Here is a 144179-nt window from a genome sequence, read left to right as displayed (position 1 = left end):
CATGTTTAATGAATCATAACTGTAACACGTCAGCTTTTCTAAATTAAAAAAATGAAAAAAAAATTCAAGGCCATTTTGTTAAATGGAAACTTGGGATGTCCAGGGAGTTAAATTTTCTCTATAAATTGCCACCTATTAGTTTTATTTAAAAATCAAATGATTAATATAAAGCATAAACATGAGGACTAAATTGATATAGATCATATGACTAAACTGAAATAAGTCAAATGACAATTACAATTGTATTTCCGGCGCAAAATGCAGCAACTAAAAGCTTTCATTTAAATCAATAAACACATGGCGTTAAGTTTGAGGCAACAGAGCTGGTTCATTTTAGTCTTTGGTTACCTACGCCCGTGTCTGGACTAGATTGATACATGACTAATCCAGCAGAGAAGACATGAATAAAGAAGTCGAGCGTTAAGTTGAAGTAGGACACAGATCAGAGAAAACCGAAAAAATCAACCAAAGTGATGGTGGGATTAGTTTTCATTTGTTTACCCAAACTTAAATCTGAAAATAGGTGGATTAAGGAAAGGGAAAGGGATATGCTATGTTATACTTTGGGATATGCCTTGCCCATATTAAATCACAAACCTCAAGGGAGGCGAGGGATAATAATCAGCTAACAAATCCTCACGGAATGGTAAATTGGAGAAAGTGATTCAATCTTATACAACTAAAAACACGCCAAAAAGCACCAATAATCAAACTTTACACTAGTAGTAGATCAATCGAGATCCAATTGAAAAGAATCAAAAATTTAAATTGAACCACTCAAATGCTCAAGTGTTCTTCTCTAGGCAAGCTCTGAACCGTGTCGGACCATCTCCCCGGTGAATGATCACTACTGTTGGATGAGATTTGAGCTTCAGCCCTTGCATCTCTGATCATCTTCAAAACTTCTCTCATCATTGGACGGCTATCAGGAGCAAGTGACACACAAGCCATTGCAACATTCAAAAGAGCTTGAAGTTTTTCCTCGGACGCCTCATTACCCGAGGCAGGATCATCCCCAGACTCGGTTTCTTCTTCGCGGACGGACCTCACCCATCTAGGAATGTCTGAACCATGTTCCTGAACAAGGTCTTGGAAAGGAGTTTTCCCAGTTAATAGCTCCAAAAGGAGGACGCCGAAGCTGTAAACGTCAGCTTGTTGGGTGGGTTGTCTCCACATGTTGCGGCATTCAGGGGCTCTATAGAAGAGAGAAGCGGCACTGGGTTCTTCTAGTGAGTCCGGATCACGAAATGAGAAAAGACCATAATCTGTTAAGCAGGACTCAAAGTCGGGACCTAATAAGACATTGGAGGATTTCAAGTTGCCGTGGGTTAGTCCAGGGTTGTGGTGGATATAGAGCAATCCACTGGCTAAGTCCTCGGCTATTTTGAGACATGATGTCCAATGAAGAGGCTTTCCACCACCGGAAGTTCTTGTTCCTGTGACAGAGTTAATTAAGAATATTATTGGCTAATGCAAGTATAAAAAGCTTAAAGACAGACAGATTGAATGAAAATCATGTTGGAAGGAGTATGCAAATTGAAAATAATGCATAGTAAACAGGGAAACATTTAACATTGGTCACGTGACAAGGTAAAAATGTGAGGTGAAAGGAAGAAGACGGGACAACACTAACATGGCAAGGTCAGAGTTGAGAGTATGAGTTGTCAACAAAAAAGCACGCGCCTTTTCGAGATTCAGATTTATATTAAACATGGCCAGGGACGTTTGAAGCCTTGTCTTTATTCACCTCAAATCTAATCTACCCATGGAAAAAGGAAAAAGGAAAAAGGGAAAGGTTCCCACATATCCTGTTAATTGAAAAGAAACAAATGGTCCAAGTAATTATTATAAATAAAATAATTCCTTCTTTTTTTACTTAGTAGATACACAAAATATAAAATAAATTTAAATAGTAAATATAATAGTTCGACTCTAGGCAGTCAACAAGAAAAGTGAAAAGTGATATCACAATTTTATATTCATTCAAATGGGAGCCGAAACTAAAACTAAACCTCTTGTTAAATGTAATTATAATAACATTATCAATTTATAACAGGTTACAATTACTACAACCTACTTCAACACATTCAATATCAAAAATGTTATAGACATGTCGATGATTTTAATACTCACTATGATTACTTTACTTTTGTTAGTTTTGTATTTTATACAATAGATTATATCAAAGTTTAGAAGCATACCGTGGATGAGAGAAAAGAGACTCCCATTTGGGAAATAATCATAAACTAGAAGTCTCTCCTCCTTCGCCTGGAAATATGCTCTAAGAGGCACCAAATTCGGATGCCTTAATCTCCCAATAATCTCCATATGCCTCCTGAATTCCTCCATTCTTGGATACCTTGCATCTTTTAGCCTTTTAACTGTTACTATGAATCCTGATTCCAATACTGCCTTATATGTGCTACCCATTGTACCTCTTCCTAAAGTCTCTGCAGATGCTTTCAATAAGTCCTCTAAGCTATAATTCATTTGCTCATCTCCTGCTCCACAGAACACCAAACTCCCTAATCCCTCACCCTCCCATGAAAACCCTCCTTCTTTTCCTCTTCCTGTTCCCTCTGCTCTCTCTATTCCTTCAACACCAACAACCCCTTTGTTTCTCAACTCCCCGGAACCCGCTTTCTTTCTACAATATCGCCATCCCAAACATAACAATATTATACAAACTAATACCACTACAAATCCAACTACACTTGCTGCTATGATTTTGACCCTTTTTGATGATGATGATGATGATTTTGACCTCGGCCTTGCGGGATAAGGACTCAATGTAGGCCCAAATTCATTACTTTTACAAGGGATTTGAATTTGTTTGCCACAAAGATCAATATTACCGGAGAAGGCTGATGTATTGAACCGGACTAAAGCTGGGGTTAATGGAACTTGACCAGACAGTTGATTGTTGGAGACATTGAAGAATCTGAGATTGGTTTGGCTGAAAGGAGGGATTTTTCCGGTGAGGTTATTATCTTGCAAATAAAACATGTACAATCGGGTGAGATTTAGGAGGGATAAAGGAATGGGACCGGATATTTGGTTATTGGCTAAAACTATGACTTTTAAACGGTGTAGACTTGAAAGGGACTCTGGGAATTTACCAGAGAAATTGTTGTCATTTAGAAAAAGGGATTTGAGATTGACAAGGCCAAACAGATTTGGGATTTGGCCTGATATTGAGTTACCTTTGAAACTCAATACACGAAGCTGGTCTAACTCATTCAAACTTTTCTCATCTATTGTACCACTCAAATTCAAGTACTCTAGAACAAGTTTGGTTACTCTTCCATTCATACATTCCTTGATCCCTTTCCATTTGCAAACATCGCTTCCTTGCCATGGAAGAGTGTTTAAAGGATCAATGGACGATTTCAGAGACAAAAGAGCCTTTACATCCCCTGATCTAACCAGTGGAAGAAGAGAAATTACAAAGAAAAGCAAGATAAGAGAGTAGGAGTACCTTGAAACCAAAAGTTCCATCAAATTAAGACTGGTAGAATCTTGAGATTCTCTGAGTTTGATCCATAAACAAAATGATTTGAATTCTTCAAGAACTAAAAGGCTTCTTCTTCCGGAATCTTTCAGATCTACTCATAGCACTTTATAAAAGTAGACATTTTCAAATCTGCTTCAGCTTGTGCTCACTCAAGAAACCCTAGAAGAGCGAGCATTGAGGTTTCTTTCTCACATTGAACAAGTGGAGACATTGGTTTGGCATCTTTTTCTTGAAATTCTTGCTCGCAAAACTCACGGACAACGTTGCATACACTTCACGTGAACTCATCTCAGAACTACCAGAACATAAATAATCTTTAAACTTTCCTCTTCTCTATGATTGCACATTCCTAATAAACAGCAGGCCATTATTAGACAAATTAAATTAAAATAATAAAAATATTATTATATAATATATTTTATATATTCAGTTCAGTTTCTTGGACTGCTCAAGCTTTTAGCTGTACCTTGCATCTTCTTCTAGCTGAAAGTAGCAGGGGGAGTTGAAGAAGATAGTGTTAAAGAACATTAACTTACTTTTTCTCAGGAAATCGGTGAAAGAACTGAATGCAAAGAGGTCCGGCCATAAATGGGAGGGCCTTTTGGACGCGTGTCCTTATTAAATTGCGGTATACGTGGCAGGAAAAGTAGTACTATGTAGTTGAGTTCACGTTAACACAATGTGTATGAGGCATTACCAGCTGTCACGTTGATTTTGGGATTCGCCGGTCCTGACAAGAGTATCCATCGACATTACCAGATATCTAGGTCAAGTTGGAATCATGTAATGTTTGACTGGTCCACATTTGTATTGCTATAACACTCGCTTTGCAATTTTTATAACCTAACGTTAATTGAGTAAATGACTTTTTCTCACCCATGGTTTGGCCTAATGACACTTTCCACCCAAAAATTTTTAAAATACAACTTTACCATCTATGTAATTCATTAGTCAAGTTTAACTAAAAAGGACATAGTAGTAAATTCAAAAAGAAGTCAAGGGGTAATTATGTTATTTTATCCCCTATATATTAACTTTAAAAAACAAAAAAAAAAAAAAAAAANTACTAGGCATAGCGAATTTTTTTTGTTAAACTTACCGATAGGAAACTCCTCTCACTAAATAATGCACTTTTTGTTCCAAATATTATTATGTAATTTGTTGTCTATTTTTGTATTGGCAAAGTTGGGTTGAAAGTGTCCTTCAAGGGTGATAAATTATTAATAACAAGGAATGAAGTTTTCGTTGGAAAATTGTATTGTCATGGTAAACTATTCAAGTTCAATGTACTGAAATTGATAATAATTGAAATGAATATTCTTCTAATTATATTGTTGATTCACTTAATTTATATTTGATGAATTAGGTCATGTGTACTTTTCTTACATTAAGAAAAAAATATATATATTTTTGTTTGTTATCCAATATTTATATATCAAATTGCGAAACATGTGCACAAGTATACAAGCTAATCCACAAAGAAATCTTTTAAATAAAAAATTGAAGTAAAACTAAAATTTTTAGTCTAATTCACAATGACAATACATATGGCATTGGACCTATAAAATAGGTTCATAAAGTCAATTGTTATCTTGAAAGATTATCGCTTTTATATTATTAAGAAGTTATCCTTATGGTGAGATAGAGGGGTGGGATAATCCGGTTAACTGAACCGGATTATCAAAACCAAAAACCGAACCGGTTTTTTGGTTTGGAGAAAATCCAAACCGAAAATCGGACCGGTTTCGGTTAAAAACTGAATGCAAACCTAACCAAATTTTCGGTTCGGTTGCCGGTTAACCGGTTTTCAAACCGATTTTCAAATTATCCTTTAATCCTTAAAATTCTTCAATGTTTCATTTAAGTTTCTAAATTAAAATATTTATTATCTTATATATAATTTCATACTATGAAGACTAAAAATCAACATTATACAAAAGCTTTGTATTTGATTATTTGGTGGACAACATTAACGTTCTCTCAAGGAGAAACTTGGCTTTGACTTGAAGTTTCGGGAAAGGCAGAGACAATCTTCATAATTTTACCAGGCCTGTGAAAATTAGAGACCATTGGATTGCTACATAGTGAGGACCATCCATCGGTTTCAGAAATCAGAAACAAGTAAAATTAGTAACAAAATACGCCGAAAATGTAAAATTAAAGGATTATTAATAATATTTGTTACATAAGCTCCTTAATTATGAGCTTTACATCTCTAATCCATATTTAATAGCCTTAATCTCTTCAAATGTAGTGTAGGGTTAACTTTACCAAAACCTAATCTAACAACAAAATTTCTAGAAAACCATATCACAAAATCCCAAAATCAACAAACAAAAACCCCCAATTTCCTTCACACCACACCACCATCACCATAGTTCCTTCTAACAAGTGCAAAGTATCCCAAAGGCCAAAACAGCACAAACAGCAGCCACAACATTACCTTCCTTCACTAAAACAAACCCAGAAAGCAAAACAAGATTAACAAAATAACAAACAAAGAATACATAAAAATCAAGAGTTTGCTCACTGTGGGTCTACTCACGGTGGAGTTTGCTCTGGGTGGAGTCTCTTCAGGTTGGGTCTGCTCACTATGGAGTCTTCTCACGGTGGGTCTGCTCACTGTGGAGTCTTCTCATGGTGGGTCTGCTCACGGTGGACTGTGAAGATCGCTGGAGAGTGGATGCAGTAGCTCACGGTGTGGATGGAGCAGCTCACAGCTCACGATGTAGATGGAGTAGCTCTATAGCTCATGGTGTGGAAGACTGGACTGTGAAGATCGCGAAGAAGATCGTTGGACTGTGAAGATCACTGGAAAGTGGATGCAGCAGCAGTAGTTCATAGTGTGGATGGAGTCACGGTGTGGATGGACTATGGAGTAGCTCTATAGCTCACGGTGTGGAATAGGGAGATTTAACTAAGATTTGGAGGTTGAGTCGCAGAGGGAGAAGAGTCTGAACTATGTGTGAAGAGAAATAAAGAGGAGCCAAAATTTTTTTTTGCTTTTATAGTTAGGGTAAAACCAGTTTTCCGGTTTTTTGAATTCTACAAATCGAAAACCGAATTGGTTTGTAAAAAAACCTAATTTTCGGTTCGATTTCAGTTCGGTTCGGTTTTCGGATTATTTATCCCACCCCTAGTGAGATAGGGTTGATTATAATGAGTGAGAGCTAAGCTATAGTATTTACTTTTAATGAATTCCGTAGTTAATTAATGCATGTTGGTTGTTATTTAATTTTTATCTCAATTTTAATTTTTATTTAATTTTTAATTTTTAATTTTTTTATAGGATTTATCGTTTAAGTGTTTCAATTTGACATAAATTGGGTATTTATTTGAGATTTTCCTTTTTTTGGCTGGATTGAAAGGAGAAGAAAAAAATAGAATTTCTCTAGGGAGAGGCGTTCAAGATCAATAGAAGATTAAGAGGGGGAGCGCTTCTGGAAGATAAGAAAAATCTCCTATTTTGGTGTAAAGGAGAAAATCAATTTTTTTCATCTTCCCCATTTTATCATAACACATTTCGGTATTTGGGGTATAACTTTTGTTACAAATATCCAAATCACACGATTCTGGTGGGAATGGAAAGCTAATTTAAATGACTACAATTCTTGTTTTGGGGACTTTTTTCGGAAATTAGAAAGTAAAGACGAGAAAATCGCACTCCAAGTCGACGACCTGGAGGAGAAATCGAAATCATTGAAGATTTGTCTTTTACAATTCATTCGGGAGAAGTTAGAGTAGGAAGTTTTCTTGAGATTGAATCTTCAAGAGTCTAGTTTCTTCACTCTTTACTTTTATTGAAATGAGTAAAACACTTTACCACTATTAAAAGTCTAAATCTTCCACTTGCCTACATTCTTTCAATCTTGTTAGGTATAAGTGATTTAAAGATCGAGATTCATATTAAAAAAAAAACTAAATGCATTGCAGTGCCTTAAGAATTGTACGGGGTTGAAATATTGTGCCCGTATTTTAGTATTGAGCATACGATGTTTAATCTGATTATGGAGTACTTAATCATAACCATGGTTATATGACAGGATATGGTGTAGCGGCTGAAGACATCTGTTTAATGAAAATAAACCCAAGATATTTCATCAATTTAACTTACAATGGCAAATAAAATACGGGAAGTGATTTTTAGCCTCCATCTAACTGATCATTATCCCCTACTAGTAAATAAATCTCTATTATATTTTAAAAAAAATTCTCTTTAAACCCTATTTAATACCAAAAATATCCCTACTTAATTAGGGTTTTTATTTGTACCTCTTTTTCCCCCAATTTCAAACTTTATTGAAGTTTTTGTTTACACCACTTTTCCCAATTTCTTATTAGGTTTTCTGCTTTTACCCCTTTTTCCCAATTCCAAATTTATTTTAGATTCAAATTCATCCCATTGTGTGATTACTTTTTCCATAACATTACTGGATGCGTTTGATTTATTATTTTGGATAGGATTTTGGGGATAGTATTGGGTTATTGGATAGGGGAGTATTACTAGGTAAATTTTAAAAATTTATGAAAAAGCCCTTAGGTTTACTAATTTAATTAAAGACCCTAATATGTAAAATGACAAAAACACCCCTGAAATTTTTCGTGCCAGATTCCGGCCACCACCGCCGGAATATGGTCGAAAAATTTCGTTACGGCACAGATCGGTCGGATCTGTGCCGTAACACGTCGTTATGGACTTTTCCGGCCAGATCTACCACAGGTCTAGCCGGAAAAGGCCAGATCTACGGTCTGTTATGGCCGTCGACGACCGGAAAAGACCCAAAGATGTGGCCGTCGGCCATTTCTTTGGCCGTCGCTGACGGCCAGATCCGTGGCAGATCGGTGAACTTCCGGCCATTTCTGGTCGGAAGTTAGGCCGTTGTACAGATTCCGGCTATCACCGACGGTGGTTGCCGAAATTTGACAAGTTGGGTTAATGGGGGTGTTTTTGTTAATTTGTAAACTTTTTTTTCAGGGGGTATTTAGTGAAATTAATAACCTTATGGGGTCTAAAGTAATTAAAAAAATAGGGTAATATTTCTGGAATAATGTGCCAAACATTATTTGGAGAATAGAATCCAGAATATGGATAAAAATACTAAGCCAAACATAGCCGTAATTTTTTTTTTTTACTTTAGTGCTGGAGTCAATTGGACTCGAACGCTAGAGTTGACTAGACTGAAGCACTAAATTAGTTTTTTCTAGTGGCTAGAGTAAAGAAGGTAAAAGTGAAAAGAAATTGGATGAACGTTCTTATCTACTAAACTAATTAAAAAGATATCAGACTTTAATTTTGACTCTTAAAATGGTTTTTTAAGTAATTATCACCTGTAATAAAAAGGGCGAAGCACCACACTATAATAAAAAAATGCATAGGAGAAAGCGTCTAAAATTCATTCAAAGAATTTGATTAAATAATCCCTCTTAGACATGACTATTATACTAGGTGGTGGGAACGTTAATACTCCTTTCACGTCAGGCAGATTTGAGATTTCTCTTTGTTGTAGAAAGATTTAATCGGGCCTAAAACGTCAAACCCATTTGTTGCTTACTCAAACTTAAGAGTTGTTTTGAGTTGTTAAAATATTAAATAAAAGATTTGTTTTCTCACTCAAACAATGGTTTAATAACTTTTTTACCCACAAACTTTTAAAATATCACTTTATTATCCAAATTTATATTCTGTTTTTGATTTCTGCATCGCTGCGACCTTATACCATCACTATTCTCTTCCTCGATCATCACTCACTAAAACCTCTTAAACCCTACTCCTGCCGACCCTGCCAATTGCCGACAATCGAGCAATTAATGTTTGCACAGCCGCCGCTCGTAAATCAAATTTTGATCAATCTGAACTATCAAAATCTAACCTTTTACCACCAAAAGACTCATTGGTCTCTATTTTTCAAAAGTCTCAATAACTTGGACCGAGTTTGTTCTCTGTTCCCCGTTGGAATATAAATTTGGATAATAAAGTACTATTTAAAAGTTTGTGGGTAGAAAAGTGTCATTAAACCATTATTTGGGTGGGAAAAAGTTGTTAACTCTTAAAATATTACATTAAGGTTGCGTTTGGTTCGAGGTGATATAAGATTAATCATGTAATCTTTGTTTAATTTTCAAGATTTTCTCATTTGGTTGTCAAGTAATAAAATATTACGTAATCTTTTATTGCAAATAGTGTTTACTGTTGGTAATATTGGGGGTAATTAGATTACCTTCCCAATGGGTGTTAATATAAGATTATTGAGGTAATCTTAATTTTGATCCTATTTTGCCCTTAATCTTTTATCATTTCAGATATATTTGTCTTCATATGTCTACCAAATAACAATTACCTAGATTCCCTACATTTGAAAGCCACAAAAAAGTTTAAAAGTTAACAAAATACCTCCAACCACCCAAGACCATCGTCGGCCGCTAGCCACCAGCGAAAGTCATCATATCGGGGCAAGACTGACGAGATCTTGCCCGTGTGCCGGTAAAGATGTTTTCGGCCATGGATTTGTGATCCATGGTTGGATTAGGCCTTACCGGCGCACGACCAGCCAGATCCGGTCGGTCGTGCACCATTACAGCGGCTGTCGGTGGTGGTGGCTGACTATCGGCAGTGGCTTGGGGTAAGTAGGGATGATTTTGCTACAAATTAAAGTTTTATATGGCTAGAGTATTTTAGCAAACTTTCAAATATAGGGGGTTAAAAGAAATAGTTTAAAAACTAATAGAATAAAATAATAAAATATTATTATTATTTAAAAATGAGGGCAATTTAGTAATATATATAACATACCCACTTATTTATCCTTCCAACCAAATATATTATTATAACATACTTACCAATTTATTCCAACCAATCAAACACATTTCTCTAAAGATTCCCTAGTAATTTATATTTCCAATAATACAATATTCTCCCGTAATACAATATTCCCTGAACCAGATGCACCCTAAGTTTCCAATCAACCAAACGCATTTCTCTAAAGATTCCCTAGTAATCTATATTTCCAATAATATAATATTCTCTTGTAATATAATATTCCCTGAACCAGATACACCCCTAAGTTTCCACAATCTAGACACTTTTTATATTGTTTCATAATCAAGTTTTCAACTAGGTAAAGTATTCGTGTTGTGTAGACGCCGAATGTCTAGCATTATTATTTGTTTAGTTGACAAACGAGTGATTAAGCAATAATGAAAGCTGTCAAATGTCGTGTAATAATTACTTAAAGTCTTCGTCTCAATTAACTTTACCCTAAACAATTATTGTTCATGAAGAACTAACACCACGCATTGTATTAAATTTGTACCTCTGGACCAAAAACTTAAATGTTTCACATCTAATCTGTGCAATACAAGCAAATAAGACTAAGGTGGTATTTATTTTTTTTGTCTGAAAGCTTAATATACATGTTATTTAAATTATACAAGTCTGATCAATATATTTGTTTTTTTTTTTACATAAATATTGAATGATATTGTTTTTATTTATTTATTTATTTATTATATATAGTGCAAACATCTTAAAAATTAGTGTTTTGATATATGTCCTTATTAAATATAATATAGTTTTGTATTTTACATGTTTTAAACAAATTTAAATGATCAAATATATGAAAATTAAAACTAAAAAAATGTATATAAATTAAAGATAATAATGTTATTATATGGTTTGATGTAATTTTTAAAAATTCATTATAACAAAAAAATTAAAATAATACTAAAAATTCATAATTCATAAGAGTGTTGTCAAAATTGGAATTATCTAAAATTAATAAGGGTATTGTTGCCAAAATAAAAATTGTATTGATTAAGATGTTTTTATATTTAGATAAAAGCCAAATATTTTACCTTCTTACTTATATATGATGATAAACAGACATAAGTTAAAAAAATAAATAAACCTAAAATTAAAGATTTATATAATAAAAATGAAAATGGCCATAATTTTGAGGTTGTTTTGAGAAATAAATCATATTATATAATACTGTAATTCTTACATTACAGTATCAACGTGATTATTACATTACAAAATACCATTTCTTTTACAAAGTGGAATCAAGATTCATGTGAAAAGAAAATGGTACAACATTAATCATTAAACTATTAGAGAATGTGCAAGCAACTTCACATCTTTAATTATTATTATATAAAAATTAAATGCATTGAATTGCCTTACAAATTTTATGAAGTTGAAATATTGTGCGCGTGATTATGGAGTCTATAATCAAATATCATTCTTATATTTAATAAAAAGAAACACAAAACACTTCAACAATTTAACTTGTGGAATATAACTCAAAATTGCAAATAAAATAAAAAGACCAAAATACCCCTAAAATACAATGGCCGAAGCTCCAAACTATTAGCAAAAATGCATTGGAGAAATCGTCTAAAATTCATTCAAATAATTTGATTAAATAATCCTTTATAGACTTGGCCACCTCCAACATTTGAAAATTTTCTCTTTGTTATAGATACATTTAACTGGGCCTAAAACGCCAAACCCATTTGTACATTTTATATTGTCTCATAATCAACTTGGTAAATAATAATATTGACGTTTGTCAGTATGCTTTTTCCTCTAATATTATGATATGAAGCTTTTTTGTTTAGTTGACAAGCAACTGATTAAACAATAATATGAAGCTTACAAAAGTCATGTTACAATTCACTAAAGTCTTCATCTCAATTAACTAAAACCAGCCATTGGATCATTAAACATTAATGTGCAGCATATGCAATAGATGGTGGACACTTTTGCCATTCTAAAATTAGTTAAATTACATTTGCAAAGTTCATATTGGAAATAGATTATTTGTCAACTTCATATTAAAGATGGATTAGAATAATAAATGATATAATTATTTCAAATAAACTGTCAATTCATATTAACGATGGATTATGTTGATAGAGGAACGTAAAATTAGAATTGCAATTGTTCTAATAGGCTGAGATATTGTAGTTTATTGGGGTTGAATTATTTCAAAGTGGGTTGGATTGAATTGCAGTATACATAATGTTGTACTATGTTTAGTGTTTTTACGTCTACTATGTAAAAGTTTGTTTTACCCTTCATCAAGTTAGAATTGGTGACTAAAATAGACAGCAAGTTTGTTTGTTTGGTAGTGTTTGGAATTTGTGGGTCGTAAATGTTATTTTTTAGAGTTACAGGGGNAAAAAAAAAAAATGCAAAGAGGGGTCTAAGATGGTAAATACCTCGTGGCCACGACCCCGACATTTGAAGGCTCGAGGAAAGTGACGAAGGACAAAACCGAAGCCATCATCAGAGAGAAGAAGATCAGGGGTAAGTTTAGGCCTGGTCCTTGAGACTTTCTTGGGCTTCTCCTGTGTAGCCGTTTTCGAAACATTAACGGCGCCGCTTGTCTTATTAGAATTTGATGGGACGGAGGATGAAGATGATGGACAGTCACGAGACCAGTGACCTGGTCGTCCGCACTTGAAACAACCCGTTGGTACTGCTTTTGCGTTCTCCATTTCTCGCTCTCTCTCTCTCTCTATGGCGCTCTCTCTTGAAATCAGTTTATTTATTGTGATTTTTTTTTTTTTTTCTCTTTTATTGGCTCTGTTTGGCGGGAAGTATGAGAGGGAATTAGGCTGTATATCTGAAATATTTTTGAGTGCGTTTGGTTGTGGTGCGTTTGGTTTATTATTTTGGATAAGATTTTGGGGATAATATTGAATAATTGAATATGGGAGTATTACAAGAAAAAATTTAAAAATTTATAAAAAAACCCTCTAAGTTTGCTAATTTAATAAATACCCCAACATGTAAAATGACAAAAATACCCCTACCACCTGCAGTGTTAGATTCCAGCCATCACTGTCGGAATCTGGCCGAAAAATCATGTTACGACACAGATTGGTCGGATCTATGTCGTAACGCGTCGTTATGGCCTTTTCCGGCCAGAGCCACCACAGATCTGACCGGAAAAGGCCAGATCTAAGGCCTACCATGGCCGTCGACGGCCGAAAAAGGCCAAAACGACAGCCATCTTTGGCAGTTAGCGACGGCCAAAGATATGCCCATCGTTTTTGGTCAACGATGGCCAAGATTTGGCCGTCGTTCACGGCCAGATCGGTGAACTTCCGGCCATTTATGGTCGTCAAGTAGGCCGTTGTACAGATTTCGGGTACCATCGACGGTGGTTGCCGGAATCTGGCAAGTATGGGTCACAGGGGTGTTTTTGATAATTTTTTCAAGGTGTATTTGATGAAATTAATAACCTTATGGGGTCTAAAAGTAATTAAAAAATAGGGTAATATTTCTGGAATAATGTGCCAAACATTATTTGGAGAATAGGATTGGGAATAGGGATAAAAATAATAAGCCAAACATGGCCATTTATTATTTTGGATAGGATTTTGGGGATAGTATTGGGTTATTGGACAGGGGAATATTACGAGGTAAACTTTAAAAATTTATGAAAAGCCCTTAGGTTTACTAATTTAATTAAAGACCCTAATATATAAAATGACAAAAACACCCCCACCACCTGCAGTGCCAGATTTCGGTCACTGCGACGGCCGAAAAAGGCTTAAACGACGGCCATCTTTGGCCATCAGCGACGGCCAAAGATATGGCCGTCGTTGACGGCAGATCTGGCCTTTTCCAGCCAGATCCATTGTGGATCTGGCCGGAAAAGGTCAGATCTGGCCATTACCAGCTATTTCCGGTGGCTGTGTGACTATTGTGATAGATTCCGGCTATCACAGGAGGTGGTTGCCAGAATCTGGCAGGTATTGGTGGGCGAGGGTGTTTTTGTTAGTTTTTAAACTTTTTTCTGGGGTTATTTAATGAAATTAATAAACTTATAGGGTCACAACGTAATTAAAAAAATAGACTAATATCTTGGAAATAACGTTGCAAACAACATTTGAAAAATAGGATTGGGAATATGGATAAAAACAATAAGCCAAACGCACCCTTTACTATTTAGGCCCAGTTGGGTCACACCTAGGGCTATAATCAAGTCAAGCCGTGCTGAATCTTCAGTTAATCAACCTTGGCTCGATTACAGACGGATCAAGTTCAAGTTCGAGCCAAGCCTGGGAATTTATGGTTCGACTTGAACTCGATTATTGGAGGGTGTTAAACGAGCTCGAATCCAAGCTCCTTAAACAAGCTTGAATTTGAGCCAGCTCGGTCAAAGCTCATTTGACCGAATTCATTTCTACACCTGCAGTAAGTTAGATGCCCAGCTTTCCATTTGGTTACACTATTTAGCAAACACAATATACCTCAAAAATAGTTACTGCTATGAATCATTTACCATTTAGCATAGTAGTTTTGTACCGACATATTAAATAAAGTGAACTAAATTTTTACTCTAGTTCACTTGATAATTAATCTTTAAGCAAAATAAATTGTGGAGTTAGCAGTAACTAATAACTTTACATCAAATTACATCCCAAAACATCAAAATATAGTTAAAGGCTATGATTTTGAGGCTAAAAGTTTCAACTGTCCATTCATCAAAATATAGTTGGTTTGTATGTTGCGCTGTTTTCTGCGAAAACCACAATTTTCCCACTTCTGCAAACAAATTCAATTCAAGCACAAAAGTATGATGTTGAAGGCACCACATTGCTATGATGTACAAATGTATTGTATATAGTACATAAAGATGAAAATGCTAAAGTTTATTATTGATAAAAGCTAACAGAAATAACTCTAAGAGTACGTTTGGTTCAGGGAATGTTTTATTGTTGAAAAGATAGGATTACCACCGAGATAAATTACCTTGAAGATTACAGGGGAATACTATATCAATATGTTTGGTTAGATTAGTGGGTATAAATAATTAAGATGTTTGATTGGGAAGAATAAAATATTATCTACAAAGGCTTTTACTGAATTGCCCTTCCTTTTTAATATCATTATAATAATATTATTATAATTTAAATAAATTCTTTTAACCCCTTATATTTGAGAATTTAGCTAAAACACCCTCAACAACAAAGTTTAAATTTTAACAAAAACCCCAACCACCCAAGACCACCACTGGCCATCGACGTCAGTCACCAAATCAGTGCATGACCGGTGAGATCAGGTTGGTCGTGTGTCGTTTTGGCTGTTTTTGGCCAGATTAAAGGTCGAAAACAACTAGATCACTGCAGATCTAGTCGAAAACAGCCACAAATAGCTAATTTATTCTGGCTGTTTTTGGCCAGATCCATGGCAATCTGGCCGAAAACAGCCAAATCATTGCACAGCCAGCTAGATCCCATTGGTCATGCATCAATCTGGCGACTATTGCCAATGGCCGACGGTGGTGCCTGGCGGCCGGTGGTGGTCTTTGGTAGTTGGGAGTATTTGGTGGTTGTTTTCAACTAGATCGAAGGCTGAAAATAGCCAAATCTCTGTGGATCTGGTAAAAAACGACCATAAATGGCCGATTTATTCTGGCCGTTTTTAGCCAAATCCACGACAATCTGGTTGTTTTCGGCCTTCGATTTGGCCGAAAACAGCCAGATTGGCGCACAACCGACCAAATTATGTCGGTCGTGCATCAATCTGACGACTATTGCCGGTGGCCGGTGGTGCTGACTGGTAGCTGACTATGGTCTTTGATAGCTGGGGGTATTTGGTTAACTTTTAAACTTTTTGTGGCTGTGTGCTTTAGCTAAATTTTAAAATGTAGGGGGTCTGGGCTAATTATTATTTGGCAGATATTTTGGGGGCAATTGTGTCTAGAATGGTATTTAATTAAGGGCAAAATGGGTATAAAATTAAGATTACCTCGGTACTCTTTAAATATCACCCCCTAAAGAGGTAATCTGATTACCCCTATTTAACCCATAGTAATTACTATTGGTATCGAAAGATTACAAAAATCTTTTATTACTTGACAACCAAACAAGGGAATGTCCGAAATTAAAGATAGATTACTGGAGTTATATTTCCATAGCCCTAACCAAACACAGCCTAACAGAAATAAATCAAACACCACTTAAACCCAAACAAAAATTAATTAAGATGAACCTACACATGCTTATTGCCATAGCCAATGACTAACGAGGGGATTAAACAATCTACTGAATCCCATCAACTGACAGGATAGGAAATGTAATCTACAACGGTTGCTACTCTTTCTGAGATGAAAAAGGAGAAAAAAATTAAAGTTTAGGTTAGAATAAAGTAAGTGTAAATATTTAGTTGAACCAAAATTATAATCAATGGAACCTACTTTGCACTCTTTCTTCACCCCATTCAAAGATCGATACTAATCACATCCATATAAGAGCATTTGCATCGTGTCAGGGGACAACAAAGATCAATAAGTGTCAATAACCTTACTCCTGGCACTAAAAGCAAACTCTGAAGCAACTGTAGTGATAGGGATGACTAGTATCTCACGAGCCATTGTAGACAAGATAGGGTACTTCGTTGAATTTGCCTTCCACCACTGTAAAGCATCAAACGCATCACAATCCCCCACACACTTATGACATCCCTCTCCCAAATAACAGTCCAACTCATACTTACTTGGCTCAACAGTCTCAACCATGTCCAGAAAATTTGTAAAATCATCCCAACCCTCACTTCCATTTGTCGTTACCCCCTCACCAACTGCTCCAGGTCCATCCCTCACTAATGTAACCTTGTGGGCAATAGTCGATGCTTTAGTAGCTTCAACATACTCCCTATATAGCTCATACAATGCATCCGGAACAATTACAATATTTGCTTGTGCTTCTGACTCAGAATACATCTTAGGGAATTACCACTGAATCGCCCTCATTTTCAACCTAGGATCCAATACAGTAGCCACAACCATCATCACATTACATTCCCCCCAATATTTATCAAACTTCTATTTCATTTTCCTAATCATGTTTCTAATAAAATCATCATCATCTTCACTCTTTTTATCCAACATAACTTTAACTAGACACACCTCCTTTAGAAATAAATTAGATGTCAGATAATCACTTCCTAAAATGAGATCAGTTGTACCACTGAAAACTTTTAAAATGTCACAAACTTTCTCTACTTTCTCCCAATCGTCATCTTCGGGACAATAATGATAACTTGGATCCCTTTTTTTCAATCTTGGAAACACCTGTTTGAACTTAATTGTCATTGCCAACATTTCATACATTGAATTCCACCTTGTTTTACAATGAAGAATAAGCTTTTGAAACGGCAATTTCTGAACAATCTCTAAAAAAACCTTAAGCCTACTCTCTGAAGCATTGATATATAACACGCTATAATGGATGTCGTCAATAATATGCCTAATATGATAAAAACCATCTTGAACAATCATGTTCAAGATGTGTGCACAACATCTTACATGAAACAATTTATCTCCATAAATGCGCTTCCTCATAACTTCAAAATTTTCCCTCAAGACTCTAATTGCAACATCATTCTTGAAGCATTATCCACTGAGATCGTATGGACCTTATTTTCAATTCCCCATTCCATTAGGCACTTGTAAATAGAGTCAACAATCGCAACACCACCACGGGGAGGAGGTAAATGAACAAAATTCAGGACACGTCTGTTCATCCTCCAATTACCATCTATCCAATGCCCAGTCAATACCATATACTCCATCTTCTGATTGCTTGACTTCCATAAATTCATGGTCAAACTGATCTTTTTAACACTCTTCAACAACGTCTTCAACTTCTGATTCTCACTTTCATATACCTTTACACAATCATTTTTATAGGTATTGCGGGAAACCGGACACCATTCAGGAATCTCATATTTCATCATGTTGTTCAAACTATCATCCTCCACAACCATAAATGGATGCTCATGCATAAGCAGCCAATGAGCGATAAGTTCCCTCATCTTCATCATGTTGTACAACTATCTTCCTCCACAACCATAAATGGATGCTCATGCATAAGCAGCCAATGAGCGATGAGTTCCCTCATCTTCATCATGTCAAGCTTGCGTATCAAAGTAGGCATGATGGAAGTTCCAACATTAGAATCGGCAACAGGAAAACTAATAGATGTTGCCTTATGGAAGCTATTCTCCTCACACACCATTTCAAATGTCTAGAAGATTGGGTAGTGCTTCTTGTAGCATTAATCGTCAGTTTGGTCTTACAGTGGATACACTCTGCCTTCTTTGTACCATTAGGGAGAACCACCTCTTTAAATTCTATCCAGACCACTAATGTCTTAGCTCTCTTTCTCCTATGAATTGGATTGTCATTCCCCTCTACATTATCTAGGCTACTAACACTGTATTCTGTATTTGATGTGGTCTCATTCAAGTTACGATGATCAACTAGTGTAATTGTATTTGTATCTTGCAATGTGAGGTTGCTTGAGGAACTACCTTCCATTTTTAACCTATAATACAACAATAAAAAAAAAAACATACTCAAAAATAAAATTATATACCTAAAGAAAACAATTAAAGCTCAAGCCTTAAAGCTTAGCTCTTAAGAAGATGTTTCCTCCTTATACAATCATGCTAGCTTTTACAACTTTATGCAATATAGGTTATATTCATGTATAGATTAGAAGAAATAAAAAAACATTATTGATTTAACATAACAGTTTGAACTTCATTCAACTGAAATGTTTGCACCACATTATCATCATCAATTTATTCCAACATCACCATTGTGTAGAACATGCATGCTTTGCCAATTTTTTCAAAATTTAGCAAAGAATTGTAGGTTCAGTAGAAGCATATCAATTGTGAAAGTCATTTATTATTGCAAGAATATTTTCTATCGAAACCAAAGTCAAAATCCTTAAGTCAATTCCCAATAACAAGTGGGTTAATTTCACAATAATTGATAACCAAACATGAAATAAATGAACTACAATCTTTCCAACAAAATAACATTTTACAAAGCTTTATGATAGAACCAATGAGGTGCTGGTCTACAATAGAAAAGGTAAAGGTGCGAAATAGAGAATTACAAGTTGGTGCATGAACTGTGACAAAGTAGTAATAGACAGATGGCAGTTTTAGAGAGAGAGAGAGTACAACACTCTGTTATGTGGGAGTATTGGAGGAATTACAAAAGGGGAAGAATGTCAGGATACAGGATATTTAGATAAGTTAAGAAAAAGGGAAAGGGAGGATACTGGCCCTTGAAGCTCGGCGGTGTCTTTCATTTTATCTTTGAGCTTTGTTTCAGTTGGATAGGTAGTAGGTCTACATTCCGAAAGTGTATTCTCTGATCTTTGTTATCAATACACACATTTCCTTTGAATCATGTTTTGATTTGTTGTTTGAGTTGCTTTAGATAAAAGTGTGTTGCTTGAGTGTGTGAGTTATAGGGGAGAAGTTCTATCAATTAGTATCAGAGTCGTCGCTCGCTGAGGCATTGTTAATACCAGAATGGAGAATAAAGTTGATAATGTTGAGCAAGAGGTCACAGTAGTTCAAAGAGACATAACCAGGTTAACAGAAAATGTTACCTCCATGAGAGAGATGTTAGTTAAAATGCAAAACTGGATGCGACGAAAAAATGAAGAAGAAGAAGCTCGCCAGAGACAAATAGTGGTGGAAGAAGGTAACCACTATGAAACAGGAAACCAACATGACAAAGGAACTCACCTGGAGAACGAACCACCACCACCGCCACCATTTGAGCATGGTGGTTACATCCACGGTGAAGGGGGAAACTGAAGAGATTGGGGTGGACAAAAGCTTGAACTACCCATTTTTTTTGGCGATGACACTTACGGATAGATTTATTGGTTCAGTGGTACTTCTCCATTAATCAGATAATAAAGGAGAACAAAGTCCATTCCATGGTGCTTTGCATAGAAGGCAAAGCTCTTCCTTGGTACCAATGGATAGAATCTAAGAATCCGATGGTGACTTGGCCAATATTTAATGTGGCGCTCCTACAGAGGTTCAATGGTGCCCAAGAAATCAGCCCTCTAGAGTTGATCATGTCGACCAGGAAAATTGGTTTTGTGTTGGACTATCGCTTACGTTTTGAAGAAATGGTGACATTGACCATTAGGGAGAGAGAAGATGTCCTTACCGTCGCCTTTCTAAATGGATTGAAACTAGAGATAAGAATTGAGATCAAACTTCAACAGCCCAACGCTTTAACCCAAGTTACCACCCTAGCCCAGAGAGTTGAAGAAAGGAATCCAATTTTGGATGAAGCCCGAGTAGGATTAGGTCAACATCAACAGAGAGCTTTCGATCCAACACTTTCTGGTGTGATTTCCCTTTCAAGAAGTTAACAGAATAAAAAATTCAAAGGAAGAGAGAGAGGGGATTGTGCTATATATGTGATGCAAAATTTTCACCCGAGCATAGGTGTGGAGAAAAGCAGCTCCAAATATTTTTTCTTGATGAAGGGGAAGAAGACCCAAACCTAATTAATGAAGAGGAAAGTAAGGAGGTAGCAATCGACCAACCATAGAGTAATGTTAAGTTATCCATCAGTTCAATGGTGGAAATACACGGGCCAAAGACGATGAAGTTAAAATGAAGTTTCAAGGTAATGAGTTGATTGTTCTTATTGATAGTGGGGCTTCCCACAATTTCATTGGCACAGAGGCAGTAGGGAGATTAGGGATTCCGGATGTTAAGACACCTTCTTTTAGAGTTAGGGGAGGAGTTATATCACTTTATCATAAAAGTCTATCCCATATCTAACAATACAAGCACAATGGTGACATTTTTTCTTCTTGCAGCCTGGTTTTTCCCTACATTCATCTCTGTTTTGCTAGAGAAAGTTCAACTCTACTGTCTTGTGTTAAATCTAGCATCTTAGTATGTTTTCATTTACAAGAAGAAATCAGTCCATTAAAAAATGGAGCCAAAGCAGGATTATCCAACTTGGACTTGATGTGAAATGGAGGTTAAAACAAGTGTTTAGATATACAAAAAAAATGGAAGAGTGAAATATGAAAGTAGTCTCTTGTTAGGCTCAAGACTGGGCTTAGAATTTTGAGATCTATGTACACAACATAAAATATGACATAGCTCCGGCTTGAGTTTGGGCTCTACATATAGGCTTATATATCAAATTGCTTAATTGCAAATCACAGTGTTTGCAATTCTTTGAATCTCCAAATTTCACTCTTATAATCACAAGTTGACAAGTCTTAGGAGTCTCGTACATATTCTATTCTAATGCATTTGTTGCTTAACTTGTTATTCAATTAATACAGGAAAAGCAGGATAAAAAATTCAACAAACGAATAAGATAAAGAAAAGAGAAAACCACTCTTCATCAAACCAATATGCAAAACAGATACACAGAGTTAAAGTACTTCTTAAGAACTTCTAGAACTTAATTGAATCTCTCCTAATTATGGCACCACTACAACACTCCAATTGATGAATTACTAAAATTAATGAAATTAGGGTTAATACCTTTGCACAACTCGTCTATTGAAGCACCTGAATTAAGCTAGATTAGTATGAAACAATTGTCGGGAAGATTAGAGTAAGAGGTGACGTCTGCGGCTAATCTGACGGCGAGAAGAACGTGGTAAGTTATGGCTGAAATGGTTGTCAGGAAGATTAGAGTAACAGGCGGCATCGATTATGATAGACGACAAGTTTTAGCAATTTAGGGATTTTTATTTCAAGGGCTTCTTTTTAGGTTTTACTAATTTTTACATGATAAGAGCTTGAAAATACACAATTACTTAGTGGTTTATGGGGGGACTATTTGGGAGAAATTGGCTTAAATTGGTAAATTTGCTTAATATTTTCATAAATGTCTTTTACAAGATCACGGGTGTGTTTGAGTGTTTTCAGGGTATCTATGCTAAATGTTATGCTCAGATGAAGAATCATGTCAAAAATGGAATGAGTGACGAGTAGAAACAAATGGATTGAGAATCGGAATTAAATTGAAGAAGTTATGAAGTTTTGAAGTTCAAGAGGAGATTTTAGATTTCACTCCAGTTTGAGCGTGCTTAGGTATTTTGACAGTAACTTGAGTTGTAGACCTAGGATTAAGTTGATTCTTGGACTGTTGGAAAGTTGATTCAAAGGAATACATTTCATATGTTTACCAATTTTTCAGATTCTATCGTTATCGGGCTCAAAAATCACTATCTCTGGAGTACTGAGGAATGATACGAGGTTTGAATTGAAGAAAAGGAATTTATCACCATGTCGTAGCACAGTTAGTCTAGAATCAACCATGCCGCAACATAGTGCCGGGGCACAGTCACGATAGCTAGAAATTTATTTTTCGTTTTTGACTAGGAAAATAAAGTTTAAGAGTCCTAAACTAAGTAGAATTAAGGAAAACAGAACCCTAACCCTTGTGGGATATAAATAAAAGTCTTTTAGCATTATTTTTTGGGATTTTTAAAGAGATCAAAAGGAAAACTATTAGAAGAAAAGAGAAAAGCATCAAATCTCTGGAGCTCTTGGAGCAAAATCATAGAGAAGTTTTTCTTTGTTCTTCCTTAAACTCATGATTTTTATTTTAATAAAGAGGATTGTTTCTTTCATAATTGCTATGAACTAATTTTATTTTCTAGGGCTAAGATGTAGCCCAACCTGTTGATTATGTGTTGATTTATTTATGTTGATTTTTATTAAGATTTCTTCTTAAGTTTTATTATTATGCCTAATGCTTTTGATTCTTAAGGATCCAAGAATTGAATTAATTAATGGATTAGGTTGAGATTGAGAGATGATACTTAGTTGGTCTACGGTAGTAAAACCATAGGTTGAGCTAACGCCAGGGATAAGTTACCGTGATTTGTGAGGTTTTGATAAACTCCATAGAGCGTATGATCTTCAATTGCTTAAATCTAATTAGAGATTATTCGGGTTAGTAATTATAGTTAACTTGATAATTGTTCGAGAGAAAATTATTGGAAATTTAGAGTGTTTGACCTGTAGGAAGAGTTTAATGAAATTAGCATAAGTTATCTATACATAGGAATAAAAGTTGGTGTGAAATTTATGCCCTAGGTCTAGTCATCTTGCATTAAAACCAAAGATTTATTTAGTTGTTTTCTTTTTAGTTATTTTATTTTATTTCAATTGTTTATTTTTAATTTGGATTTTTTTTTTTATAAAATTTAGATTAATCAAATAGTAATAGGATAGTTTATTTTGGTAATTGATAGTAGTAATTCCACCGAGTTCGACATCTGTATACTTACACTTTATTACTTGCGCGATTTCGTACACTTGCGAAAATCCACAACATTACATTGGGGGTGATTTGTCATATTTACAAAGGTTTAGTAATTAAAATTACATGTTAGTCCCCCATATTTCTAATAGTAACTAAAATAACCATGCGTATGTGAGCTAGTTTAGGCTCGTGAGCCTATCGAGCCTAGTCACACGCTAATTGAACTCGACTCGATTACTATAACAAGCCAAGCCCAACTTCGTTTAACCATTAAAGTTTAAAAAAAAAAGAATAGTTGACCAAAGTAAACAAAATGCTTTAAAATAAAATCAAACAATAAACATATTAATGTACTTAATTTAGATGTATGTTGTGGGGCTTGATAATAAATCACTAGTAGGTGGTCTGATGGTTAAAGAGCAAAGGAAGATTAAGTTTACATAGCCTCTCGAGTTCGAGTCCACATTGCTAATAGGGGGTGGCCACTGAAGCTGATACCCGGTCGTAGTTCCAAGGTCCCGAAGAAAACAAGAGGTGCACGCAAGCTATCTGGATAAAAAGAATGTAGATGTATGATTTATATGTTTATGCCAAGTTTCTAAAACTTTAAGTAACTTATAATGCTCTGAATTTTTTTCCAAATTATTACTACAATAGTTATAGTACATACATTTGCTTCTAATAAAGAGAAGAAAATGATCATGGTAGCTGATTATGTTAAAAAAAAATATAACATTAAATTGACCAAATAAATATTTTTTTAATTATTTCAATCATAATTATCTTGCTTAAGTATTCTTCAGTTCTTTCAATTATAACTATATGTTCATTAATTTTCCATCTTAATTATATTGTTCCTATTTCCACCCGAATTATAGCTTAATATTTCACCATAATTAATTTTTTTCCCTTTCTTGAAATAATGGAGCTTTGAAAAGTTGTTATTTAGACATTAAATCTTTGATTTATTTTACTAGTCAAAATCTAAATGATAATAGACTTAGGACAAAATTATGTTGGGTATATGTACATAACAAATTGACAAAAAATGTCATAAAATTCGAATCTTTTATTTGAAAATTAAATTAATCTTGCCAAATTGATAGTGTTAGTAAACGACCCAGTTACGCACGGAAAACAAAAACATAAACTCTATGGATCGTTCCTTAGAACCAAGATCCGGGTACAAAAATCACAGTTTACATTAAAATAATCAAATCTGCAAAAATCAGTTCAAGGTTTAAGAAACCATACCACGTTTGGAGGCTCCACCAATATTGTCTCTGAACGTGTTTGCTACCGATCCAAGTGTAGATCGAACCGTAGAGGTCCACACGAAGACAATCACAAGAACCAAGGAGGGATTTGCAGAACTCCTTGGCCTTAGAAATCAAGAGAAAAAACAAAGGTGTTTGTTTTTCAATGGAACAGTAAAAGTGGCGTGGGAGAGTTTTGAGGCTGAAGGTTTCTCTCTTTTCAAATGAAGAAATGAAAATAATAAAATAAAACACATCCCTTTCTTTCAACTAAAACCTTTTCTTTATAGTCTTATTTAGTTGCCCTATTCTCATATGGAATGGGCTTGGGCTCAACCCAAACACCCCCAAATTGTTCAAACACTCCCATTTAGATATTTTAATTTAATTCACATTATTCAATTAAATCAATTAATATATATTAATAATATATTAACATTAACAATAATGATAATTTATTTAAATATATGCGAACATATATTTAAACGGAATTTCACTTATTTAATTTTTCTAACAAATTAAATAAAGGCTACGACCTCAGCAAATTTATTGCACTGTGAAATCCAAAATACCCTTTTGCCCAAAAAGAAGAAACGCCCTTCTTTCTTCTTGAGTCTTAAATTTTCTTCTATGGTGTGACCAAGGCTCCTCATCATACGGTAGTGTATAGTATCGCGATAACACCAATTAATCATCTCACTAATACACATACCAAGATGGCCCCTAGCAAGGCATCATGGCCACCGATAGATTTGGATTCAGCAAAGTAGCTACCTATCAACGATATGGTTACTGTACAATACAATCCTTCATCATTCGTTATCTCGACAAGACGAAGGCATAGAATAGTGTCAACCTTCGGTTACTCTCGATAAGTATCAGTTTTGGACCAATGACCTGTATTATAATCTGGATAAAGCAACAACTCAATCCCACTGTGGCACAGTTTTAGTGTCATCGCCATATACTGAATTGCGTCGTGAGATAAACTTCTCCGTACCCGGAGTGATGAATCCTCTGTCAATCCACCATAGTCTTGATACACTCCTTGATGCAGTCAATCACCACCGTATGATAGCTCTGAAAGAACTGCGTTAGGCTAGTGTCAAACTGCACCAATTGGTGCACAAGACGCTCCGGTGATCTCAAGTCTAAGGATCAATGACCACCATTCGTTAGAGATTTGTTCCATAGACACTGGGGTTACCATCCATATGGAATCCTCTGGTGGGTCAGTCTAGTGAACTTGCTGCGGTATAATCGCCTACACAAACACCATGTGTTCACCAGGTTGTCACCGAACAACCTTGACAAGTGAGATCAGTCACTACCTTTCGACAGGGTCGTTCAACACTATGATAGCCTTACCGTATTATCTGTGCCCTTACTTGAGAATAATACTGGGGCTACAGACGATTCTAGAATGGCCACCATATGTGCTCATAGGGTTCTCACTATCAAGATTTGAAACACTCGATACCCTCGCCACGGTTCTACCATTCTAAGGACATATATCAATACATATTGCAATAATAATGATTTAAGCGATATAGTATAAAATGCTTTTTTATTGATTAATGAACATTATTACAAAGAGTCAATTCTACAATAATTGATTGGCTCTAGAGCATCTACTCTAACAGATAGATTCATTTATATATTTAGTTATTAGTTATTTATTGCATTAAAACAACATTAATAGAAGTAGGTAGAGATGGGCATGGGGTGGGGTTGGGCTCCATCTGCGTCCCTGCCTATAAAAGGGATCCCCTCCTTGCCCTGGACTACAGACTCCGTCGTCGACGACTGGAGACTAGAGAGGAATGATGTTGTTGCCACCAACAAATTCTCAACCCAAAATTCCCATCTCAGTTCACCATTGCAACTAGATACCGCCGCCGCCACCACCAACACCACTGTAACTAGACCTGGCCAATCGAGTGGGTCGAGTGGGTAATAGGCTCAAAATAGGTCGATTCTAAACGGGCCCAAAATGTTGGACCCGTACCCTGCCCCATGCGGGTACGAGTGGAGCCACGTGTACCCATACTGATCACTCCAATTTTAAATTTTTACAGTTACAAAACCTCAATTTCTACAATTTTCATTTTTTTTTTATAGTTACACCCCTACAAAATTAGATGCATAATAACTAGTTAAAAGAGATTTAAACCTTATTAATGTGTGTTTTATTATGAAATTGGAAGTGGCCGCGCTTTTCTACTCTATATACAGTAAAACCTCTTTATAGTCATAATGGTGGGATTAACTAATTTGATTACTATAAGGAGTTTATAACTTAATGGAGGTGTAATTACAAAAAATATAGTTTTGATTTCTTATTTTTTAATTCATGTTTTAGTAGTACAGTATTAGGATTTCAATTCATATTTTAGTAGTATTAGGATTTCAATTTAGTGCTTCAATTGCCTACTTTTGAAATGGATAGAAAACCGTGTCTTGGAACCAGCAAAGATAAGTGTCATTGATGGAACTATAAATGCAGTTGATGCATGGTCAATTAATGTGAAGCTACAGACAATTGCCAATGGTTTTAAGCATTGCAAAATTAGGACCCTCGATTTCGATGAATTGCAAGTTACAAATGAAGTAGACGAGAAAAATAAAAGAGTCATTGCAAAATTGAGTAATCAGATTCGACAATTTCACTACACTAATCGAATGGATATTAATGTCTCCCTCGATCATCCAAATGAGCAACAAATCGTGTATGCTTTAACCGAAGAAGAAATCATTGCTACAATTAGACAAGGAGATAAAGGAAATAATCCTAACGATGATAGTACGGAAATACAAAAAGTTTCGTGTCATGAAGCTCTAAACATGCTTGAGAAGCTAAAAATATTTTGACTTCAACAGGAAAGTGTCCATGCTAGCAAGTTATTACATACTAGCAAGGTAAAAGATGTGATAACAACTTTAAAAATATAAATCATTATCCCAAACAACTTTAGATAAATATTTTATTTTATCTTAAACTTTTAATGTAACATAACATATATTTTTTGGTAATATACAGATAATTATTATTATGTGGAGGCAACTTTCCTTAAGACGGGAATTAGAAAAATTATAACTTATTACAATGTGGAGTTTATTCTTATTTATAACTATCCCAAATTGAGACTAGAGTTTTTTATGACTATGTAGAGTTTATTTCTATATAGAGTGTCACTATAGAGAGGTTTTACTGTATATATTTGTGATGGTTATCGTTGTGGCTGTAGAGATAGGTGTTGTAGACTTGGCAACAACCAACACTACCAGACAACAAAACGCTAAAACACTATTCGCAAAAAATCACCCAACACTGATTTAATTTTCACATGAAAATTGGAATAAAATCAACAAATAAATCTAACAAAGTAACATTTTTTTTTCAAAGTCTCTTTAAGTTTTTGCAAATAAAAATGATAAGGTCTAACTCTGTGAGTGACAACTTAGAAGCGAGGCATAGTCACGGCTTGAAGGCTTGAGCTCGGGTCAAGCCGTGACGGGTGCTTTTTGTCGGTGACCCATGTTTGCCCTTGCTCAAATCCGGTCATGATTACAGTGTTTTCTTTAATTGGTAAAGAGAGAGAAATAAAAGAGAGAGGGAAGAGAGGAAAGCAAATAAAAAATAAAAGAAAGAGGTGGTGAGTAATTTTCTCCCATTCCACAATTTATATCTTTATTTATTTTAAATTAAATTAATTAAAAAATCCATTAATGTTTTAAATATAAATTAGGGATACATAGTCTGTTGGGCTTAAAATACAAAATTTGAACTAAAAACACATTAAAATTTGTAGGATTGGTGACCAGCTACCTATATCCAGTTATTTATATTATAGTGAAACACTATTGCAAACATTGTAATTCTTTGTACCCTTGTTTTCAAAAGAGTAATATTACACTTACAACCTAAATTCACAAACTTTCTCTTACCATCCCAACGTGACAACTCGCAATAGGTCTTGCCTGTCCAACAATAGGTTCTGTCTGCCCAATTACGAGCTGATCAATAGCGAGCTGTCACGTTAGAATTGTGAGAAAAAGTTTATAAGTTTAAGTTATGAGTCAATCTTTATTGTTTTCAAAAACAGACAAATTATAGAGTCAAAAGAGGATAGGTTTGGTTTGGTTTACCCAAGTTGGCTTTGGTTTATCACACAAAAATACTTCTTCTCTCGTTAATTTGAAACAAACCTTGACACAATAGACCAAAATCATAGAGACTAAAATCATTGTCCTCATAATTTATTACATATAATTTTAAAAAATAAAACTACCCAATTGCCCTTGGTATTTCTTAAGTAATTGGCCTAGTTCATCACCAACACCCACCCCAACCTTACTCACCTTGTTCTTTTAATGGTGTTGTTTGATTTCTTTTAACACCGTTTTCTTTGATTTCAAATCCCATAGCAATCACCCGCCTGACACTTTCTGAAAACTGGGGGGTATTTTGCCCTTTAACGGAGCTCTCAAATAGACTACATACCCAATTCCAAATAGAAGAGTTATATATGAAGCTCAAATTCTCTCGAAACTTGACATGAAAAGTTAGATTTCTTGGGTATAATATGAATCAAGGTTCGTTAGGGCTCTTCGACAAAGCTATAGATTTTCATTTTCTTAGGAAATAAGAGATTCTACATAAAATTATCTCTCATGAAATGTTCTCCAAATAGGATGTACCCAGGCAGTCCAAAATATTAACATGTTCTTGTTCATCCATTATCTATATATCTCTTTAAATATCTCACCGACCTTATAATATATACATTTATCGATAATATTCTCCATAAAACTAAATGAAAAAATGACATTATAAATTTTTTAAATATTACAGCTTGTTTTAACCCATATATAGGTTTTTTAAGCCTACAGACCAAGTGTTCGTTCATGCTTTTATATTTACAAAAATGCTATATCCACCGAAAGATTGGTACCGAACAATTGCACCGAAAAACGTGGACATCGCCACGTTGGACGATAGAACACTGACGTAAATGGACGATCGTCCAACGGTTTTGGACGGCTGTCCATACTTCCTGGACGGTTGTTCATAGTGGAATTGATGAGGGTCCATAAAAAATATTTTAAAATAAAAAATATAAAATATAAAAGTATAGTAGATGGACGCTAGTCCATCTGTTGTGGACGGTTGTCCATCTTATAAGGACGGTCGTCCGCATGAGATGGACTACTGTCCATCATATTTTATCAACAGGGAATACTAGATATCCTATTGTAAAGTCTTTTGGGAACATTCATGATACTAGTGTCCAGCCCTTTCGTCCAACTGAGTTAATAGATTCTGGCATTGTAATTCAGAATGATAATAAGTTGCACCCTTTTGGCTTGCTGTGGTCGGAGCTCGAAGGAACTCACACAAGACCTAAAAATGTGCCTTCTGGTATGGGAAGGACTGCTCCATACGGTGCGATGGATGATCCAACTCTTGCTGCAGAGACACAGTCGGATATTTATAGAAAAACCATACTTGCTGACCCCATTGTGTATCAAGATCCTATGGCTGCTCACCATATACGACACATGGAATAGGAATCCAACCATTTTGATCTAGTAGAGTAGCTTTTGTCTAAACAATTGCAGCAGCAGCTCCAACAGCGAAATATGTTTCCTCCTACACGCCTGAATGAATCAATTTTAGAACAGTTGCCAAATCAGAATCTGATTCATCAACAACAGTTGGCAAACCATCCAGCTCCAGATATGGAACATCTCTTGACCCTTCATCTGCAACAACAACGTCAGCTCAAACTTCAACATCATCAATTGTAGCAACAACAGCAGTTTCATCAACAACAAAAGCTTTTGCAGGAGCGACAGCAATCACAAGCTCAATAGGTGCTTTTTGAGCGGTTGATGCATGGTCAAATGCCTGATCCTGCCATTGGACACTCAGATATTGACCCAATAAGAGCAAACAATGTTCCCCTAAACAAAGTGAGAAGAAGTTAAAATTTTAAAATTTTTAACATAACATGGACGTTAGGGGTGGAAAAAACCGGTTAACCGGTTGCTTGAACCGAACCGATTTTTAGTTCAAAAAATAAATTGAATCAAAATTGGACCGGTTTTGTTTAAAAACTGGTTATTCGGTTCGGTTTGGTTAACTAGTTAACCGGTTTTAAAACCGATTAATTAGGATATGGATTGGGCTGCATTTTTGGCCCAATTATAGGCTGCATTTTTTTGGCCCAATTCGATCACACTCCACTTATGGGTTGCATTTTTCGATCCAATTCGGTCACACTCCACTTTAGCCCATTTTTTTTTCCAGTTTTTTTTTTTTTTTTTACTTGAATTAAAATTATATTATTGTAATTAAATAATTTGAATTCATATAATTTTAATGTACATCAAATATTAATAATTTAAAATTATAAATCAAAGATTGCAAAAACAAAAACATGATACAAACTCTGATTTCAAATTATAAAGTACACGAAGACATTTACAAATCAAACATATGCAAACTAAAAAATAGTCCCCTGTTGCCAACTTAGTTTCCACCCTAAAATTACAAATCAAACACATGAATAAAATAAGAAACATATTTCCACAAAATCCAAATCAAACACATGATTAAAACTAGCAAACACATTTCCACAAAACAAACATAACAAACACATTTCCACAAAAAAAACATAACAAACACATTTCCACAAAACAAACATAACAAACACATTTCCACAAAACAAACCTAAGTACACAACAAGCACATTTCCAAATCAAATAATGAAATGCAAACTTAGAAGATACACAAACAAAGTTCACAAAGACAAATATAAATATAACAAAATCCACAAAAAGATTTCAAAAGAGGCTTCCAAGCAAGCAATAACCGTCAAACTCCAAGCACATTCCTATCCATTGTCAAATGTCAACTGTCAAAACAAAAAAGTTCCACAACTTGTTAGGTAGCTTCCATTTTAAATTTCTTTTTTTTTTTTTATAAGTTTGTCCAATCAAATCTAGAAATTAATAAATAGAAGAACAAATGAAACTAAATAAAGTCATAGTATATACCTCGTTATTGGAAATTTGGATTGCCCTTCAATCATTTAGTTGAGGACGAGTACTTTCTACTCTGAAAGATGGAAATTATGCAAAAAATTGGATAAACACATAATTAAATAATTTAAAGTATAATTAACAAATCCAACACATACATAATTAATTAATTGAAAGTAAAACAAAAATTTTACCCAACTTAATTTTCGTTAACTCATCCAAGGTGTCCTCAATGGCTAATGGTGCACGCATAGTCTGAATCCAATCTTGTGTGCAGAGAAGAGCTTCCACTATTTTCGTAGTAAGGGAGCTACAAAATGGATCCAATACACGACCCCCCGTACTAAAAGCCGACTCAGATGCAACAGTTGAAACGGGAATAGCCAATACATCTCGTGCCATCAAAGAGAGAACTAGATATTTTGTTGAATTCATCTTCCACCATTTCAGGAGATCAAATGTCTTGTCATTGTCATCTTCAACGTCATCCGCTAAATACTTATCCAACTGTGATTTAGACTTATTAGCTTGGCTTTCAATCTTTTTCTTTTTAAACTTAACTCTCATGCATTCTTGAGGATCAATATCAGCATCACAATTATCAAGTGCAGTTGCACCTGAAGATTGCTGACTTGACTGCGTAGTAAGAGCCCCAGCCACCTTACACAAATTGTAATGGTTAAATAAAGACAACAAAATTTCCATCACTTTTTTCTTTAACTTATCAACAGTAAAAACATTATAGGACTCACCAATCACCCAATCAACATATTCTAACTTGTCCCTAGGGTCTAAAACAACTGCAATGAATAACATTATGTTGATATTATCAACATTTTACCAATATTTGTCAAATTTTCCCTTCATCGTTACGGCCATAGAACTTAAGCTAAAATCATGACTATGAGACCATTCTAAAATCTTCATCCCAATGCTATATATCTGTCGCATGTACTCATTACCAGTTACATAAAAAGAGTCGGACACACATATGGTAGCATCATAGAAAATTTTCAGAAACGGTAACAAGTACTGTGCATATTCCCGATCACTATACGTAGGCAAACCCTTTGACCTGTCCCCACTAGAAAGCTCATCTCTGTACTTACTATCTCTATTTCCAATAATTCAAATGCTCTCTGGAATTTAACTGCGGTATCCAACATCAAATAAGTTGAGTTCCACCTTGTTTCTACATCAAGCACCAAATGACTCTTACTTTCAATTTTTTCTTTCTCCACACACTCCATAAATCTCATTAACCTTGCTGGAGAAGACCTCACATATCTCACTGCAGTACGAATTCTAAATATAGAGTCATCCATATCTTTTAACCCCTCTTTTACAATCAAACTTAGTATGTGTGCATAACATCTTATGTGAAGAAATTGACCACCCAAGACATTTCCCTACCAACTTGATAACCGAGTCCTAAGATAGCGTATACCCACATCATTAGAACTTGCATTGTCGACTGTTACTGTGAATACTTTAGAAATACCCCAATCAAGTAAGCATCTCTCCACTGCCTTCCCAATGATTAAACCTTTATGACTACTTATAGGACAAAAGTTTAAAATCCTTTTGTGTAGTTGTCAATTGTCATCGATGAAATAAGCCGTAAGACACATATAGTTGAGGTTCTGACAACTTGTCCATGTATCAGTAGTGAGACAAACTGTGTGATTAAACTTACTAAAAAACTTCTTTAGCTTTTCACTCTCTTCAATATAAATCTTGAAACAATTTGTAGTCACAGTCTTACGGGAGGGCATTTGAAACCTAGGTTGTGCCACAGTCATCACACGACCAAACCCCTCACGCTCCACAAAATTAAACGGTAGCTCATCGATAATGATCATTTGGGCAATAGTTTCTCTAATAAATTCTTGATCAAATTTTCATCACAATAATGAAGATTGTGTAGAGGTGGCAGCCTCACTTGAGAGGTTACGTGATGCTTGTTGAAAGAATAACGTCTTCTATCTCTTGTCCACCACATTCAAAGGATACTTTTTACACCTACTTAAGTGGTTACGTAGACAACTTGTACCACTTTTGCTTGGATAAGCAAGAACATTCCCACAATAGTTACATGTTGCCGTCAAATCATCATTATTCTCATACTCATTTTTGGTGAAGTGGTCCCACATTTCAGATGTATTCTTCCTACTAATAGTCGATTTCGCACGTTTGGGACCTGAAGGTATGGGTGGTCTTGGTGTAGGTGCTTGAGTGTCATGTGAAGTGTCAAAAGTGGGTGTGTTGTTGTCACTAGTGGAAGATATCTACAATGGCATAAAAAAGGAATATGCATTAACTATTTGTGGTTAGTCAATGCCCAATAGTCTAAGGCACCATGCATTTATATTATTCTAAGAATCGAAATCTTGTAATAGTCAAAGAGATATAATCAAAAATTGGATTTGGAATTGGAAATGACTAACATTTCAACATGTACACAAAATTACCAATGCAATAAAGCTCACTAACCTTCTTTAAATCAGCAGTGCTTGGGACTTCCTCACTTGAATTCCTGAAACGATTAATTATACACAAAAATCAATACAAATAATGAACAAAATAAAATACAATTACACTAAAAATGAAATAATTAAAATACCCAGGAGAGGACAACTTCTCGTATGCCTCTTCCAGTCCTTCAATAGGATTGCACCGTTTCATTTTGAAAACTAGAATTCACAAAAATAAATACATAAATAATCAATACTCAAGTGTACACATATAATAAAAAGTATTGGTCCAAACTACCTGCGGAAGTTGGTCATACACATTTTAAAGATCTTAAATAGTTTTACTCACAGAAGTCATCACCTATTCTTTAACATTAGTTGGTGAAATGTATCATGAAGCATATAAACTTGAATACCAGATCTTCTGGCAACATCATTTTCGGTAATAATAATAATTGTCAGGAATTTTTCTTGGTAATTGATTGGTGAATATAATGTAGTATTGAAGCTTCAATCAATTATCTTGTTGAAGTGAACAAATTAAATGCACTAGAAATTAAGACTCGGGAAAAGTTAATAATCTACAAAGAAAACTGCAAATTGCTTAGACAATTAATTGATTCTTCATTAACCAGAAAATAAAAGTAGATATTTTCTCGCTAATGTAGCTGATGAGCCTCATGTCCTTGTCATCTGATAAAGCCTAGTGTTTTTTCCTCCTAAGGAGGAACTAAACTACAGATTATATAAGGCCGTGTATACCTTAACATATTCACATGTCAAAGATACTCAAGTGATATATATTTTAATTTATTCCATTCTAATGGCCTAAACATTCTTGATTTTATCAGTATGGTTTATTTGATTTGCATTTAACATCAACATTAGTTTTCTTGATACTCCTTCAACTAATTTGGTTAACACAAAATGTGTGTATTCAGGTACATGCTTTCTTGTCCAAATTACTAGAATTTTAATGCTAACGCCTAACAGCATAATGAAAACAGAAGTTACATGCTTCAGGCAATCTTGCAAGCGAAAATGATAGAATCACCGAAGGTTGTGCACCGAATCTGTGCACCGAATGACGTGACAAAATCCTGACCGTTGATTTATTATCAGTTAATATTAATCAACGGTCAAGATTTTGTCACGTTATTCGGTGCACAGATTCGGTGCACAACCTTCGGTTGCTGTAGTATTACTCATCTTGCAAGAGAGTCCTAACAATTCAAAAGTATTCATATTCATATCCTTCTAACAAAAATGTACATGTTGATTCACTTATAAATTTCCAGCAAACCCATTTCACATCGGCAAGTGCCTAAGTTAAAACCAAAATGCAGAGACAGAGATGAGGTCACCCATCAAAAACAGACGACGACGTGGAGACTGGAGCGACGACGGCGACTGCAGCTGAGCGACGACGACGTGAGAACACAGATCTGGGAACTGAGAGACAGTGAGAGTCAGAGAATGAGATTGAGCATGAGAGTCAGAGCAAGAGACAGAGACTGAGAGAATGCGAGACTTATTGAGGTCTGAGGTGAATGAGGTCTGATCTGAGTAAGTGAGTAGTGACTTCAGTAGACTGAGTACCGTGCGGTTGCGACATGCGACGTGCGTGAGTAATGAAGCAGTGAGAACTGAGAATGAGCATTACTGAGTGAGTACTGAGTACTGAGTAGTGTTAAGGACTTAGGGTGTTAGTCTGTTAGACGAGAATAAAAAACGTAAACCACATAATTTTTTTTAATATTCGGTTCAGAAAACCGGTTCCGAGTAACCAGAATTTATTTTGCCAAAAACCGAAACCGAACCGGATTTTCGATTTTTTTAATAATCAAACCAAACCAAAACCGAAAAAAACCGAATTTTCGTTCCGGTTCGATTTCCAGGTTTTTTTTTCCACCCTTAATGGACGTCAATCCATCTAATTTTTTGTTTACATTTAAAAAAAAAAAATTGTATTGCTTATGGATGCCAGTTCATCTATTGTGGACGGTCATCCCTATAAAAGGGGCGACCATTCATAATAGATGGACTAGCATCCATCCAATGTTTTTTTGTTTTTATTTTTTATAAAAAATATTTTAACGCTAAATGGACGCTAGTCCATCTATTGTGGACGACCGTCCATTTTATAGGGACAGCCGTCCACATTAGATGGACAGGCGTCTATCTAGTGTGCTTATTTTTAAATATTTGTTATGGACCGTCATCTATTCTTGAATGAATGGCCGTCCACGACGTATGGATGGCCGTCCACTTACGAAATTCTTTTATCATATCCTACGTGACGACGTCCGAGTCAGAGGTCATGTATTTCGATGCAATTTTTCTGTACCCATTTTTAGTGTCTGTAGCATCACTGTTATATTTATATCTAGGCTGAATGCTTTTAAACAGTATTATTTAAAAGCTAAAACTCCATTGATGAGAATGAACCTGGGTCTCCAGAGTAAAAGCCAAACCTCCTGACCGCTGGACTCAATTCATTTTTGACATTGTGTTGTGTCATTTTAAGCAATAAGTCGAGTTTTCTTTATTTAGGATTCTTCTGCATAATTAATTTTCTATGCATGAGTCTATAATGAATTTTAACAAGACATAAATCTAGTATGTTAATAAATACCTTTCAAAAATCACTAAGATACCCAAAACAAAAATACGGAGCAAGATTTAATAATGAAACAGAAAAGAAGAAAGATAAATATAAACATAAACCAGTGATTAAAAACTGGAATATCAACTTCAAAAAACCAATACATTTTCAGCCAAAATTTGCATACCAAATTATCCTAAAACTTAAGAAAAAAATTAGAAATATTGCTGGTTTAGGAGAAAATAAATAAATTTGGACATAAATCCTCAACAAACAAGACAATGTGGCTTTAGAAGATGCATTTTAAAGATGTCAAAAGTTTACACCAAAGAATTACACAAATAGATTATTACAATTAATATCAATTTGACCCCAAAATAAAGGGAAAAAGAAGCTTGAAATGCAATATAGACAAACAAACTTACATGAAATAGTTTTGACCTTGCATCATGAGAGAGTTCAAGAAATGGGCAGCATGACTTCTTCCATGACACAATTACATCTCACAATGCGACAACGACACCAGCCTGCATATTACAAGCACCATTATGAAAAAAGATTGATAACACATATCACTACTTTGTTCTCATTAACTTATACCATCTCAAAGATACAGGCATTTCTTACTTCTCCAACAGTAAATTTGTCAAAAGATTTCAGAGGTGGCAGTAACCATTCCAATAAATAGATAGAGCATCCTCGACTCTCATTGATAGCACAATTCTGATCTGGAAAGCAACAAAAGTGAACTCTACATTAAATATAAAAATAAATGGATATTTTACTTAAGTTTTCCAGCATAGAGAAGTTTGAACCTGTGGCTCGTACAACTACTCTGTGTGTAACAAAGGTCTGCATCAGCAAAAAGAACAAATAAAGGTAAAGATCAGAAAACTTGAGCAATGAATGATAATCATTGCAATCCTCATGGAAGCTATAAAAGTATAATATCCAATCACATCTAATCACATCTTCCAGATTACTCATTATGAAAGTAAGATTCATTTCTCATATTAAGCATACACGTCTAACTACATCTGATTCATACAAAAAATTATTGGTTATCCAAGATCGATCATGCTTATTGAAAGTGTAAAGCACCACAAAAGCCATGTTTTGTTAGAAACGTATATCAAATATTCAAGGTTGTTATGAAAGCAAGTTTTATTATCTCACATCAATCCTACAAACATATAACTATATTTGGTTCATATAAAAAATTATGGTGACTTAACTTCAATCATGGTTATTAGAAAATGATGCACGATAGGGTTGAAAGTGCCTTAATCAAGACACGCATCACATCTATCTCATTATTTAGAGAACTATCGGGAATGCATAAATCCACATAATATTTGGTGATTTCAATCAGAACCATCTTCACCTAGTATAAGTGTAACTAGAGATGATTTAGTGTTCTCAAGGTTAACTTCAATCTTGGGATATCCTGGCTAGAAATTCTTCACTCACAGGTTCACATTCACATGGAAAATAAGCAATAAGGGGAGGTTTCTAAATAACATTTGGAGCAAGAGACTCTTAATCTAAGCCATATGAGATTTCTAGTATTGGAGAAATTTCTATTGTGGTAAATTTTGGAAATTTATCAAAACCATTTAATATTATGCCAAAACTAATTATCAAAGTAAGTTATTAAAGGGGACAATGTTCAGGATCATAAGCCTTGGATGAAAATACTAACTTAAATGCAAATAATCCTAGAACAATTAGTTATAAATAGATTGTACCAAACCAAACCAAGTATCGCAAGAGGTACGTGTTTGGCTTGTATCAGGATGGTGCAATTTGGGTAATTGTTGGACTAGGAACAAGCTGGTGTCAGTAGAGATTGTTGAAGATGAGTACAATGGCCTGCAACGGAAGGCAAAAGCTGCTGCTGCACATCTGGCATAAAAATAAAAAGTATGGTAGGTGCCTAGTATCATGACCTTATTCTGCAATGTCGTGACTAGAGCAACAGTTATGGAGAGTGTACAAGGTTGTGTGGTTTTTTGAAGCATTCAAGGGGGGTGTGACAATTAAGCCGGCAAGCGTGTTTTCTCCTGGCACATTGGCAAATGCTTCATACGACTCCTTAGGTAGGAAGTGCTTTATGAAAGAAGAGTGCATGAACCGTTAGGAGTTGTTCTTCATAGTCGACGATGAAGAAGGGACTAGGCCATCCCTGCACAAACTAGTCGAGTGTTGGAGCCATTCCCTTGATGAGTCCATGGCAAGACGAAGCCAATTAACCTCGAACTAATGAATGACGTGCGTGTAGGCTTAACCTCGTTAATGAGTGTTGTTGGGGTGCCGCACGAGCTGTTCTTGAAACTCTAGACCCGTGACAAATGGTATCAAAGCAGGAGAGAAGGCGTTAGCACAATTGTGGTCCCTTCCAAATGATCCTGGTCAAAGAGGTCTCCCTTGAGCTTGTAAGATACGTTGGGACTACTAAGATGCATGTTAAGTACTATGAATGGAAAGCTAACATGAGGGTGTACCACGAGTGACATTGAGGGCAGGCGACGTGTGAAATTGAAGAGCATGTGTGAAACGCACATTAGGTGTGCAACATGTAGGCAATGACAACAGTGCAACATAGAAGTGAAAGATCTTGTGTACCATAAGCAAAAGTGTACATCCTCCGAGGTGTCATAACGTTTCGACACAATGATGGAGTCGTGCTTAAAGGTAACTAGCATCCCTTAAGCAATCAAGTTGTGCCACAAGTTGACAACTTTGACGACTATGTCTGATGAACATACAAATGATTGTGGGAGAATGTCACGACCTTATTCTGCAACATCGTGACAAGAGTAGCAAGTGTGGAGAGCGTATGGGGTTGTGTGGTTTCTCAAAGCATTTAAGTGGGTGAATGGCATACGTGTAGGCTTAACCTCTAATGAGTCCATGGCAGGACGAAACTAGTTGACCTTGAGTCAATGAATGGCATACGTCTAGGCTTAACCCTGCTAATGTGTGTTGTTAGGGTGCCACATGGGCCATTTTGCTATGTTGAAACTCTTGGTCCGTGACACTAGGAACAAATCAACACCTTATGACTTGAATGGAGTTAGTGATGGTTGTTCACTTAACATGCATGGCCACTAGAGCAAAGGGCAGTAACTGTTGGATTTTCACGAGAATTGTGAAATCAGAAGAGGTTTTTCTTAATATTCCTTGTGAACAATATACAACAATATATACATTCAGTAATCCATGAAATAAGGAAATGAAATAATCTTATTCCTAATAAACTGATCCTTATTCCAATATGATTCTGATCCTAATCCTAATGTGATTTTGATCCTAATCATAATATGATCTTGTACAACTCAACATCCTAATCCTAATATGATTTTGTACAACTCAACACTCCCCCTCAAGCTAGCATATAAATTATATGCACCAAGCTTGCTACAAATAAAACCAATACGAGGACCCTTGAGTGATTTAGTGAGGATATCCACTAGTTGGTCATTTGAGCTGACATGCCTAGTGGTAATACAATCGGACAAAATTTTCTCTCGAATAAAATGACAATAAAGTTTTATATGTTTAGTCCTCTCGTGAAACACCGAATTAGAGGCAATATGGAGAGCAGCTTGATTATCGCACAGTAACTTCATTTGTGATACTTCTGCAAATTTCACCTCTTGGATTAGTTGTTTAAGCCAAATGAGCTCACAAGTTGCTAAGGCCATTGCATGATATTTTGCCTCTGCACTCGATTTGGCAACAACATCTTACTTCTTACTTTTCCAAGATACAAGGTTTCCCCTAACAAGAACAGAGAAACCTGAAGTGGAGCCTCTAAAGATGGAGCACCTGCCCAATCAACATCAGAATACCTGGTAATCTATGTATGACCCCTATTTTCATATAACAGACCTTTGTCAGGTGCACCCTCGATATACCTTAGAATTCGAACAACTGCATCCCAATGACTATCACATGGAGACTGTAAGAACTAACTAACAACACTGACAGAGAAGAATAGATCGGGTCGTGTGATGGTGAGATAATTAAGCTTACCAACCAGCCTTTGGTATCTTCCAAGATCAGCCAAAGGCTCTCCCTGTCCAGGTGAGAGTTTTGAATTAGGATCCATAGGAGAGTATCAGCCTGCAATCTAACATCCTTGTTTCTTCCAAAATATCCAGTGCATACTTTCTTTGAGAGATAACAATATCAGAGCTGGATTGAGCAAATCTATACCAAGGAAGTATCTAAGTAACCCCAAATCCTTGGTTTGAAAGTAGCTAAATAAGTGTTTCTTCAACTACTCAATACCATCTTGATCACTTCCAATAATGACAATATCATCGACATAGACAACCAGATAGATGCATTGCTCTGGTGATGTATGTTTATAGAAGACGGAATGATCAAACTCACACCGCACCATACCAAACTCTTGGATGATAGTACTGAAACGTCCTGTTATCTTATCTATTTCTCTTAAAAATGTCAACAGTACACCCTAACTCAAATATATACACACTAAATAATTACAAGTATACCCTTTACCCTTTACACTATATATATAATCATAGTTTCCAACACTTCCCCTCAAGTTAGAGCATATATATTTATCATGCCCAGCTTGTTACAAATATAGGTTACCCTTTTACCAACTAAAGACTTCATGAAGATGTCAGCTTGTTGTTCCCATGTTCTAACATGATTAGTGGCAATTAACTTTTGTTCAAGTTTCTCTCATACAAAGTGACAATCCACTTCTATATGCTTAGTCCTCTCATGAAAGACTGGATTGTTTGCTATATGTATGGCTGCTTGGTTGTCACACCACAAGTCCATAGTCCCTGGGTCACCAAACCCAATTTCTCTAAGAAGATGTCTTGTCCATATGAGCTCACACGTAACTTGTGCCATAGCCCGATACTTAGACTCTGCACTTGACCTAGCTACAACTGGTTGCTTCTTACTTTTCCAAGAAATAAGATTTCCTCCAACAAAAACACAAAATCCAGTCACAGACCGTCTATCCACAGAGGATCTTGCCCAATCAGCATCTGAAAAACCTTCTACCTTATCATGACCATGGTCACTGTAAAGAATCCCACGTCCAGGAGCTCCTTTTAGATATTTCAAGATATGGAGGACCGCATCCCAATGAGATGTCCTAGGAGAAGACATAAACTGACTCACCACACTCACTGAAAACGCAATATCTGGACGGGTTACTGTAAGGTAGTTTAACTTTCCAACAATCCGTCTGTACCTCTCTGGATCACCAAACATCTCTCTATCCTCGGCATTCAATCTCACATTAGGAACCATAGGAGTGTCACAAGGCTTAGCCTCACTTAGACCCATTTCAGTCAACACATCTAACACATACTTGCGTTGAGAGAGAAAAATCCCTTTCTTACTCCGAGAAACCTCAACTCCGAGAAAATACCTTAAAGTACCCAAGTCTTTTGTGTGAAATTTGGAAGCCAAACAGTTTTTCAAACTCTGAATGCCAACATCATCACTGCCAGTGATTACAATGTCATCAACATAAACAACCAAAAGAATGATGCCAGAACTCGATTGCTTATAAAAGACAGAGTGATCATAAGCACTCCTATGTAAACCAGACTGAGTCACCACTTCGCTAAACCTCCCAAACCACGCCCGTGGAGATTGCTTTAAGCCATATAAAGATTTCCTCAGTTTGCATACCTTTCCTGACTCCCCCTGAGCAACAAACCCCGGAGGTTGCTCCATGTAAACCTCTTCAAGAAGATCACCATGTAAAAAGGCATTTTTTACATCAAGTTGGTGAAGAGGCCAACGATATGAAGCTGCAAGAGAAATGAATAGTCGGACAGAGGTCATTTTAGCCACTGGGAAGAATGTCTCAGAATAATCAATACCATACGTCTGGGCATAACCTTTAGCAACCAAACGAGCTTTCAACCGAGCCAAAGTCCCATCGGGATTAGCCTTCACTGTGAAAACCCATTTACACCCAATAGCCTTTTTATTTTCAAGCAACCCCATTAGAACCCATGTATCATTATGTTCTAGAGCCAACATCTCTTCTTCCATAGCCCGTCGCCACCCATCATGAGCAATTGCTTCAGACACAGAGTTGGGAACAGACACAGAGTCTAAAGAGGCAATAAAAGACTTGGAAGATGAAGACAGAGAGTGATAGGAAACAAATGAGGAGATAGGATAGGTACAAGAGCGCTTACCTTTACGAAGAGCAATGGGAAGATCATGATCATGGCCAGAGGATGGCGAAACCGGATCAGAGGACGAGGCAGTCGATAGGGGTAGTGGATCAGATGTTGCTGCAGGTGTCTCATGGTGTTGGTGGACCCTGCGAGAGTATACCTAGGAGATAGGAGGACGAGATGGTAGAGGACTATGATGGGTAATGTGGTAAACAAGAAGATCATCAGAGGGTGCTTCAAGAGAAGTAGATGAGGTGGAGGACTCAACATATGGAGTGGTTTCAAAAAAGGAAACATCAGCTGAGATAAGGTACTTACCTAGGACAGGAGAAAAACAACGATAACCCTTCTAATATCAGGAATAACCCAAGAATATGCACTTGAGGGACCTAGGTTCAAATTTGGATGCATAAGGTCTAACATCTTGAACAAAACACGTGCACCCAAACACTTCAGGACGAAGAGAGAATAAAGGCTGTGATGGAAAAAGGATGGAGAACGGGATTTGACCGCCCAAAACAAAAGAAGGCATGCGATTGATCAAGTGACATGCTGTAGAGATAACATCTGCCCAAAATTCTGTAGAGACTTTCATGTGAAAAAGGAGAGTACGAGCGACTTCTAATAAATGACGATTTTTGCGTTCAGCAACTCCATTTTGCTGAGGTGTATAAACACATGATGACTGATGAATAATACCTATAGTAGACAAAAAGGAAGAGAAAGGAGCAGAAAAGTATTCTTTGGCATTATCACTTCTGAGAATTTTAATAGATGAAGTAAATTGATTTTGTATTTCTGCATGAAAGGTACAAAAAATGGAGAATATTTCAAAACGATTTTTCATAAAGTACAACCAAGTTACACGTGAAAAATCGTCCACAAAAATAACAAAATATCGATATCCAGACTTTGACAACACAGGGCAAGGACCCCAAACATCAGAGTGTATAACATCAAAAGGGGCTGTGGCTCTTTTGTTTATCCTAGGGCTATAGGACAATCTATGGTGTTTTCCAAACTGACACGCCTCACACTCAAGGTGTGACACTGACCCTACATTAGGACATAACCTTTTCAAAATGGGAAAGGGAGGATGACCAAGGCGACCATGCAGTATGGGTAAAGATAAATCACTGGTACACGCAATAGGTTGAGAGACAGGAGTGGAGACATCATCGAGCATATACAGGCCACCTGATACACGACCCCTACCAATAATCCGCCTCGTCCCAAGATCCTGAAATATACAATGAGTAGGAAAAAAGTAAACACCACAATTGAATGCATTAGTAATTTAACTAACTAATAAAAGATTAAAAGGAAAATGGGGAAGGCACAAGACAGAGGAAAGAGACATAGATTTGTTGAGATGGGCGATACCACATCCAATGGTAGGTGCAGTAGACCCCGTTAGCTAAAGTAACCGAAGACAAATTGGGAGAAGGTGTAAATGAGGAGAGAATACCTGTATCGCCTGTCATATGGTGGGTAGCACCAGAATCAATGACCCAGTTACTACTAGAAGTGGACAAGCAGGCTGTAGGATTACCTAACTGGGTTAAAGTAGTGGTGGTCGATGGGATGGATGAATGGGAGCAAGCATTCTGAGTGAGACGAGCATATTCTGCTGCGGAGATAGTAATCTGTGATGGGGTGGGTAAGAGACCATCTTGAGTTACAACATGAGCAAACTTCTGAGTGTCTTGCATATTCAGGGGCTTGCCATGAAGCTTCCAACAATTTTTCTTTACGTGACCCTCAACACCACAATGAAAGCAAGTACGAGGGCCATTACCACGATTGTTCCTAGGATCACGACTTGTCCCTTTGTTACCTTTGCTATCACCAGACTTCATCTAGCTAGGGCCGCATGATCAACATTAGGATCCTTGAAGGTTTCCTTGTCCTTAGACACTCCTCGATCTTCCCCCTTACTAATTCTGAGAAGGCGAGCAAAGACATCCGTAAGAGAGGGAAGTGTCTCACCGGTAAGAAATTGTGTACTAGCTATCTCATATTCCGGTCTCAACCCAGCCAAAAAACACTGCACAACCACCTGTTCTTCTTGTGCTTGCATCATTTTCACGTCAGTAGGAACAGGAAACATAGCCCTTTTTTCTTCAAAGGCTTGTTTTATCTCTGTATAATATTCGAGCAATGTCTTCTCTTACATATTTGCTTGATATATCTTTAATAACAATTCGTGGGCATGAGACAAGTCTCGTTTACCAGCATACAAGAACTCTAGATACTCCCATAACTCCTTAACTGTATCACAGTGACCAATCACATCATCCACGGACGAATCAAGAGTGTTATGAATCTGATTGAAGAGTTTATCATCTTCCATGAGCCATCTCTTTCGAGTTTTACTATCATCCTCTGTTTCCTCAGGTGGATCCTCGATTAAATGGTCTCCCATATCAATGCTGGACACATATCGTCGGATTATTCGCTTCCATTGAAAATAATTCTTTTTTCCCAATAATTTTCGATCAGTAATTTTGGTGGAGGAAGTGATAATTTCAGTCACCATCTTCTTACCGTCCGCGGCCATACTGTCCAGCAAAGAACCCGTAACTCCACAGATTCACAACAATCCTAACAAGCAAACAACCCAAGCAAGCACAACAACTCAAAACACCAGGATTCAGAACAACTCTGGTATCACATTTTCAACTCTAAGCCAACACAAAGCATTCCCATTTTCACACAAACACAAAACCATATTTCAGTCAAAAGACCTGCAAAAAAAAAAAAATTCTGCACCAAACCAAAAATCAGAGAAGAGAACCAACACTCAGAATCAGCACTCGCTAGAAAAAAAAAGGAGAACAATGAAGAACAGAGTCAGACGTTGCCGGAAAACAGAAACACGTCGTCGAAAAACAGACACAGAGGTCAGACGTCGCCGAAAAACAGAGGGAAGGGGTCTGACGTCGTCGAAAAATGCAAGGGAGGGGTCAAACGTCGCCGAAAATCGCAAGGGAGGGGTCAGACGTCGCCGAAAATCGCAAGGGAGGGGTCAGACGTCGCCAAAAAACGCAGGGAAGGGATCTGACGTCGCCGAAAAACGCAAGGGAAGGGTTTGACGTCGCCGAAAAACGCAAGGGAAGGGTCTGACGTCGCCGGAAAACCCAGGGAAGAAGCTTGCACTCGCCGAAAAACTGAATCACGCAAATGGGTTTAGGGTTTACGCGTTTCAGGCTCTGATACCATGTTATCTTCTCTATTTCTCTTAAAAATGTCAACAGTACACCCTAACTCAAATATATACACACATTAAATAATTACAAGTATACCCTTTACCCTTTACACTATATATATAAACATAGTTTCCAACACGTCCAAATCAGACACGAGGAGACTGCTTCAAGCCATACAACGAGCGACGAAGTTTACAGACTAAGGCAGACTTCCCCTAAGTAGCAAAACCAGGCGATTGCTTCATATATATCTCTTCCTGATGCTCACCATGCAGAAATGCATTCTTAATGTACAATTGGAACAAAGGCCACTATCGGATGGCAACCATAGATAAGAACAAGCGGACAAAAAATATCTTCGCCACAGGAGAAAAAGTGTCATAATAATCCAACCCATAAGTCTGAGTGTACCTTTTGGCTACCAAACGAGCCTTTAAGCGATCCACCTGCCCATCTGGATCAACTTTGACAATATAAATCCAACGACAAACAACAATCGATTGCCCTAGATGCAAAGGAACCAATTCCCAAGTGTTATTATTATGCAAAGCAGTCATCTCTTCAACCATTGCCTGACGCCACCCGGGATTAGTCAACGCCTCATGAATATTGAAAGAAACAGACACAGACGAAATTGTGGACACAAAAGCAAGATATGGTGAAGATAATCGATGATAACTAAGGAAATTATAAATCAGATGAGGGTTGCGAGTGGACCGTATACCTTTACGAATGGCAATGGAAAACTGATTATCAGGAGGTATGATCGCAGCATGAGAGGAATCTGGAACAGGACCTATAACAGGAGCCTCAAGAACAACATCAGGGACAATGTCAGTACCTGTAAGAGGAATAAGAGCATCATCTGCAAGAGGGGACTCTCCTGTAGGTGAAGAACACTATGAGACAAGGACAGACTCAGATGATTGACCAGAAAGGGGAGCAGTGTAAGGTACGGGGAGGACCTCAATTATAAAGGCACATTCTGGTGGAGATGAAGAGAAGGGAGAAGACTCAGAAAATGTAACATCAGCAGATATAAAATATCGATTTAGTGTGGGAGAGTAGACACGAGGAACCCAAGAAAATACATTTGGTAGACTTAGCAGACAGTTTATCTTGACCAGAGGAGAAGAAATGGACAAAACAGGTGCAACCAAAGACACGGGGAGGAAGAAAGAATAAAGATTGGTCAGGAAACAAAACAAAATGAGGTACCTTGTTTCGTAGGACAAAAGAAGGCATCCTATTGATCAAGAAACAAACAATCAGCACAGCGTCTGCCCAAAACTAGAAAGGAGCCTGATTGTGTAAAAGCAAAGTGCGGGCAATTTCAATGAGATGTCTATTCTTACGCTCAGCAACCCCATTTTGTTGTGGGGTATAACCACAAGATGACTAATGGAGGATTCCTTAGGAGGACATGAATTTTGTAAAGGGGGCAGAAAAGTATTCACAAGCATTATCACTCTGCAACACACGAATCGTAGTATTAAATTGAGTCTTGATTTTAGCACAACAGGATTCAAATATGGAAAATAATTTAGAACGAGATTTCATTAAAAATAACCAGGTGCAACGAGAATAATCGTCAATAAATGTAACAAAATACTGAAAATCTAGAGTTTCTGATTTCTTTGCTCTAATACCATTTCAAATCAGAAGAGAATTTTCTTAATATTCCTTGTGAACAATATACAACAATATATACATCCAATAATCCATGAAATAAGGGAATGAAATAATCTTACTCTTAATAAAACTGATCCTTATCCCAATATGATTCTGATTCTGATCCTAATCTTAATATGATCTTGATCCTAATCCTAATATGATTTTGTACAACTCAACATCCTAATCCTAATATGATTATGTACAACTCAACAGGAATAAAAGCCATTAGAAAAGGTACATGGTTGAGTATATAAGGGAAGTGATAGATAAGTGGACTCCAAGTTTGTTGGTGACAGTTTGTGTCATGGATGCGCAACCAAAGATGACGGCAATTGGAATGTGTGGCAATTACTATATAGTAGTTTGGGATGCAAGATTTTGAGATTTTAGGTATTCTAAGAGTAGTTGGGGTTTATGGCATACCAATTTTATATGTGACTACGTTCAAGGAATGAATTTATTGTTTCAATTTCAGTGTAAGCAAAAACATTTGGATAAAAATTTGACTTTGATATCAATTCATGGAGATCATGGAGGAAAGAAAAAGAGGAAGAATGAAGAAGGGGAGGAAAATAGAGGGAAAACAATACTTTATTCTCAATTCTCAATGCATCAAATCTAATAACAATAATAATTTGCTTCTCTATTTGAGGAAAGCACAACGCTAATAACACATAAAATAAAGTAAAAAACAACCTTTAATGAAACAAATCTTAATGACAAAAAAAAAAAAAACATCAAAAGTAAATAAAAAAGAAAAAAACTAAGAAAATATGGAAAATGAATAAATTTCTGGTTGTCCTACATCACAAAGTTTGTTGACAAACTAGACAAGACCCTCTAAATCTAGTGATATAAACACTTCAACACACCAATCTTCCCTCAAATTCCTCTATGTAAAATCCCAAAGCAAAGCCACTATGAAGCAGGATAGCGGGCATTGTGAATCATATAAGTTTGATAGTTTAGCGACTTGATTGTGGACAGTCACGATACAGCATTTGCTTGTATAATGCCACACATCTCACAACAAAACACTCATTAAGGAGACAACTTATCAAGTTGAAAAATACAAATATAAAATTGAGTGGAAGTATAGGAAAACAGAAGTCAGCTTAGTATTCACAATCCTCCTTCCTTTCCATTGAAGACGATAGGATCCCACATTGAAAGGGAAAAGGGTGGGATATGGGTATAAAGGCTTGGACGCCCTCCCTTGGCAAACCGGTTTTCAAGGAGAGTGTATATCCAAGCCATGAAAGACCATGGCCTAGCCCAAATTGTTGAGTTATTAGAGTGGGTTCCTATCAATTGGTATCTGAGCATGATCCTGCGCCTATGTGGCAGCGCACGCGTGGTAGGCTGACTTTGGGCCCGGGCTGCTACCCCGAGAAAGGGCTGGAGGCCCGAGGGAAAGGAGATCTGCGTAGTCACCCAGAGGTAAAGAGGCGACGGGGGTAAAGAGGCGACGTGGACGTCGGTTGCGGAAGCGTAGAGAAATTAAGATCCCACATTGAAAAGGAAAAGGGTGGGCATATGGGTTATAAAGGTTTGGGCAACCTCCCTGGCAAGCCGGTTTTCCAAAGAGAGTTCTACTAAGCCCATGAAGACACCATGGCCCAGCCCAATTGTTGAGTTATGGAGTGGGTCCTATCAAAGACACATTTTAAAAATCAAATAAACATTATACTGTTACAGGTATCTAACCCAATAAGCCAAAATCCATTTAACATAAAGCTAAAGCTCTCAAAAATAAATATGTAGTTACAATTATTTCTTGACAAGAGATAATTTTTAACCATGTTGGGGTCAAATTCCTCTGAAGATTGAAGGTACCCTGGACAAGGATGTTATGCATCATAAGTTAAATACTGAAAGCCAGAAGAATAAAATCATTTTTTGACTAATTATTTAGACATAAAATTCGATTATAGTATTTAGCAGCCAGCAATATATCTTATGATACACAGAAGCTAAAAGCTTATCATGAATCATGCAAAAAGCAACTAATCATATACCATTACCTGCCAGATAGAAGGCATATACTCAGGATAAGAAAGATGCTGATTTTTACTTTTTACATTTTTTGAACATGAGATGTCTGTTGCAGACCAATTTTCCAACTTCCTGTGAGAAAAAATAATTAACATCCATTTTGGCACTAGAGTACTTGGACTTAGAAGTATAAGAAAAGAGCAAGTAGACCCCTAGATTGATAGCCATTTGTCTCTACCACCTACTTTTTAATGTAAAGAATACGACACCCATGCTGTCTTATTTAGCTACAATAAATAATAATTTATCAATTTTTAAATATAAAATAATAATTATTATTATAAATAGTCTTTTATTTCATATCTTTTTCTCTCTCTCTCCCCCTTGGTAAGGACTCCATGTTTATCACTTTCTCTTCTTAACAACTGTGGCAATACCTAATTAATCAAAATATATCATAATCAATCAAAATAAATTATGATATATGAATAATGGAAGAAAAGAATTATTCATATGATATAATATATCATAATCAATCAACCATTTATCAAGCATGATAACAATAATGATAAAAGCCTTTATTTATAAGCTTAAGAAACCAATTCCTAATCAAAACATCATTCTAAAAATTCTTATCCTAATAAAATAATAAAACAATAATTTAATTTAACCAAGCCCAATCAATCCTAAAATATTAAAAAACAAAATGACTAAATAGCCCTTAGCTTCCCCCATATTTGTCCTACATCATAGGCATAACAACTACTCAATCATTTTGAATAAAGAAAATAGGATCCCTTTAAATATAGACAGATTTGTACAACCAATTAAGATTTGAAATTATTTAATGATGGAAGATTTGGAATATATACTTCAATAGGGCATATTGAGCTTTTCTTAACTTTTTATACTGTGGGCTTATTTTGGCCCATTAATTTGTGCCTCCCTAATTTACCAATTTCAGGTAGCCTCCTCTTATAGAGCATACCCGTTTGGGACATTTGAAACACTATACATACAGACTTCAGTGCATAAACAACTCAGAGTTTTATACATAGAGTAAGATATTGAAACAGAAACGGACAAACCTGTCAGCCTCTTAGAACTCACCATGGAACCTCATTAGCTGAACTTTTATCACCTAAGATGGTAGTTCTAGTAGCTATAACAACCATGGGATGAAGCAGTAGAAGATTGCTGACCTCCTGAACGACAGTTTCTGATACACCCAGGAGAGACAGACTTTTCCTGAACATAAACAAAAACAAAATCCACATCAAGTAGTCAACTTAATGTTAGAAACTAACAGCATTACACACAATGGCTATAAAATAAAATGGAGAAATTCATGATAGAAGACTTTTGAGATACTTGGCTAATTTTTTTGGATGAAAAGGAATTTTCGTTAGAGCAGGCTGTGTTTCCTAGCTTTAGAAGGATTCCTATTTTCTTTTGCAGAGATTGTTCTAGAGTGACTTCCTTACAGATTTAGGTTTCCTTACAAGATGTGTATTACAGGAAAATTTCCTCTAGGAAGGAATACAAGTTGTATACAAAAAATAAAGTAATTTTACAAGGAAGAAGAGATCTCTACACCTAAACTAGCGGTCATGATGAACACGATGTGTTGGGGAAAGCCTTACCAAAAGTGTGGGCGAAAGCCTTACCAGAAGAATGGGTGAAAGTCTTACCAAGAATTGCTACAGCAAAAATGAGAAGGTATGTATTAATTTGTTTAGTTATTTGGAGTAGTATTTTTGAAATATTATTATTAGTTAGAGTTGAGTGGTTAGTACAAGGTAGGATTTAAAAATAAAAAATAGTTGAATAATTTAGGATAAGATTTTGAGAATAGGGAAACAAATATGCATTTTGATTTGAAATACGAATAGAATAGGAAAACAAACGCATTTGTTTAGTTATTTGGAGTAGTATTTTTGAAATATTATTGTTAGGTAGAGTTGGGTGGTTATTACGAGATAGGATTTGAAACTTAAAAATAGTTGAATAATTTAGGATAAGATTTTGAGAATAGGAAAACAAATATGCATTTTAATTTGGAATACAAATAGGATAGGGAAACAAACGCACCCTAATATTTTAATGAAATCAGTGGACCACAAATTCACTATAACAAAGAGAATCCACATATCTATCAGGGTCTAAGGAAAAGACTATCATCAATTGTGTATTCTGTGAAAAAAGAGCAAAAAAAAAAAAAAAAGAAAGATCACTACAGCTTGAACAGCCCCCAAAAACACAATCAGAGTTAACACACAACCTCCAACCAATTTAAATGAATAAGAAAAAGCAGTGTCTTTTAAATAAAAGAGCATTTAAATGCTATAAACATCATTTTGTCTCGTAAAACACTTCTCCTCCACTGTATTCAAAAAATTCAATTATTTATTTCACCCCAAATCAACCGTAAAAGAGCTAAAAACTACACACTTTTTAAAAGTCTTGACCATTTTTACTTTGCCAAAGAAAAAAACTTCTCTAGTATCAATACAAGAACTAGAGATAGCACAATGAAGATTGATTTCTTTGCTAACTTTCCTCGTGACAGGTGAGTCACTGAATGATGAAGGAACAAATCATCTAACAATTCTGCACCATTTTTGCATATCACACCAGGGCAATTTGAAGTATATCTGATGGTACTTAATTGCATACTGTTTGCCATGCTTGAATTTTCATTGAGCCAATGTTCATGCAAAACCTTAAATTGGGAGGAACTTTTGCCTTTCAAACTGAATAGTAATTTCTGGATATCTACCAGAAAATTTTCTACACAAACATTTCAAAGTGGGATTTGCAAACCAGAAGAGTTATGCATCTATTTTCCTTTATCTTCCCTTGACTCTTTAATGATACATTATCAAGAAGCCCCATTAGGTCAGTAAATTCTTCAATCTCTTTCACCTTGATATTCCTTTTGAAGTTCAGGTTCCAGCTTCCATATCAGGAAGAAGAGTTGATAGGTTCCAGCCCAAAAAGTACTCTTCATATGAGAATCGATCTATAAAGAACAGAGCAGTGATAATTCAAGCTAAAATCTCAAAGCAATTTACTCCCCCAAAAAACGAGTTTCCTTCCCATTTCCCACCTTAGAAGCAACGAACTAATTGAATGAAGAATATTCCTTAAAAATGGCTTTCCAAGAAATCTAATCTGATCCACTTGGTTAAAGTTATAATTTACTTTTTATCCTTTTTATAACTTCATACTAAAGGGACTTTCTCTCACGCGAAACCACCAAAGCCACTAAGCTAGAAGAGCCCTATTTCTTTGAAATCTCATCCACTTGGTTAAAGTTATAATTTACTTTTTATCCTTTTTATAACTTCATACTAAAGGGACTTTCTCTCACGGGAAACCACCAAAGCCACTAAGCTAGAAGAGCCCTGTTTTTCTTGCTCAAGAGGCTCCCACCTACCTAGATGGCTATTAATTCCTTCTCCATATCTTTTCAATAGGAAATTTCTCATCATCCTTTTTTCTTTTTTGCTACATCACAGAAGATTTAAAATGGATATCCTTGTCCTATTGCTCTCATCATTTTTTTAATTAAATTGTAGTAAGTTATGTTTCTGTTTATTGCTAATTTTATGTAAGCTCTAACACACCTTAAAATGATTTCGTATTCTTTCCGTCACTCTACCTAGGCATAAACACAAAAGGCGTGATTATTATAGATAAATAACCAACTAGGTCTTCACATGATAACCCTTGTTCCACAGTACCAAAAAATTGTCCGAGATGTCTTTCATAAGAAATGCATACCGCCTATGGAAAAAAACATAATCCTGGCACAAGATAGTATTTCTAGTAAAAAATAGTTTATAAGCTATAAAATGATATTACAAAAATTATATGGATAATACAATTCAAAAACAGTAAAGAAAAATTTTTCCACTATAATAGTTCTTTAAGAGGAAAAACTAATGCATGAGATACTTTTTTTAAAATAAATTCAAAGAACTTAAGGGAAAGAAAATCAGATAAAAATTTACCTATTATCACCACCCACTAGCAAGGGTCTACAAGCCCGATCAACCCAATGAAAAGCTCCAATGCTGAAAGAAAGGTTTACATATCAAAGATAGTGACACAATTATTTAAATGAGTTATAATCTGCAAAAATTGAAATTTCAACATCAAGATTGAAAATTTGAAGAGATTTATAATAATTTCTCATTTCCCCTTTTCTAATGTGTGACACTATTGAAAATGCAATACCTTGCACAGGAAATTCCAAGAGGTTTAGACTGATTCCTTGTTTTCCCTTCTCCCTTCTAATGCATGACAATAACGCACTAAAAAACACACAATGATAAAATACCAATTTAAATAACTCTTCTATTACTCACTGATAAAAAAAAATAAGCATTTTCTTGGCTTAAATAATGGATAATAACTAGGGTGAAATAAATTAAATAAATAGTTTCTTATCAAGAAAAAATTATAAATAAAACTATCCCAAAATTATTTCAAGTGGGTTCGAATTTAATTTCCCCAACCTAATCAAACTTGAAATATATATTTTTAAGAAAAAGTAAAGATATGAATCAATACATATATTTGTAGTCAAGCTATAATAACACTTGTTAATTTGTCATTTGAATTAGAGAATACTAACACAGTGTTAATATTATTTAAAATGCACAAAATGTTGAATAAACACAACTTCTTGTTAAAAGAAGAACATCTGAAACTGAGTCCATTCCATAAATTGTCTTATTTAGAGAATAAAAATGTTGCATAAACACAAGAAGTTGTCTATAATCTGTAGACAGCAAAGATTTACCTATACATGAATAAAATAAAAATAAATCTCCAGGAGGAAGGGGAGAAAGTTAAACAAAAGTATAATCTATACAAAATCCAACAAAAAGGAAAAATTCAGATATACCAAAATCATCAAACCTGTCAATAAGAAGGCAATAAACACTAATTCCATGTGCTTCACTTTCCCTTCTAAGCCTATAATGCAATGTCTGGAACCAACAAAGTAAGAAATCAGAAAGGCAATCATAAATCTTCCAATGTCTTCATAAGCTTATTGAAGAACACACTTGAATAATAGGAGCCATCAACAATATACCTAGCTTGTATAAAAAATTCAAGCGCATGAAATTCTACAAAAATTTTCAGTTTTTCATCATAAAGCATGATATAGTTGTAAGGTTTTTCCTTCATTTATTTTTTTCCTTTAACAACTATACTGGGTGGTAATTATCTCACATACATAGCAAGCTATTTGAAGATTTCTTCTTTCCCACTGAAGTTCCTGAAAGATGGGACTTTCATGCCAAAATATGTCAGATCAACGCAAGGCCATTATGAGCCTCATATTGTGCCGAGTCAATATTATTCATTTTCTGCCATGCTTGACCCAATTTATACCTACATGTTTAAAAAGCTTTAGTAATGAAGAGCTATGGTTGTAGTTGATGACTGAAATTTATATAAAACTGCTTTGGCGACTTAGGGTGGTTAAAGAAGTGCACTCAAATGTATTTTAAATTTTCTTGTTTCCTAATAAATTAACCTTCACCTTTTCAAATAAGTACTTTTATTTTAGCACTGTTTTCAATTAATGTTTTAATAGGATACAGACAAGCTTAAAACAGTCATATTCTCCAAATACTCAAATCATGCCAAACAAGGTGAAATTTGTTTATCATCAATACAAGAATATGTCTAATAAACAAGAAAGCTTTCACCCAGACAATAAAATAAACAATGGAGTAATTACACTCCCTCAAAGATTAAATACGTCAATTTGCAATTTGCTTTCCTTCATACTTTTCTATTGAGTATTTATTTATTTAATTAACAATGTGAATTTTGCTTTCAGCCGCTTAAGCAATAAGGTCGAAGACAAGGTTGGTCTACATTCACACATAGATACCATTAACAAATTGCTAAATAATCACAGTTCCAATACATATGCATTTTCTCTCCATGTTTGCGCACAATATTTGCTACAATTACAAGATAAACTTACTAAACCAGAAACTTTTTTTTTTTTTTTTTTTTTTTTGGTATTTTCTAAATAGGAACCAAAAGCATGTTCATTTCAGTCAACAAGAATGAGTAGCACTTTTCAAATGCCATATTTATCCTCAACTTCATGCCTTTTACCTGTGTTACCTTCTTTCCTTGCCCTTCCTTCCCTTAGATTTTTGAGAATGTCCTTTCTATTGTTGATTAGTTTCTTAAAAGAATTGTTCTGTACACATTCCTTCTTTTGCAAAGGTGTACGGCCAGCTTGGCAGTAACCATATCAGGAGTTGGTGTAACTGAGGAGACACCGGGATAGGAGTATACAGTTTAAGTTAGTGTTATAATTTCTTCAAATAAGAAATCTAATGGAGCATAACAAATAGGTCTCTCTGCAATTTTCCACATCACTAAAAAATGTGTTTCAACCATCCTATAATTCAATGGTAGCTGTAGAAGGTATCAAATTCACGCAAAGGCAATGTTAAATGTAATAAGAATGCCAGTGAGACTATTTCAAGTACTGGATTTTTATCTGCATTTCAAGACCCTTGATGCTTGAGTTTTTATCAGTTTGTAATACTTCTTCAGTTTCAATTATCGCTCTAGCTATTAGTAACTTCATTGCCATGACAGTTTGGGACTTTAAGAGAACAAAAGTCTCAAGAGCCAACTTAAAAAATATCTGAATGGCACAGTGAACAAATATTGAACTTCCAGGAGTGAAAAAACTTGAATTATTTTTTTTAACAATTATTTATAAAAGAAAATGGCTCCTCACCTTAAGAGTGGTTAGAAATTCAAAGCTTTCGTAACAACGAACATATAAGAACCGTCTCATGGACACTGCAAATAGTTCCTCATCATAAAACATATTAGATTGCCTTTTTGCATCGCAGTTCGATAAGTCACCAAGTTGTTGCTCCCGATGCTCTTTACTGCTCAATCCTAGACAACATTTTTGTTTTTTATAAAACAAAAATTCTATTAAATCAAAATAAATATATATCGCAGAAATGTGTACCTATAGTCCACTTAAAAAGAAACCTATTACAATTGTTCAAGGAAACCTGAATACAAAAACATTAATAATTCCTACACAATTTTTTTTTTTTTTTCAATAAGAAACACAATTTATATTAGATTAGAAAAGAAGATAAAAAAAGTGAACCAGAGATCCAAAACGACATCCAAAACAATCCCACTCTAGAACACTAAAACTACACAAAATGTATTCCCCAAACCAGTGTACTGCCCTGAAATAAAAGGAAAAAGATTACAAGTCCAAGAACAAATTATCCCAAACTCCATCCCATTTCAAATTAATGAAGAAAAAGGAACAGTCTTAACCTACTTGGTCATAGAAACCCAAAAAGAGGCAAAGAAATGATTCGCTCCTATAGATTATCACATCTTCCATTAAGTGTTGGCTTTCTTCCCTTTCTCAAAGCAAAAATACACTGCACAAGCAACGCTTCACAAGAACCTGAACAGACCTAAGCTATTTTGGCTACCTAGCACATCTAGCAAACAAGCTGGACACATAATGCAGCGAAAGAAGATACAACTTGAAGACTTCATTTCAACTTCACATAAAATACCATGATGCAAGACACATCTTTGGGTTCTTTCATTGATTAACTTCATTTTTAAATCTGCTTCTCAAAAAAAAAAAGTCTTTAATTTGTTGCTGAATTTAACCCAAAATATTTTGAAGAATGAATTGTTTTTCTCAGTTCATAATTTTCAAATATAGCATCAAAAGAACGTTAGAAGCATTTGAATTGCTGAAACAGTAAATATTTTTTTACAATAATACCAAATGGACCCTTGGATTTTACAATAAAAATAAGGAAATTTTATGCACAACCATCACTGTCATTTATAGCCATGCAAAAAAAGATTTTGTTATATGATTCATTCCCTCAAAACCACAAGTTTTTAACAAATTAGTGGCCTCTTCACATTTTCAACCTAGAAGCCCTTGTATATTTGGCCAAAACCTTGGCAACAAAGCTAACAATCTTGTTAGCAAATGATATATCAAATGATTAGAAGCTATTTGAAGTAGAGAATCAAGAGAAACATTCAGATCTGTAGATCCATATAAGTCCTTATAAGTATAAATCAATACTAATTGGCAAACTAAAAGAGTACAAACAGAATTTGTTTCATAAATAGGGTTGCGCTTAATTAGAATGAATGATAATAAGGTTTGGGTCAATCAGAAGCAAGGATCTGATAATGCTCCATTTTTGCCACATGGCTCTGGCAACCTCTCACTTCTTCCACTTCCAATCAAAACAAATCTTTGCTCATAGCAAAACAATGCAAGAAATTCTTTGCGGCTACAATCACTCAAAAGAGTAACCATGAGCACAATATCACACTATTGAAAGTTAAGCACCACACAAAAGCCCACAGCTCTTAAAACACAAGTCTACTGGTGTAGTATATGGATTTTTGGCTATAACCACAATCCTTAATCTTGTTTGAGAATGTTGGTGCATGAAATATTACCATCAAAAGAAATTGTGTGCAGTGTGAAGAGGAAAATGGAGAAGGTTTTGTTTGGTTGTAGTCACAGATAGTAGAGGGTGGAGAGACAAGATAAAGACATAGAAAAGAGAAGCTTTCTTACAAATTTCAAAAATAATATCAATATTGACATAACTTTTGGACAGTAAAATTATTCACATATCTTTAGGTATGTTTAGTCTACTTGAGTTCTCTAGCAGTAGGGGTTTTTCAAGAAAATCCAGAATTAGGTTGGCTCCAATATAATTAACCAAACTTTAGCGAATCCATGATATTTTCCCTTTTGAATATTCAGAACCTATGATATTTTTAATTGGAGAAATTTTTCAGGTAAACTGTACTAAAGCACATCCAAATGGAACTCATTCCTATAAACAATGGGGATGAAATTTGCACCAGAGTAGATGCCTAAACTACTTAGGAGGCTGAAATGGAACTAGAATCTAACACATGGTTTGGCAAATTTCTTATGATGCTATGAATACCGGTTTGTTATATTTGTTAGGTTTAAGTCTGACAAGAATAATATTCTACGACAAGCTATTCATTTCCCCATTGGTAACAAATAGTTATCCCTTAAGCGGGGAATCCTATTTAAAAAACTGAAAGACTATGTTTCTACTCTTGCAAGAACCAAGATTTTGATTCATTTGGATGCAATGAAAAAAATTCATTACTCCAAAAAAAAAGCCATCCCGTGAGTATACATGACCCCACAACCTGTATAAAGCGTATTCATTCCAAAACACATTCAAAACAACAATATTTTAAACAAACATTATTTATAAATTAAATAAGCATTTCCATGTCAAAAAAAAAAAAAAAAAAAAAATTATGCGTATAGGTTTACCATTAGCTTCCATGATCCGATGCTTTAGCAATTGTGCGAGGCATGAAACGTCGAAACGACAATCCAAGTCGAGGAACGTCACCAAACGCCCCAATCCACCATAGTGCACCCCATTCCACTCTTTAGGAAGAATGCAACTGATTGCAGCCTAAGAGCACAGATTTTAATAATTCAAATTCTTAAATTTTAATTTAATTTAAAATCCGTAGTAGAGTACCTGAATAAGGATTTGGGTTTTGGCAGATGTAGAGGGGCCAACGAGCTCAAGAACATTGCCGACGCGGAGAGGAATCCGGTGAAGCGGAGGAAGAAAAAAGAAGGGTGAGCCTTCAGTTATAAGGCGAGATAACATTTCATCCGCACTCTCGTCCCCCTCAATCCACCCCTTCAACTCCATTGCAGGTGTTGCTGAGAAAAAAGCCACCCCACTTTTGTTTATTAAAAATACAGTGAAAAGAATTTTGGTCATGAGTTTTGGAGTGACTTGATTGTTGTGGAATACTTTTTTGGCGGACACTTGTTTTAGGGTTAAAAACTTTTTCCCACCTAAAAAATGGCGTAATAACTGTCCCACGCTCAAACTTTTAAAACACTATTTAATACCCGAAGCAGAAATCCGTTAGTAATTTACGATGTGAAGAAGGGTAAGATGGTAAGAAGATAGTTATAATTGAGGGTAGAACCGTCATTCCATCTGAAATCAGATTTTAAAAATAAAATGTGAGAAATCGTAGGGCTGGAAATATGACACGTGGCCGAGGCAGTTGACTTCGTTAAGGAAAACGGATAGGCAAAAGTCATTTCACTTCTTGCGTGTTCTGAAAGAGGCGACGTTTGCGTTTTCTGCTGACGAACTTCGACCTGTTTCTGGTGATTCTGGCGGTTGTTTTCGGCGGCTTTAATTGGCGGGTTAGACTGGTGGTTGGCGAGTTTGGAGTTTTGGCTCGGTTAAAGGTGTTGTCGACAAGGTTTTGGGTTGTTGTGGCGTAGTTTCTTCGGCAAACGACGAGGGTTTGAAGCGACTTCAGAGTGGTTTTGTTTGTTACTTTGGTTTCTACGTTGTTGATTTGGTTAAAGGTTTTGTGAAATTTGAAGTGTTTTTCTTTTACCCTTTTGTTTCGTTGCTGAGAAAACGGAAGAAAATAGCATGCGAGAAAAGAGATTTCTGAATTTTAAAAACGCCAGAAATTCACCGGAAAAAAAAAATCCAATTTTGGATAATCTGTGTTCAAGATGTTAGATTTCAATTTATTTTTTTATTTATTAATTTATTTTTGTGATATTTATTATGTATTATGTTTCTTGTTTTTCTCTGTTTGGTTGCAGAGAAACTGAAAAAAAGAACATGAAAGAACTTTTGAATGTTTGTTGAGTGCTTTTCATAATAGCGGTTCATGACTAGCTTCTTCTTAACAAAACTAACAACAATGGAGATAGACATATTGTGCTTTGAATGTGTGTTGAATGGTTTTAATTGTTATGTGATTTTGGCTTCAGGAATTCTGAGACTGCAATACTCCGGTCGGGTTCAAATGAGAATCGAAAATCATCATCGCCAGAGAAGGAAGATCGATACTACACCACGAGAGGATCAGTGGGTGGTGATGAGAATGGCAAGGTTCCTGTAGATACCAACAATGGAGAGGATAATAAATTGGTTGTTTGGCCGAAGCTGTATATTACTTTGTCGAACAAAGAGAAAGAGCAGGATTTCTTAACTATGAAAGGGTGTAAGGGTCCGCAAAGGCCTAAAAAGAGAGCTAAGATTATTCAAAGAAGTTTACTTGTAAGCACTTTGTGCATTTGGGTTTGTTTCTTTGTTTACTTATCTTTGGTTTTTGATTGTTTGTTTTGGTTTTGGTGGGTGGCAGTTGGTGAGTCCTGGTGCTTGGTTGACTGATATGTGCCAAGAGATGTATGAAGTTAGGGAGAAGAAGAGCTCTAAGAAGGTAATTCTATCTTGTCGCCAAACGCTCAATTGGTATCTGAATATATCAATGCTATTTGTTCAATTGGTATCTCTAAACATCGATGCTAATTGTTTCTATTGGCATCTGAAATCATTGTATGTTTATTTTTAGATACTGATCTAACGGATGACACCGACAAGTAGTTTCTGTTTCTGGTTGCAAAGATGATTGATGATTAAGATTTATGTGTGTTGCAGAGACCAAGAGGATTGAAAGTCATGGAGCAGCAGGGCCACTTTGCTTTTGAAAATTTTGGAAATTTGTGTTGTGATGTGAGTGCGTGGGTTAAGATTTATATTTGTATTAGATGATGAAAAAACCAACACTCTCTGCTGGGTTTGCTGTATAGAAGTAACATTTAATTTTTGTCAATGAGAAAAATAATCTCATTTTACCATATCAAACACTTGTAGAGGTGGACCGGTCCCAGGCCCATGAGAAAAATTAGGACCCGGACCAGGCCTTAGGCCTGGTAGGGACTGGTCCTATGGGCCCAGGACCAGTCCTAGGACCAGTCCCATGGGGCTTGGATAATTAATTGTTCCCCCCTCAATTTTTTTTTATTTTGGCGGCAAAATGAAATTTTATGGGGGGTTTTTAGTATTTTTTTAGGGGTAAAATTTATAAATTTTATAAATTTTTTAGACCTGGAAGATTTTTATTTTGTAAATTTTGTAAAATGTCATTTTAGGCCTCTTAATTTATATTTATTATGTAGTTTGGTAGGGGATTATATTGAAAAAATACAAATTTTTTTGGGCCCAGGCCCAGGCCTTGGAGGAGGGCCTAGTGGAGGGCCCGGGCCCTCCTCCTTAGGCTTGGTCTCGTTTTGGGACCAAGCCTCCTAGATCCGGTCCTCTCGAGGATCGGTCCTAAGACCGGGTTTTCGAGCTGGGCTTTTGGGCTCGATCCCAAATGCCCAGCTCTAAACACTTGTCATATAATCTTCTCTCCTTGTTTGTATTCTTCATTTGTTTTACGCAAATATTTTGTCCTCCACTTCATTTTGTCTCTCTCATGCTCTTGGGGATACAACAATAATTTCATAATTAAAAAGAGGAGTATATAGGTAATTGATTCTATTAACTTGACATTTAATAATATATATTTTTTTTTTTTTTTTTAAATCATCTTTGCAGTGAAATCACTATTCTTAACGGAAACTGTTAACGAAATGTGATGTTTGAGTATTAAAGTGATATTTTAAAAGTTTGAAGGTGATAATGTGTCATTACACCATTTTTTAGGTGGAAAAAAAATCGTTTACTCCTTGTTTTAAGGGATAATTATTGAGACCTTCCCAGGTTTGGTCCAAACATGATAAATCCCCTTTATTATAGGTAATAATGTAAAACCCTTTACCATTACTCACTTTTCGTTAAGTTTAATAGCAAGAATGGGGCATCTGAATCATATAATGTTTTCTTATAAGCATATATTATATTAACAGAAAAAAAGGATCACCTTAAAGATTATTGAGAATGTTTTAGAAAATGTGTTGGGTTGTTTCGAATAAATTAGTGAATTATATATTTTGTTGGGAGGATAAATGGGTGGGTATGTTATATAGATTACTAAATTGCCCTCCTTTTTAAATATTAATATAATAGCATTTTTTATTATTATTTTTTAAATATTTTTTTAACCCCTTACATTTTGAAATTTTGCTCAAACACTCCAGCCATATAAAATTTTAATTTGTAGCAAGCTACCCCCACCCACCTCAAGCCATTGCCGGCAGCCAGCCACCATCGCCAGTAATGGACGGAATGGCGCACAACTGGTTGTATATGGCCGACGGTGTGTCGACAAAGCCGGAAATGACCATGGATTACAAATCCATGGCCGAAAAACGGCCAAATCTATGGCCATTTCACGTCTAAAGATGTGCCGTGAAAAGGCCAGATCTTTGGCTTTGCCATTTCATGGCCAAAGATCTAGCCTTTTCACAGCCACATCTTTTGCCATGAAACGACCATGGAAACACCAAATCTGGCCGTTTCCAGTCATGGATCCGTGATCCGTTACCGAAAAAGGCTTTACTAGCACACGATCGGTCAAATCCCACCGATCGTGCACCATTACGGCAACTAACGCTGGAGATAGGTGGTGGTGAGTCACGATCGGCGGTAGTTTTGGGTAGTTAGGGGTATTTTGTTAACTTTTAAACTTTTTTGTGACTGGGGTGTTTTAGTTAATTTTTCAAATGTAGGGGGGTTGGGTAATTGTTATTTGGTAGACATTTGAGGGCAATTATGTCCGAAATGGTTTTTAATTAAGGGCAAAATGGGAAGAAAAATCATATTACCTTGGTAATATTTTAATAACACTTCATAACGAGGTAGTAAGATTACCCCCCACATTACCAACAATAAATACTATTTGCAATAAAAGATTACCATAATATTTTATTACTTGCAAACCAAATATATAAATTTTGCAAAATAAACGAATATTATCTATATTATCTTATTTACCCCCTATCAACGACCCAAAGGGTTAAAAAACAAACAGCTGTAAATTTATGAGTAAACGACATATTCCCACCCGAGGTTTACCGAAATCCCTAATTGATACCCCTAATTTTATTTATTCCAAATTCTTATCCTTAAACTAACTTTGTTCCCTTTATTTTAATAGTAGAAGGGTAAAACAAACATTTTCTTCTTTTTTTCTCTTTCGCTTCCATTTCTTCCTCATCATCGCCTCCTCCTCCCATTTTGTTCTTTTTCCCTCCACATCTCAAAACCCCATCTCAAAATAACCCCCTGTGTGACTACTATTTCAAGCCCCCCGCTTGATTCCAGTGGCGTCTTGACCCCCTGCCACCACCATTTGATCCCCCAAACCCACCACACCAAAACCCCTCATCCCCTACCCCGCAGATCCCACAAATCCCCGGCCACCATTCCAAACCCCCACCACAACACATTCCAAACCACCCCTCTTCTCCACCTATTTTACAAACCAGGACGACATGACCCACCATTTCAAACTTCTAGTTACACAATACATACTCACTTTCTCAGCACCCAAACAGATTTCAACCAGATATCGCAAAGACTAAAATTGTCAATAAAGTGAAATTTGTTATGTTTCTTCTTATTCCAATTTCACAAACTCAACAAAGAAACCATAAACGATTAAAATAAGTTTCATAAAAAATATGATAATCCTCCACTACAAGTAAAGTCTCTCTATTTTCAAATCACGCAAATTGGCCAATTCAAAACTCTAACAACAATAGATATTTTCCCTGTACTTACTTCAAAATGTAACTAAAAACAAAAATTAAACAAAGACCCGAAACAGAAAATACCTTATAGGTTTTATAGTCACACTCGTACTCGTCGTTGGAGAACTGCTCGGCAGCATAGCCGCAGAAGCCATGACATAGTTTTGGTGTAGAATCCACGACGATCTGTTAATGTGTGGCATGGCTGAGGCACGTTGTTGCATAAAACGGCCATGACTAAGATAAATCTCTAGTTGTAGTAGGCAGTGAGGGTTAGGTGTGGTCGCAATTCTTCCTGTTCGGGAATAGCTTTTGACTAGATCTAGGTTGGGTTAGGTGCGGCAGGTAAGAAATGGCAGTTGGAGGGAAGAGTTGGGGTTTTAAAGGCGATGGAGGGATGAAGTCGACGATAGTGGTCAACTTGCATATGGGTCCCATTTGCTCTCTAGGGGTCCCACCTGCCCATTTGCGAATTGACTAATTGCGAGCTGCCACATCAGGGTTGTGAGAGAAAGTTTATAAGATTGGGTTGTGAGCCAATCTTTATCTTTTGCGTTATTACCCATACCATAAGGATAGTTTAAAATAATTATTCCCTTGTTTAAAAAAATAAAAATTAAAAACATAAGAGGATAAAAGAAAAGTTTAAGCCCCTATTCATTATACTATTTTAGATCATTATTCTGTGATCTTATTTGAACTAAGGAAAATAGGATATGTGTTTGTTTACTTATTGGGCCAATCCAATGTGAAAATCAATCCAACTCAAATAAGATTTTTTGTCTAAAAATGAAGAGAGGGTGGGACATGTTTTCAGATTATCCAACTTTATTCAAGTGAAAACATTCTTCTTTCTCTTCTTCTCATTTTTCTCTCCCTCCAATCTGAAAATTAATCCACCCAAAACCACCACCGCCTGCCAGCAACCACCACCAGCCGATGTGGCCGGAATAGCACACGACTAGCTGGATTTGGCCAAATCTATGGCCAGAGATCTGGCCACTAACGACAAGAATTTGGCTATAGATCTGGCCGAAAATGACTATATCGATGCACGACCGGCTAGATCCAACTGGTCGTGCACTGTTCCGATGACTACTAACTGTCGTTTGGCAGTGGTGGCTAGCAATCGGCTGTCCTTTTGGGTGGCTGGGGTGATTTAGTTAATTTTTAAACTTTTATTGCCGAGGTGTGTAGCTAAATTAACAAATATAAGGGGTTAAAAAATAATTTAAATATTTTCAGAAAATGTGCCAAACAACTATTCTGTCTTAAAAACCCTTTTCAAAAAATGTACCAAACAACTATTTAGTATTTTGTCCAACTCTGATATAATTTTCAGATTTTTTTACCAAACACATTTTCAGATTCTTTACCAAACACATTTTCATATTCAAATCCAATTCGATTTGATTCAACTCAACTCAACTTAAAACACTTTTTCAGAATAACATTTTTAAAAAAGTGTAACAAAACAGGCCCTAAATTAACTATCTCAAGAACTTTTAGTCTTTATACAACATGATTATAAGTAAATATAAAAAGATTTTTTCAATCCAATAGGAAAAACTATTAAATGAAAAATAGAAATAAAAATCAATTGTCTTCTTCTCACTAATCAGTCAACACACATTCAAACTTCCTACAATCGTAACCAATGTCATTAATCAGTTCAAATGATAGTGAAAACTTAAATCCTTTGGGTGCATGCATTTCAGATACATTGAGGTAACCATTTACTAATCTTATTCTATTTGTTCTATATTTATTGTTTTGATGTGGAATAACAATGTGTTAATGTTAAGTTAATGAGTAATACTATGCTCACAACCTTCTCTTACAACCCCAACGTGACAGCTAAGTTGTCAACTGTCGCATTAGCTCTCACCACACCCAAGGCACTAAACGACTTTGACTAGACACAAACAATTGTTTCTTAGGGACGAAAGACTATTTATTCATAAGGAATGATTGTTCCTTATGAAGGAACAACCGCTCTTTCATAGGGAATGGTCATTCCTTATGAGGGAACAACCATTCCTTCATGAGGAATAGTTGTTCCTTATGAATGTAACAACCGTTCCTTCATAGGGAATGGTCATTCCTTATGAAGGAACAATCATTCCTTATAAAGGAATGGATGTTCTTTATGAATGGAACAACCATTCCTTATGAAGAATAGTTTCATCCTCAAGGAATGGCCATTCGTGTTTAGTCAAGTCGTTAGTTGACGTGGTAGTACCAATTTTGCTGCCATGTTAGGGTTGTAAGAGAAGGTTGTGAGATTGAGTTGTAAACGTAGTATTTTTGTAAATCGATTGTTTGTGATTTCGAATGGAAGTATTGTTGTCAATCTTTTGTTTCATTGTTGTTTGGGTTCATATTTCTCAAATATTTGACTTGTATGTTAGTTAATGTAGTAGCTAGGATTGACAAAAATGTTGCAAATTTTTGTTTTGTATCAACCCTAAACATATATAGTTGCCTTAAGTAAACAATTTTATTATCGTATTTCTTATTTAGGGATTTTAGGGTTATGTCTCATATTTTCCAAGTGTTTGATATGAATTTGTTCTGGTATTATTTTGTAAGTAGATGCAGTTTCACATGGAGGATGTGGATTATGTCAAACATCTATATATCTTTATAATTCTGAAGCATGACCTATTTGATTGACATGTGGGAGTTTTAAAGCTCTAAAATTGGTGGATTTTGACATGTTGGATGATTGTTCAACATGTGGATGTATGTAATTGGTGATCATGTGAGAGATGTACACTTGGCTGCATGTAATTGGTGATAATGTGGGATATGTGGATGTGTAGGATTTTTGGTTACATGTGGCTAAATGTAATTGGTGTTTGATATTTGTTAGTATTAATGACACATATTACAACTCAAAAGAAAACTCAAGAGTCAAATTTAAGAACATCTAATGCTATCCACCTCCACTAGATATTTTACACACCAAAAGACACAAACATTTCGCTTTTCTCTGTTTCTCGGTTTCCACATAACAGTCAATAGTAAATTAGTCATAACTTGCTCAATAAAAGCCAAATTTAAAAACATCTAATGCTATCCAAGTCCATTGGACGTTTTACACACGAAAATAAACACAATTAATGTTTTACATACCAAAAGACAAACATTTTTCTTTCCTCTGTTTCTTGGTTTCCACTAAATAGTTAGTAGTAAATTGGTCATAACTTGCTCAATCAAAATCCAATTGATGAACGGATTGAAGCATCAGCAACGAGACAGACAAAGCTTTAATTTGATTTATTAAATGCTGAATTTGGATAATTGTAAACCCTTAACATTTTGTTTGAAAAGATATGATATCAAATAATGGCATCCCAATGGCCTACTTAAAACTTTGTTTATTCAAATAAGAAGATTTATATATTCATGTCTGTAGATTTTTCACATTCTCATTAAATATCTATCTATATTTATGTGATCTAATACCATTCCACCATGACATCGTCAGTCACCTATTGTCGCATTATGTTACTTGGTTTCAACAATACGGTTGGTCTCAACAATTCGGTAAGCATATCTCTTCACAATGTTAATATCAAAATCAATTAATTTTTCTTGTTATTGTTTACAAGGAAAAGATTCATGTATTGGAATGGAATCAAGCTAAGGATGTTTCTATCTCCAAAATATACAAACATTTTGGTTTCCTCTGTTTCTTGGTTTCCACTAAACAATCAATAGTAAATTAGTCATAATCTGCTCAATAAAAGTCAAATGGATGAACAGATTGAAGAATTGGAAACTAGATAGACAATGATTTAATTTGATATATTATATGCTACCTTTGATATGGAATCTTCCTTGCTGTCGAACCATTTATCTGAATAAGTTTCGCTTTCCTCTGTTTCTTGGTTTCCATTGAACATTCAATAGTAAATTGGTCATAACTTGCTCAATAAAAGTCTGATTTATGAATAGATTGAAGTATTGGAAACTAGACAGACAATGCTTTAATTTTGATATATTATATGTTGCCTTTGATACGGAATATGCCTTGTTGCCAAACCATTTATATGAATAAGTTAATAATACTATTGAAAATGTGATATGATATTAAGTTGAGGATGTTTCTATCACCAAAATAAACAAACATTTTGCTTTCTTTTGTTTCTCGGTTTCCACTGAACAATCAATAGTAAATTGGTCACAACTTACTCAATAAAAGTCTAATTGAATAACGGATTGAAGCATTGAAAACTAGACAAATAGAGCTTTAATTTGATGTATTATATGGTACCTTTGATATTGAATCTGCCTTGCTGCCCAACCATTTATGTGAATAAGTTACCAACAATAATACCCATGGTAGACTGCATGATATCCAGCAACCCATCAATGACATCCTTCAATTTTTGTCTTGCAGTATTTAGATTCTCTAAGTCGGTGCCAACATTTTGTAGAATATGTTTCAACTCCAACTGTCTACTGTAGGAGCCTCTTCCTCGTAAACATGTGTAACAGCCGGGAACAAGTGTAGCTTTGAAAGCAGGAAGTGAAGAGATAGAGCCTCTAGGGGGAATGACTCTCTCAAGATTACTATTAATATGAAATTTTTTATCATTGGATCAATTCGACTCTCTGCTAGCTTTTCCTCTTGAGGGTCTATGGCCTATTGTGACAAATGCATATAATCGTCTTCAGTTATCCTTCCATCAACCATTACCGAACCAACTGTGAAAAACAAACAATGAAATTTTATTAATTTATGAAAGCTTTACAAATACAGAATTCATTATAGTTGTATAGAAATAACCTATAAAAGCTCAAACAAATACTTGATATCCACTCTTCAAACACAACCTATCAAACAAAATTGTACAATATCACATAAAACACAGGTGAAGAATAAATTTCACAAAAAACAACGACTAAAACTGTTAGAAAAAAATAAACAAAATATGAGAAAGGCTTCAGACAAACACTGCAAGCATCTTCGAAAAATCAATAACAGCACCAGAAGACAAAACTAAAAGGATCTTATTTTGGTATGGAACAATGACAATGAAGGAAGAAGGAAGAGAAGAGAAGATAGAGAAAGAGAAAATGAGTGAAGCGGAGAAAGAGGAGAGGAATTTGTAAAGAAAATAGAGAGAAATGAAATGAATGAAAAAAAAGGGAACCCTAGAAAAGTGCTAACTAGGTTTTCGCACAAATCTAGTTGCACCGGTGGTTTGGCACACTGACACCTGTCCAACCGCGGGTCAAAGCGGGTTAACTACAAAATAATATTAATCATACTATTTAATGAATTCAAAATATTTTGAATGTCAATCCATTCTGATTTTATACTTATTTTAAATTGGTATATATTTAACATTACTTATTTGGATTAAATTGATATACATTAAATCTTGTGTAACATATATTGAATTATTTTAATATATATTTCACACATGGAATATTTATATCAAATTGCTATTCTTAATTTTATGAAATGCATGGGTATATAAATCCTTTGTAAAATTGATCAGAATTATTTAAATATATATTTCACACATGTAATATTTATATCAAATTGTTATTCTTAAATTCTTTATTATTTATTGCTTTAATTATCAATTTAACATCAAATTAACTTCAATACAAATTGTGCACATTCACATAAATACTATAACAAATAGTTTTTAATCTTCTATCTATGTAAGTCTTAGGATACTCTTTATATTGTATCATCTCCTAATTATGTCACTATATTGTGTAATCGGTAACTGATATAATTAGGAGATTTAGTTCATCGTTTTCTATCTATATAATGCCTATAACTCTGCAGTAGATATCAACGAATTGAAATATCTAATTCTTTAAACAAACATGGTATCAAAGCCACTTTCATAAACAACACTATGTTATATGCAAACAACAATATTGGAAATACAAGCAATAAACATACCCCCACAACGTGCGGGTCTTCCACCTAAGCAACAAGAAGAAACAAAAAATTAGTGAAATGGTACCTTATTCTCACGTGGAACAATGAGACTGACAGTGACAGTGAAGGAAGAAGGAAGAGAAGAGAAGAGAAGATAAAGAAACAGAAAATTAGTGAAGTGGAGAAGGAGAAGAGAAATTTGTAAAGGAAATAGAGAGAAATGAAATAAACAAAAAAAAAAAAACAAAAAAAAATGAACCCTACAAAACTGTTAACCTGGTTTTCACACAAAACTGGTTGCACCAGTGGTTTGGCACACTGACACCGGTCCAACCATGGATCAAAACGGGTTAACTACAAAATAATATTAATCATACTATTTAATGAATTACAAATATTTTTAATGTCATTCCATTCTAATTTTATACTTATTTTAAATTAGTTTATATTTAATATTACTTATTTGGATTAAACTGATATGCATCCAATCCTGTCTAACATATATGAAATTATTCAAATATATATTTCACACATGTAATATATATATATATATATATATAATATAGTATATATATATATATATATATAGTATATATATATATATATCAAATTGTTATTCTTAATTTCTTGTCATTTATTGCTTTAATTATCAGTGCATTAGTAAATTAACTCCAACAACAAACTCTTCACATTCATATAAATACTATCACATTAATTTCAATAACACTTCATAAACAACACTATATTATCGACAAACAACAATACTTGAAATACAATTCTATAAATATACCTGCGCAATGTGTACTATCACATTAATTTCAATAACACTTCATAAACAACATTATATTATCGTCAAACAATAATACTTAAAATACAATTCTATAAACACACTCGCGCAACACACGGGCTTACACCTAGTTAATTTATAATCTAAGGTGCTACAGGAAATTGTGGGTTATGAGAAACTTTAGTTTGTAATTAGATACACAGAATTTGTTTGTTTTGCAATGAAGTATGATAGATATTTCATATCTTCTTGACTTTGATACTTTTGGTATGTAAAGTAGGACGTTGTGATTCAATGTTCGTGTGATGGTATTCAGTAAATTGTATCACTTAGCCTGATTGAGCCAAACAATTACAGTGTGATACACTTAATCCACAAAACAAAGAAGGTCGTATTTGGTAGGAGTGAGCACGGGTAGCGGGTAGAATTGAAATTAGAATCGGAATCAGAACCGGAACCTACCCAAAACCAATACTGTCCAAGTAGGTTCTAGTTCCAACTTTTTAGAACTAACACTATGCGGGTTCGGTTCCGGTTCCTATATGTGGAGGAACCGGAACCTAGGATGAGAACCAGAACGAGTACCCAGTTTGGAATTGCTTGGAACCGAGGGTGGGTACCCAAATTGGAATCTGTCTTGGAACCGAGGTCGGGTACCGATATGGAACCTGTATTGGAACCTAGGACTAAAACAAAATATCTGAAAACAATGGGGGGTCTATGTAATTTTACATATAAAAAAATTTAAAATGGGATTGACACTTGTTTTAATGTTATATAAAAAATTAAATTTTTACAATAACCTAATTAAATATGTATACGATTATACATATAAACTTCATCATATAAAAACTTTAATATATTATAATAACATAATCAAATATAAAGTAATGTATATTTCACTATAGTAAAAAATTTATTAAGTGTATAATTGAAATTAGGATCCAATTAAAAGTGTTTTAATTTTTTTAAAGAATTATTTTTAAATAAATTACTATATTTGATTGAATAATATTTAGTTATTTACTTCAATTATCAAGTTTTAAGTATATTTATAGTAAATTAGTAATTAATTAATTATATATGATAAATTGATAAACATTAGTATATTACTAGTTAAATGATTACTTAATTAATTATAAATTTATAACATTACATTATAAATATTAATAATCTACTGCATTAGTAGTTTAGTACATTACTTAATTATATTATTAGAAATTTAATTAATTATAACATTACATTATAGATTTATAACATGATTATTTAATTAATTTTAACATTAAATTATAAACAAATTATTACTTAATTAATTATAACATTACATTATAAATATTAGTAATTTACTACATTAGTACATTACTTAATTAAATAATTAAATGATTAGAAATTTAATTAATTATAATATTACATTGTAAACATTAGTAATTTACTACATAAGTGCATTACTTAATTAAATAATTACAAATTTAATTAATTATAATATCACATTATAGATTTATAGGATGATTACTTAATTTGTTAGGGGTCTATTTGTAAACTTTTAAGGTATTTTTGTCATTTTTTAAACTAATAGAGGGGAAATTGATTTTTTACAGGGTACCCGAGTAAGGAACCAGAATCAACAGGTTTCGGTTCTGGTTCCTTTTGCTAGGAACCTGCACTGTACAGTTCCGGTTCCGGTTTCGATTCTCAGAAAAAATATAGGGTATCCAGAACCGCTCACCCCTAGTATTTGGTCATGGAGTCATGTCATTGGAATGGATGCAAGCATTTGTTAATGTGCCATGAAAGAATGACACGAGGATTGAGATGGTGAATAACACTAAATTGTAGATTATGTTTGAGGAATTTGCTGCCATGGACATTGATGACATCTTTTTTGAAGATAGGTCAACAAAAATTATCAATTGTCAAACCCAATTTGCAAATCAAAGCTACAACACAATTGTTGATGCTTGATTTTGACACCAACAACTTCGCACGTATAAAGTGCTAAGAAATCACACGTAAACTAATTAAAATATGTGGGTGAGGTACCGTAGGCACAGTAGCATGCAAAGACATAAAGGTAAAGTTGACAAAATAATTTTTATATTGGTTCAGATGCTTAAAGTGAATCGTACATCCACTGTGTTTGTTTAATATAAAATTGCTTTTTGATCACTAGTCAAGCTTACAAGAGGTCACAAGTTGCGATCTGGGATTACAAGTGTTTAGTGTTCTAAGTATTCTTAAAGAATGTCAAAGCCAGTCTTTTTCTAGTAGTGTGTCTTTGCTATTTTCTTTGTTGAATGCGTGAGTATCTGATCTCAATTTTGTAAAGGGGAGCTATCTATTTATACATGTTTAGCTCAAGGTAATGATTACACTTTTGCAAGTGGCTTGATGTCGTGAAGATCCCTCCTACCTTGCCATTCGTTGAGAACTCAACGAATATCCTTAAATTAAATGAGGTTTGGACAGGTGTGTGAACCAAATTCACCCAGGCACAAAACCTTGAGTCGATTTGGGTCTTTGACAGCTATATTTCTTTTGCTTGTGGAGACGTGTCATGTTTTGGATGGTATAATGATTTCCTGTATTCTTATTGGTGCTTGATGACATCAGCATAAGTCAGCCCTTATTTTAGGCATAACAACAACAAATTAAAGTCTCTATTGAGCCACCATAAAACAATGACCTGAACATTGATACAGAAGCAACATCTAACCCTCCAACTAAAGATAACATACACACTGAACCAGCCAAAAAGCTTCCACATGAACTAAACTCCTACAATGAAACCCCAGTAAAGAATTACAATGTTCCATATCAAGACAAGTTTTGGACCAACCTACACCATGGATTCATCGAAAAACCATACACCCCAACCAAACATCTATAGTGAAACACCACATAACTAAATACTTAACATAAATACCTTCGTAGAACTGGCCATCACTACCTTAGAACCATGCACCTGCAATAATTGAAAACATTTCCCTCAACATTTTGGTGAAGAGGCTACAATGGAAGACCACAATGTATCTAAAGATAATAAGGAGGGTTCATTGGAAGACAATACAAATGATGGCATGGAAGAAAGTGACCTTAGAGAAGTGACCCTGAAGAAAATATAGATATTGATAAGGGAAGAAGATATAGCACAAGGTAATAAAGGTGGAATATCCAATGAAAATATGGACCCTAATGGATATTGGAGTGATTATCAAGCCAGTATATTCATCCTTAGAAAAGGAAACTACAATTCACATAATGACATATTATATGCAAGAATCTGTTTGAGTATGAGCAAGAAGAGAAAGTGACATTAAATGAAGGTTTAATTTTTGAGTAATGCTACAGTCACCGAAGTAGTGTACCGAATTCATGCACCGAATGACGTGACAAAATCCTAACCATTGATTAATTTTAACTGAATATTAATAGAAAGTCAGGATTTTACCACGTCATTCGGTGCACAACCTTCGGTGACTTTATCATTTCCGTCAATTTTTTCATGATTTCAAGCATTTTAAACAAGTACATGAAGGGTTTGAGATTGTGTGTGCTAAGATAAGAATGACACCGAGAGTGTTAAGTCATTTGCTTGTGAAACAAGTCACATCTCGCGCTGGGATAAATTTGGGGCTTGTGTTTTTGGAAGGGCATGTGAAGGATATGCTTGGATCCTTGGACTAGAATACACCTGAAATAAGAGAATGTCATCCCGTGATAGGCTTTTAGCAACAAGTGATGCGTTTTACGGGACAATCTGTGTCATCTTTTGATGGGGACTTTAGCAATGGTGAAAGAATGTATTGTGCGTACATGTCAAAGAATACCACAGGCCTTTTAGAATGTCAAGAGAATCTTATAATCAGATTTCTTTCTCTTCATTAAGGCACAATGAGCTGGTAAAGAGATCAAATAGGGTAATAGCTTATAAATCACAAAATGCGCTATTAATAGCTAAAAATAGGTAATGATCTCACTTCTGTTCTCGTTTATCTTTGCTATTCTACTGGCCGAGACTGATCGGACATAAATCATATTGTTTAAAAGTTGTACTAACAGACAGAGACACAGAGTGGTCTAATATTTTGGTAATGGTTTATTTCTCTTTAAAGGTGTTTGTTCTTCATACATGGTGATAGATATTCTGTAACATATATTGTGAACTTGAAAATTAAAAAATGATGATTGAAGACTGTTCTTCTTGGTTGAACAAACTACTTTCACTGGGGACTTAGGATTAACAAAGTTACATATAGGGTATCTTAACTTAAGACTTCGGAAATTTGATAGAGAAGAAGAGAGTATAATAAAACAAACTACTTAACAGTTCATATGATTTTACCAGGTACAGGTAGTAGAAGACTAATGAGATTGAATGTGCCTTCTATTCTACCCCTACATCACCGGGGAGCCAAGCCATGCACAAAAGTGCTCCTTCACAAAACTCAATATTAGAAGCCGGTGTTCCTTCCAATCAAAGTTGCCAATCTATGGCGGGGATTCCCATTTTATCCAAAAGCTGGTTTGTGCGAGAGAAATGTCTGTTCACATGATAAGCAAGTAAATGGTTATCAACTGTCATTCTGTTTTTCCCTCTCTTCTTTTTTCTACTGCTTATCTACAACATTATGCAACAAAGAATTTGAATAATAAAATTCATATTTGCCAATGAAAGGAACTCTACATGGAAAATATTGACATAGATATTGCAATGTTCAGATCCCTATGATTTTACCATGAATTATCTGAACTACTTAACAATTCATACTATCTTTGCTACTTGTCATCCATAACTTTATGAACCACAGATAAAGTTTTAAGGGTTAAATAATAACGGACAACAACATGATAATTCTGATATGGGGTTGAGATGAATATAGAAAATATACATACATTTTGACTTTTAATACTCATTTCTGTCTTTTCTTTTCTTTTTTCTCTTTCTCGTCCCTTTTTCTTTTCCCCCACCATGTCCATTCTTAGTTTCGGCCTCCTACATGGCTGATCCTAGCCTCATGTTTCCCTTTTTCTTCTCCCCCACCATTTTCGTTCTCAAATCCGGCATCCTATTGTTGTGACAATGCTGGTTTTGGCCTCATTTGGTTGCAACAAGGCCAAATTTGGTACGAGAGGTCGGAACAGGACTCCCATGGCTGCATGAGGCCGAAACAAGCCTCCACACAACAGTGCAAGGCTGAAAATGGCCTAAACAGATACCACGAGGTTGATTCCACCTTCCAACTATTGCTTCAAGGATAGAAATGGTCTCACAAGGCTAGAAATGGCCTCTTGCAACCACTGCAAGGTTGAAAATGGCTTCACACGACTGCCTCAAGGCTGTTCTCCAGATTTGAAGTTAAACATTCTGAGTTAACCATTTTGGGCTTAAATAAAAATAATTTGTTCAATTTTTGGTTTGTAATTATAGGTTTTGGGGTAATCTTTAAGATTTTATATGTAGGGTAATCTTCAAGTTTTTTAACATTTAAGGGTCAAAACGTCATTTCCAAAGTTAAAAGATTCTTTTAAAAAAACTAAAAGAAATGGGGTAAAGGTCTAATCTCTCATACCAATAAGTGATTATTGTCATTTTGCCAAACATATAGGGATTGACTATAATTACACCATATGAAAAACTCAATACAGGAGAAACTATCAAAAGTACCTTCCCCCTCACCACTATGCAATGTGCAAAAATAATATGAAATCCTTCCAACTTCATTACACAGTGGCCTTTTTGTTCAAGCTATAGTAATATCTCTTTATTGTTTGTTCTTTCAAAGTTCCATGATAGGCTTTACAAAGTCTTAGTAATGTAAGATGAGAGAAGAAAAGAGAAAAGAGAAAAAAAAATTATGAGAGAATAGAGAATTTAGGATAAGGAATTTCAATTAACAAAATAAATCTAAGGCCAATTTATAGGCTTGAAATCACACCCATAATAGAATAAAAGAAACCTAATATAGAAAGAAAATAAAATACTTAAATAAAAAGAATCCTAAAACCTACAGGAGCAGGTAACATATTTTCTCCTATAACCTTTCCTAATGTCTTTAGGAGGGGAATCTTCATCAGTTAGACCATAGATCGATGCGTTCTTTTCATTGTAGTGGAAACTTGATCCACTTTTGTCTTTTTTCCATTGTAATATGTTAGGAACCCCCAAAACTTAACCACAATTCCACATCACACAACACAGAGAACACAACAAGTCAAGCACAAATCTGAATATATTCTGCAATTTGTATTAATAAATTGGAATAATAGAACAGTAAAGTAGCAAGAACTCTAAGAACAGAATTGAAAGGTAAACAATAGATAACGCAAGCCATTCAAGGTGCTAGGACCCTCCCCAACTAAATCCTTTTTCTAAAATATTTTCTACCTTTACAAGTCATATACCCCGATATATATACCCAGCTATCATCTCACCCTTAGCTACTACCAAGTGGCTATGTGCTAACAAACTCCCCACCAAGCCTACTAACTAATTACCCCCTTTATTACTTTTCTTGTAAACCTGTGTGATGGCTGTTGGTGGTGCTCTATCATAATACATACCTTTATGTTGATGGGTTATGTTTTTGTGGTTTTTGGGATGCTATATTTTCTGTCTTTTTGGTGTTCACATACACAAGATGTTTGAGATTTTTGTAAAGATCTAACTTTCCTACAGTCGAGACCTGGTCCACCTTTGTATCTTTTTTCTATACTTCAATACACTAGTGTTTCCTATAAAAAGATAAATAAATAAATACATACCTTTATGTTACCTATAAAGAAAATAATAATAATACAAAATTTTATATGGGAAAGGCCCTAAAAGAAAACTAGGATTGCAGAAGTCTCTTTGATGAAATGACGAAATTCAAGAAACCAAATAATCTAACACCATTATCTTATAGTCGAAGAAAACAAGCATATAAAGAGTGAAATTAATTGTTATATGCATAAAAATTGCGGAGCAGATACTATTTTCATGTAATCAAACTAACCTGCAGCCAAAGAAGCCTCTATTTGCAGACAAACCAGAAGGATGTGCTGCTTTGAGAATGTGATGCTTCGTCTCATTAATCAACCTGTTTAACATTATCCCTATAAGTTAAACAGAAAAATCATTTTTTCTTCTGTAAAATAGAAACCTTAAATTCTTCTCAACTTTTTTACCCAAGGTAATTGAATAATTGAACCAATAATTTACAATTTAATTCTTTAATTTCATAATATTATTCCAGATTTAAGAACCAAATTTTAGATTACTCTTACACTTAGTCATTCCTGGATTTGTATCTAGAACAAGAGATGGAATGAATCAAAAAATGGTACTCCATTGCTGCATAGGTATCTTCCTAAGTATTTCTTGTCCCAAAACATGCAAGCAAAAACAGAAAGCATCGGATACTAAAGTGTGACTGGAATGCCATGGATTGGGGGAAGGACACAAAGAGAGAGCCAAGGAGGGAGCAGCGCATTCCCTTTTGTGGTTAGGCAATTTTCATTTTTCTGAAAAGAATGGTAAATGCAATATATTTTACCATTAAAAATGCCAATCTCCACAAAATGAAACTTAAAGAATGGAAATACCTGGATTTCGCTTGAGCTGGGTTTCCCCAGAGGAGAAAAACAACTCCTTTCTTCTTTTCTGAAATTGCTTTAATAACAGCATCAGTAAATTGCTCCCATCCTTTCTTGGCATGAGAATTAGCTTGATGATTCCTAACTGAACAACCAAACATAGAAAATTAAAATGAAAAGTACTAAAAGTCACAAGTTATATTTGTATGTTATCAATTTAATATTAACCAAAACAACAATGAGAAAGAGAAAAAATAACATTTTTTTTTTTTTTAATAAAGAAACTCAGGAAAACTTAGACACCAAAACAAAATGAAACAGCACAAAATTTCAAAGCAATGCAAGGATTCAATCTCACACTTGGTTAGCTTTTTGACGGGAAACAGAAATAATTTATTAAAAAAATGAAATAAAGGTATATGTGAACCAGCAGTCTAACATAACAAAGCAAGACCTTACGTATTAAACAAGACAAAACATAGACGAAGTATAAAACTAGAGCAAAAAAACTTCTCAATTTTAGGGAATAGATAATAAATAAGTTTCCTTCAATTTTTTTGAAAAATTGAAGCCCAAAAGGAATGGTGAAATCCATCCTCGAAGAAAAACAAAAGAGAACTACAAACTGAAACATGGAAACAGAAATCTTCCCAAAGCCTGCAACAAGTTAAAGCAGATCACTGTCCGCTTGTACTAGATTTTGAAGTGGTAAGGCGGCACCAGTTCCTTTCAAATTTGAGAATATGTAGTTGCATCATCATCTAAATAAAAACAGAATTCCAGAATCATGGAATGAGAAGCATTATAGAGGTTACGAGGGTTATAATTTATGTGCAAAAATGGAAGGCATTTAATTTCAATAAAAAATTTTGGTGTGTCTAATTAAAATGTCCAAACTTTAAAATGCACTTGACAATTTTTAAAACTGCAATGACATTCAACTGAAATATGCCCAGTTTTTGAGAGCTATATGAGTGAATAGAGTATCACAATGCCCTTATTTGTTTTTTCACTAATACTGACAGGAGTCTTTTGCCCTAAAAAGGGAGATATTTTTCGAAAATGGTGTAATCATCAATCAGAATGAAAAAGAAAAATCTAGGATTAATGCCTCCATGACAAAATAATGATTCACAAGTAAAAACCAGTCAAATCCAATTTTAAGATGCTAACAAATTCATTGGAAGTCCAAGTATGATGAGGCTGTTACCTGTAAGAACAGTGTTCAGCAGCAGAACACCCTACAAGATGGTTAAATCAAATGCAAAGATATATTCAGTCCAGGAAAAGATACAGCACCAAAAATATTTGAACCAAATACCAAGAAAATAATGTTCCTCTTGTTTTTGGTAGTCTTTCAACAATTCATAGAATAAACAAAAGGAAGGGAACGGAGTAGAAGGACATTGCATGTATTCTTCAATCAGCTAAGGATCTAAGTGTATGAAAACAATTTCAGATGGCAGCTGAATGTACAAGGGTCATTTCATGGGACAAACATAATACAATTTTCACAGGAAAAACACAAATTTTTACTTAAAGAAACAAAAAATTGAATATACTAAAAAATATAGCCAAGTTACAATATTTATAGAGAAGCAATCCACTTTAAAAAAGAATGAAAACGAAAAATTCTCAAAACCAAAAACTGTTTTGGTTGAATAACTGCTCCCAGTTATTAAAATAAAGAAATTAAAGAATATTTTTGAAATCTTTGTAATTTAATTTCTACACATAGAAATGCCAGAAAGTGAACTTTATTTCATTAAACTGTTATATTTTTCAATTCTCTCCCCCACTATCCTCAAAATTCTATTCCTTTCTAGTCAAATGACCCAATATACAACCATTACCATGAATCTACATAAAGCCAGAGCTCTATTTTCTCCCTCCAAAAGATGAAACATTTTCCACTAGTCAAGAAGTACAAGAAGGTCCAATCCACAATAAATTAGATCCCTAAATGATATAGGACAGCAAAATAGAAAGTAGAAGCAGAAGAGGCAAAAGACAAAAAGATAGAGAGAATGGGTAGAGAAATAAATAGAAGGGAGACTAGAAATTAGAAAAAGATTTTAAAAGTGAAAAAAAAAAAGGAATAAGAAAATTCATTCATCAAAGAAGGATAGATATGTACATCATCCACTTACCTTTCAAGATGATCAACATGAAAAATTCTCCTTAAGATCTAAGGGTGGGTTTGTTTCCTTTTTTTCAAAATACTCTATTCCTATTCTTAAAAAAATGCATGTTTGTTTCCCTATTCTCAAAATCATATCCTGTAATATCCAACTAATTTAAACCCCCACAGGTTTGTTAATTTAACTAAACACCCCCAACAAAAAAGTTTTATAAATTGACAAAAACATCCCACCCACCCACATTTGTCAGATTCTGGCAACCACTGTCGGAAGGTGGCTAGAATTTGACATAATGGTGCACTACTGGCTGGATCTGGCCGACAGTGCGCCGATCTGACCTTTTCCGACCAGATCCACGGCCAAAGATCTGGCTGTTGATGGCCAGATCTTTGGCCAGATCTGGCCATCAATGACAGCTAATATATAGCCGTCGTTGACCGACAACAACGACCATATCTTTGACTGTCGTTGACGGCCTCACATCGGCCAAATCCGGTCGTAGATTTGGCCTTTTCCAGCCAGATCCGTGGTGGATATGGCCAGAAAAGGCCATAGCGACACACGACCGACCACATCTGGCCGGTTGTGCACAATGACACCAGATTCCGGCTAGATTCCGACAGTGGTAGCTGGAATCTAGCAACTGTAGGTGGGTGGGTGGGGGTGTTTTTGTCAATTTATAAACTTTTTATTATTGGGGGTGTTTAACTAAATTAACAAACCTAGGAGTTTTTTTTGTTAATTTTCAAATCCTACCTCGTAATAATAACCCAACTCAACTTAACAATAATATTTCAAAAATACTACTCAAAATAATAACAAACACACCCTAAGTTTTCTCACTCTATAGTTTCTCCTTCCAAGATTCATGGAAATATTTCTAATCAAAGACATAGTGAAGCAAATTATCCACATCCATGAGCCTTCTTATCATTGTATTATGAAATGATAACTATCAATATACACAAGACACTTGTGTTCAAAAGAAAGAAAATCCAACTACTTCATCCCAAAATCCTATTGTATCACCATCACCCAGTTAAACATGAAGAAGTGAAGAAACACTTTGTTGCCTTGACAAATAATATCCCATGGGTATTTTATATTGACGTCAGTCAACGATGTATGGAATGCCACCAACTAGATTATAGGCCATATCTAGTTTTAGCAATTAAATAGCAAAGGTTATTCCTTTCCAAAGGAGCCTAAATCTCTACAACCATTAATAAAATAACGCCTCACTTTTTTCCATCAAATATCTCATACTTATCACACTTTGATTCCAAACAAACTGAGAATTTACCTACCTTTTGACTATATGATTTCTTGCTCCTTTATCACGCCCTTCCCACAAAAGTTTCTCAACAACTTTTTAAATGCTCCAGTAACTTTAAATGGAATCTTGAAAATTCAAAGAAACTAGGTACACCAGTTAATACTACTTGCAATGATGTCATAAGAATTTAGAGGAAAAGTAAATAAAGAAGATGGGAAGAATAAAGGACACAAAATTCAACAATTTTATATTTAAGTTCGTAGTGAACTCAAAAACTTAAGCTCATAGGTAAGTATGCAACAACAATATTTACTTTTTAAGTGTCATCTCATATGGATCAATCACAATCGCAGCCACACATATAACAACACAAATTATCATAGTTTGATCATTACAATAGGGGAATTTGAACAAAAGATATCTTGGTCAACTTGGTTTTTATAACATGTTGAGTTAACATTCGACCCAAAAATTGAAATTGACAGGTAATGGTCCAATATCTAGTTAAGGTCCTCATATATACTAGAATAAATCTTTACCTGAACAGCCCATTTTTCTAGGTTTCCATGAGATGGAATTGAACAGCCAAGATCTTGATGAAGTTCCTTGAATATATTTACCAAACTTGAAGGGACCTTCACCCCTTCTGGCACTGAAAACGACAGACCCATCGCTTGACCAGGGCCATGATAAGGGTCCTGTTAAAAGGACAAAACACAACCGAATATCAATGGCAAGTATATCATTAAAAAAAAAAAAAAAAATTTATCCAATACCACTACAATTTCCTTCGATCACTAAGGTTGTAATTGTGTAAAATAAGGAAAGGAACAATCAGATGACAAATGTACTAAGACATATGTGGTTTCAAACAGCAGAAAATAATGGAATCAAAGATACATTATGTACTTCACTCTGGAATTTGGATTCTTTTAAGGGATTGAATTACTATTAATCTCCAAAGCTTAAATTAATAGATTATTAACCCCTACTTCAACTCTAATACAGGCCTGATGGACATCATACTTCGTAGATGTTTTAGAGAATATTCACTTGAGGGAACAAGGAATTAATTTTTCTTTCCCAGGAAACCCAAGATATTACTTATTCGCTTTGGTTTAGGTTTCTTTGTTTGAGTAGATCTTATATTCATTTATGACTAGACCAACATGAACATGCCTTATTTCTTTATGGACATTAATTCATCGTACAGAAAATTTGTTTGTACTTATTTTTTTATTAGAACCTAAGAAAATTGTATTAATGAGGGAAAGGTATACTATGTTACAACTTTGAACCGGTTATCAACAAAGGAATAATAAAACTTAAAAAAAGAGCGAAACACTTGTCTATGATGAAATATGCCTGAACCATAACTTATTTCTTACTATGAAATTAAAAAAAACCCATTCCCAGTGTGATAAAAAGAAAAAAGAGTCAAAAACATTGACCCCGAAGTTCTGATTTAATAACAAACATCCCTGAGATTTCTAAAACAAAAAAAATCCCTTTACACTTGGTAAGCCATAAAAATCTTAAACTATTATGAGTTAATCCCCTTCTACCACTTAACAGCTTTAACACCTTAACACTCAAGGGCATGGACGGCATAGGGGTTTTTGATATTTCAAAAACCCGCCGAATTTTTGTTATTAAATCAAACCTCAGCAGTTCAATGCCATTAACTCAGATAAAAAACTTATAACCGAACTCAAGAGAAGCGAAAGATCGAACTTTTGATATAGATGCAGAAAACAGTACAAAAAAATGTAAACTTGTGGTGGGAAATAGAGTGCAAATAAAAGACGAATACCTGTCCAATGATAACAGCTTTCACTCTATCAAAAGGAGTGGAGTTAAGAGCATTAAAGATTAAGTGCTGAGGGGGGTATATGGGCGCAGGACCTCCACATATCTCCTTTCCAACGAATTCACATAAACTTTTAGCATAAGGCTTCTTTAGCTCTCCAGGAAGCACCTCCAACCAACTCTCCTCCACCAACAGCTCTTCCAATTTCACATAGCTCACATCTTCGCCTACAAAATATTCACATAAAGTTTTAACAAAAATAAACCATAAAAATCAAAATGAGGTAAAGCATCAACTTACCCTTAGATTTGGAAACTCTTTGGGAGCAAACTTTGAGATTTCGTTTGGATTTCGCAAGAAATTTGTTGAAGTCAATGCGCTGTTTTTGGTCGGAGGTGAGTTCGGCGTCAGCAACGGTGCTCAGTGATTCGGAAAGCAATGAAACATTTTGAATGGGTTTGGAGTTATCTGAGGGGGTGGAGGAGAGTTTGAGGCGCTTGGCAGGTTGCAAAAAATCCATTAGGGATTTCGAAGAAGCCATTGCCTATTCTGCTTGGCCCCACAAAACCAGAAAATATGTAAAGAAAGAAGATCGGGTTATTGGGGTTCTTCGTGGGGTGTCCAACTTTTTGAGTTCTAAAGCGGGGATGGAATGGTAGCCGAACGACAGGCATGTACCTAAAGTTTGCCGGAAGAAAAATTGGTACCTAAAACCAAAGGTTTGGGAATGACAAGCAATCACTTTCTGTTATATTCTAACCGTCCGTTAAAGGGTAACATAGTAATTTCATCTACACCCATAAAATTTTTAAATTTTTAATCTCTTTCTCCGCATTTCTATTCTCTACTCTTTTTTTTTTTTTTTTTTTTTTTCACTTCCTCTTTTTGTTTCCTTCTTTCTTCTACTCTCTTGGATTAAACCAAACAAATTTCAGCGGATCAAAGTCATAAAAAAGATATTACAACCATCAAAAACAAATTCGGCAGCTGCAACCGGCCGGTTAAGTCCGGTTTTTAAAACAGAGGTTAAAACATTGATCAAGACCCAAGTTGGGTTTTAAAACATTGATCAAGACATCTTCAATTGTGTCGTCTATGGTTAAGTCAAATGAAAGGCTGCTTCCTTTGGACTTGAGTTTAAGATTTTCTAAAGTGGCAATTTGTGGAATCATAAAATACTTTCTGTTTTTCTTGTAAAAAATTTGTAGTTCTGCTTAGTTTATGTTCCATTTTACTTGCTCAATTAAAACACCATGATGACTTGTAATGTACGAAAAATAAACTACCTTATCATTTTGATAGAAAACTCATAAATGGCTTCTTCTTTGTAAACACAAGTGGTGCAATGCAATGTAAACCAAGTAAAAAATGGCTTTCTTCCAACCAATAAAATTATACATGATTGAAGTAATTATCATCTCGCCGTCGACCCTCTTACACGAATACAATTTTCTTTACAGGACCCTACCTCTTTTCTCTAGCTAAATTAACATTCAAATACAGTATAACTTATAAGAAACTTGCATCACATGACCGTGACCAGGTTATACATTACTAATTACGTGCTACCCAGATGAAACCACTTAAACTCGCTAAAACAAACAAATTTGAACTCATGAACTATTGTTCTGAATTGGATGTGAGGTACGACCATCTTCAATGGTTGGGGAGTTCAAGATCTTTCGAAGGGAACGATATTGAAGCCGCACATTCTCACCACTTCCAATAATCTTAAGCAAATACCTACAAAACAAAATGAGATATATACTCAGTGCTTTACCTAATAGCACGGGTTGCCTATTGAAGTTCAAACAGTTACAAATAAAATGTCTCAAATGATACCTGCATCTGTAATTGAAAACAATAAAAATTATGAATGATAAGTTAGGTCTGCCCCACATACCAGCCATTGAGACATTGGGATGTGATTACAGCTTCCTTGCCAACAAATTTTTCTGGCGTCCTCCTATTTCCCTACAAAATTCAGTATGCCAGTAAAAATTTTATCTAACCAAGAAGGAGCGTGCTATCAGTCAACAGATTAGTGCCAAAAAGGGAAAAATACTCACCTTAATTAGCACCTTCTCATTAACAGAAAATGGATACTGCACCCCTCTATGCAACCCATCTTCAGTGGCAATATCTCCATTTTCCTTGGCACAATTAATAAACAATCCAAATAAGCTCATTTAAACAAAACTATGCTGCTCATATTGATGCGTTAAATGTAATACAAATTATATATGCTTATTGAGCTTTAATTTCTTTTCAAACTATTGAAAAGTTTACATACAATATATTTTCTTCAAGAGTTTCTTTGACTCTAAAAACACATTCCAAGAACTCTATTTTTGTACAAGCAAATATCAATTTATCTCAGATATATGCTTGTACAATTTTTTTTTTTTTCCGAAAATCCTTATAAATATGAGAAATAAGTGTTCCAATGCCTGGGTATCAATGTAAATTCTAGTGGGCTTCAGCTTTTTATTCTAATTCATTAAGCAACATGAATAATTTCATAATGAAAATTATTATCAGTGTCAGTCTAATAGATGTACAAGCCATATATCATTGGAAAGTTCCCCAAGTCAGCTCTCTAACACTTATGGTTTTAAATTTTTAAATATTTTGAGAAGAAAGTTATGACCAATTCTTTCATACTAGTCTAGATCCATTGAGTGCTGACTTTTATGAGAAATTAAGCATTCACCAGTTTTCTTATGAATTTCCTGTCTCTCCAATTTATTTGGTGAGTCTTACGAGTTGTAATTAGTTCTAAGTCACGGTTCCATTATTTCAAGAATCAACTGACTTATTAGTTATTAATTCTATCTAGGGAATTATCTATGCTTGGAGGGTTGTTTCAAGAATTACAATATAAATCCTTAGTGTTGTAACTTGTAAAAGCAAGTGATTATTCATTTGAATGTACCTTTAAGGTTTTGAAAGACTAATTTTTCATATGACTCGTATCTCTTTAATGGATTCCATTAACTAATATTTACTTTGTCTTGTATTTATTTATCTTTGTATTTGTATTGTGTTGTGTTGTGTTGATGGTGGTGTTGACTACATGGTAATTCATGTTGATTGCATTCTGGATTTTGTAGCCAAGCTAGGAAGTTGTATGGTAAATTTAGACTTTTAACCCATGTGGAAACTTTTGAGGTGTTCACAATTATTGATCTATGTAAAATAATCTATAAATATAAGCCTAGAAGGGAATTGTAATAATTCATTATAAGATCTATTATGAATTTGTATCCATTAAATGAATTGTGGATCTCTTATTAGATCATTATCCTAAAGCAACTTCTATTTCTACTTTTCCCTTGAAAATGTTTTTTATCCTCTTTGTTCTCATTAGGTATTAGAACTTAAACTACTCTCTTGATTGTCACCATATAAACTTTTCAAGTCGACAAGAAGAGGTAGAGGAAGATTGGATAATCTTATGGTGAGAGATTTGAAGAATGAACAAGAACTTAAAGCTTTTCGAACACAAGTTGAAAAACTTACCCAGCAACTTGAGTGCCAAGAAGGTCATAGTGAGCATGGCAAGTATTTCAGAGTGAATTCATGATGATAATTGTCTTGTCCATCCTAAGAAGGGTCAATTAGAAAAACCTAATTCTAACTTTGGCATCAAAGTAGATTTACTAGGGTTTCACTGCTTTCTTCACACTGATGAATTTCTTAATTAGCTTAATGTCATTGAGAAGTACTTTGACTACAAAGAAATATTCGATAGCTAATAAGTGGAATTAGCAGCAACAGCATATCATGGTTATTCTTCGACATTGTGAAGTAAGATTAAAGAGATAAGAGTATAAAGGTAAGCCTAAAATCTATTCCTAGTAGAAAACAAAATCTTAATTCACTTAATCTGAATCATTCAGGTATATGTTTTCTAATAATGACTTTTTTGCTAAAATTAGGCAAGCTGAAAATACTAAAATTTTTACTTTCCACTTAACTAAAAACATCTTAATAGTTTCTTTTAATTATTTTGACAATATTATCCTTATTTAATATTAATGATTACACTTATGCCCATTTAAATAACCCTTTTAATACTTTTCTAGATAAGTACACAATTATGAAGATTTTGTTGTTTCCTATGTTCAAACAGAACATGACAAGGCAGGCAAGGTGGAGTGGAAAGAGGATTATGCATACCTTTAGCTTACACAAGCAATGATTTCTCTTGTGACTCAATACAATCAAAATACAATGAAGATCTCCTTAATGATTCAAGTCAACTCAGGATGATAAATATGATGTTTGAGAGTGAAGAGATTGATATCCCTAAAACTGAATCTTTGCAGATGCAAAACCTTGAAATTCTTAATGATGATTCCAATAAAGATAACCTTCAATCATAGACCATTGTTGTTGATGATTGAAGTGAAAATATTATATCTCGAGATTTGTTAAAAAAGCTCTCAACTCATTGAGTTATATCAAGGCCATCTCAAATTGCATGGTTTCATAAAGTACAAAAGATACATATTTTTAAACAATGTCCATTTTGATTTTCAATACTTAAGCTTGATTTCTAATTTTACCAATCAAGGATGAAGATCTCAAATTGTCACAAGTGGAGCATCATGATATACAAGCTTTGTAAGTAAAGATTTTTCATGAAATTAATATTTTTATGAATGTATTTGAAGAAAGACTGTTCTTTTTTGTTTTGAAAACAAGTTTAAAGAGAGAATGATTTATTGGAGTGTTATGGAGATATTGATGCATATTCATGAGGAATTTTTTGTCCAGGGAGAATGATGCAATGTAATGTGTGAACTATGTCATGATAAGAGCAAAGTTGGATTAAAGAGTCTTAAGAGTTTAATATATGTTTAACTAATATTTATGTGAACTAGTACTACATTATTGGTTTAACTTGTGTTGTTTTGATGTTGGTGATGATGTTGATTACATCGTAATTTTTGCTTATTGCATTGTGGGTTGTGTAATTAAATTAGAAAGCTGTATGATCTACCTAACACCTACAACTCATGCGTTAAGGTTGGTGAAGTTAGACTTATAAATAGGAGTCTAGAAAGAGCAATGATAAGTCAATTATAAAGCCTATTATGAATTTGTTTTCAATCAATAAGGAATCATGAATCTCTTATGAGATCAATCTTCCTTAAGAAACTTATGTTTCTTTTTCCTAGAAATTCCTTCTTATCCTCTTTTTTCCTAAGACAAAAAGTCTATTATGAATTAGGTATCAATCAATTATGAATCATGAATCTCTTATGAGATCATTTTTCCTTAAGAAACTTACGTTTCAATCCTAGAAATTCCTCCCTATCCTCCTAGTTCCTAATTCAGAAACTATATTATGAATTTGTTATTAATCAAATACAAATTATTTTTCCTTCCAAAAATTTCATTTTCCCTAGAAATTCCTTCTCATCCTCTTTCTTCTCCTTGTCATTGGTGCACTTCCACTATTTCACCCTCAAAAAATAAAATGAAAATCTTCTAGTACTCTTTGCTGAATTCAACAAACCATATCTATTTGTTGTTTCCACTAGTTAAACCAACTATTGCTATGCTATGCTAAATATGATCATGAGATTATATGCATGTCCCAAAGCATAAAAAATGACCCAAGTCATGGTAGTATTATGCACTTAGTCAAAATATACCCTATTTGATCTTCTGATTGAATCCATTTGGTCCCCCATTTCTTTCCGACGCTTACGGAGAGCAGCATTATGGAATAGCCTTCTATCATCCTCTTGCTTCACAGCTACTGCAGCAGCTCTGAGAGCTGTCAAAGAGCATCAAATGAATAAAAAAAATATAAATTGGTACGAAGCAAGAACAAATATCTCAAGGAAGAGAATGAAGTAAGTGAAATGGAATGTACCTAGATTAGGGACCAAAGACCCAGTCTCAATCTCTGCGCTGCAGATGGTACATCTTGACTGTGATGTAAAGAATAACTGTAGTTATAAACTTAATATAATTAAGAGTATAAAACATCAATTTCTACAGCAGCCCATCAGAAGCTGTAACATGGTCAAGCATAAGATCTCAGCCTGTGTCAGCATTTATGGGCAGACATCAATTTTAGCACCTCAAACATGATTAATTGTCACAGAAATAGTATACAAAGTTCATTATTTTGAATACAAATAAGCTCCCTGGCTCCGTTATCCACATCTTAAATCAAATGCACTGTTTTAATGGACTTTAAAGAATCTGTGACTCCTAATTTCATCATATTTTTCTATTGAGATAGAAGGGGAATAGATATGGAAACAAATAAGATCACATTGCTAGGTTATAAATTAACAGCATTTCTCTTAACAATCAATTTTCATCCTATTTGCTTATTTCCATTAGAAAAAAAAAAAAAAAAAAATTTGAAAAGGTCTGTCCAAGTTGTTGTAAAAAACCACAAGACAACAATGCGTTACAGACTTGGAGCCCACCATCCTTCAGCTTAAAGTCCTGTAAGTCAACTTAAAACTTCCCTAATGCAGTATACAATGTTATGTCATGACAATTCTTCAATGACCTGGTTATTCTTGTTCCACCTACAATATTTTTCATCGAATCTGTATATGATACTTAATTGTCAAACAAACAGTTACAAGCTCCAAAATACATGTTAATATGCTACATCTAGTTTACCCAAATGTTATTATACGTTTCCAATTTCCCTTGCTCAATTTAATGGCAATTTTTAGGCAGCTTATCTAATCCCACCACAATGGTTCATCATTTGCACCCAGAATAAATTAATAATAGATAGAACTGTCATATCATACATGCAATTCACATCATCAAAGCAATCATTTAGAAATATAGATTGCCCACTTACTGTTTCAATGACTCTTCTAAGCATGAGACCACCGAATGAATGTCCACATGAAACAACCATGGCATCTTCGAGAAATGCACCACTTTATAATCAACAAATTGGACAAAAAGGTTCCATTAGAACTACATGCTAACCACATAAAAATTTACAGTGTCAGCTTCCTATTCTCAAAAAATAGGGAGAGCAAAACCAATTTTCAAGTTGAAGAACTTGGCTTCAAGCCATAAAGTACAAAGTAATAGTTAATATATGAAACAAGTGTCCAACCACGATGTGACACAAGTTAATATAAAAAATTGCCAATATGATATTCTCCTTTATCAATTGGTAATAGAGCAGAGATAAAGAAAAGATATAAAATAGAGAAATAGAGAAAACCGAGGGAATAAGAAGGATAAAAGTAAGAACAAGCAAGCAGGAAGGACAAAATTAAGCCAGAACAAGCAAGAAAGGGGAAGCACAATTTGGAGGAAATACAGAAGAAATAAATAACCTTTAGGGAGGAAAAAAATATTCTTGGGTTGTGTTATTATGGATATATTTTGTATCATATGGATAGAAAGAAATAGAAGAACTTTGAAAACATAAAAGGGGATGAAACTGAACTTTTATGGGACAAAGCTAAGTTTTGAACTTCTCTTTGGGCTTCTATGTCACATGATTTTAGCGATGCACCATTTTTCACTATTCTTAACAATTGGAAGGCTCCAGTGATGTGATTAAAGGAGTATAAATTTGGGGGTTTTGTAGATTTTAGGACTTTGCTGTCCAGTTTCTTTAGTTAGATTTTGTTCTTGTGGTTGTCTTGACTCATACATGTATAGATATAATGCAGAGAGCTTGTTTCACCTAATTTATATAAGCTTACTTGAGTTTCTTATTTAAAAAAAATAAAAAATAAAATAAAATTTTCATCTTTAATCATCAATCCAGCATGTTAACACTAATAATAGAATCCTAGTCCTAATCAAATAGAAAATAAAGTCTAAAACAAATAGAAAACAAAATAAAACTCCAAAATAATACTAAATAACCTTTGACCCACTATATTGTTCTTACACCAGTAACTATTTGTGAATCAGATATCAGTATTCAGCACTACTCTCACGCATTACTATAGTTGCAAAGACTTGAAACTGTGACTCAACTACAGAAGATCTCATAACAGCTTTAACAATAAGGAGTCAGAAAGAAGACAATAAAGTTAGTATTATAAAATTGAAAACAAAGAAACTTGCTTTAAATAAATAGAGATGACAATGAACTCACGATAAGGGATCTGAAAGAACACTTCTTAATGAAGGTTCCTTATGTAAATCACTTTGAGCGACCTGCAATCACATAAATCAAGTCAAACACAAAAGTTTTAGAATCCATTTGACAAATGTAACAAACCGGAAAAAATTAAGTTCCCAAAAGACTTCTTGGCCAGAACATTATGGAAATAAATAAATAAATTAAAGATGTAGAAAGAAAGTTACGTTGTTCCAAATAGCAGAAAGGAGGTGTCATCTCAGGTAAAATTTTCAGTGTTATACAATCAACATTATAACCAGTGATGAAGATAGATCAAATACAACGCCAGTAAATTTTAAATCCTGAATAATGTCTACTGATTTGGTTTCTCAAATCATCAGAAAACCAATATTAACACCATAAAGGAAGCCAGAACTGAAAACAAGAATGAAATGACAAAATATGAATTCATAAAAGATTTAATCGGCCTCTTCATTTTTTATTCATGAATTGCTGTGAACAGCTAAAAAATAGTACTTACATAAGTATTATCAGAACGATTACACAATCCATCTTCTTCTGCAGAAAGGTCATCCATAAACTGGCTTACAGATATTGGTACATAACTCTGGGGAATGACATGACCAGCCGCTGCAATTGGAGAACAGTCTAATATAGCATTGCCCTGTGGCATGAGCCTAAATGCCAGTGATGTCCTGAACCACAACACACAATCAGATAATTTAATGTGAATGGAAGTTCAATATGAGAACATGTATCATGAGAACCCACTTAAAGCGATAATTGTACCTCCCTCCACTATTGGTGCACGACATATAATCAGGAGCAGCTCTATACAAGGCAGCAGGACGAAGGCCAGCAGTAGCATGACTTAGTGCCTTGCCTGTAATCAGTAAGAGATCTCCCGGAGATGACCCACCATCTGCGAGGTACCAGCGACCATTGGGATCACAAACCTAAGAAAGAAAAGATTTTGCAGATGAAAAGAGACATTATGAATAATACTGATCAATTTCTTCCAAAAATGTAAAAATTCAGAACTTCATAGAAACTGCTTCAAAGGCAGCCATGAGCACAATATAAACAATATTGGGGCTATTGCATCCAATAAAGTTCACTCTGCGCCCATTTTCTAAGTTTGATTTTCATTACACATCTTTGTAATTCTAACACACATCAAATATACAAATATTTAATGATTGAAAAATATAAATAAAAAATAGCTGAGAATAATTAAGAGAAATCATTTTCAAAATTATAATGTTGTGTCAACTTAGAAAAATGAGTGTAAAGAGTACCTATATATGGGTGCATATAGAGTAAAATGAGTATAAGAGTGTTTCTATATATGCATATAGCCCCCACGTAACCAATATCCCAAAATCCAATAACACCACACTAGTTTATATTTATAATTAAATTCAAATCCTAAACACCTGCAAACCAGGACTGTCGGAGGAAATCAGTGTTAATAATCCCTTCTCAACTTCACCATTTATTGCAGGCTTCCCTCCACCTATAGATCCTTTTCCATTTTGCATGGATGCATAACAGTAGGTAGCGACAAGCACCGATGAAGACACCTCACCAGGAGGCAACGGGTTATCATCAAGTAAATGATTAAAAACGCTGCAAATATGAATTTTAAGCACAAATCAGATATTTTTCCCTTAAAATTAATTTAAAAATCACAAGCAATGTAAATTTCAGAATGAAGATCCATCACGACCATACTCGCTTCGCAAACGAAGATGCCTTGCTATCATAAATAAAGCAGCACGAGCTGCTTTTCCCATGCACCTAAAAATATCAACCATGCATGGGGGAGATGTGTCCCAATCTTCCAAAGCCCTGCGAGAAGACAAGTTTGTTTAATATTAAATTTGGGTGCAAAAGGGGGAATATGAAGAGAAATAAGCAAATCCAAGCAAATAGTAACAGAAATATAATCAGCTGCTTTTAACAATCACAGACAGCTTGCAGTCCATGGTACTGAAGGATGAAATTTATGCAACCCAAGAATTTAGTGGAAACTAAGAAGGGTAACAAAACCTAGTTAAAAAGGATTATAAGTTTTTCATACCTATCAACACAACCTTCATCTAAATCCAACATGTTCACTCATAAAGAGATGCCGGGGTTTCAACGACCTCAGACTTGCAACAGGCTAGAATTAAAATAGCATAGAAACTCCTAGTAGAGAAGCAAGTTCAGGTTAAGAGATGATATACATTAAAGAACCAATGGCTGAACACCAATTTCATTTCAAATCAAAATAATATTTATTATCACAAACACCAAAGTCACTGGCAAAACAAGATCAATATAAAATGTTTGCTTAGTTGTTGTGTTTTCAGCTTTTAAACATAAAATGTCTGAATGTTTTTGAATTTTTTGTGTATATAGGAAAGGCAGCATACGAAGTAGGGCAGATAAGGAAATAGAGAGAATTAAGGAGAAATAAAGGGGTAAAAACGAAGGAATTGGAGAGCAACAGATAACGACAGGGAGAAACTCTGTTTTCATCATATCATTAACCAATCAATTTTTACATAACTAAACATTACAACCCTATTTTAAAAGTGGCCAGCCATAAGAAAAAGGCAAAGAGACCTACTCACAATAAGTAACATAAAACCAACTCAAAAAACAAAAGCTAACCGGGAAAAGTTAATCTAACTAAAACAAGTAATTCAATTTTGAAATTCCTAAAACAAACTAATTCCTAAATAACTAGATCCTAAATTCTCCATACATTCATCAAAAGAATTAAAAAAAAAAAAAAGAGAAGAAGAACAAGAGGAAAGAATCAACCTCTAGTTGAACAAAGCATCAACTTGATACCAGTTGACTTATCACCATTCTTGTCTCCTTTTAGATAGGCTTATCTACTGACCAAAATAGTATCTTTAATGTCGAGCTCTCATGCTTTAGTATTATTTGTATATGACTCAAGACGAACTAATAAATGATTAAATAAATTGTTTTACATCTATTCACAGAAGCTCAAATTTCGGGTTTCACCCAAAAACTCTTTTTGAGTCTATTCAAAGTTTTGAAATTCAAATATATCCCATATTGATTCAGAGAAGTTACTTTATCTTACCTTGTTATGTTACTACCCTTCTTGGTAACTTATTGTTATAAAGCTCCTTCAGATTTACCACAACAAATTGTCAACAAATTTTCATATAAGCTCTATTTTTTAAGATCTACTTCCATAAACTCTACAGAAGAAGTCAAACCAAATATACAGTTGGTAGTTCCTGTGACAGTTCGAAAATAGCTATATAGCCCAGCAACCAAACTTATCGGCTGAAATCGCAAACATTAATTACCTATATCTCTCCAATATTAAAGTAAGAGGAATCTTAAATATATTCTCTTCTTCATTCTACTTTTTATTCTCTCACTCTCCTCTTGACGTGTGCAGACAAGACAAACCCAATATCTTTTTATTTTATTACCAACTTATAACTTCCTTCGTCTTTTGTATACAGGTCAAAAGAAGAGAGAGAGAGATAAAAGACTAAGGAATGAGTTCATCTAACAATTCTCATTAAAGTAATAATGGAAACATTACGAATGCACACTTGTAAATTTGAGGGAACTTAAGAAACACTTTTGATCATATCAATTTTTAGATCTAGCAAATAGCCTGTTAAAAAAGTAAGAAAAATCATTATTCTACCAAACTACAATGTTACAACACGTTTCCTTTAATTTTGATGCAACTTCACCTTCATTATATAACCTCTTTGGCTCTAATTTTTGCCAAATCTTGGTAATAGAGCCTAAAACCTCATCCTTGAGCTATAGTCATAGTGTTCAAACCAACAAGGAAGCATTCAGAGATTGTTAGACTGAAGTTTTGAAGGTTGCATGCTAAATCCAGATTCATGACGAATCCTTTTTTAAAAAAAAATACTGTACAAACACTTCTCTCCAAAATTTTGCTAAATCCTAAAAGATAACCTCTCATTATACTTCCCAAACCATACTTGATATAAATTACTTCTAAATATTCTAAAAAAAAAAAATTCGTCAAGATTGAGCTACTATCTACATTTGTACCCACACAAAAGGCACAATCCAAGTCAAGCATTATGACGTAGCTCCTGAATTTGTCTCCTTCCTTAATTCTAATCAAACTCCCATGAAATTCACCATTACTTCTAGAATGAATAGCTCCTGCTCAATCTTGAAGCCTTAGCTAATCATGTATAATTACGTTGCTCCATTATATGTTGTATTATTTCAAGGAAGTTACCAGTGCAGAAAGCTGTGAAATTGGGACATATAAAAGAAATGGCTATGGTAGAATGATTGTTAAGACATAAATCAGAAAATATCCAAACATGGTCATATGGGATCTGGTATTGCCATACCCTCCATCTCATCCCCTTCCCAAGTCTAAAACAAAAAAGTTATGACCTTGTCCAACGAAAGGGTTCTAATATAGATTTTATTCAATGTATTTACTAAGGAATATATTAGATTGGTTTTGTAAGGAGTTGCTGTGGGTAATGAAGTAGCATATCAAAGCATCAACGAATTTCAAGTACCTTCTTGAATTAAATTTCCATAAAGATAGAAAATTTCAAGTTTCTGTATAACCTTGAGTACAAGATTGATTTAATAAGTGGAAGAATGATTTAATAGAAAATTTTATTTTAGCTTATTTTATTATCCTCGTTTGGCTTAGGGTTAGGAACTCTTACACAATCACATTCACATCCTATAAACACTAGGTTGAAGTTGTACAGCAAATACAACAGAAAAAAATAAAATGAACACAACCCAGAGAAAAACAATTGTTTACTGATGCTAGCAGACCTTATTCTCTTGCAATGAAACAAATATCCAATTCTTTTCCTTCTTTTTCTAGTTCATTTATCGAAATGTAACAAACACAAAGAGAAATATTTCATGAAATTGAAAATAAAGCAAACCAAAACCCAGTAAATTAATCAATTAATGTGCAATTTTCTTCCCACAATCAACCTAAACCTCTTAAGAAATTCGGAAAACACACCTAAAGATAAAAATAATAATAATAATAATAATAACAACAACAATATATTACCTTCCTGCTCTGTACATATAGACCCCGCGGCTTCCCTTGGCAACACTTTGCGATTTAGTCCTAAAGTACAAACGAGCCGCTTCGAGTCCGCAGCGCATAACGGCAGCGTCCTGGCTACCCAATTCAATAACGGCGGCATTATGCCTCATGAGCGACCCCGAAAGCGCCTCAACAGCCCTCAGGTAGGACCCACAGGGGGCCCCATCGTAGGGCGTCATGTCCTCCAAACGGACTCGCGCCGGCATCGTCACAGCGGGCTCAACTGAGATGGGGACCACCGGGCCGATGACATGATCGGCTATTGGTAATGGAATTGCTTGGCGGGGCAGAGTAGGTCCATGAGTGGATTGAGTAGTCGTGGATGTAGGGGATCTACGGGCGGGGTTGCATGGTTGTGGCGGTGCAGACGAGTTCTGCTGCTGCTGCATCATCATCATAACCATTAATCATTCTGATATATTTTAAATTTAGGGTTTATGCAGCTTATTTGTAATTTAGGGTTTTGGGCACTTCATTGAGTTAAAGTTCAACAACACCCTAAGGCTTTCGTTTGTTTTGGGGAAATTAAAAAAATAATTTTGGTTTGATTCAGTTCACTCGGAGCTGGGAATGCGTTGTGAATTGAGTCCGACACAATGAATCAAATGATAGTGAGCTCCTTTTCACTGTCAACTCATCGCAGTTAGAATCGGAGATTATAAGTTGTTACCCCTATAATTTCATTAATAAATTATAACCCTAAATTTTTTTAAAAACTCATCAAGATGACCCTTTTTTTAACTAACTTTAAAGTGTTTGAAAGTTAAATGTATCAATTGTCCGAATATGTCTTAATATAAGTCATGTTTGTTTTTTTATTTTTGAGGAGTAAACCACATATTTCCACCCAAGGTTTAGTGAAATTTCAAGTTAGTACCCTTGGTTTCATAAATTCCAAATTCTCAACCTTAAATGGATGTCGTTTCTTTTATTTAAATAGTTTAAAGCTGAAATGGTCATTTCAAAATTAAATTAAAACGTTTTTGGCAAATTTGGCCGGATTTTGATCGTTTTCAGCGACCTACATTTTTGCGTGACTTCCCTTCTCGACCAATTTCCAGGCATTTTTTACATCAGAAATTTGTGCCACCACCACCATTCGGTCCCTCATCATCTCCTCTTCAAAACCCATATCACCCCGTCTCCTGATCACTCACTGTTTGCCAAAAAAACTTACTGCTTTTTTGCGTAAACGAACACTTTGCAGCCGCTTTTTCGGTCGTTTTGTCAGTCGGAAATCTTCACCGCCACCACCATTTAAACCCCCACTATCTGTTATACAAAACCCTTTCATCCTCACCTAAAAATATCTTCGATCGCTGGCTACTGCTCATCTAGGGTGGGTGGGGCGTTTCGTCGAACACCTGGTGAGCGTCGGGGGGTGGGGGCTATGGAAATGAGATAGGAATGGCGGAAAATAGAAAAAAACCCAATCAAACCAACATTTCACTAGCAACACACAAGCAAACTCAAAAACTCTCGCAAATCACTAAAAATCAACTGTCAATCAACACTACAAACAACAAACCATTTTCTTCAACCAAATGGTGCCGACGGTCATGGGGGTTGGGAAAGGCGAAGGGTGACAAGTGGTAAGGGTCAGGTGTGTGATTAGGAGATAAGGTGGGTGCATCACTATCACAACATGCACAACGCGACTGAAAAACATAGTCATGCGAGCGCGATGCAATGAGGGTGGGTGGTAGCATTTTCAAACTAAGGCTGGTTGGAAATGGGAGGGTAGATTGGTAATAACATCTCTACATATGTGGAAAAACTCAATAGTCAATAACGGTGATTTCACTAAACCTTAGGTGGAAATATGTCGTTTACTTTTTATTTTTCAATGTCTAATTATAAGTATTGGGTTGTCTGATCTTACAAAGTGTAAATGTATTGAAACCTGAGTGTTTTGACATATATATCCTTATTAAATATAATATAGTTATATATTTTACATGTTTTAAACAAATTTAAATCATCAAATTTATGAAAATAAAAAGAAAATATATAAATTAGAGTAAACTACATGTTCCCACCCAAGGTCTAGTGATATGGCAAGTTCTCACCCTTGGTTTAATAAATTTCAAATTCCCACCCTTAAATTAACACAATTTCCTTAATTTTAACTTTTTACCGTAGTGAGGCTCACATTAGCACGCTAACGTGCACCGGTGCTCCTTTGGCTGAAAGTAGCCTCATTTTAGCAAGAAGCAGCTCATGTTAGCGTCGTTTAAGCCGCCAATTTTTGGCATTTTTCGACCAAACCCGAATTTCAAAATAATTTTTGAGACCACTATTGGACTCCCCACGACCTCCTCTACAAAACCCATACCCCCACTTGCTGTCATCACTCACTTTTCCGACCACTCCCACACTTGCCACCTTGCGATTTTGGGTATCTTCTCTGTCATTTTCTATTCGATCAGAGAGCAACCGACATCATTGAACTACACCAGTAGACTCTCTTTGTGTTGAAGTTTGTGTGAGTATGTTTTTTTGGCCCTTTTTGACTTCCTGTTCGCGGGAAATCGAAGCCCGAATTTGCACCCGCCACCTACTTGATAAAAGTCCCAAATCAGTTTTTCAAATTCCCACCCTTAGTTGAACAGTTACTGATGGTGTTTAATTAAGGATGAGAATGTATAATAAATGAAACCAGAGGTGGAAACTTGCCATTTCGCTAAACCTTGGGTGGGAACATGTTCGTTTACTCTATAAATTAAAGATAATTATGTTATTATATTGATTGATGTAATACTGTATTTATAACTTAATTACAGCTACAACAACAACAAAATTAGTTACCTTTAAACTTAAAGATAAAAAAACAAATAAACCCTGTTAACTTGTCATTAGCTTATTGTTGGCAAATACAAAATTGCCCCTATGCAACTGGAGAAATACCCTTCACTTACAAGTTACAATGACCTAAAATCAATAAAATAAATTACCTTCTTTGACGTTAGTGATTTCAAATCTTAAACTTTTGAATGTGTAATATTAGTCAAATCAGTTGTTGTTAGCTAGGGGAGGGATTTTGACTTTAAAAAGTCAATTTCATAAGTGGTTCTTATCCTATCTCCTAACCTGCATAAGCTAAACGCAAGTACCCCAAATATTTTTCATTTCCTTCGTCACAACTGTAATGATTCTCTCTCTAGCTAGTATACTCATAAAATAAACAGTAAAACTCACTAAATATAAATATTACAAAAATATACATGTAGATGAGTATAAAATAATGGGCCCAATTTTTCTTTATATATACAAAACTATACATGGTGTAAATAAATTTCTCAAGAAGCTCAACAGCGTTGCCCGACCCTTCCGCATCTTGACATCCCAAGTGATCGCATCTCATCTACTACCTGCAAAAACATTGAAAACAAAGGGGTGAGCACTAATTGCTCAGTAAGTAAACCCGCTATGCTACCCTTCTATCTCCGTTGCTCATATTCTGAATTCTTTCCTTACATCACACTTCTCGCTTCTTCTCTATTCTTTTCTATTCTTTCTCTCTGTTCTTTCTCTATTCTTGTTTCTCACTTACTAACATGTAAGCACAATTGGAGAAACTAATTCTGAATAATATGAATGCCATGATGCATGTGTATAAATGCATAAAGAATGCAATTTCTTTTCTGTTTTCTGTTTCTCTTCTTTCGTTCTATTCTGTTCTTTCTTTCTGTGTTCTATTCTTTCTTTCTTTCTGTTCTGTTCTTTCTTTCTATGTTCTATTCTTTCTTTCTTTCTTTCTGTTCTTTCTTTCTATTGTTTCTTTCTTTCTATTCTATTCTATTCTATTCTTTCTTTCTATGTCGATCGGACTCGGTTGAGGCATGGATTCAGAACCCTGGCCATGTGAGTGGATACAGTCCTCATCTACATGCACTTCTATTGGACTGTACAACTCTTCTTTCTAATTCTGAGGCCGCTCACTAAAGGCGGCGTGCATGTAGGTAAATTCTGTTGGTACAGTTCTCATCCACATACACTTTTAACAGACTGTACACTTACTTTTTTCTGATTCTGAGGCCGCTCACTGAAGGCGGCGTGTATGTGGGACTATTCTTCTCTACCACTCACGGGTTCCCCATCACAACAACCTTCTCTTCTCTTATCTTTTTACAATTAATTCTTTTCTTTCTTTTTCTTTATTCTTTACTATTCTCATCCATGTGCATGTGCATGGAACTATGCTCATTCTTTGTTATTCTTTCTAAATGCAAATATGAGAATGTGAGAATGCATTATGGCATATAAAAATATCATTAAAGAACTAATATTTTCTACCAACAACATTCCCATACTTGAAATCAATCATAGATTATTAGACTACAAAATATTTTGAGGTAGTCATTCTGCATAGGTCATATTCAAGAAGGCATATCTCGAGTTATACACAACGGATTACTACGATCTTGGTCTTGTTTTAAAGCTTAGAGACAGGGCTACAACTTTTATGTATAGGTCTAAATCCAGTTCAATCAGTAAGATGCCAAAATCACTCAGAAGGTCACGACTATGACAGGGCAACCATGGTAACATGTTTTCTCTTAGGATTTTCATCAAACAAATTGCATGCATACTCAAACTCTATTTGGCTACACTTCCACTTCTTTCTTAAGCCACCAATATTTGGAGCAAAACTCCATTAAATCAACACTAAATTTGGCCAAGAAACTACACTCCATAAAGTCTACTCAAACTCTTTCTAAATTCAACCAAACTTCCATCAATCACCATGTAGGCAAAGTCTACATTCTCATGGCTGAATTTTAATTATCATCAAGTATCAATCTCATCAAAACTTCTCAAAAACATAAGCACATACATACATATACAAATCTCTACAAACCTACTCAAATCAAACTTAGGGTTGGATTTACTTACCTTGATCTTGGGTAGTTCCACACTAGAAACTCTCTTTGGGTAGATCTCATCTTCTTCTTAAACCCTAAGCATATAACTATAAGAATTCAACACTTTAAAAATTAATCTCATATCATATTGCAAGAACTTTTACCTTTGGATGCTTAGGATTGAATATCTACCAAAATCCAACCAAAAAATCCTCTAAATTGCCTTGGAAATTTGATGAAGAAAATGAGAGAATTTGGAGATGAAAGTGGCATGTGAGGGAGTCGAGAATGATAGGGTTTTCAAGAATGAACTCAAAATATCTCATTGATTACTTCTACTTTCCCATTTTGCCCTTGCACTTTTATGAAATTCCACCTATGTCCCTTAGTCAATTACAATAATGCCCTCATTTTTATTAACTTCTCCATGAAATTCTATCTCTTTTCACTCCCCACTTTTTTAACTAATTATGAGTGAAAAGACCATTTTACCCCTAATGAAATTTTAAGACATTTTCTTCACACTTGTTCAAGATACCTTTAACAATATTCAACTAAGGGTATTAGGGAATACGTAAAGCTATGTACCTCGATGTAGGCGTTACAACAACCATGAGCCAACCAAGCATCAACAATACACAAAGACAAAAAGAAACATGTTAGATCAAGATTAACGTTGTAATGGTGAATGGTCACACTATAAAATTCAAGAACTGGAGGTGCAGGTGTGGTCTGAAGGTTGGCATAAGGATTTCTGAAACAAACAGAAATCCTAACAAGCTTTATTTTTTGTAGAATGGGAATTGCAAATTTTATGAATTTTGGACACCTGATATTGAAGTGTATAATCCTAGTGCCAATGAGATGAGTTTCACATTAACAAGCATGAGTGGGGAAGCAAATGAATATGAGATCTATTTTTTGGTATAGAAGATGGAATATATGGAAGATAACTACCTTTGGGTGATCGAGTAATTCAATAGGGACTCTTGGGTGTATTACTCAAGAGGTATTGAATTCGAGTCCCTCCTCGGTTGCTAATAGAGGTAACCATTGGAACTCTTACCCGGTCGATACTTTATAGTTTCAGAATCTCAGAAGATTAGTTGAGATATGTGTAAACTGACCAAACACCCCAATCATATAAAAAAAAAAAAAAAAAAAAAAAATGCATTTAGGATATGAAAAATGTGTATAAGCTAAATATGAAGACAAATGAAGAGATTAAGGAAATTAACAAAAGCTTGATTCACATGTCATGGTGCACAAATCCCCATGTAACCATGTTAATAATGTTTCTTTTCATGATAACTATGTTTTCTAAGACAATGTAATGATTTTTGTGATAAAAAATAAATGTCATTCAAATGCAATGTTATAATGCTGAATTGTGATGGTGATGCAAGTTTTAAAGTTCGCACAATATAAAATTGAAAATAATGAAGATGAGCTCAAATGGAAATTTTCATACATCAAACCAAAACAGTAGCATAGATTATGATCTATGCTCCATCGTTGGAGCATATATACTATTCTTGACGTTAGGGGTGGGCAGAATTTTAGGGTAAAACCAATATAAAATTGAAAATAATGAAGATGAGCTCAAATGGAAATTTTCATACATCAAACCAAAACAGTAGCATAGATTATGATCTATGCTCCATCGTTGGAGCATATATACTATTCTTGACGTTAGGGGTGGGCAGAATTTTAGGGTAAAACCAATATAAAATTGAAAATAATGAAGATGAGCTCAAATGGAAATTTTCATACATCAAACCAAAACAGTAGCATAGATTATGATCTATGCTCCATCGTTGGAGCATATATACTATTCTTGACGTTAGGGGTGGGCAGAATTTTAGGGTAAAACCAATATAAAATTGAAAATAATGAAGATGAGCTCAAATGGAAATTTTCATACATCAAACCAAAACAGTAGCATAGATTATGATCTATGCTCCATCGTTGGAGCATATATACTATTCTTGACGTTAGGGGTGGGCAGAATTTTAGGGTAAACCGAAACTGAAGGGTATCCGGGTGTTGGTTCCGATTCCTACCCCGAACCAGCCGTAATAGGGTAGGTTCTGGTTCCAAAAAATTAGAACCAATACTGTGCGGTTCTGGTTTCGATTCCAAATCAAAGGAACTGGAGCCAAAACCGAGAACTGGGACTAAATTGATATAATATTAAATAATATGGGTTTTTTTACATTTTGCATATGGGGGGGGTTTTGATATTTTACATATAATATAAATATATAAGAAAATTTTGGTTTTTTATCTAATTAATATCAAAAGTCTTATTAATTTTCATTAAAAGGTCAGTTTTTAAAAATATTTTTATTAATATTTAAATTTCACTTATTACTTTATTAAGAAATTAATATACATTATGATATTTACGTTAAATAATAGTTTTAAATATTTATTATAGGTAAAAACAAACAATTAAATATTTATAATCAAGCATCAAACATCAAGTAAATATAAACAAATATATTATTTAATGTTTTGCACTTAACTATTAGGGGTGTAATTATAATTTTATAAGGGTTTATTCGTCATTTTTTAAAAAGGGGGGCAATTGATATTTTTTAGGATACCCAGAACCAGAACCGGAACTTGTGTTACAGGTTCCGGTTCCAAGTTTTTAGGAACTGGAATTGACGGTTCCGATTTCGGTTCCAAATCAAAGGAACCGACCGGTTCCGGTTCCGGTTCCTTTGATTTTGGGCTAGTACCCAGACCCACCCACCCCTACTTGACGTTGAAAAATGCTTATCTGAGCAAATAGTCTGCTTATCGAAATCCACTAGTTTTTGTGATACCACTACCCATGTAGCTAACCACTCCCCCAAGAACTTACAGCCCAAGCAGTCAACAGGTCTTCCCCATCATGGAAACGTGCATGTAGTTAGTGGCAAGAGAATAGGCAAGCCACCTGTGCGCATGAGAGATTATATCTCCAAGGCCAACTAATTCACATGTTGTTTTCAAGTAGTTTAGTAGTATTTAAATACCAAAACTTCATGATTTCATTTAGATTGATTTTTGTATTCATTATTATTAAAAAGGAATAAAAGTCTATCTTATATTCAACTCTCATTCTTCCCATTCTTGGAGGCTTCTCTTCCTCGAACTAGAGGCTCTTGTCTGTTGCCTATCAAATTGGTGTTTTCGTTGTCCTTCTCCGAAAATGGCAAAAGGCACCCGCTTCAAGGTCGTTGATGATAAGCTATAGTAGAATACTTTCGAAATCAAGGAGCTCAAATTGGCTTTTCTAGAGCTCCATGGCAAAATTGGATCTCAAATCAACTTTTCTAGAGCTCCATGGCTCCTAGGTTTTCAGTTTAAGATTCAGTACAAACCAGGCTCTGCAAATTATGAGATTAACGCACTCTCTCAAAGAACTGAATTGGTGTGCATTGCTCTCTCAAGTCACCTACCAAACTTCATTTCTCAACTCCATCTCACTTTGCAAGCCGATCCAATAGTTCAAACATTAATAAAAGAAATTCAAGATGGTAGCAACTCTCTCTAAGGCTATTCTATCACTAATGGGTTGTTATTTTTTCAGGACCGCCTATATATTTCCGTACATTCTCCACTAAGACTAACCATTTTTTCATAACTACATTCATCCCCTATTGGTGGCCATTCCGGATTTACTCCAACTTTGGCTCGAATCAAGTGCAATTTCTATTAGCTTCACATGTCTTCCGATGTCCGAAAATGGGTTCAGGTGTGCCTCATTTGTCAACAAACAAAATATCCAACACACAATCAAAACACATTGCTCCAACCACTCCCTATTCCTGATCATGTTAGCATGGACTTTATTATTGGCTTACCGATGTCCAACAGCAAAACATCCATCCTTGTTGTAGTTGATCGACTCACCAAGTATGCCTATTTCATTGGCTTAGCACCACAGTTTACTACCTTCCAAGTGGCTGGCGCATTCCTACAAAACATTGTTAAGCTCTACGGAATACCAAAAATGATTATCACTGATCGCAATCTTATTTTCCTAAGCCCTTTTTAGCGTACACTCTTCTACAACCAGGGCTTTAAATTGCTTTATAACACTGCCTACCATCCTCAGACGGATGGTCAAACTGAAGTTCCTAATCGATGCTTGCAGCAATTCCTCCGGTGTTTTACTATGGACCACCCAAAACAATGGTTTCATTTCCTCCACCTCGCTGAATACGGGTATAATTCCAGTTTCCATTTGGCTGCTGGTATGACACCATTTGAAGCCTTATACGGTCGTTTGCCACTTTCCATTATTGATTTAATTTCTGGCTCTTCATCCAGCCCAGACGCTGACACTTTCCTTCGTTACAGAACCCTCATTTTACATCAACTTCATCAAAATTTGCAGCTCGCCCAAGACTAAATGACACATCAGGCTAACAAAAATAGGAAAAACCATCAGTTTGCTGTTGGAGATTTGGTACTTGTGAAGCTTTGCCTTCGTTGCCAAAATTCCTTAGCTGACCACGTCCACAACAAGCTCTCTAGGCTCTACTTCGGACAGTTTTTGATAATTGCACGCATTGGTTCCTTTGCATACAAACTACAACTGCCGACATCCTTTAATGTGCACCCTGTTGTCCATGTTTCATTGCTGAAACCGTTCAATGGAGAACTTCCCACCATTGTCACTCTTTCCCTACCAGATGTCCATGACCTCCACCTTGAGGACAAGGCAGAACTTTAAGGGGTGGGGATTGATACCATTACCCACATAGCTTACCACTCCCCCAAGAACTTGCAGCCCAAGTAGTCAACAAGTCTTCCCCATCAGGGAAACGTGCATGTAGTTAGTGGCAAGAGAATAGGCAAGCCACCTGTGCGCATGAGAGATTATATCTCTTAAACAATAGGTCAACTAATTCACGTACTGTTTTCAAGCAGTTTAGTAGTATTTAAATACCAGAACAGCATGATTTCATTCAGATTGATTTTTGTATTCATTATTATCAAAAAGGAATAGAAGTCTATATTTTATTCAACTCTCATTCTACCCATTCTTGGAGACTCTTCTTCCTCGAACTAGAGGCTCTTGTCTGTTGCCTATCATTTCACCTTAGCTCCTCTGAAAATTTGGAATTTGACTTGCAACACAACAACAAAGTCAGGGGGCTAGTAGAGGTACCACTAGCCAAAACCCTCTCACACTCAAATCATTCAATCAAATCCAATTTAGTACAAATAGATGTGGCAATAATTGACCCATACCCGTGGGTCCACGGGTATCAGGCAAAACGGGCGAGTATGGGTGTAGGTAATAAATACCCGTATCAGAGTTACCTGTGCCCGGTCCGCCCATGAAAATTACGGGTGGGTCGGGTGATACCCGCAGGTAACCATATATTAATTTTTTAAAAAAAATTAAACTATTTTTTTTTTAAACCCTAATTTCCTAACCATTTCGCCACTTGACCACTTCCAGCCGTGAAAAAAATTAAAACCATTTCGCCTAAACTAGTGCCTAGCTCACTCTCAATCTCTTCTCTCATGCAGCACTACCAACGCCCAGCTCACTCTCGATCTCTTCTCTAATGCACTGCAATCTGCCGACGCTCAGCTCACTCTCAATCTCTTCTCTCACGCACTGTCGATGTCCAGCCAACAGCTCTCACTCTCAATCTCTCCTAATTTCCTCACGCACCCATTTCACTCTCACGCAGCCATCCTAATTTCCAATCGCCCATTTCTCCTTCACGGCTAAATCTTGAGCTTACTCCGTTCTCACGCCTGATATTGACAAGGAGAAGGTGGTAAGTACATTTATTCTGATGCACTTATACATTTAACTGATAAAAAGTTTCTCTTTTTAACAGATTGATATGCAAGAGAGAATAAATAGAGAGATTATAATTATTCATTTATTGACACTTTGGGTGTTTTCGTTAAAGGGTGATGCAGAAAGTATTCAGTTTTCATGTTTTTGTCCTCTTGACACGGTACTTACCATTGCATTTGAATTTTGGCTTCAAAAATTTGAGGCTCCACAGTTTCAGACTGAAGAAGTAGATCCACAAAAGGTAGTCCCCACCACAGCTGAACGTGACTTTGTTAATTTTTGGGGGTGACCTGCGGGTCCAACAGTACCTGCTTTTTTCTACCCGTGAAATTTTTTTTATCCGTGGACTGGTACCCATAGCTACCCGGCCCATATCCGCCCGTTTTCCAAGTCTAATACAAAGTGCTACCCTGAAATAGCTACCCATGCATTCGACATTTGACCCTTGTGACGCTAGACTCGCCGGCCCTTGGCTTCCTCTCCTCCCCTTTTTTAGTGTATATTAATTTTTTTTTTTTAACTGGAGGTATTCATTCGGCCAGCTTATGCGTACTTCAACTAATCTTTTGGGACTCTGAAGTTGACGATCGGGTAAATTCCTTCAATGGTTACCCCTGTTAACGTCTGTGGGGAGTTAAACTTAGGAACCCATGTTAGACTTTTTTACTCTTTTATCATCAAACCACCCAATGGTGGTTAATGTATATTAATTGATAGTATTAACCCCAAAATGTTCTTATAGGAATGATAATAAAAATAGAGAGAGATTCTACCTTTTGTAGTGAGATTTTTTTTTTTTTTTCAACCAGGTGTTCTGGCTAGCTTGTGTGTATCTCAATTAATCTCTAGGATCTATTGAATACCCCATAAATCTAATAAACCGGGTAAGACACAATTATACATTAAGGTAGGAGACCCAAAGGTTTACACTCAAAATATAAAAAAAGAGAGCACACCTGTTTGACCATCAACCAACCCTTTAGGGGGCGTTTGGTTGAGGGTTATCTAAGATTATTGGGGTTAAGTCATCTTATATTACTTGATTACCATGTTTGGTTGTCAAGTAATATAAGATACCGGTAATCTTCAAATACCAATAGTAGTTACTATTGGTAATATTGGAAGTAATTTGATTACCTCCATTTTCTTAGGTATTCTAAGATTACCAGGGTGGGTTATCTTTTTTTGTTACAATTCTATCTCTTATTAATAAAATTTTAGGACAATAATGCCTTTATTTTTGAATTTATTTACATGAATATGTCTTTTACTATTTCACCCCAATTAATTAACATTTTAGACAAAATTACCCTTAAATTCAAAACAAATTACAGCCCACCTAGGCCACCACCCCCACCCCACCCCCACCTACCTGCCACCGCCTACTACCGGCAACCACTGCCATGGCCAGCAGCTGCTGTAGCTGGAACGGCACACCGAAGGCCGAAAATGACCTCTGTGAGCTGATACAACCATTTTTTGCCTTCTGTGCACTGTTAGGTTACCGGCTGCCCGCGGCTTGTGGTGGTTGCCAGCGGCTGGCAGTGGTTGGGTTGGTGGGGGTGTTTTGTTGATTTTTCAAACTTTTATTATGGGGTTGTTTTTGCTAAGTTTTTAAATGTAGGGGGGGTTATAATAATCCAAATAATAATCAATATTAAAAAATAATATAATAATAATATTTAATTAGAGGACAATTCAGTAATTTAAATAACATACCCACCAATTTATTCCTTCCAACCAAACATATTAATATAACATACCCACTAATTAACCAAACACATTTTCCTAAAGATTCATAGTAATCTTCAAAGTAATTTATCTTTCTAGTAATCCAAAATTCCTAATAATCCAACATTCCTTGAACCAAACGCCCCTTCAAGGTTAGTGAGAAGTTTTCATCCTCTGTTTTAAAAACAAGACCAGACCGGTCGGTAGGACTAGTCGGACCGGGACCCGACAGCTTCTCCGGTTCGGTTCAGGTATTAGGGAGGTTTTTATAATATTTCAAAATTATAAGGGTTAATTTGTAATTTTATAGGGGTGTTTTGGAGATATGTCAAAAGTTTAGGGATTAATTAGTAATTTTTTTGGGACATTTTTGAAATAAATAAAAATTTAAGGGACTAATTTGAACCTTTTTAGGGGAATTTTTATAATATATTAAAATTTGAGAGATTAATATTTAATTTTTTAAAAATAAAATTGTTGCTGATGTTATCGATCCAACCGGCCGGTCCAATTGATTGACCCGTGACTTGGGCAGCAAAACGAATTGCCCTCCGGTTCGGGTTTTAAAACAATGTTTTGGTGTAGTCATTCCCCTATTTACTGTCTAATTGTTCCTTTATATACCGGACAAATGCGTTGTCAAGTGTCCCCTTGCATGCCTGTTAGATGAGGTGTCCTTCATGTAGAGACTCTCTTTTACTTAGTGTAAGTCCCCTATTTAAACGGTTTCTCTATGCAAAAGGATTGTGTGCTATTAGATGAGGGAGCTTCTCATGGCCCCCCACTATCTCTTGTATGTAATCATGCGTTTTTTGGGGATTTACCACTAATACACCATCCTTGAAAAAAGGAAATACTGAATGAATTGATTGGAAATTATAAGATTTTGCTATTTCTTTCTCTTCTAAGAAAGAGACAAATAGTAGGAAAAGTGGAATTTCCACAACGACTGTAAACCCCTTTGATATCATTTGCGAATACAACTTATTGTTGTGTTCAAATTTTTTATTTTGATTAGAATCATTAGTAGAAATACTAACCGAATTCGTTGATACAGTCGAATAATTAAGCGTTTCACACTTAGTGAACTAGATTTATTGTTATGACCCCCATTTTCTATTGAAACCTTAGATCTATTTAAGGCATAATCATGAGCAAGTGCATAAATATACTCACGAAAAAGAAGTGGGTACAGGAAGTGGTGTTGCTAAGATTCATCTAGATTGAAATAGACTTGAAATTCATCCATTCAAAATTCAATTTAAACCAAAGGTTAAGGTAAGGGATTTATTGAGTTATCAACTGATACATAGTGCGATATAGTCGAAACAAGGTTTTGTAATAAAAAAAGAAAAAAAAGAAAAAAAAGGGACACCTTCAAAATGGGTAGACTCATCACTGGATTCTCTCTCCTTTCAATTTCCATCTAATTGAATTGGTTTATGGGTTTGTTTTTGTTATAATATATTTATGTTTGTTAGAGTATAAAAAAGGTAGTTAGAAATCCTTTATTTTTTCAATCCAATTGCTCTTTTGATTTTGGGAAAAAAAAAAAAAATCTTTTTAAATATAATGCGTCTTCTACGCATTCATCTCCAACCCATAAAAGGGATTAACTAATAGATACAACACATTAAAAAAATCGATAATCTACCCATAGAAAACCTTTTTCCACATTAAGAACTAATATCTTTTTAACGTGTAATTAGATCGGGTAATCATTCAAATGAAATTAAGAACAGAAGCTCATTGCCTTTTTTTTTTTTTTTTTTTTTTTTTTTTTTTTTTTTTTTTGGTTTCCTATATGGAAATTTTAGGGTCTATCCATTTATTACTCACCCAACTTTGAATTAATTTCTTTTGGTCCGCCCAAGAATTCAAGCTGTTTTTACCGATTGAATAAGAATAAATTTCTCAAAATTCTCCATTGATACAACATCTTTTTTTCCATTCATTTGTTTCGGATCGTGCTGTTACAAACTCTAGTGATGGTATGGACGAACTTTGCTTCATAGAAATGTGAAAAGATGCGAGCCGCACTTAAAAGAGAGCACTCTACCGTTGAGTTAGCAACCCCAATAATTTCAAATGTGTAGATACAATGAATCAAAATATTAAACAAGCAAGAAACCTAAGAAAAAATTTCTAATCTAGCTGAACTAAATTAAAAAAAAAAAACAAAAAAAACAATTAAAAATGAACAGATTGGACAAAATATAAGAACTTCTGAGATAAAACATTAAAAACATAAATAATATAAAGAAAAGTAAAAAACACCCCAAGAGGTTGGCCCGGGTCAAGGAAGTTTGCTTCCTTTCTGAGTTCTTTGGTTCAAACCTTAGGGTCACCTACCACAATAACATCGTGACTTACTTGATCTTTTAAGCTTGTAGTGTTCAATGGACTTTAGAGATTAGTTAAAATGCACGCAAGCTAACCTGGACACTTTAGTTACCAAAAAAAAAGTAAAAATTATTGGTGGCCCCTTATCCTTAGTATCCTTAGTATTCATTTTTTTTTTTTTTATTAAAATTTTTTCACTAAAAAAACACTTCTTTATAAAAAAAATACACGATTGTCATTTAATAAGTCAGAAAAAAAAAAAAACCAAACTATGAGTGGGAGATAAACATACCATTTATCACATCAAATTATATTTTTGGATACACTTTTCAATATCACTATGAATGTTGAAGATGAATGTGAGAAAAAGATATAAAAATACAAGGCAATGGCGCAAACAAAAGAATTAATTTATTAATTAATGAAAATCCAATAATGAGAAATCTAAATTAAATTAAATTAAATATAAATATATAAAATGAATAGATAATAAAAAAATGGTAGAAACTTGAAATAATCGAAAAGCAAAGAGGCTTATACTGTGTGTCACTACTATACAAATGGATCAAAAAGAGTGTAGGTGAAAATAAATTTACCAAAAAAAAAAAAAAAAAAAAAAAAAAAAAAAAAAAAAAAAAAAAAAGGAAGACCCCTTGGGCTTATTCAGTCAAGCAATATAAATAAAATACACAGGCTTAATCCCTTTTTTTTGTTATTTGTTAATAGATTTCCAATGAAAAATCCCCCAGTTGCAAGTACTGTAAATTTTTTATATTTCTAGTGTAAGAATTTCAATTCATACAATCAACATGTATACAATCACAAAATCTCAAGTAAAATTATAAATAAAGGTTTTGGATCAAATAACAAATATGGGTAATTAGAATTTTAATTAAAGTAAAAATTCTAACATTTAGATCAGATTATCAAGTCTCACTTGATCTTTTTCACATGTATCTTATATCAATAAAATTCTAGCAATAAAATCGTTTTTGTACTTATACGTATAGAACATCATAATATTCTATAGTAGCAACATTAACTAGGAATAATAAATAGGTATGAATGAAGAACCAAAAAAAGGGGAAGAGTAATGAAAAAGCTATAGATCACTATATAGGAGTCATCTACACCCTCATTTTTTTGTTCTATTGCCTAGTAGAATTTCGTTTGATTAAGACTAAGCTGCATAAAAACCCCCGCCTTCTTTGAAATATCATGAACAGTTCTTGTAGGTTGAGCGCCCTTGTCAAGGAAATATAAAATAGCAAGAACGCTTAAATGGGTTTGATTATTCATCCGATCATAAAAACCCACTTTCCGAGGATCTCTTCCTTCTCTTCAAGATTGAACTTCTATTGCAATGATTCCATAAATGGTGAGATTGTGGAGCCAAATTCAATCCAAATTAGTATTGCACTAGGACATGCGTTTTCCTAATATGTTTCTATGTAGAATTGTTTTTCTTTTAGAATACAATTAGGAATATGAATATAATTGTATTAAGAATTAAAATTACATTTCTATTAGGATATGAGACTTGAGTCCTATTAGAAACAGTATCCCATGTATTACTTACAAAAAAGGGTTAAATTATAGAGTTAGATAATTTGAATACAATAAAAGACAAGACCACAACTAGAGAATGAGAGCTACCAAAGAGAGGTTTAGTGAGAGAGCCAATTTGTGAGGCTTGTGAGAGATCCTTAAAATTTTTCTTTTTCTTCGTAGTGAAATTCCATAGCGGCAAAGTGGATGTAGCTCTCACACAGAGAGTGAACCACTATAAATATTGTGTTTTTGTGTATGGTTTATTTATTTGTCATTTGTTCGTTTTATTTTTGCTTTCATAGAGATTTTGAATTTGCTAGCATCTAATTAAATCCCCACAACAATAAACGGCTCATTGGAATAGATATAAATGAACAATGCCCCCTAGAAACGTATAAGAGGTTTTCTCCTCGCATGACTCGCATAAAAATGATTTGAAATTATTATGTATCGAATTAGAATGTCAAATGTCAAATATCAAATAAATATATAAAATCATCAAATCAATTTCTAGAAATTTATGTCCTTTGTACTCCCATAAGTCAAGTTGGATAACTTTCAAATAGCCTAAAAGAATAGCCTTAGGCATTTATTTCATTTTTTGAGTGGTTTCTAACCCCTTTATTGTATATCTCCTTTTGAATCCATTTTCGGAGTCTCGATTCTGATCTAATTATTGAGACAATTGCAGTATTTCCTTGTTCCAAGATCCTTTAGCTTTGCCTTGAATCATGGGATCTAGACATTACTTTAGTGATATTTAATCGTTTTAAAAAATGGCAGCAACAAATCCCTTTTTGTAATATCTTTCTATGAAAGAATCATATGAACAATCACTACAAGAAAAAATACTTTTTGCAACCAATTTTTTTGCAACTAGGCACAAATAGTTATAGATACCTCACATTTAGCAACTAAATTCCAATCAGTCGGCCAAAGGGGAATAAAATTCTAGGGCCCATTTATTCTAGCCTTTGGNTTATTTAATCAAATAAACATTACAATTAATATAAAAAAAAATACATCTAATATAAAATGCCAAAAAAAAAAAAAAAAACACAAAAGTAAAATTTCATAGTGATAGTAATTTAATTTTCCAAATTAGTATATTCTTCCCATAAATGATCAATTAATGCATTTTGAAGAGCATGTTGATTGTTGAGCCTCCGTATCTTTGATTTGTCTATGTCGAGAAAGAAAATTTTCAAAAATTATGAAAAAAAGAGTTCAACAACAAGGTTAAGGATCTCAAAATAGCTCTAGTTCTTTCGAATATTTTGATGACCTAGAGGATCCGTAACTAATCTATCGGAATACTAAATTGTTATTTTAGTTTATGTTATATTTGCTTTTAATTTTAGTGTTTTTAAATTAGTATTAATTTATTTTGAGTTATTGTAGTTTAATATTTGTATTGAATGAAGTTTTGTTTTTAATTTTTCATCATTTTTTTAATTATATAATTATTATGAATTTATTATTATAAATATTAATCAAATTAGTATAAATACAAATTAAAAAAAATAAAGAACAAAAATAAGGAAATAAAATATGTTTTGTAATAGATGAATAGTATCACACCAAATTGGTGCAGATGAATAATATTACACTAAATTTGATGTGATACTATTCATTCACACTAATTTGGTGTGGTTTTTTGTGTTGGGTTAGAGCAAAATTTCCACACTATTTTGGTGTTTTACACCAAAATAATGTTGGGTTGGAGATGCCCTAAGAATGTTAATACTTTTTAAATAATTATTTAATGTATGACTTATGTTCTTGTGACCAATGATAATCTGAGCTAGTTTAATGTTCATGTGGAATATGTTGGATTTTGCTCCTTTAATAAAATAAATTTATAGCTAAAGAATATGCTGTTTGAAAATGCAATATGTCATATTTTCTTATTTAGTTTATAGTACTAGCAAGGTCTTTATGAGATGCCATGGATTTTTTTTCTCTCTCTTTTGTCTGTGTGTATCCATTATTAATTTTATCAGGTGGGCTTCCATAGTTGTGACTACTCTTTTGATTCGGAGTGCGACACTTCCGCTTTTTGTTCTTCAACTTAAAGCAATTACGAAACTGAAAGTTTGAAAATCAACTAGATATGGAAAAAATCAACTAGATATGGCACGTAAGGCTTTTCTAAGCAACTAACTTAAATACGAAAGTGAAAGGGGGAGGCATAAACTAAAAGGCTCATCATACCTTTTTTCGACTTCAACCTTTGGGGATCTAGGTTTCCGTCTTATCTAGATAAAAAATGGATTATATTATGTTTTCGTATTATTCGAACTCGATTCAATTTGTGAAAAAAGATCAGATTCAGAGAAAAATTTTTAAAATTAGAAACAAGAAGTAAATTTTATCAAAACAAAAATTAGACTCTTAAATAGTAAATAAAACGTTGCTCAAAAAAAAAAAGAGAATTTTGATTCTGGACGTACTCGTTTTGTCTTTTATTCATTTGATATACGTTTTGAAAACTATGGAACTCTTTCTATCACCATTTTTTTTTTTTTTTTTTTCTTGTTTTACAAAGATGACACCAAGAAGTATCAACTCATATAAACTTACGCACAATCTATGATAAGCATCTCTTGGTTGTTTAGGTCTTATAGGCTTACTAGATCAACGTCCCTTTGAAATTGCTATCCACACTCAATGCTTGAAATGTAAAATCTGTAGTAATTTGTCATGTTCAATAGTGAACTGTATTTGTTTTGTGTTTTGATTAACTTATATTGGACTTTCTCAGTTCAACGCAGCAGAAGTAAAGGAAGGAAATCCTGCAGCTGGCACTGTGATAAATATTTCAAGTGGATTACTTGCTGCTCTTTTAGTTCCATTGACAATAATTTTCCCACAGGCCACAGGTAATCCTGCCATTTTAAGTGTTCCAAAGCTACCTAGGCTTCTGCTAGCAAGGTCTTTGACATTAATTAAAAGAGTTATTACCTTATTACTTAAAAGAGTTATGTGGCACATATAAAAATTGAATTTTTTTTCAACATGTTTAGAGGAAACAAAATAAGTAAAAAATGATGAGTCTAAGAGATGACACCAACTATGATTGTGATTGTATTATTAATTCCAATTACAATATTAAATTTTATTCTTGATAAAATATTAAACTCTCTTATATTATCTCGAATGTTTACTTGGCTGTAATTAGAGCTATGTAGTGATTAAATGGATCCTTTTATCTATTTTTATCAATACATTTCAAATTATTTTGGCTTCGTTTGGCTCACATTTAGGAATACTATTATTAGTAATCCCAACAAAGTTAAACAGTAAAATTGCAAAAACTCACAATATTATTTAACTTTTTTAAGCCTCTTAAATGTGTTAATTTAATTAAATACCCTAAATATCTTTTTTGAAATTACAAAAAAACCCAGCAACCCATATTTACTAGATTCTGGCCACCATCGCCGGAAAATGGCCAGAATCTAGTATAATGGCGCACTACTGGCCAAATCTAAGGCCAAAGATCTGGCCGTTGATGGCCAGATCTTTGACCGTAGCAAGTCGTCAACGACGGCCAACACATGGTCGTCATTGACCATCAACGACGGCCGTATTTTTGGCCGTCATTGACGACCAAATGCGGCTAGATCTAGCCGTCAATGGCCAGATTTAGCCACAGATCTGGCCGAAAAAGGCTATATCGGCGCACGACCGGTAATATCAAGTCGGTCATACGCCGATACGGCAACTCTGGCCACTCTCCGATGATGGTGGCCGGCTGTCCTTATTTATGAGTGGATTGGGGGTGTTTTGTTAATTTTGAATATTATATTTGGGGTTGTTTAGTAAATAAATAAATATAGGGGGTATTTATGTTAATTTTTAAAATTTTACATCGTAATACCCACCCAATTTAACTTTTTTCAAAAGATTATTGTAAAAACTACCCAATAATGAACCAAACGGAGCCTTTATATTACAAAGATTATTTTCATTCTCTTCCACCTTAATGTACCAATAATTATTGGTTTTATAAAACAAATTGAAATGTTTATAAATTTTCACTAAAAGTAAGATAAACAATGTAATACGAGGTCATGCTTAGATAATAACACTACACTCCAATACTATATATTTGTATCCATAGCTTGTATGCACCAGAAAATGTATCTAGTACTATATATATATATATATAGATTGATTGATTGATTATACCTTCCATCAATTATATGAAAAATTCTCTCCTGGACTCATATTATAGCAATTAATGAGAATTTACTTGTTTAATGACTGGATGGCAAAAACTAGAGGTGGTTCATCGAAATCAAATCCAAAATATCACCCTTAATACAAATTTGCCATCTAATTTATGGCTTTGCAATTGATTTGCTGAGGATGGTCAACAATTTGTTACATTAAGGCTCTATTTTTAAAAAATAAGAGTAATGCTACATACACCAAAATTTTACACCGAATTTTTGTACCGAAGGACATGGCAACTAGTCAGACGCGACCATGCTATAGTCTTTTATGAATGAACGGTTATCCAATATTTATGGACGCCCGTCCATATTTAATGGACTCCCATTCATATTGTATGGACAGGTCTATCCAAAAAATTTTAAAAGAAAAATAATGAACGCTCGTCCATCTTATATGGATGGGTGTCTATTTACTATTGACGGGCATCCATTAAGATGGATGTCTGTCCAAACAATTTTACATTCAATGGACAAGCGTCCCTTTTAGATGGACATCTGTCCATTGTTTAATTTAAAAAAAATTACATTCAATTTGGGAAGCCCAAATTTTAGTTTAATAAAAAGATTTCTTAAAATTTTCAATTAGAATGTTTAAAAATTTGGGCCTCCCAAAACAAGTTTCATTTCTCTCTTGCATTTTGTTTATAAATGAAAAAAAAATGAAAATTAAAAAAAAAATTGAGAATGGATGCCAGTTTTCATTTCTCTCTTGCCTTTTCTTTATAAATGAAAAAAAAAATTTGAAAATTAAAAAAAAAATTAGAATGGAAGCCAGTCCACTCATTTGGATGACGGTCATACCGTCATCCAAATGAGTGGACTGGCTTCCATACTTTTACTTAAAATCAATTTTTTTTCTTCTTTTATTTCATCTAAAAATTTTATACTTTAAAAATAAATATTTCATCTGAAATTATATGGATGCCCATCCATAATATATGGATGGGAGTCCATAACTATGGACAATCGTTCTCATAAGAGGACGGGCGTCCATAAACAATTTAGACTAAATTTTTTTAGTTTAAACTCTGAACGGGCGTCCATTCTAGGTGGACGACCGTCCATATAATATGAACGGCAATCCATTTCAAATGAACGGCCGTCCAATAATAATAGACGGTCGTCCATATTTGATGGACAACCATTCATTCATGGAATATTTGTTAACGTGATACGTGACTTGTCTGATTCAATGGACACGTCCTTCGGTGTAAAAATTCAGTGCAAAGCGTCGGTGTCCGTAGCATTTTTCTAAAAATAATACCATACATGATAAGTTTCATATTAAGATAACCTAATGATATTACTTTTTTATGAATCATGAAAAGGAAATCATGTAGTTTCTTCATCTTCTACTACTTGTTTTTGCCTTAGGTTTCCAGATCTCCTCTTCCACACTCTAGTGGACACTCTTAGGAACGGGTTTGTGCTTATTTAGCTCAAACACTTCTCATGGAGGTTGATTTTGATCACGCTGAACACAATCTGAGGACTTTCACTTTGAATGATGATAACACTACTAAGTCGCTCTTAGCTTTTCCAAATTATTGTCATTCCAATGACTCTCTGGCCTCTCAATAAATGTAAGCAGTTCTTTTCTTTCCGTTTAATTTGCATAATGTATCTGTTTATAGCTCACTTTTAAAAGATTTTTAATTTGTTTAGATCTAGCGAATTTCCTGTTAGGAAGAGGTTGATTATGCAATGTAATGTTTTATATATGTTTGAGAGGAATCTTAATATCTTTATAAGGTAAACTTGAATGAATATTTGATTTTGCAGATATGGTGTTATTCTATATGTGCCATCGATCATTGGTGTTCCTAATTCTATTGTAAATATGAAGACTGAAATGATGCCATATTACTTAAACTAATACGCTGTCGTTTCAGGAATAAATCTGGACCACCAATCTTCATGAGATCCAACGATAGAGTTCAGTCCATCTTGGTCAATGATATATAAGCAAATGATTCTTCAGTCTTCGATAAGGGTTTTTTCGATTGATATACTGTGTATTAGGTTTTGCTTTGCTAGGGTTCATCTTCCTGTTATGAAATCTTGAATCTGTGTAACTTGTTGATTGATTGGGTTTGTCATTCTGATAGAGAGGGATTGTCTCTCTTAGGGCTGGGAATCTGAGTGTTAGTTTCCTAGGTTGTTTGTTACCAGATAGGGTGATTTCGGGTTTTCTTGGATTGTTTGATCTAGCGTCTGTAGTCTGTAAACTGGTTCATAAATTAGTGCAGTGAGCTTCGTCCATTTTCGAAGCTCAATGTGGACGTAGCCTTCCCATTCTAGGAAAGGTGAACCACGGTAAAAATTGTGGTGTTTGATCTTTTGTGGATGCTTGTTCTATTGGTTATAAATTAGGTTTGTGAGAGTGTTATTACAACAGTGGTATCAGGGCCTGTTACCTTAGAGCCTAGAGTAAATTCGAGATCCGAATCTAAGGAAATTAGAATTCTAGGGTTTCAACGAAAGTGGAGGTTTTCTAAAATTTCGAGTTCTAGGGTTCTTAGGAGACTATAGGTTATCATCAAACCAATAACAATTAAGAATCGAGACCGATTTCTGATTATGAGAACCATGAGTTCAACTCGTATGGAGATCTCCCAGTACGATGGGAAAATAGACTTCAATTCTTGGAAGAAGAAAATGAAGGCCCTACTTTCACATAATAAATTAGGGATTGCATTAGAAAAGAACGAAGAAAAGTGGCCAGTGGACAAGTTAAAGAAAAAGGTAGAAATAGACGAGGAGGCGTACAACTTGATCGTGATGAATTTGGTAGACAACGTGCTGACAAAAGTGGATGGATTGGAGGCTCCAATCGCACTCTGGGGTAAATTCGAAACTCTGTATGCTTTACAAACTGCACGAAATCTTGCTTTCTTAAAAGGTGCACTATTTTCATACAGAATGGACAGTAGTAAGTCAATAGAAGATAATATTGATGAATTCTTGAAAATGACTATAATCCTAAAGGGCACTGACCAAGAATTATGAGACACGAGTTTAGCAATGATTTTGCTAAACTCACTGACAGAGGACTGCCAAGTAGTCAAGAATGCTTTACAGTACTCTAGTACTATCCCTAGTGTAGATCTCATAGTATCAGGACTAAAGGCTAGGGAGTTCGAGTTGAAGGTTCAGAAAAGAAGTGGGAATAATCTGTTTTTGAAGGGTAAAACTGATCTAGGAAGTTCCTCTAATGGCATGCAAAGAAACACATGGTCTAAGACTAAAACGAAAGGAAAATGGACTAACAAGAAAGAGGAGACTAGGAAATGTTTTCACTGTAATAAGCTTGGTCATTTAAAAAAGAATTGTTATGATTGGATTAGAAAACAAAAATCCGTGAACACTAAGAGTAATGTGGCCTGTGTTGATAATGATGTTACTGATCCAGAAGTACTCACTGTGTCTAGGACAGATCAAACACATGACTGGGTGTTAGACTCTGGATGCTCTTTCCACATGAGTCCTAACAGAGATTGGTTCCAGGACTTTAGGGGTGGTGAATATGAAACTGTTTACATGGGCAATAACAACACATGCAGCGTGTTAGGACTAAGTAATATAACCCTAAGGTTGGATGATGGAAAAATCATTGTTTTATCAAAGGTTAGATACATCCCTGAACTAAAGAGGAATCTCATATCCCTAGGTACACTAGATGAATTAGGATGTAGCTATAAGGCTGAAAGAGGTTGTATAAATGTGTTTAAAAATAACCATATTGTGTCAAGGGGGCTGAAGAAAAATGGTTTGTACCTTTTTTGTGGCAAATATCACCCTGAGAAAAGGAATAGTGCCTTGGTCTCCACCAATCTTAATACTACTGATAAGTGGCATCTAAGACTAGGGCATATGAGTGAAAAGGGTATGAACATTCTTAGCCAACATGGTTTATTTGGTAACTAGACTTCTATGAAACCTGTGTTTTAGGAAAAAAAACATAGAGGTAGTTTCACTAAAGGCATACACCTATCCAAAAATTGTTTAGACTGCCTCCATGCTGACCTTTGGGGACCTGAGATGATTAGATCTCATGGAGGGAATTCCTACTTCTTCTCCATTGTTGATGACTTCAGTAGGAAAATTTGGGTATACATACTGAAGTCCAAAGATGAGGCATTGTCAAAGTTCAAAGACTGGAAAACACTAGTGGAAAATCAAATAGATAGAAGAGTGAAAGCCCTAAGAACAGACAATGGACTGGAGTTTTGCAATATGGAATTTGATAACTACTGTAGGGATCAAGGTATCTTAATGCATAGGACAACTAGGAAAACCCCTCAACAAAATGGAGTTGCTGAGAGAATGAACAGAACCTTGTTAGAGAAAGTCAGATGTCTACTGTTCACTTCAGGCCTTCCAAAAACCTTTTGGGGAGAAGCATTGACCACTACTGCCTACTTAATAAACAGAAGCCCAAACAGCTCCATAGGATTCAACTGTCCTGAGTCCAAATGGTCAGGGAGGGACTTAAATCTAAGTCACCTAAGAGTGTTTGGATGTGCTGCATATGCACAAACAAGTGATGGAAAACTAGAGCCCAAGTCCATAAAGTGTAAACTTTTAGGATATCAAGAGGGTACTAAAGGCTATAGGTTGTGAGAAAGAAATGAACCAAGGGTAAAGATCATTATTAGCAGAGATGTAATCTGTAATGAAGGGGATTTCCCCTGCAAGTTTAATAACATTGATGAAGGTTCTCCAAGCAAAAATGTAACCCAACCAGGTCAACCAGACACTACACCAATTGAGGTGGAGGCAACCATCAGACAACCAAAGGATACCCAAACTGAAAATGATCCTATACCAGAAGAAGCAACAACACCTGATGGACCTGACCAACATGAAGGTGAAACAGAGGAGGCCCAAGATACCTTGCTGGAGGAGTTGCAGGAATACCAACTAGCAAGGGACAGGACCAGAAGAAAAATTAGGCCTCTAGCAAGGTACTCATATGCAGAGCTGATCTATAAAGCCCTAATGACAGGAAATAAAGTATTAAGGACAGAACCAGAGTCATACTCAGAAGCATTTACTTCAAAGGACAAGCAGAAATGGTGGCAAGCAATGACAGAGGAAATGAATTCCCTAAAGGTAAATAGGACTTGGTCCCTTGTTCCTAAACCTAAAAATCAAAAAATTATTCAGTGTAAATGGTTGTATAAGATTAAGGAAGGTGTAGTAACAGATGAACCACCTAGATACAAAGCTAGATTGGTGGCCAAAGGGTTCACCCAAAGGGAAGGTGTAGACTTTAATGAAGTATTCTCTCCTGTAGTAAAATATAAAACCACTAGGATGATGCTGTCTGTTGTAGCTCACCAAGACCTAGAGTTAGAGCAACTTGATGTAAAAACAACCTTCCTTCATGGGGATTTAGAAGAGCAAATCTTCATGGCCCAACCAGTAGGCTTTGTAGACAATCTAAGACTAGACCATGTATGCAGACTGCATAAGTCCTTGTATGGACTTATACAGTCACCCAGACAGTGATATAAAAGGTTTGATACCTTTATACTTAACCTAGGATTCACTAGGAGCAAATATGATAATTGTTTTTACTTTGCCCTGAAAGATGCCATGCTTATTTACTTGCTGCTTTATGTAGATGATATGCTCCTGATTAGTAAATCAAAATCAAAGATAACTGAACTAAAAGCTAGACTCAGTTCGGAATTTGATATGAAAGACCTATGAGTGGCAAAGAAAATACTTGGTATGTTTATAGATAGAGACAGAAATAAGAGTACCCTAAAAGTTCACCAAACACCATATCTACAGAAATTAGTCTCTAAATTTGGAATGTCTAATTGCAAGCATGTGACAATGCCACTGGCTAACCATTTTATATTGTCTAAGTAGCAATGTCCTAAGAGTTCTACTGAAACCATGCAAATGGAGACTATCCCTTACTTAAATGTGATAGGATCAGTAATTTATGCAATAATTAGCACCAGACCAGATCTAGCTTTTGCAATATCTTTGTTGAGTAGGTTCATGTCAAATCCAGGAAGTGATCATTGGATTGCTTTGAAATGGGTACTCAGATATATAAACAGTACTGCATGTATAGGTTCAGAGTATTGCAAAAGAACATCTACACTTGATCTTATGGGGTTTGTGGATTCAGATTTTGCAGGTGACAGGCATAGTAGGAAGTCAACCGTAGCATATTGCTTCACACTTAGAGGGGGCTTCACACTTGGAGGGATTGCATCAGCTGGAAATCACAACTCCAACCTCTAGTTGCCCTATCAACCATTGAAGTAGAATATGTGGCCCTGGCAAATGGGTTCAAGGAAGCTATATGGATGCAAGGATTACTGACAGAAACTGAGCTGACTGATAGCAAAGTGACTATCTTCTTAGATAGTCAAAGTGCTATACTATTAAGCAAAAATCCCATCTACCATAAGAGAACAAAACATGTGGACGTGAGGTTTCACTTCATCAGAGACCTGATCACCAAAGAGCTGATTGATCTGAAAAAGGTTTCTACTGAAGAAAATCCTACAGACACGGGAACAAAGATTGTTAGTCCAGCCAAGTTCAAGCATTGCATGAACTTGCTATTTCTGAAGTAAGCAGAATATCAACAGAGCTATGAAGGAATCAATTGAGGCACACTGCACTAAAAAGGAATCAAGTGAGAGAGTTGGTTTCAAGTCTTCAAGGTGGAGATTGTAAATGTGAAGACTAAAACGATGCCGTCTTACTTAAACTAATACGCTGTCGTTTCAGGAATAAATCTGGACCATCAATCTTCATGAGATCCAACGGCAGAGTTCAGTCCATCTTGGTCAACGATATATAAGCAAATGGTTCTTCAGTCTTCGATAAGGGTTTTTTCGATTGATATATTGTGTATTAGGTTTTGCTCTACTAGGGTTCATCTTCCTGTTCTGAAATCTTGAATCTGTGTAACTTGTTGAGTGATTGGGTTTGTCATTCTGATAGAGAGGGATTGTCTCTCTTAGGGCTGGGAATCTAGGTGTTAGTTTCCTAGGTTGATTGTTACCAGATAGGGTGATTTTGGGTTTCTTGGATTGTTTGATCTAGCGTCTGTAATCTGTAAACTGGTTCATAAATTAATGTAGTAAGCTTCATCCGTTTCCAGAGCTCAACGTGGACATAGCCTTCCCATTCTTGGAAAGGTGAACCACGGTAAAAATTGTGGTGTTTGATCTTTTGTGGATGCTTGTTCTATTGGTTATAAATTAGGTTTTTGAGAGTGTTATTACAACATCTATGAGTTTATAAATATTGTAGAAAAAGTTTCTTCTTTCAAAAATGGTGGAGCATTGTGGTTCAAAGATCTCTCGGAAAAAAGAAAGAAATGTATTACTTTTTATTTTAAAGTTGGAGACTGACAAAGGACTAACCCCACCTTCAAAAAATAGTAAGTTTAACCGGTTGAGTTGAAGAATTTTCGGGGTCTATTGAACCCAAAAACTCGATGAAGGAAGTAAACCTCCTTGACCACAGGCCAACCCTTTGGGGTTTTCATTTTCTAGTTTTCTTTTTGTGTTTCTTCTCCCAAAATTACACTACAAATGAAAATGCTAGACTAGAGGTTATGATCTTTCTATTATTATTGTTGTTATTTTTAATTTTGAGTGTTGCTTTGCTTTTATTATTCCTTTCCCGGAAATTGATATTAATTTTATGTCAAACTTACAATTTTTATAAAAATATTTATATTTCAAAAGTCTTGTACATGCAACTTTTTGTTGTCAATTTAATAGTGTTTGTGTTAGAACTCAAACCCAAGAAAGAGCCCACCCTAAACCCTAAACCCTAAACTCTACCCAAAAGACTGGCCTGATGGATAGGAGAGCCCTTGGGCGTACCACACTTGGTGGGTGTGAGATCCCGATGTGGGATCCTAACATTGCGGAGAGCCCAACCCAAAAGACTAGCCTGATAGATGAGAGAGTACATTGGCGTACCACACTTGGTGGGTGTGAGATCCCGATGTGGGATCCTAACATTGCGGAGAGCCCAACCCAAAAGACTAGCCTGATAGATGAGAGAGTACATTGGCGTACCACACTTGGTGGGTGTAGGATCCCGATATGGGATCCTAACATTGCACTTCCCTTCAAGAGCTAACGTCCGCGACGACTTTCACTCCATTGACATTGACTTGACAGTAACCCTTTCCCCCTTTGAACGACTTCACTCACCTATTAGTTATTCGATGCAACACCTCCTCCTAAGGAGAGCACACTGCACCTTAATCTAGTTTACAGGTAACCCTTTCCACAACCCAAGTCTCAGCGAAAAGCACTAATGTTAGAACTCAAACCCAAGGAAGAGCGCAACCCAAAAGACTGACCTAACAGGTGGGAGAGCTCCTACATTTAAGTACCATACTTGGTAGGTGTGAGATCCTGATATAGGATCTTAACCGTCTACCATTAAAGTGAACAATATGCACCTAAAGACGCTTATTTTCATAACAATTTCTCTACAATAAAATTCGTCTATAGCTCTTTTTAGATGAAAAATGCCTCTTATAGCACAGACAATTGGTCCATATTGTCTACCACTCCATAAAAATTCCCTCTTCTTGCATTTAGATTACAAACGTGTACTTCATTTACTATCATAAATGCAATAATGCATAATTGTGTACTTGTTTAACAACCAACTTGAAAAAGACAAAAATTAATACAATGACAAGAACAATACGTAATAGCTTAGGCCCATCCTTTCAATTTTCAACCGTCTTTAAGATATCTTATTCAATTCTCCTCTTAAAAAATCTCTCAAAGTTTAGGCTTGTACAAGCTTCACATTCTAGATTTCTCCCTTTTAAAGTCTACGCCGGTGACACAATGCTTCCTGCTTTAATTTCTCTTGGACTTTGAAAATTATACTTTGAATTGACTTTTCAATAAAACTTGACCCAGTCATTTGAAGAGTTGATACCTTAGATGGCACATTTAAAAATCGAATCATATGTTGTAAATTTGTACCGACAAAGCATAATTAGTTTGTAAGATGATTAGAGGATATAAAATAATAAAGAATATGATAAGTCTATACACGTATTTTAAGAGATGACACGAACTTTGATTGAGATTGTATTATTAATTTATAAACCCGATATAATATTAAGCTCTGATCTCACCATTTACATAATCTTAAACGTTTACTTGGCTGTAAATGAATCCTCTTATCCATTTCTATTTATTTTATATTATTGCAAAGATTATTTTCAGTTAAATTATTTCATTTATTTTATTATAACATAAATCTAGTTGATAGCTGCTATGTTCCTGGGCATCCATGTGCCCGGCTAAATTATTAAGCATGGTCGTTAGTCATCACCTATAAGTTTTTTTTTTTATGATCGAAATGTCTTGAGCAGTTTATGTGTACTTCAAGTAATTTTTTGGGACCATAGAATTACAGGCCAGATAATAATTCCAATGGTTATCTTTATTAGTACTCGAGAAAAGACTCAAACTTAGGATCTCTTGAATAATACACTTAATAGTCTATATCAAACCACTCGACCATCCAAAAATAATTCACTATAAGTGTTTTCATGCTAAGATTTTTAAATTACTAAAAACATTTTTGATTTAGATCCAAATCTGATTTACTTAAAATATTAAATATTCCTCAAAGACATACCAGGTTCCCGTTCCAGTGGGGGCATAATTATTAAAGAGTGGAGATTACTTTATTTCGACTTGACTAAATAGAATTTTCTAAAGTAAAGTTAAATAAAGTGACTGAGACTCCCGACATTTTTAATAAATAAAAGGGAGAATGACTTACATATACCCAAGGTTTGTCGTAATGACAAAGTGATACCCATAAAGTTTTAAAACGATAAATAGGTACCTTCCATCATGTGCTGTTACTGATTTTCATTTGATAATCGTGAAAAGACTAGAATGCCCTTAAAAGTTTGATATTTTAGATTTTTATAAATTTAAAAATTTCTAAAAAACCCCCTAGGTTTGCTAATTTAACTAAACACTTAACATATAAACATTTTGTAAAATAACAAAAACACCTCCACCACCTGCACTGCCAGATTCCGGCCACCACCGCCGGAATCTGGCCGAAAAATTGCGTTACGACACAGACCCGTCGGATTTGTGTCGTAACGCGTCGATCTGGCATTTTCCGGCCAGACCTGCCGCTGATATGGTCGGAAAAGGCCAGATCTACGTCCAGATCTGGCTGTTGAGAGTTTTGCGGCCTCGACTTTCCGGCCAGATCTGCCATGGATCTGGCCGGAAAAGGCCAGATCGACGCGTTATGACACAGATTCAACGGGTCTGTGTCGTAACGTAATTTTTCGACTAGATTCTAGCGGTGGTGGTCGGAATTTGGCACTGCAGGTGGTAGGGGTATTTTTGTCATTTTATATAATTTTTATATATTATGGTGTTTAGTTAAATTAGCAAACCTAGGAGGTTTTTTAGAAATTTTTAAATTTATAAAAAAACTAAAATATCACACTTTCAAGGGCATTCTAGTCTTTTCACTATTACCAAACAGAAATCACTAATAGTACATGACGGAAGGTACCTATTTGTCATTTCAAAACCTTTTGGGTATCACCTTATCGTTTCAACAAACCTTGGGTATATATAAGTCGTTCGGCCTAAATAAAATAATAAATTACACAGTGGAGTTCGATAAGCATGGTCCAGAATCCAGATTCATGAAATATCACGTAATTAATTATTTGATTAATGTAACCAACCTCTAACCACTTGCCTAACCAAATTATTTAAGTCATTGTTTGGTGACATTTTCCAAATGCAATTGTTGCCGAAAATGTGTTTTGTTTTTTGTTTATTTTAAAAACAAAATTATTACCCTCTTTTTAAATTTTTTACATAAAATCGTATTCAAAAGTTTTTCCTATGTTTTTAATTTCTCTCAAAATCAACTCATATTAACTTCAAACTTCAAAGTATGGGGAGATTGAAAAAATCAATCTATATTGAATTGACCAATATACAAAATTAAAAAAAATATATATATATGAATTAAGATAACCTAACTCCGTTACAAATTCTTTTATTTATGGAATTATCCCTTTAAAACAGTTGACAAATACTTTAATGGAAAATAAAATTTTAAAAATATTGCCGCAATCATATAATAAATTGTTAATTGTCTTTAACTAGCTCTACTAAAAGTCAGATTCATTCCAAAAAATTCGCAAATCCAGCCCATCACGTAGCCAAAAAAACTCAACTCAACTCAAAAAAATAAAAATTTATGCATTTATATAATTAATCTATTTATTTTTTAATTTTTGAGTTGAGTTTACAGTTTTTGTTGACGGAAATTCTAAAAACTTAAAAGCTGATTCGTTGGAACAGTGGATCAGGAACAGTCACAAAAACCCTGTGGTCCTTGCAGCTTGCGCTCTCATTTCTCATTCCCATTTTAAGTCAAAAACCAACTACAGAGTTCTTCCAGCCTCACAAAATAAGTAGCATTCAGTTTTCTCTCGTATTTGGCCAACTACATCCACCAAATTTAATTTAATTTCCTCTTGTGCGGTTATAAAGTGCGAGAGCGAGAGCTGGACCAGAAGGCAAGACAGGAATTAATATCAATAGTTGTAGCGTGATCGATCGAGAGAGAATGAGTGGTAAGAGTTACATAGTAGAGGTTGAGGGAGCCAAGGAGGCCAGGGACGGCAAGCCGTCGATCGGACCTGTGTATCGCAGTATTTTTGCTAAGGATGGATTTCCTTCTCCGATGCATGGCATGGAGAGTTGTTGGGACGCCTTCCGGTGAGGATTTTCTTCACTCTGTTTGGTTGCTGAGAAAATTATTTTACTTTTTTGTTGTTGTTGCTGTTGTTGTATTTCAGTGAGTAGTTTGTACAATTGTAATTTACAGTTAAGTTGAAGGACTAAATATGATTAGGAAAATTATTGATTTTTTTTTTTTCCAAATCAAGTGATGATCACGTGATTATACGAAATTCAAATTGCCGTCTATGCTTCATGATTCTGCCAAAGATTTTGGCTTAATTCACTTAGTCAAGTCGTTATTACAACATGTTTAGTACGTTTTTTAGATGATAAATTACTTTTTTTTTTCTTTGCTTCAATTGAACTTTGTAATTTTATGTTATTGTTACAGGATGTCGGTGGAGAAAAATCCAAACAATCCGATGCTTGGTCACCGGGAGATTGTAAATGGGCAGGTATATTGTACTTAATTTGAACATGGTAGATGCCTTTAACTTTTAGTCTGTTTGTGTTGCTTGTGTTTACTTAAGGCTCTCTTATGTGTATGTTCAGGCTGGTAAATATGTGTGGCGAACCTATAAAGAAGTGTATGACTTGGTGATCAAAGTTGGAAACGCCATTAGGAGTTGCGGCCTTGAGGAAGTAAGGCTTTATCTTATTGGAAAATCCGCTTGTATTCATTTTTGTCATTTTATTTTTAATCTTCTTGCTTTAATGTACTTTTTGCTGGTTTACAGCGAGGAAAATGTGGTATTTATGGTGCAAATTGCCCAGAGTGGATTATTAGCATGGAGGTACTATTTTTTAGTTATTTATTTATTTTCCTGTGGTTCACCTTTTTTTATATTTATATTAGTTATCTACTCTGAGACTAAATTGAAAGTTAAGAAATGTCAAAAATTACAAAATTTGGGGAAGGTGTTTCAAATTCTGTTTTGTTTTTTAAAGTGCAGGCGTACTTATTAGTTATCCAAATTCAGTTTGTGTCTCTTTTGTAATGGAGTTCTATTACTTAGATGTCTTTCTATATTATTGTTTGTGAATTAGTGTATTTACTGTATATAGAATTTTAAGATTAATACTCAAAACTGATGCAGGCTTGCAATGCTCATGGGCTCTATTGTGTTCCTTTGTATGACACTCTAGGTAAGCATATTTCTTCTTAAGCATACATTACTGTATGCTTATTTGATTTGGATGCCATTATTTAATGTGCCAAAAATGGTATTCACAATTATTTCACCACTTTCATGTGTATGCTTTAGGTGCTGGTGCTGTGGAATTTATTATATGCCATTCAGAGGTTTCAATTGTTTTTGTGGAGGAAAAGAAGATTTCTGAGGTACATGTTTTATGTTTACATCTGGTTTTCACCTGAAAGTTGCTATGCAAATATCTTGTAAGGGTGCCCTTGCTATCTTAGATACTCATACTGGTACAAAGTTTAAAATGTCACTATGTAGAATGTTGTAGTAGTTTATGATGGCACTGGTTTCCAGAATTTGCATCCTGATTATGTGGTACTCAAAAATGGTTCATTTTTTGGTGGACCGCTGCTGAGGTTGTGCTAAGTCTGTTGGCATTCTAAGAATTTGCTATAATATGTGCTAGGAATGTTCTTTCTTACCTGTAGCTATCTTTTTTTTTTACTTGCAGTTGCTTAAAACATTTCCCAACGCAACAAAACATTTGAAAAGTAAGTTGCATTTTGCTTGAAGTTTTGTCTTAATTATGCATGTGCTAGTCAGAAATAATTCTAGATAAGTCATCATGCAGCGATTGTGAGCTTTGGCAAGGTTACACCTGAGCAGAGAGCAGAAGTTGAGAAGAATGGTTTGGCTATGTATTCTTGGGAAGAATTTTTGCAACTGGTAGGATACTTTTCTTTATATGCTTATTTTGATTTATAATCTCTGTATGTAATTTCATAATAATTGGAGGATGATATCTGTTTCTGTATACAATGAGCAAGCTGCTGCTTATTGTGTTTTTTGTGACTGGATGTCAGGAATCACTGTGGCCGAAATTTTCTAATGATTAGCTTTGATCCATCTTTATGTTATATATGGACTAATTTGACGTAACCTTCATTTGTTGTAAATAATCTCTAATTTGTTCACTGTAATGCAGTGTGAAATGTGAATTAGGTACTAAATGTGCTTGTAAAATATCTATAACGTGATAGTTTTCATATGCAAGTCTCTTGAGTGGAAGATGAAATCTTGTGATGCGTTTGTTTTAGTATTTTGGATAGGATTTTTGAGAAAGTAAGAGTTGGGTGGTTTTTACGAGGTAAGATTTGAAAATTAACAAAAATACCCCCTTAGGTTTGTTAATTTACTAAACACCCTTGTAATAAAACATTGAAAATTAACAAAAACACCCCCACCCACCTATTAAACATCGGCAGCCAGCCACCACGGCCAGAGGGTGGCCAGAGTCGCCGTATTGGCGCACGACCGGCTGGATCTGGCCGATATGGCCTTTTTCAACCAAATCCACCGTGGATCTAGCCAGAAAAGGCCAGATCTACGGCTAGATCTAGCCGCGTTTGGTCGACGACCAAAGATACGGCCGTCGTTGATGGTCAATGACGGCCAGATCTTTGGCCGTAGATCTGGCTGGAAAAGGCTAGATCGGTGCACTACCGGCCAGATCCAGCTGGTAGTATACCATTATACCAGATTCCGGCCACCTTCCGGCGGTAGTGGCTAGAATCTGGCAAATGTGGGTGGGTGAGGGTGTTTTTGTCAATTTCTAAACTTTTTTTGGGGGGTGTTTAGTTAAATTAACAAACTTAGGAGGTTTAAAAATAATTGAATAAAATAGAATAGGATTTTCAGAATAGAGAAACAAATGTGTATTTTGGATAGGATAGTGCAAAAATATTAAAACAAACGCACCCGTCTATATTTTGGGAATGGGAATTTATTTTACTAGACACTATATGTAGGTAATTAATTGATATTTGTTTAATATAATTCTCTAATGTGCATTACCATTAATGATCCTGTGGAAGACAATATTTGAATTCTTTTCTAATCCTTTTAAATGAAAATTAATTCTGATTTAAGTTCTGGATATCTGTCTGCACAGGGAGAAAATAAACAATTTGATCTTCCGAAAAAAAAGAAAAGTGACATTTGTACAATAATGTATACTAGTGGAACTACTGGTGATCCCAAGGGAGTAATGATTTCAAATGAGAGCATTGTTCATTTTATAGCTGCAGTGAAATTAGTTCTGGAAAGTGTGAATGAAAAGGTGATTTTCTGCTCCTTGAGCTCAATTAAATATCTGTTTGATTAAAGTGATTAATGACTGAAGCTGGATCATAATGTTTTATCTGTTCTAAATACGAAGATTTTGTGTGTGTGTGTGTGTGTGTGTGTGTGTACATATATATATGGTTAATATCAGGTGCGAATGTTTGCACTTTATAGAAGGTATGAATAGCTAGCTAAAATTTGGAACTTTAACAAAATGCAAAATCAACAGCAAAATTTAAATGTCAAGTCTTTTTAATTAGTCTCAAATTGAAAGTCTCTGATGGTGTAAAATATCAGGACATCATGATAACAGAAAATTTATACACATACACACACGTTTGCACAACTGTTTTCCTTTTCACAGGAGGTTTTATCTTTATTTATCTAATTTTTAGTGTGAGTATTGACAGTTGACTGCAGACGATGTATATCTTTCTTATCTTCCTCTTGCACATATCTTTGACCGGGCAATTGAAGAGTTTTTTATTGCACATGGTGCCGCAATAGGATTCTGGCGTGGGGTGAGTATGATTACCTATACCTCTCTGTCATACGAAGAGTTCCATATGCTAATCAATTGTATATTATTTATCAGGATGTCAAGTTATTGCTCGAAGACATTGGAGAGCTGAAACCAACTGTTTTCTGTGCTGTTCCCCGTGTACTAGATAGGATTTATTCAGGTAAAAATTTAACTTGTTCCTCAATGTTTTCAGGAATTTTTTATCTGCATCTATCATGTGCCATAAGTTATTAGAGGGATACTTCGATCCAGATGACATAACATCCTTGTGTTTCATGCATATTAGGATTGGGTAATTTCAAGGTTTGAAAAAGAAGTCGTCTTACCTCAACTTTTGTTCTTTTTCTCCTGGAGTTGGTGCATCAAACATAGTTATGTAACTTGTTAGTTTTGATTTTGTACTCCTTTGTTTTAAGTAATCTGTTTTCTCAAGAACAAAAAAAAAATGTTCAGAAAGGGGGTGCTGGCTTGGTTGAGAGGTTCTGATACTGCTGTGGGATTATAGGAAATTTAAATAACAAATTGTGGAATTGAAAAGGGTGTAGGTAGTACTACTATTACATTATGAAACAGACATAGTTGGAAATTCTAGATAACGATATGATTGTAGATAGTGTAGAATGGGGAAAAAGGATTCATGTAGTAGACCCAACTAATTTGAGATGGAGTCTCGGTTGAGTAGCAGGTATTTGTAGGGCCCCTCAAGCTCAGGAATCCATGATTCAAGCCAGCTTGGCAATATGCTTTAATATTGTCTTACATTATGAAGAGATCCGTAAATAGAAACAGAATGATGTACATAGTTTATACTTTGACCGGGGCTGTGAATTGGGTATGGTTTTATTCTTATTACAATGCATATATAGCAAAGTAAATGCAAGATAAATTTTGAAATTTTCCTGAATTGTAGTCTATCTAACTCTTGTATGTTATTTCAGGTTTGAATCTGAAGATTTCTAATGGAGGTTTATTGAAAAAGACACTATTTAATGTTGCATACGCATAGTAAGTTCTATTGCTTATATAGTTTGCTTGGGAAAAATGAGTTACTATGAGATATTCTTTTGCATGTATGTATATATTGTTTAGCTTAACTACACATCCTGCATTACCTTAAAATTCGCAATAGCCAATTCAGAGCTCCTCTTGATCTCAAAGTGCATCATTTCAACAATTACAGAAATTCCTCAGTTGACATGGATGTGGGATCTACGGATATACTTTTTCAATGGCTATTTTTTTCTGTTGAGTAAAACCATTAATATTCTGCTTATTTTGGATCCTTACATGTAACTGAATCTGCAACAGCTTGGATAGATCCTCAGTCCTTTCACATGTTAATTTAATACAAGTTTTTCTGTTCATTTGTTTCTTCTGTTCACTGCATTGCGTTTTTTTTGCCAGTTGTTTTGAACTTACTGTTTATTGCTGTACTTAGCTAAGCCAGTATGGGGTTTAATTAAAGGATTTATGAAGTTTGAGTTAGTTTGATTTACTATCTTTTTCTAATTTGCAATTGTTAACTGCTGCAGTAAGTTCCATAATTTGAGGAAGGGGCATACAACCGAAGAAGCATCTCCTCTTTCTGACAAAATTGTATTTGATAAGGTGATGGAATTATTAATCCTATCTCCTCCCAACCGCACCCCTAGCCCAAATTTACTGCTTAGAAGTTTATTAACAAACCACTCCACCTTAATTTGTTGGTTTCTATGACTTTCCTCAGGTAAAGCAAGCATTTGGAGGGCGTGTAAGGCTCATTTTGTCTGGTGCAGCTCCTCTTTCTGCGCATGTAGAAGCTTTCTTGCGAGTGGTCGCATGTGCTCATGTTCTACAGGGATATGGTATTGCTGTCGTTTGAAATTAATTTTACCATCTATCTCCATGCATTGGATTTATTGAATGTGTGTACTGAGTGATACATGAACTTTCATAATTTAATAATCATTTGATGGCAATGTAGGTCTGACGGAAACTTGTGCCGGTACTTTCGTGTCACTACCAAATGAAATATCCATGCTTGGTACTGTGGGCCCGCCAGTACCAAATGTTGATGTATGTCTAGAATCTGTTCCTGAAATGGGATATGATGCACTCTCAAGCACACCACGAGGAGAAGTTTGTGTTAGGGGTAAAACCCTCTTTTCTGGGTACTACAAACGCGAAGATCTGACCGAGGAAGTTCTTGTTGATGGATGGTTCCACACAGGTTTGTCCTTACCTATATGGTTTTTCTAAAGAACTCTTAATACGCTATGTCCGTGGTCTTTTTCTCAGGTTACCTTGTCTGTCATGATCTTTGCATCAGGTGATGTTGGTGAGTGGCAACCAAATGGAAGCTTGAAAATTATTGACCGTAAGAAGAACATTTTCAAACTTTCTCAAGGAGAATATGTTGCAGTTGAAAACTTGGAGAACATTTATTCTCTTGTAGCTGATATTGATTCAGTATGCTTTCTCCCTTCTCTCTCTCACTCTCTCTTTATTTTGTGTAGATAGATACATGAACCATTTGGTAGAAATGCATATATCTGTCTGTATGATATTATGTACCATTATTGCTGGATCTTTGGTTGGCATTTCCTTGTGATGTTTAACACATTTGTTGCTTTCTTCCTTATTTGGTTTGGCTGCTTTCTTATGCTCCTCTTTTGAATTTCAGATATGGGTTTATGGCAACAGCTTTGAGTCGTTTCTCGTTGCCGTTGTTAACCCCAACAAGGCAGCTCTTGAACGATGGGCAGCAGAAAATAATGTACCTGGAGACTTCAATGCCCTTTGTGAAAATCCTAAGGCGAAAGAGTACATTCTTGGAGAGCTCGCAAGGGTTGGAAAAGAAAAAAAGGTTTCTGGTTATCCTTAGTACTACATTACATATACCTTGTTGACTGGTCATGAAATGAATTGACAACTTTAAAAGATGGTTTTTACTGATCTTTAACTTTTACTCTTGGCAGTTGAAAGGTTTTGAATTTATAAAAGCTGTTCACCTTGATCCTGTGCCATTTGACATGGAACGCGACCTCCTAACCCCCACATATAAGAAGAAGAGGCCTCAGTTGCAAAAATACTATCAGGTACATCCTTTTGTTTTGTTTTTCGCTTTGTTTTGTTCTTTCAAGTAGTAACTGGAAAACTTTTTGGCAGACTGCTATTGACAACATGTACAAGAGTGTGAACAAGTCCAAGCCCTGATCTTGAAGGAAATATATTTTTCAAGGATCTCTAAAGAATATACTCCTTTGTTATGTTATACAATTAATTATTAGTTTTATTTTTTTTAAGTGGTTTTTCTTGTTGAGACTGTACTTATGCTTACATTTATGTTCGAATTAACTAAAATGTTACTGAATTTGGCTCCGTTTGGTACACTTTTTAGAATAGTATTTTATTCTAAATAGGATAGGATAAGAATATGTGAATATGTTTGATACATTTTTGGAAAACATTTAGATTTTTTAACCTTTTATATTTGTTAATTTAGTTAAATATTTCTCACAATAAAAATTTATATTAAAAAAAACACACCCACTCACACAATTGATTGCTGACAGTTGGTCACCACCATTGGACGGTGCTCGGAAGTCGTTGGAATATCGCATGATCGGTTGGCGCTAATTGGTCAGCTGGTCATATGCCAATCTGACCATTTCCGATCAGACTTGCTATGAATTTGGTTGAAAACAGACATATACGATTAATCAAATCTGACTGATTGTGTGTCATTTTAATGGTGACAACAACAGCGATTGAGTTGAATAGAGTAAAATTAGATTTTAAAAAATATTAAAATAAACATTTTTTTTTTTTTTCAATTTTTAAGATAAGATAATAGAATAAACCAGGTTGAAAAATTAAACAAAAGGGGGTAATTTATTAAGAGATTCTGCTATTGTTCTACGTGGCTTTGTGTAACAGTTGAATAACGTGATAGTCCATGACCCGACAATACTAATAGAGATAGCCCATTAGTCTCATCCTTTCCTGCTAAATAACATCAAATAAATTTTCAGATCGTTGCCTGTGCCTCATCAGGAAGTTACTTACAAACCGGTATATTCTATTCAAATACAAATTACACAAAACATAGTAATTGTTGAACAAAAAATCGCACTTAATCGTACATAATATTACAATACACAGCATTTATTCCAATCTCATCACCTCTTGGTCATCACTATCGTGAGGCAATTCAAGTGATAAAGTCGAATACTGCAATTCAAGTAGCTCCTCCCGGCTGTACTTCAATCTTTGATCTGTTTCATAAAAGAACAAAGAGAATAAGATAATAATTATCACATAAAATGAAAGCATAAGAATTCCCACCTATAAAACACAGAGACAATGGAAGTTGTTCCGGCTTTTTGTTCATTTGTGAAGCCCTCAAAGATATGCGAGATGGGGATGGACGGTTAGGGCCGACTTGATCTGATGGAGCAACAGATCTACGTTCATGCCTTACTTCAATTTGTGGATTTCTTTTACAAAATAACATGATGGAATCCCCAGATAACAGCCAGCAACCCCTCAGGTCTAGCAATTTTAGAGTTTCCGGGGGTCTGAATGAACCAAGCCCGTAATCAGTCAGCACAGCATCACAAATGGAAAGATGTGTCAACTTTGATAGAGATGACAATGGGTGCAGAGAGATATCTGTGAGGGAAGGACTTCTGAGAGAGAAATGCTGTAATTCTTGGAAGTTTGATAAGGGGCTAAGAGCTGCATCCCTGACTTGGGTCTGCTCCAAATTTAACCTTTCTAAATGATTCAGACTTTGAAGAGCTGTCAGTGAGAGAACCAAATCTGTCTCAGCACCCACCTGCCGAATGAAACCTGTATTTCGAGAAGCAAATATCACATAACCATACACATGGCATGAATTACACAACCATACAGCTATACCCAGAACAGAAGAATATCAAACTTGTGTGTGTCTGTGTACATTATTTGATAAAAGAATAACCTAAAATGATAATCCCGAGAAAATTTTAACTGCTTTGATGGATTCATACCTTCAATGTCTGTATTGCTCAAGTCAATAGCCTTCAGTGAGGTCATCATGCTGATATATGACATGGCCACATCGTCTATTTGTGTGCCAGATAAAGATAAAATTTCAAGATTGGGAAGATGACCAGCTAAAACCCCTACTCCAGCAGAGCTGATTCTTGTGTTGCTGAGACTCAAATTTCTCAAATTTGCACCCATACATACAACCTTTTCAATTGTATCATCTCTCAAGATGCTTGAGCTAAGATCCAAATGTTCCAGGGCTTTCATTTCCGGTAAAAAGCAAAAGCTATTAAAGGAAGAGTTGGACACATCCAGAAAGGAGAGGAAACTTGTTTCAATATGTAAAAAAGCTTCAGCTTCATTTACAAACGTAGTTCCTGAGAGACTTAGCTTTACTAAAGGAGCTTTTTCTTCATTCAGTTCAAGTATAGAGTCAATGGTACAATTACTCAAGTTTAAGCATTCAAGGGATAACATTTTCGGCAACTTTGTCACATTGGTCCAAGCCAGATTGAGGAAACTCAACCTTGGAAACATCTCAAGAACACAAGCTCCTTCGTTAGATATTTTACTTCCCCAAAGGTCAAGATACTGTAGCTTTGTCAGAACCTATAGAAACAGAACCACAACAAATTGTTTCACCTATAGAACTTGCACAGTAAACAGCCATGTATCAAAGGAAGCAAAATTCAAAACATAAAGCATTTGAAAATCAGAAGTCAGGATGGAAAAACAGTAACATATTTAGCAGAAATAGGCACTAAGATCTTGTAGTTGTTATGTTTCCCAATGACAAAAACTGTATGTCAGCATAAAATTCAGTTACAAAGAACCCAGAGTCACAATTCAACAAGACCAGTAAAGCAATCATCTCAACCATTCTTGACCACCAAAAAGTTAATGAAAACGGATTAACAGATAAAAAAGTTCAAACATTAAGTCTCCACCATTCGTTACCGCCAAAAGGTTAATAAAAACGGATTAACAGATAAAATAGTTCAAACATTAAGTCCATGGTTTTTCAAGAAGATACATTTTAATTAATGGAGTGAAACATTACTTGATAATACATGGAGCAGTTATAACCAGAACAGTGCAAATAATTGAATTCTATAAAATGCCACATAAGATATAGCACCTGAAGAGAACTCAACACCGGATCAGTAACAGGCAACCCGCCCAAGTCAAGTACAGACAAGTTTTTGAGCGATGAAAGGAGTTCAACTCCATTCTCAGTGACACCTGTCTCTGAAAGACACAGCTTCTCCAAAGTTGGAATAGATAATAAATGCTTAATCCCAGCATCAGTAACCTTCACGCACCTTGAAATATCCAATTCCTTCAAACTACTCATCCCTAAAACCAACCAAACACGTCCATATAAAAAGAAAAAGAGAATATGCAGCCAAACTTAACCAAAACAAAACAGAACTTAGAGCATACCGGCTAGAGGCCAAATAGCCGAACTAGAGATTTTATGACAATAAGCCAGATTCAAAGAGCGCAAGTAACGAAATGCTCCTAAATATGCCAACCATTCTCCATCAACATAGTTCTCACCTCTTAAATTAATTACCTCGACACTGCGTTTGAAAACTCTACGAGAGCCAAAAAAAAAATAAATAAAAAAAAAAAAAATCTCAGTTTAGTAGAGACGAAAGCTTAAAACAATTGGCTTCGTATACTTACTCTAGCAAGGACGGGAAGAGGAGGCGGCGACGGATGAGGTGGCGGAGCAGAGAATCGGCGAGATGAGCTGGCAATCTCTCTAAAGAACGTCTCTGTCTCCGCCATTTTTCAATGCTTTCTCTACTTTCACCAGCTGCTTCTAAGCATAGCCTCACCAGCTCAGTTTGATTCTCTATTTCCATCATCAATTTGTCTTTATTGTGTTTGCTCTCAGTTGGTTATGGATTTTGATCGGTAACTCGGTACCGTACCGATCCCTAAAGTCAAGCTACACTACAACGATCTTATTTTTGTCTCAAAGAATGAAAAACTAAGCCCGGAATTGGGCCGTAGACCGGGCTTGCAGGAACTGGGTTGGACTGGGCTTAGAAATGGACTCGGATCAGCACAAATCCGGCCCATTATTTTTGTCGGCCAAGTACCAAATGAAATCAGATTANGTCATTAATGTTTTTATACTAAAATACAAGTCTACGAAGCCTGATAGTCTGCAAAGAGAAAGAATGAAAACTGACTAACGGAGAATTTTATAAAACAAACTAGGTTTCGTTAGTTTACTTAACTGACAGTAAACGACAGTTATGCTAGCTAATTAGTTTGTTAACAACTTTCACAAACTGAACTGATTTTTAACAAACTAATTCTCTCTGAACAGTTTTACTTGAACTCCAGCAGCACTGCTGCTAAACAATTTGAGCTTGCACCTTAACAAGAGGCAACAGATGTGGAAAAATTATTTGGGGTATTAGGCGCAGAAGCAGAATTTGGAGAATTATAGTATGAATAAGGATTCGATGGAACAAATTTGGGAAAGAAAAATTATAAGTTAGTGACTTCCAAAACCAGTATAAGCAGAACTGAAACCAGTATTAACAGGACAAAATCCATAAACTTGGCATTGAGGAATTTGGAGCATTTGGTTTTGAGGGATTTTGATTGCCACGATAGGTTATATCAAACCTATGATAGCATGCACAGCTATATATATGATCTGATATGCCACAATTAAACTTGGCAAATTGGCTTCAGCTTCACATATTTACCTCTGCCACGCCCAAATAAAACCTGAGAATTATCACCAATCATGCCAGGTCTGAAACGAGAAGAATTTTGTACTTGATTTGCAAAGAAACCACTAGCAGGTATCATATTAGATCAACTATGTCCATTGTAACTTGCTATCTTCATAGAAACTCAGACTCTAATTGCTATGTTAGACTAATGGCCGTGGTCCCCACTCGTCATTTATCAAATCCGCCCATGATGTTAGTTGTACCACCATGCAAATCAAAGGTATGGACTTAATTTTTTCGAAGTTTTTGTTCACACTTTTGTAATTTTACTTCCTGAAGTGATACTGATGCTGGTGCTGAATCAGTTCTAGATGTAATATTTACAATGGGAGTTGTCGACCACTTCAATAATAAGGGGTCACGTACAATGACAGATCTAGGATTTTTGCCTGGTGGGGCCTCTGCGGTTCCGTTATTATTCGTCAAACAACTAGTGAAAACTTAAAAAAAATCATCAAACCTTAAGCAAATGAAATAATACAATATCAATAATCTGAAAGAAAATAATGCAATAATACAATACTTTACTACTTAAATAAATCTATGAGAAGCAAAACCTTGAACAAATTATGTTGAAAACAACATCCAATTCACGAGGAAACACAAGAAAATTTTTACGTGGAAAAACCTCTTCAATTAAAGAGAGCAAAAGACCACGGGAATCTAACGATCCACTTAAGTCCAATATAATTAAAAAAGTTTACAATAATCACAATCCACCAAAAATGTTCTACACAAATTTCTTAATTCTCCTCTTTTTTTTTTTTTTTTTTTTTTTTTGGCTTTCAAAGATTATAATATAAATTTTCATGACTTTGATCAGGCCTAGCCTAAGCCAAAGTCAATCAAAACTTAAATTAAGTCAACTTTGCCTTGACTTTTAATATAAATTAATAAAAAAAGGGGAAATTTTCTTAGTATAAACATAGATAATAACTCAAATTTCTTAAATAAGTTTGAGCAGCCAAATGGTGATGTTTGAAATGTAGGAAAGTGATGGGTGAAGGATGAAGAATAATATTCAGCAAAATATAGTTAAGGTTTGATTTGGGAAAGCATGAACATTCTTAAACACAAAACACAAAACAAACTCAAAAAACCATCCATGCCTTTTTTCCATCAAATTAGAATAAAAAACCTTCAAAAAATAAGCATGATTCAACCCTAAAATAAACTAAAATGAAATGAGCAATACACATACCTAAAATTAATAAAACAGAAAACAAAGCTAATTGTGACACCTTGATTAGTGAAAGCTTCAATATTTCAGTCTTCAAAAGTTTTAAGAACGAATAACATAGAGAAAGTGAAAGAGAGAATGAGAGAGTAAAGAATTTTAAGGATAAAATCATAAAAAATAGGTGGACGTAGAAAAAACTGGAGAGAATGTTAAACTTTTAATATGATGTAGGCCTAGAATATATATATTAATAACAAGTTTTTTATGAGTCTGGATATATGTATAATATTTCTCATTTCTTTTTTTAAATCTGAAGGTAAGCCTAGATATATATATTAATAGAATTTTTTTATGGCCTATATAAACAATTTATTTTTAAAATGTGAGGGTAGGCCTGGGCCTACCTTCCAAGGGGCTGGGTCCGCTCCTAGTCACGTAGACGCATTCGGGGGTTTGGCCCTATTCTTTAAGTAAGTAAATTCCTAATTGGGTTTGAGCTTAGGAAAATTGATTCTAGTAATATTAGGTTTTACTCTTTAAACCTAGTATATAACTTATTTTTCTCTTGTATGGGTGTGATAGCAAATCATAAGGTAGATACATTCATTATAATGAGAGAAGTGAGAAAGTATTCTAATAATATTGACTCTACTAGATGTAGCCTGTTAATTGGGTGAACCATGCTCATATTTTTTTTTTCTCTTTACTAGTTTGATATTTGTGTGTGTTTACTTATTTGGTTTCGTATTACTCTAGATTGTTTCATTGACAACTATAGCATCATTCTAGTCCTAGACCGTCTAACACATAATTCAAAAGTTCATCCTTAGTGACCACTTTTCTATTAGCAAGCAAAACATTAGCCTTTTCTTTCATTTTTTGAACAAATTCATTTATACTTGATATCAGGGTCATCTCAAGAACATTTGTGACCCTAGGTAAGAGTTACTTTGGAGGCCTTCTAATAATATAAGCATATATTAAAAAAAGTTATATCAAATTTATTATTCTTGCCTTTTGAGATGCAAAATCACTAGGAGAGGTGGACGACGACCAACAACCAAACGAGGTCAGGTTGGTGGGGGGTTTGGGAGAGCAGATGCTAGAGAAGCAATGGGTGATGAAATGGGTGATTTCCAATGCCAGGATTGACCAAAAAAAGGTTTGAGAAGTCGCGGCCCAAGAGGTATTGGTGGCCGGCAATTGGCGGAGTAAACGGATGAGATATGATAAGGGTTTTGGTGAGAGGGCTGAGGGGAGGAAAATGGTGGTGTCGGGGAAGGCCAATAACGTCAAGTACATGCCGAAAAGGTCAGAAATGGCTATCGCGCATGGTGGAGTTAGGTTGCGAGATACGTCAAAAATTGGCCAAATCGAAGGCTATCAAGGTTGGGAAACACTTGGAAAATGATAAAGTGATGATTCTGGTCGATTTTGGTGAGAAAATCAACCGGAATCAGCTCCTAACGGCCGGCGACGAAAGAGGGGTGGAGATGATTTATGTGAATGTCGAATTTTGGGATTGAATTAGGGGTGAGTAATTTGAGACATGTAAATAACCATTTTAGCATTTCATTGTTACAAAAAATTCAATGTGTTAATTTAGGGGTGTAAATTGGAATATATGAAACTAGAGGTACAAACTTACTATTTTGTCAAGTGGGAATATATGTAAAAAGTTTATAATAAATTTGGGCCTTTTTGGCTTTTTTTTTTGGGGGGG

General features: G+C 34.9%; 7 protein-coding genes across 15 annotated transcripts; 2 read left to right on the top strand and 5 right to left on the bottom strand.

The window, feature by feature from the left end:
* Positions 1-621: 621 nt before the first annotated feature.
* Positions 622-4280, bottom strand: LOC116123601 (inactive leucine-rich repeat receptor-like serine/threonine-protein kinase At1g60630). 3 transcript variants are annotated; one of them, XM_031409349.1, is made up of 4 exons: positions 3981-4278; positions 3479-3863; positions 2202-3350; positions 622-1436 (listed from the first exon to the last, which is right to left on the bottom strand). In XM_031409349.1, exons 3-4 carry the CDS (start codon positions 3310-3312, stop codon positions 778-780), a joined length of 1770 nt encoding a protein of 589 aa, XP_031265209.1. In that variant the 5' UTR covers positions 3313-3350; positions 3479-3863; positions 3981-4278; the 3' UTR covers positions 622-777. The 3 variants fall into 3 exon arrangements, with proteins under 3 accessions (XP_031265209.1, XP_031265206.1, XP_031265208.1); XM_031409346.1 differs by having other exon boundaries at positions 2202-3863; positions 3981-4280; XM_031409348.1 differs by having other exon boundaries at positions 2202-3863; positions 4051-4280.
* A 32943-nt stretch (positions 4281-37223) lies between these two features.
* LOC116123578 (DNA repair protein XRCC2 homolog) lies at positions 37224-59964 on the bottom strand. Of its 2 annotated transcripts, XM_031409325.1 has the most exons (10): positions 59670-59961; positions 59453-59600; positions 56846-57012; positions 54985-55055; positions 54072-54134; positions 51166-51303; positions 50085-50187; positions 37799-37835; positions 37611-37711; positions 37224-37510 (listed from the first exon to the last, which is right to left on the bottom strand). In XM_031409325.1, the coding sequence occupies exons 1-10, from the start codon at positions 59919-59921 to the stop codon at positions 37487-37489; spliced, it is 1104 nt and encodes a 367-aa protein (XP_031265185.1). In that variant the 5' UTR covers positions 59922-59961; the 3' UTR covers positions 37224-37486. The 2 variants fall into 2 exon arrangements, 1 of the variants encoding a protein (XP_031265185.1); XR_004127051.1 differs by lacking the exons at positions 37224-37510; positions 37611-37711 and having other exon boundaries at positions 37820-37835; positions 51144-51303; positions 59670-59964.
* Positions 59965-60248: 284 nt separating this feature from the next.
* Positions 60249-61933, top strand: LOC116123547. Of its 3 annotated transcripts, none has more exons than XM_031409308.1 (4): positions 60249-60484; positions 60950-61238; positions 61324-61401; positions 61620-61933. In XM_031409308.1, exons 2-4 carry the CDS (start codon positions 61173-61175, stop codon positions 61731-61733), a joined length of 258 nt encoding a protein of 85 aa, XP_031265168.1. In that variant the 5' UTR covers positions 60249-60484; positions 60950-61172; the 3' UTR covers positions 61734-61933. The 3 variants fall into 3 exon arrangements, with proteins under 3 accessions (XP_031265168.1, XP_031265167.1, XP_031265166.1); XM_031409307.1 differs by having other exon boundaries at positions 60249-60529; XM_031409306.1 differs by having other exon boundaries at positions 60249-61238.
* A 12137-nt stretch (positions 61934-74070) lies between these two features.
* LOC116123519 (uracil-DNA glycosylase, mitochondrial) lies at positions 74071-84816 on the bottom strand. 4 transcript variants are annotated; one of them, XR_004127040.1, is made up of 8 exons: positions 84461-84816; positions 84164-84387; positions 82890-83048; positions 80144-80174; positions 78943-79078; positions 78354-78437; positions 75701-75899; positions 74071-74320 (listed from the first exon to the last, which is right to left on the bottom strand). XR_004127040.1 is itself a non-coding variant. In XM_031409279.1 (8 exons), exons 1-7 carry the CDS (start codon positions 84699-84701, stop codon positions 76677-76679), a joined length of 894 nt encoding a protein of 297 aa, XP_031265139.1. In that variant the 5' UTR covers positions 84702-84816; the 3' UTR covers positions 76160-76644; position 76676. The 4 variants fall into 4 exon arrangements, 2 of the variants coding, with proteins under 2 accessions (XP_031265138.1, XP_031265139.1); XM_031409279.1 differs by lacking the exons at positions 74071-74320; positions 75701-75899 and adding exons at positions 76160-76644; positions 76676-76695; XM_031409278.1 differs by lacking the exon at positions 74071-74320 and having other exon boundaries at positions 75506-75899.
* An 805-nt stretch (positions 84817-85621) lies between these two features.
* On the bottom strand, positions 85622-98077 carry LOC116123597. Its single transcript, XM_031409343.1, has 12 exons — positions 97354-98077; positions 94002-94118; positions 93704-93896; positions 93057-93223; positions 92788-92962; positions 92280-92341; positions 91011-91092; positions 90051-90108; positions 89827-89951; positions 86230-86313; positions 86064-86134; positions 85622-85903 (listed from the first exon to the last, which is right to left on the bottom strand). The coding sequence occupies exons 1-12, from the start codon at positions 97794-97796 to the stop codon at positions 85774-85776; spliced, it is 1707 nt and encodes a 568-aa protein (XP_031265203.1). The 5' UTR covers positions 97797-98077; the 3' UTR covers positions 85622-85773.
* Positions 98078-129315: 31238 nt separating this feature from the next.
* LOC116123538 (long chain acyl-CoA synthetase 4-like) lies at positions 129316-136869 on the top strand. Its single transcript, XM_031409300.1, has 19 exons — positions 129316-129745; positions 130101-130164; positions 130262-130351; positions 130447-130503; positions 130807-130855; positions 130975-131051; positions 131366-131405; positions 131486-131580; positions 132806-132973; positions 133389-133499; positions 133574-133661; positions 134440-134506; positions 135034-135109; positions 135228-135345; positions 135465-135710; positions 135810-135949; positions 136164-136346; positions 136459-136578; positions 136649-136869. Exons 1-19 carry the CDS (start codon positions 129594-129596, stop codon positions 136694-136696), a joined length of 1989 nt encoding a protein of 662 aa, XP_031265160.1. The 5' UTR covers positions 129316-129593; the 3' UTR covers positions 136697-136869.
* A 621-nt stretch (positions 136870-137490) lies between these two features.
* Positions 137491-140465, bottom strand: LOC116123518 (LRR receptor-like serine/threonine-protein kinase GSO1). The gene is made up of 6 exons (XM_031409277.1): positions 140204-140465; positions 139958-140112; positions 139653-139870; positions 138514-139123; positions 137828-138334; positions 137491-137757 (listed from the first exon to the last, which is right to left on the bottom strand). The coding sequence occupies exons 1-6, from the start codon at positions 140386-140388 to the stop codon at positions 137648-137650; spliced, it is 1785 nt and encodes a 594-aa protein (XP_031265137.1). The 5' UTR covers positions 140389-140465; the 3' UTR covers positions 137491-137647.
* Positions 140466-144179: the final 3714 nt, after the last annotated feature.

The sequence above is a fragment of the Pistacia vera genome, unplaced genomic scaffold (genome assembly GCF_008641045.1).
Source record: "Pistacia vera cultivar Batoury unplaced genomic scaffold, PisVer_v2 Contig143, whole genome shotgun sequence".
In the NCBI taxonomy this organism is placed as follows: domain Eukaryota; kingdom Viridiplantae; phylum Streptophyta; class Magnoliopsida; order Sapindales; family Anacardiaceae; genus Pistacia; species Pistacia vera.
The sequence above is the reverse complement of the archived record's forward strand: the minus strand, read 5'-3'. Positions and strand labels throughout refer to the sequence as shown.

Bases quoted from the DNA above. Each gene is read 5' to 3' on its own strand.
- LOC116123601 (XM_031409346.1), bottom strand. From the start codon at position 3,498: ATGGAACTTTTGGTTTCAAGGTACTCCTACTCTCTTATCTTGCTTTTC. The intron at 1,437-2,201 runs GTATGCTTCTAA...ACTCTGTCACAG, and splicing joins TCTCTTTTCTCTCATCCACG to GAACAAGAACTTCCGGTGGT.
- LOC116123578 (XM_031409325.1), bottom strand. From the start codon at position 59,921: ATGACCAAAATTCTTTTCACTGTATTTTTAATAAACAAAAGTGGGGTG. The intron at 51,304-54,071 runs GTAAATTTTTAT...GTTTATGTTCAG, and splicing joins CTAGTGGGTGGTGATAATAG to GAAAAGTCTGTCTCTCCTGG. The intron at 37,836-50,084 runs GTAATGGTATAT...TTGCTGATGCAG, and splicing joins ATATGCCTTCTATCTGGCAG to ACCTTTGTTACACACAGAGT.
- LOC116123538 (XM_031409300.1), top strand. From the start codon at position 129,594: ATGAGTGGTAAGAGTTACATAGTAGAGGTTGAGGGAGCCAAGGAGGCC. The intron at 130,504-130,806 runs GTACTATTTTTT...AAACTGATGCAG, and splicing joins AGTGGATTATTAGCATGGAG to GCTTGCAATGCTCATGGGCT. The intron at 130,856-130,974 runs GTAAGCATATTT...TGTATGCTTTAG, and splicing joins TCCTTTGTATGACACTCTAG to GTGCTGGTGCTGTGGAATTT.
- LOC116123518 (XM_031409277.1), bottom strand. From the start codon at position 140,388: ATGATGGAAATAGAGAATCAAACTGAGCTGGTGAGGCTATGCTTAGAA. The intron at 140,113-140,203 runs GTAAGTATACGA...TGGCTCTCGTAG, and splicing joins CTCTTCCCGTCCTTGCTAGA to AGTTTTCAAACGCAGTGTCG. The intron at 139,124-139,652 runs GTGCTATATCTT...CTGTTTCTATAG, and splicing joins CGGTGTTGAGTTCTCTTCAG to GTTCTGACAAAGCTACAGTA.
- LOC116123547 (XM_031409308.1), top strand. From the start codon at position 61,173: ATGAAAGGGTGTAAGGGTCCGCAAAGGCCTAAAAAGAGAGCTAAGATT. The intron at 61,239-61,323 runs GTAAGCACTTTG...GGTGGGTGGCAG, and splicing joins TTATTCAAAGAAGTTTACTT to TTGGTGAGTCCTGGTGCTTG. The intron at 61,402-61,619 runs GTAATTCTATCT...TGTGTGTTGCAG, and splicing joins AGAAGAAGAGCTCTAAGAAG to AGACCAAGAGGATTGAAAGT.
- LOC116123597 (XM_031409343.1), bottom strand. From the start codon at position 97,796: ATGGTTATGATGATGATGCAGCAGCAGCAGAACTCGTCTGCACCGCCA. The intron at 91,093-92,279 runs GTGAGTTCATTG...TTGATTATAAAG, and splicing joins GTTCTTTCAGATCCCTTATC to TGGTGCATTTCTCGAAGATG. The intron at 86,135-86,229 runs GTGAGTATTTTT...TGAATTTTGTAG, and splicing joins ATGAGAAGGTGCTAATTAAG to GGAAATAGGAGGACGCCAGA.
- LOC116123519 (XM_031409278.1), bottom strand. From the start codon at position 84,701: ATGGCTTCTTCGAAATCCCTAATGGATTTTTTGCAACCTGCCAAGCGC. The intron at 79,079-80,143 runs GTAACAGCCTCA...TTGGTTGTTCAG, and splicing joins GCTGAACACTGTTCTTACAG to TTAGGAATCATCAAGCTAAT. The intron at 75,900-78,353 runs GTTAGTTTGATT...TCATGTGAACAG, and splicing joins AGAGGCTTCTTTGGCTGCAG to ACATTTCTCTCGCACAAACC.